Source organism: Camelina sativa, chromosome 9, assembly GCF_030686135.1.
Source record: "Camelina sativa cultivar CO46 ecotype springtype chromosome 9, ASM3068613v1".
Taxonomy (NCBI): Eukaryota; Viridiplantae; Streptophyta; class Magnoliopsida; order Brassicales; family Brassicaceae; genus Camelina; species Camelina sativa.
The window spans coordinates 9,006,047-9,144,472 of NC_141888.1; the positions used below are offsets into that span (position 1 = coordinate 9,006,047).

At 36.3% G+C, this 138,426-nt stretch overlaps 19 protein-coding genes, 3 long non-coding RNA genes, 1 other non-coding gene and 5 pseudogenes across 34 annotated transcripts; 16 read left to right on the forward strand and 12 right to left on the reverse strand.

Annotated features, from left to right (window-relative positions):
• Positions 1–2,016: 2,016 nt before the first annotated feature.
• On the reverse strand, positions 2,017–4,261 carry LOC104710769 (chorismate mutase 1, chloroplastic). Its single transcript, XM_010427420.2, has 6 exons — positions 3,738–4,261; positions 3,279–3,504; positions 3,100–3,186; positions 2,771–2,914; positions 2,595–2,687; positions 2,017–2,495 (listed from the first exon to the last, which is right to left on the reverse strand). Exons 1-6 carry the CDS (start codon positions 3,953–3,955, stop codon positions 2,238–2,240), a joined length of 1,026 nt encoding a protein of 341 aa, XP_010425722.1. The 5' UTR covers positions 3,956–4,261; the 3' UTR covers positions 2,017–2,237.
• Positions 4,262–5,561: 1,300 nt separating this feature from the next.
• LOC147937941 (pentatricopeptide repeat-containing protein At3g29230 pseudogene) lies at positions 5,562–7,932 on the forward strand (annotated as a pseudogene). Its single transcript, XR_015566517.1, has one exon. The product of XR_015566517.1 is annotated as a pentatricopeptide repeat-containing protein At3g29230 pseudogene (transcript).
• A 125-nt stretch (positions 7,933–8,057) lies between these two features.
• LOC104710770 (uncharacterized) lies at positions 8,058–10,152 on the forward strand. Of its 3 annotated transcripts, XM_087466461.1 has the most exons (4): positions 8,058–8,075; positions 8,640–8,705; positions 8,913–9,122; positions 9,245–10,152. In XM_087466461.1, exons 3-4 carry the CDS (start codon positions 8,978–8,980, stop codon positions 10,051–10,053), a joined length of 954 nt encoding a protein of 317 aa, XP_087322587.1. In that variant the 5' UTR covers positions 8,058–8,075; positions 8,640–8,705; positions 8,913–8,977; the 3' UTR covers positions 10,054–10,152. The 3 variants fall into 3 exon arrangements, with proteins under 3 accessions (XP_087322587.1, XP_087322588.1, XP_087322586.1); XM_087466462.1 differs by lacking the exon at positions 8,058–8,075 and having other exon boundaries at positions 8,505–8,705; XM_087466460.1 differs by lacking the exon at positions 8,058–8,075 and having other exon boundaries at positions 8,549–8,792.
• Positions 10,153–10,917: 765 nt separating this feature from the next.
• Positions 10,918–12,028, reverse strand: LOC104710771 (short-chain dehydrogenase reductase 5). Of its 2 annotated transcripts, none has more exons than XM_010427424.3 (2): positions 11,889–12,028; positions 10,918–11,801 (listed from the first exon to the last, which is right to left on the reverse strand). In XM_010427424.3, exons 1-2 carry the CDS (start codon positions 11,900–11,902, stop codon positions 11,036–11,038), a joined length of 780 nt encoding a protein of 259 aa, XP_010425726.1. In that variant the 5' UTR covers positions 11,903–12,028; the 3' UTR covers positions 10,918–11,035. The 2 variants fall into 2 exon arrangements, with proteins under 2 accessions (XP_010425726.1, XP_087322589.1); XM_087466463.1 differs by having other exon boundaries at positions 10,918–11,803; positions 11,894–12,013.
• Positions 12,029–16,500: 4,472 nt separating this feature from the next.
• LOC104710772 (uncharacterized) lies at positions 16,501–18,701 on the forward strand. Its single transcript, XM_010427426.3, has 2 exons — positions 16,501–16,646; positions 17,444–18,701. Exon 2 carries the CDS (start codon positions 17,544–17,546, stop codon positions 18,333–18,335), a length of 792 nt encoding a protein of 263 aa, XP_010425728.1. The 5' UTR covers positions 16,501–16,646; positions 17,444–17,543; the 3' UTR covers positions 18,336–18,701.
• A 3,136-nt stretch (positions 18,702–21,837) lies between these two features.
• On the reverse strand, positions 21,838–23,465 carry LOC104710773 (uncharacterized). Its single transcript, XM_010427427.3, has 6 exons — positions 23,343–23,465; positions 23,109–23,261; positions 22,711–22,784; positions 22,532–22,611; positions 22,243–22,394; positions 21,838–22,148 (listed from the first exon to the last, which is right to left on the reverse strand). The coding sequence occupies exons 1-6, from the start codon at positions 23,344–23,346 to the stop codon at positions 22,081–22,083; spliced, it is 531 nt and encodes a 176-aa protein (XP_010425729.1). The 5' UTR covers positions 23,347–23,465; the 3' UTR covers positions 21,838–22,080.
• LOC104710774 (pentatricopeptide repeat-containing protein At3g29290) lies at positions 23,381–25,844 on the forward strand. The gene is made up of 2 exons (XM_087467450.1): positions 23,381–25,378; positions 25,464–25,844. The coding sequence occupies exons 1-2, from the start codon at positions 23,849–23,851 to the stop codon at positions 25,632–25,634; spliced, it is 1,701 nt and encodes a 566-aa protein (XP_087323576.1). The 5' UTR covers positions 23,381–23,848; the 3' UTR covers positions 25,635–25,844.
• A 9,005-nt stretch (positions 25,845–34,849) lies between these two features.
• On the forward strand, positions 34,850–35,859 carry LOC104715129 (putative cysteine-rich repeat secretory protein 13; annotated as a pseudogene).
• Positions 35,860–37,339: 1,480 nt separating this feature from the next.
• Positions 37,340–38,115, reverse strand: LOC104710775 (uncharacterized). Of its 2 annotated transcripts, none has more exons than XR_015565170.1 (3): positions 37,770–38,115; positions 37,619–37,654; positions 37,340–37,577 (listed from the first exon to the last, which is right to left on the reverse strand). It is a non-coding gene; the product is annotated as an uncharacterized LOC104710775 (long non-coding RNA). The 2 variants fall into 2 exon arrangements; XR_015565171.1 differs by having other exon boundaries at positions 37,340–37,554; positions 37,770–38,078.
• A 4,385-nt stretch (positions 38,116–42,500) lies between these two features.
• On the reverse strand, positions 42,501–43,603 carry LOC104710778 (putative cysteine-rich repeat secretory protein 14). Its single transcript, XM_019230418.2, has 2 exons — positions 43,156–43,603; positions 42,501–43,041 (listed from the first exon to the last, which is right to left on the reverse strand). The coding sequence occupies exons 1-2, from the start codon at positions 43,585–43,587 to the stop codon at positions 42,535–42,537; spliced, it is 939 nt and encodes a 312-aa protein (XP_019085963.2). The 5' UTR covers positions 43,588–43,603; the 3' UTR covers positions 42,501–42,534.
• Positions 43,604–43,732: 129 nt separating this feature from the next.
• On the forward strand, positions 43,733–44,782 carry LOC104710777 (uncharacterized). 2 transcript variants are annotated; one of them, XR_755072.3, is made up of 3 exons: positions 43,738–43,929; positions 44,281–44,352; positions 44,442–44,782. It is a non-coding gene; the product is annotated as an uncharacterized LOC104710777 (long non-coding RNA). The 2 variants fall into 2 exon arrangements; XR_015566518.1 differs by lacking the exon at positions 44,281–44,352 and having other exon boundaries at positions 43,733–43,929.
• Positions 44,783–45,064: 282 nt separating this feature from the next.
• On the reverse strand, positions 45,065–47,034 carry LOC104710776 (eukaryotic translation initiation factor 3 subunit I). The gene is made up of 8 exons (XM_010427430.3): positions 46,718–47,034; positions 46,348–46,563; positions 46,108–46,241; positions 45,900–46,019; positions 45,720–45,809; positions 45,533–45,619; positions 45,355–45,434; positions 45,065–45,253 (listed from the first exon to the last, which is right to left on the reverse strand). The coding sequence occupies exons 1-8, from the start codon at positions 47,016–47,018 to the stop codon at positions 45,178–45,180; spliced, it is 1,104 nt and encodes a 367-aa protein (XP_010425732.2). The 5' UTR covers positions 47,019–47,034; the 3' UTR covers positions 45,065–45,177.
• A 7,481-nt stretch (positions 47,035–54,515) lies between these two features.
• On the forward strand, positions 54,516–55,784 carry LOC104710780 (uncharacterized). The gene has a single exon (XM_010427431.3). The coding sequence runs from the start codon at positions 54,912–54,914 to the stop codon at positions 55,596–55,598; it is 687 nt and encodes a 228-aa protein (XP_010425733.1). The 5' UTR covers positions 54,516–54,911; the 3' UTR covers positions 55,599–55,784.
• A 983-nt stretch (positions 55,785–56,767) lies between these two features.
• Positions 56,768–58,251, forward strand: LOC147937942 (uncharacterized). Its single transcript, XM_087465366.1, has 2 exons — positions 56,768–57,917; positions 58,208–58,251. The coding sequence occupies exons 1-2, from the start codon at positions 56,768–56,770 to the stop codon at positions 58,249–58,251; spliced, it is 1,194 nt and encodes a 397-aa protein (XP_087321492.1).
• Positions 58,252–63,570: 5,319 nt separating this feature from the next.
• LOC104710781 (BAG family molecular chaperone regulator 8, chloroplastic-like) lies at positions 63,571–66,041 on the forward strand. The gene is made up of 2 exons (XM_010427432.3): positions 63,571–64,436; positions 64,525–66,041. The coding sequence occupies exons 1-2, from the start codon at positions 63,846–63,848 to the stop codon at positions 65,698–65,700; spliced, it is 1,767 nt and encodes a 588-aa protein (XP_010425734.1). The 5' UTR covers positions 63,571–63,845; the 3' UTR covers positions 65,701–66,041.
• Positions 66,042–66,275: 234 nt separating this feature from the next.
• LOC104710783 (alpha-glucan phosphorylase 1) lies at positions 66,276–71,581 on the forward strand. 2 transcript variants are annotated; one of them, XM_087466464.1, is made up of 16 exons: positions 66,299–66,741; positions 66,885–67,114; positions 67,210–67,311; positions 67,472–67,648; positions 67,739–67,820; positions 67,932–68,014; positions 68,350–68,621; positions 68,741–68,858; positions 68,934–69,311; positions 69,407–69,559; positions 69,650–69,778; positions 69,962–70,198; positions 70,351–70,427; positions 70,646–70,832; positions 70,922–71,122; positions 71,225–71,581. In XM_087466464.1, exons 1-16 carry the CDS (start codon positions 66,501–66,503, stop codon positions 71,339–71,341), a joined length of 2,784 nt encoding a protein of 927 aa, XP_087322590.1. In that variant the 5' UTR covers positions 66,299–66,500; the 3' UTR covers positions 71,342–71,581. The 2 variants fall into 2 exon arrangements, with proteins under 2 accessions (XP_010425737.2, XP_087322590.1); XM_010427435.3 differs by having other exon boundaries at positions 66,276–66,741; positions 67,739–68,014.
• On the reverse strand, positions 71,424–73,048 carry LOC104710782 (uncharacterized). 2 transcript variants are annotated; one of them, XM_010427433.3, is made up of 2 exons: positions 72,631–73,048; positions 71,424–71,989 (listed from the first exon to the last, which is right to left on the reverse strand). In XM_010427433.3, exons 1-2 carry the CDS (start codon positions 72,949–72,951, stop codon positions 71,468–71,470), a joined length of 843 nt encoding a protein of 280 aa, XP_010425735.1. In that variant the 5' UTR covers positions 72,952–73,048; the 3' UTR covers positions 71,424–71,467. The 2 variants fall into 2 exon arrangements, with proteins under 2 accessions (XP_010425735.1, XP_087322591.1); XM_087466465.1 differs by having other exon boundaries at positions 71,424–71,999; positions 72,631–73,035.
• Positions 73,049–73,500: 452 nt separating this feature from the next.
• LOC104715131 (uncharacterized) lies at positions 73,501–76,877 on the reverse strand (annotated as a pseudogene).
• A 543-nt stretch (positions 76,878–77,420) lies between these two features.
• LOC104710784 (histidine-containing phosphotransfer protein 2) lies at positions 77,421–78,979 on the reverse strand. Of its 3 annotated transcripts, XM_087466467.1 has the most exons (7): positions 78,587–78,719; positions 78,369–78,387; positions 78,163–78,275; positions 77,996–78,070; positions 77,831–77,902; positions 77,669–77,741; positions 77,421–77,570 (listed from the first exon to the last, which is right to left on the reverse strand). In XM_087466467.1, exons 3-7 carry the CDS (start codon positions 78,174–78,176, stop codon positions 77,514–77,516), a joined length of 291 nt encoding a protein of 96 aa, XP_087322593.1. In that variant the 5' UTR covers positions 78,177–78,275; positions 78,369–78,387; positions 78,587–78,719; the 3' UTR covers positions 77,421–77,513. The 3 variants fall into 3 exon arrangements, with proteins under 3 accessions (XP_087322593.1, XP_010425738.1, XP_087322592.1); XM_010427436.3 differs by lacking the exon at positions 78,369–78,387 and having other exon boundaries at positions 78,163–78,293; positions 78,587–78,979; XM_087466466.1 differs by lacking the exon at positions 78,369–78,387 and having other exon boundaries at positions 78,587–78,786.
• Positions 78,980–79,656: 677 nt separating this feature from the next.
• On the reverse strand, positions 79,657–82,128 carry LOC104710785 (UDP-glucose 6-dehydrogenase 2). Of its 2 annotated transcripts, none has more exons than XM_010427437.2 (2): positions 81,909–82,128; positions 79,657–81,378 (listed from the first exon to the last, which is right to left on the reverse strand). In XM_010427437.2, the coding sequence occupies exon 2, from the start codon at positions 81,369–81,371 to the stop codon at positions 79,929–79,931; it is 1,443 nt and encodes a 480-aa protein (XP_010425739.1). In that variant the 5' UTR covers positions 81,372–81,378; positions 81,909–82,128; the 3' UTR covers positions 79,657–79,928. The 2 variants fall into 2 exon arrangements, with proteins under 2 accessions (XP_010425739.1, XP_010425740.1); XM_010427438.3 differs by having other exon boundaries at positions 79,657–81,375; positions 81,909–82,060.
• A 9,479-nt stretch (positions 82,129–91,607) lies between these two features.
• Positions 91,608–91,680, forward strand: TRNAF-GAA (transfer RNA phenylalanine (anticodon GAA)). The gene has a single exon. It is a non-coding gene; the product is annotated as a tRNA-Phe (tRNA).
• Positions 91,681–100,143: 8,463 nt separating this feature from the next.
• On the forward strand, positions 100,144–102,410 carry LOC147937943 (uncharacterized; annotated as a pseudogene).
• A 671-nt stretch (positions 102,411–103,081) lies between these two features.
• Positions 103,082–103,798, forward strand: LOC104710786 (uncharacterized). Its single transcript, XM_010427439.3, has 2 exons — positions 103,082–103,381; positions 103,452–103,798. Exons 1-2 carry the CDS (start codon positions 103,190–103,192, stop codon positions 103,689–103,691), a joined length of 432 nt encoding a protein of 143 aa, XP_010425741.2. The 5' UTR covers positions 103,082–103,189; the 3' UTR covers positions 103,692–103,798.
• A 284-nt stretch (positions 103,799–104,082) lies between these two features.
• Positions 104,083–105,664, reverse strand: LOC104715132 (uncharacterized protein At3g43530-like; annotated as a pseudogene).
• Positions 105,665–108,602: 2,938 nt separating this feature from the next.
• Positions 108,603–109,378, forward strand: LOC104710787 (uncharacterized). Its single transcript, XM_010427440.3, has 2 exons — positions 108,603–108,859; positions 108,953–109,378. The coding sequence occupies exons 1-2, from the start codon at positions 108,719–108,721 to the stop codon at positions 109,241–109,243; spliced, it is 432 nt and encodes a 143-aa protein (XP_010425742.1). The 5' UTR covers positions 108,603–108,718; the 3' UTR covers positions 109,244–109,378.
• Positions 109,379–109,732: 354 nt separating this feature from the next.
• On the reverse strand, positions 109,733–112,338 carry LOC147937944 (uncharacterized). The gene is made up of 3 exons (XM_087465367.1): positions 111,386–112,338; positions 109,990–111,289; positions 109,733–109,948 (listed from the first exon to the last, which is right to left on the reverse strand). Exons 1-3 carry the CDS (start codon positions 112,336–112,338, stop codon positions 109,733–109,735), a joined length of 2,469 nt encoding a protein of 822 aa, XP_087321493.1.
• A 6,760-nt stretch (positions 112,339–119,098) lies between these two features.
• Positions 119,099–120,613, forward strand: LOC147937945 (uncharacterized). Its single transcript, XR_015565025.1, has 2 exons — positions 119,099–120,114; positions 120,408–120,613. It is a non-coding gene; the product is annotated as an uncharacterized LOC147937945 (long non-coding RNA).
• A 15,056-nt stretch (positions 120,614–135,669) lies between these two features.
• Positions 135,670–137,332, forward strand: LOC104715133 (expansin-A23-like). The gene is made up of 2 exons (XM_019230278.2): positions 135,670–136,161; positions 136,588–137,332. The coding sequence occupies exons 1-2, from the start codon at positions 136,008–136,010 to the stop codon at positions 137,205–137,207; spliced, it is 774 nt and encodes a 257-aa protein (XP_019085823.1). The 5' UTR covers positions 135,670–136,007; the 3' UTR covers positions 137,208–137,332.
• The last annotated feature ends 1,094 nt before the right edge of the window (positions 137,333–138,426 follow it).

Genomic DNA, 138,426 nt, shown 5'->3' on the forward strand with positions numbered 1-138,426 from the left:
TTTCATATTCTATCACTTATTTTGTAACTCTCATATTAATAATCATATCCATCTTTAAGACACTAATTTTTATTTTATTGAAATTATTTACTTCTGTTATATGTTGACACTTTTGTAACTTCCATAGTACTATTAGTATTGTAATGAATGACTAATAATATTTAGAAACTTAATAAATATTAAAATATGTTAATATGTACTTATTGCATTTTGTAACTCTCATATAGCTTATATAACTCCTTATAGATATAAATTGATATAAGTATTAGTGCATTAACTTCCCAATTAAATAATAAATTTATAATAGGCTTTTTTAATTACAATTCATCCTATAAAAACAAAGACAAACATTTCAATAACTTTCATATATCAAATCTCACGTAAGTTTGTCAACTAAGTGTATTTCTTTATGTTTATATAATAAATTAATGTTTTTTCAAACTCATATAAAAAGTTAACAAGTGGAACTCATTCCTCTCAAAATTACTTTAATATCCACGAACCAATTTGTGAGATTTTGGGATGTGTATCGATCGCTATAAGAGGTGTGTCGATCGACACCATCAATTTCTGGTGAGATTGGTTTGTTTTAAATCGTCGAATTGGAACGGTTTTGTTTAAGTGAAATTCTAAACCGAGGTATTTAAGTATGGGGGACGACCTAGGTCATGGTTATCAGCCTCATTGTCGTTTTCTAGAGAAAGAGAAGAGAGAAAGTTGTGCTTGTGAGTTTTAGAGACTTCTAGCTGTTTCTTGAGAGATTTGAGGATGGGAACGTGGTAGAAGCTTGTTGGGAGGCTGTTTTCGTGAGTTTAGAATTAGATTCGTCATTTTCAAAAGTGAGTGCATGACCATGGCTGATCTAAGCTTGAGAATTCTTGTCTATCTGTGATTTAAGTGTTGTTGATTGATTTCTTTGCTTGCTTCTGTTCTTTTTGAGTTCCCAATGGTAATGAGTGGCTTCTGGGTGAGCCACAACCACATTGGAGGCGTTAGGAGTCGGAGATCTGCGTTGGAGATCACACGAAAACAATGTTCGTCATATGTGTCAATCGACATAAGGAGTGTGTTGGTCGACACAAATACAAGGACGGCGCGAGAAACCTAACAAGCATCGATCGACGCATGTGGAGGTGTCGGTCGATGCGAATTAGATTTTTCACGAAATGTCGAGTAGGTGTTGGGAGACACAAAGAGTGTGTCGGTCAACACCAGGTGGCCGTGTGATCGTGTCGCAGGCATTCCAAGAGGGGTCTGGTGGTGTCAACCGACACACTTCTTGTGTCGTCCGACACATGCTCAATATTTCCCAAAAACCCTAATTCGAGTCGACCGACACCTCCACATGCGTCGATCGATGCTCGTAGGGTTTCTCGCGCCGTTCTCGTGATTTATGGTTAAAAATGAAAAAAAAAATTCATCATATTAATATACTTTAATCTATTACTACAATTTATGGTTACAAAAAAGAAGAAAAAAGCACAAACAAAATCTTTGACATATATATTCTTTGAAATGTAACCGTAACTTTTATAATGTTTGACCAAAAAAAAACTGAAAACCTCCCATGATACTAATGATATATTGATACCACAAATTTCTCTATAAATAATAAGACAAATTTTTCATCAAAACATCATATTCTACCTCTCACATAATTTTCTAAATTTTGTAATATCAATTTTAATTTAACTAAAATATTTTAATTTGTTCTTCTTTATGTGACTTTTGCAGGTTTTGAAATAAATAAATAGATTCAAAAATTTATAGCATATATGAAAAAGCTAGATTAAGAAGGTCTAAGACACATGATACATTCTCACTTTTAGAATGTCATCTACTAGAAGAAACTTTCTTAACTACGAAGTAACAAAGCTAATCCCTTTTCGTAAGAGGCGTGATGCAGGACGGCACCCAATGTGGGTTTGCTAGCCGTTATAGGATTAAACCAAATACACTTCAACATCCAATTATCATTCCCCACGTAGCCATTAACGCACAAAAATAGTAATCACCTTACACAAGTATGAGCTATTAGCTCAATATATTTGATTCCGTATATACAGAGACGGACATCGTTTTGACGACGTTTAAGTAAACATTTTCAATAGTGTAATAAACTAATAATGTTGAGAGATTTGTGAAAGTTAAAAAAACCAAAAAACATTTCAAAAACCCTTTTCTACATTACTACCAGTGGCCAAAGCCATATTGTGTTTTCCCTTTTTTTTTGGGTCTCAGTCAAGTCTTCTGAGCAAGTACTCAATTTGAACCTCTTTTGTCAAGGGCATGATCCAATCTCCATACAAGTCCCCGACCAAGATCGGACTGATTTTGTAAACGTGAGATTCATTACCCTCTTCTTCTTCTTCTTCTTTCTCCTCCATCCCCACTTTCACTTCTTGCCCGTATGTTCGTGTTTTCATCTCAACTCTCTTCTTTATCGAATCTTCCACAGTCGGGAATGTTAGCATATCCATCAGCGCATTCCTATCCTGCAATGTGTTGTTACTTCAAGTTAAGTAATGTACATAGAGACGACAACAACAAATTCATAAACTTCGGGTATGTCATATAGAGAAGTAGATAAATACTTGTGCTTTGATGGCGGATTCGTATGCCTCGGGTGAGGCTTGGAATTTGGCCTCTGCAACAAATTTACCGTAATGGATCCTCTTTGAGAGACACTGCAATGGACATCAAAAGCCACATAAATACTTTAAGAAGATCAAACCTCATTTCTGGTACCAATCGAAAGAAAAACACGAACCTGAAGGCAGATTGCATCACAGACAGCTGTTGATCCGTAATTACCATCATTGCCTTGCTTCACTAGTCTTGGAACAAGGTCTCTGAAGTACATGTTCCATATCTTCTGGTTTATGTTGATCGAATCAGCAGCAAAATGCAACACCTACTTGACATGGAAGAGAAACAAAGCCTTAGCACTACGTACCAAAGTTGAAAACACAGCTCAAACAAGATTTTATCCAGGTTAGGCATTGCTTTGCTAAACAAACATTAATAAACCCTACTAGTAAGATGCAAAAAAGACACAAAAGATATGTGATCCAAGTGAAACTTGAGAATTGAGAGTACCTTTGGGTACTGCAGAGGAGGCAACATAGGCTCTGGTAGATCATCAGGGAAGAAAGGATGTTCATCAGGACTCTTGAACCTACCAACCTAAATCAAGAATCAAAAACAAAATCAAGTTTCTTCAATATTGAGGGTATGTAAGAATCCATATATGAGGTTCCATAATGTGTTCTTCTTACCTTAGCATGAAGCTTTTCAGTGCCTTTGACCATGTACTCAACCAAAGAACCATCGAAACCATGCATGTCAAAGGCAGTAGGATCATAAGTATCTGCATTATAACAGTACTTGGCTCTTTCCAAAAGCCCAAATATAATGCTGTCCTCTTGACGGATCAAAGAGTTCCTAATACCTTCGAGAGTCAAACTCTCACTTTCATCCACCCGTTTCTTCCCTGTCAACGATCTATACCAACAACAAAAACCAAACTTTGCTTTAATTTCACACAAAAAGAACAAAAAGGTTTCTAATTTAAGCCACAAAAATCACAATGGTAATCTAAAAGTTGAGAATTTGAGAATTGAGAATATAACAAAAGGGTAACTAATTTAAGCGACAAAATCAAAAAAGGTAATCTCAATTTCTCAGTACGAAACTAAAAATTGAAACTTTTTTTGGTTTTGTATACATATACATACCCAGCAAGTGTCATAACGGCGTGAACAGAGCTTGTTCCAGAGCGAGGCTTTGATGGCTGGGGAAGAGAGCAACGAATAGAGAAGGAAGATTTGGATGATGGAAGAGGACGAAGAGTGGAAATGGGTGTTGAGGTTGATAATTCACGTCGATGGCCGAGGAACCCACCAATCGCAGAGGAGCAACAAGACGATCTCATCATCAACAATGACGCCTCCATTGATGTGAATTACAGAGTAGACGGAGAAAACAGAGAATTAGAGGAAGAGAGAGCGAGTCATTTGCAGAGAGAGAGAGAGCGATGGTTTAAGGCAGTGTTTGGGGGTAGGTGCAGTGGGTGAGGAGACAGAGTTGGTGAGAGAGAGATAGAAGAGGTAGGGTTGTGTCTGCGTGCACGTCTTTCGCCCACGAAAGTGTTCTGTTCTGTTTTACCTTTTTTCTTTTATGTGTTTCTCATTAATTTCTATCAATATTTGATGAAAAATACCTTAAAATAGCACAGTTATATTATTGTATAAAAGGTTATAATATTATTTTTTATTACTTGTCAACTCATTCAAAACATTATTCTATTTTAGTTCTTTTACAACATTTCAACTAGGTATTAGACTGTTGATGTGATGTTGTGGAGAAAATTATCATATATAAAATTTGTTATATAAATTTCTATTTGAGTAAATTATATATGATACTATGATCTGTTTTGTGTCAATTGCTTACTAATATATTATACATCAAAATATTTTTTAAAACATATAAACAAAAATTTACAATAAAAGTGACACAATAATGTTTGTTGTGACTTGTGATATAATTTAAAAGTATAGTAATATTATTAACTATGGATGAATGTCAAAAAAAAAACCAAACAAACTACCTAAGGATTGAAAATGGGGAAAATTCCCTAAAAAAATCAACTATTTTTTATTTGGATAAAAACTATGCGAACATTTAACATTTCTAACAAAATATAAGAATTAAATTTTCCATCTTTTATAATACACGAAGTATAAAGTATTCATAAGATCACAAATAAAAAAAATTATTTCTATTTTACACTTTAGAAAAAAATATTGGAGGTTATTGATTTGGGATTTGAATAGAGTTTTAAAGACTTTAAATGTAATGTAGAATCTGTTGTTATTTGATCAAAATTTCGTTGAACTTTGTTAAATTTTATTGTTATTAAATTGTGTCATTTGTAAAAAGTCATTTAAAATCCATTACAAATTTAGGATATTAGATTCGAATTATTATAAAGTTAATAAAAATTTCGTATTATTCAATTAAAATAAAAGAATCTAAGATTGTTAATGAATTCAATTATTATGTTATTTGTTCATGATTTGATGGAAGGGGGAAGATGTAGATGGATCTCATGATTGGATTGAGTAAGGAAAGTTGTTGTACATGATGAAAAATAAGGGATAACCTATGAGAATGCACATACTAATCTCACAAATGGTGAGAGAGAAGAAAGAGGAGAAATAGGCGTGCTCTTGGAATTGTCCGAAGAGGTCCTAAACAAGTTTTTTTTAGTGTAAAAGAAAACACTGATTCACTGTGATTAAATTTTACGGAAAATATAGATTGAACAATAGATTTCTAGTTAAGAGATTAAAATTTTTGATATATTTTACTTAATTTGTAATTAAAAAATATAATAAAAAACAAAAACAAAAAATATGATTAAAAAACAATTTATAAAAAGAGCAAATGAGAATAGAATACAACAATTTGATCTTGAAAATCACTACAAATCAATTTCGAACATGACAATTTGAATGATGTTTTGCTTTGTCCCTAAACGAGTGTTAAGTGTTTAGCCTGATGGAAAGATAAAACATCACATAGATAAGATGCTTTCAAACTATTGTGTAATTTCGAGGATCATCATAATTCATACACCAAACCTAGTGTTATATTATATGCATTGCAGCCCATTCCCATATACCAAAATGTCTCTATTCTTATTATGTGTAATTCGTTAGAACGTATGTATATATGCCGCGGATAATAATATCCAGAAGCTACTTATCAGTTTTATCACACTTTTTTTTTTTTTTAAGTTTCTCAAACTCTCTCTGTTTCTTCTTCTTCATAATGCGAACCCTAATCCCCATCTTCAAAGCTTATTAATCCACACCATCTCCACTGGATCCGACATTAATGATGACGTCATCGCTACCTGTCAGAGCTCCGTCATGGGTTTCATCCCGGAGAATCTTCGAAGAGAGACTCCACGATCTTCCCAAGTGCGCTAACTTAAGCCAAGTGAAGCAGCTTCACGCCCAGATCATTCGACGGAACCTTCACCAAGATCTTCACATAGCACCGAAGCTAATCTCTGCTCTTTCTCTCTGCCGTCAAACCGGTTTAGCTCTTAGAGTTTTCAATCAGGTTTCAGAACCGAACGTTCATCTTTGCAATTCTCTGATTAGAGCTCACGCGTTGAACTCGCAGCCGTATCAAGCTTTCTTCGTTTTCTCTGAGATGCAAAGATTTGGTCTTTTCGCTGATAATTTCACTTACCCGTTTCTTCTCAAAGCTTGTTCGGGTCAATCATGGTTACCTGTGGTGAAGATGATGCATAGTCATATCGAAAAATTGGGGCTTTCGTCTGATATCTATGTTCCCAATGCTCTCATTGATTGTTATTCTAGATGTGGTGGTTTGGGTGTTAGAGAGGCTATGAAGCTGTTTGAGAAGATGGGTGAGAGAGATACTGTGTCTTGGAACTCGATGCTTGGTGGGTTAGTGAAAGCAGGGGAACTGAGAGATGCTCGCCAGTTGTTCGATGAAATGCCTCAAAGGGATTTGATTAGTTGGAATACTATGTTGGATGGGTATGCTAGATGTAGAGAGATGAGTCAAGCCTTTGAATTGTTTGAGAAGATGCCTGAGAGGAATACTGTGTCTTGGTCTACAATGGTTATGGGTTATAGTAAAGCTGGAGATATGGAAATGGCTAAAATTATGTTTGATAAGATGCCATTGCCGGCTAAAAATGTGGTCACTTGGACGATCATTATTGCTGGATATGCGGAGAAGGGGCTTGTGAAGGAGGCTGATAAATTAGTCGACCAAATGGTGGCTTCAGGATTGAGATTTGATGCCGCAGCTGCTATTAGTATCTTAGCTGCTTGTGCTGAGTCTGGTTTGCTCAGTTTAGGAATGAGGGTTCATTCCATAATTAAAAGGTCTAACCTCAATTCAAATGCTTCTGTGTTAAATGCACTACTTGATATGTATGCAAAATGTGGTAGCCTAGAAAAAGCGTTTGATGTGTTTAACAACATGCCCAATAAGGACCTCGTCTCTTGGAACACTATGCTTCATGGTCTTGGTGTTCATGGTCACGGTAAGGAAGCAATTGAGCTTTTTTCGAGAATGAGAAGGGAAGGGATTCGGCCTGATAAAGTCACATTTATTGCTGTTTTGTGTTCCTGCAATCACGCTGGTTTCGTTGATGAAGGCGTAGATTACTTCTACTCGATGGAGAAAGTGTATGATCTTGTTCCACAAGTTGAACACTACGGTTGTCTTGTTGACCTATTAGGTCGAGGGGGACGGTTAAAGGAAGCGGTTAAAGTTGTACAAACAATGCCTATGCAACCCAATGTTGTTATTTGGGGTGCTCTTCTTGGAGCGTGCAGGATGCATAACAATGTGGATCTTGCTAAGGAAATCCTGGATCCGCTGGTTAAGTTAGACTCTTCTGATCCGGGAAACTATACGCTGCTGTCAAATATTTATGCAGCAGCAGAGGATTGGGCAGGGGTTGCTGACATAAGGTCAAAGATGAAGAGTATGGGAGTAGAGAAACCATCTGGAGCTAGTTCGGTTGAATTGGAGGATGGGATACACGAATTTACAGTGTTTGACAAGTCACACCCAAAATCTGATCAAATATATCAGATGCTTGGTAGTCTAAATGAACCTCCAGATACCGCTGAGCTGGTTGCTGTCGGATAAATTGCTTAGTTTATTATGTTCACAATACAAGGATTTCGTCAATGCCACATTGTCAAGATCTTTAGGTAATATATCTATATAGGCTGTGTACACCAGCATTCAACAGTGTGGCCTAGGCCATAAATTTGTAGTTCATTTTCCGTAGGTACACAGACGGTTTTATCCTTGTAATTCACAAAATTGGACGAGTTCGGGTTTTGTATATACAACATAATTTAATCATCTTGTTTGCAATACTAACTTCAGAGATGGAGTTTCTGGATCTTAGTTCCACAGCAGGTTCTTTTATCAACCTTGTAGACGACAAGTAACAAGAGAAGATCATGCAGGAAAAAAAGACATTCAAACTCCAACGTAACCTCACTGTGAGTAATATTATGACTTTGTGGAAAAGATTAAACAAAACATGGTTAGGTGATCCCTAGAAGTTGAATTGTAAAAGACTAAAACAATTTCACTGATGATATATTGTTGGTGATGTATTACCATTGGACGTCAGTATGATGACGTATTGTTTGGTGATGTTACCTTTGTACTAACCAACTAGTTGTTAGAAATGATATTTAAGTCAAATTAGAACACAAAGTCGTGGAGTTTATTTTATTACAAAATCAATGTGTTAATGATTTTGAGTTGATCTTAAATTTCCTTTTTGAAGTGATTTCTATTGAAATGGTAATACAATAATGGGGAAAAGAGGACCACCGATAGTGCCTCCTTTGATTTGTTCCATCCGCAATAGATGACTTTGATCATACCCAAAATAAAAGTCTACGAACTCATTGGATTATTGTAATTCACTTCTATTTAAGACCCTTTGATGAGTGATTCAAATTTTACTGATTCAAAGAGATAGAGGGTGAGAGATTGTGGGGAGGGAGTTTATCTGGTTGGTGGATATAGTAATTGCATGTTTTTTTTTTCCACAGGAGTGGGTAAGTAACTGCAGAGGCAAACCTTGAGTGGCCACTAGGCATACACATCACCAGAAAAAGGTGATAAAAGATTTGTCTCTTATCCAAAATCCAAAGGCATATTGAAATGTCTATCTTTAAATTACATCAACACCTTATAGGGTTAAGGTATATCCATTGCCCATTCCTCTGACTAGGACCCTTAGAACTTTAACACATTCAGTCTGTGGTTCACAATTTTCTACTCTCTTATATTTAGATGTTACTTTTGTGTTCTTCTCTTCACAGGGACTAATGAATTGAATCAGAGAAAAAGAGAAAGATATAGGGGAGAGAGAGAGAGATAGAATAACATGGAGGCTTGTTTTCTTACCTCAAGATCACTCTCTGGTAACAAAGAGCTTATCCCGTTCATCAAATCCAGAATCTTTTCTTGCCCCAAGAAAAATTCCAGCCAGTTTCTCACCAGGAAGGTTGCTTCCCCAATCTCTGTAAATTGTAAGTAAGATCTCTTTCATGATCATTGTGATCTATGAGAATGGCCTGAGTAGCAAAATTACATGTCTTTGTTTGAGAATTTGCCAGTCTGAGCAGCTGATGAGAGCATTTTGGTTGAGTAGGTTCCCTCTCGGATTCATGGAAGCCACTGGACGACGATGCTGATCTTTTCAGGGATTGTGTCAATAACTCTACAGCAGATGCTGATTGGAGAGAATTCAGGGCAAGGCTTGTTGCTGGGGAAGAAGCTGCAACATCCGAGATGGATCCTTCCTCGTGGTCTAACCCGGACATGGTGGTGGACTATCCGTCATCATCGTCTTCACAGATCACAATAGGAACCAAATGGGCACACAAGATCCATGAGCCAGAGACAGGCTGCCTTCTAATCGCCACAGAGAAGCTAGACGGTGTCCACATCTTCGAAAAGACTGTGATCCTCCTCCTCTCTGTTGGACCCTCAGGTCCTATAGGAGTCATCCTCAACCGTCCATCGCTGATGTCGATTAAGGAGACGAAGTCAACGGTTCTAGACATGGCAGGAACGTTTTCAGACAAAAGACTCTTCTTTGGTGGACCTTTGGAAGAAGGGTTGTTCTTGGTGAGTCCGAGGAGTGGTGGAGACAACGAAGTTGGTAAGAGCGGAGTGTTCAGACAAGTGATGAAAGGATTGTACTACGGGACAAGAGAGAGTGTAGGATTGGCTGCAGAAATGGTGAAGAGAAATTTAGTTGGAAGAAGTGAGCTTAGATTCTTTGATGGGTACTGTGGTTGGGAGAAAGAGCAGTTGAAAGCAGAGATCTTGGGAGGGTACTGGACAGTTGCTGCTTGTAGCTCTAGTGTTGTTGAGCTTGGTTCAGCTGTCAAAAGTCATAGTCTTTGGGATGAGGTTCTTGGACTTATTGGGCCTCAAACAGGCTCTGTTATCTAAACATTGTTTTTTTTTGTAATGCTTTTCACTAATGTAATATGGTATGACTTTTGTGTGTTTATCAATGTGTCTATTAAAAAAATCCATCACTAATTTAAATATGTTTGTTTATTTCTTGTTTAATGCTATAGGCCCTATACAACACATACTATTTGGATAAATTTATTTTGTATACTATTATTCATAAACCATAATTTCTAAAAACAAAAGAAAACCTGAAATTATATTATCTTGTTTAAAATGCTTAAATAATAATTATTCTTGCTTATGTCTCATATACAAACACCAAAAAAATATTGAGATACTAACTAGTAAACTTTTCATCATAATAAATGCCAACCCCTATATTCGTTTTAGTAACCATAATGTGAAAAAGAAAGGAACATTGCAGCAATACATAAAACTAATTTACATTGCCATTGATTTGGCAAAAAAGAAACCCAATTTATCATTTTTCAACGAAGTACATGCAACTTCAATATCACTCTCCACTTATCAACTTTGGAAGATGTGAGGTGTTGGTTTTTGAAAAGATCCCAAGAAGTCAAAATTCAACATACATGTTAACGAAGATCGTGTTTTATAATCAGCTGAGCAAGGTTGGACGGTTGTGTATGCAACTTTAGTTGGACTTCTTAATTAACTAAAAGATCGAAGTTAATACAGATTGGTGAAAATTAGTCTTACAAACATCTTTTATTTTTGTCAATTGAAGTTTGAAACACTTTTTTGTTTTGTTTTGTATGTGCTCCAAATACTTTATTCCATGTCGGACTCGGACAAAATCTTAGGTGAACACCTATCCGCTATATCATTAGAGATAAAAAGTGATATTTGCAGAATATATCTAACTCAATGTAAAAAAAGGCACAAGAATGAGACCATACATATATAAATTCAAGAGCGTAACAAGCAACCATACAATGATCGAAATCACTTATTCATAAGTAGATTGTATTCAATAATTAAAATGAAAGAGAGCCTACATGGTGAGCTTAACGACGCTAAAACCGCCATCGACCGCCAAATTCTGACCGCTGATATAAACAGATTCATCAGAAGCCAGAAACAGAGCAGCTTCAGCCACATGACGAGCTTTAAGCGCCACACCTTTGAGATTCCCAGTAGCTTCACAATATCCTTCAACCATCTTCGCTGTTTCCTCATTGATGCTAGTCAAACCCGTCGCAACCGCGTACGGTGCAACCCCGTTGACTCTAATACCATACTGCCCCAACCCACCACACGCTGACCTAATAAGCCCGAGAAGTGCGTGCTTAGACGCCGTGTAACTATGAGGTCCCGGACCACCGATCTCGGCTGCAACACTCGTCGTACACACAATGGAACCACGAATACCACTAGCCACCATGGAACGAGCCGCGTGTTTGATAAAAGCAGCGGCACCGCGAACGTTGACCGCGATCGTCTGATCAAACCGCTCAAGATCCAAATCAAGAAAGCTTCCGGCCTGTTCCAAGATACCGGCGTTGTTATACAGAACGTCAAGCTTTCCGTGTTTTTCAACGGTGAACTTAACGGCGTTCTCGACTTCTGTCTCGTTCGTTACATCGCAACGGTAAAAACTTGCTTTGTCTAGCCCTATGGAAACGGCAACGTTTTGGCCAAGCTCTTCTTGTAAGTCAACGATGACCACTTTAGCTCCATGGTCCGTGAACAACCTAGCCGCCTCAGCTCCAATCCCGCTAGCTCCGCCTGTTATAATTACGATCTTGCCATCCAATCTTCTGTAAACAAAATATAATAGACCAAGTAAATTAATTAATCAACGTATGTATGCATAATGAAGTTTGAGAGATGAAAACACTACTTGCCTTAGTCCCGACATTGTTTTCTTGTATTTTTTCACTTTTAAATATCACCACTAAAAATTCTGAACGTATCTTTGAATTGAGAGATTTCGAAGGATATATAATGTCGATGATAACCAATAATTGCGCATTTATAATTTTAATTTACTTCAAACGTTTCTCACGCTCTTAACAATTAAAAACTACCTTATTACTACTTCCTCCGTTTCAAAATATAAGATGTTTTGAGTAAAATACGCAGATTAAGAAATGACCACTTTAAAAAAATTTAACCAATCACAAACAAGACGGCATAATATAAAGTATTAAACTAATCTAAAAGTTACATAGAAATTTGAAAACATACTATATTATGAACCAAAAAAACTTCTCTATGACCATCTCCAATGTATATCTCTATTTTTTTCTTTAAAATGGAGTAACTCTAAAATAGAGCATTGTTTTCCTCCAATGTATTACTCTATTTTAGAGTTAAAAATAGAGTTAGTGTAAAAAAATAGAGGTGAAAATAGAGTTACTCTATATATAGAGCAATCCTATCATTTTCTCTATTTTAGAAGAAAATATAGAGTAGGGTTGGAGCAAATATTGCTCTATAATAGAGTTTTGACTCTAAAATAGAGTGAGGTTGGAGATGCCCTAAACATCCTATATTATAAAACGGAGGGAGTATTATTTCTCTTTGTTTTATATATTATTTGGTGTTAACAAACTACATTATTGTCGCTTATTTAATTCTCCAGCGTTGTCAGCTTATACAAAAAAATTAATATTGATTGTTCATCACCTTACATAACTCGACACTCGAAGTTTTATAAAGAGCCAAAAAGAAAAGAAAAATAATAATATTATCGACGGTCTTGATAAGATTAAAGTATGTGTTTCAGATGGACTTAACGATGCTATAGAGTCAATAAGCCAGATTCTGTCCACTAATGACGGGATATACGAGTCACGGAGTCAGTGGCCATGTTCTGCTTCTTCCTTGGCGTCTTTTTCTTTCCTATTTGTTCATCGGGAAGATCACATGCCGAAGGTTAAAACTCATTTAAATCGGGTTTTTTTTTTTTTTTTTTTTTTTGTCACTAAAAGACGCTTACGGATTTCCATCAATATTTGGTGGTATTAACGTTTTAGTCCATTTTGTTAAGAGAGTGATATTAACGTTTTCGTCATAAATCTATTTCTGTCTTGCAAAACAGTATTTCTCACCAACTGGTAGTGGTGGTTTTTTAGTGGTTTCTATTTGAATATGAATTGTTCGATTAACGCGAGATTTACTAAATCATCTTATTTAGTCAATCGAAATAATGTCATGCTTTAAATCCACTACAAAATTTGTTATATGATGGCTACACTCACCTCTAAAAATCTATATATATATATTTCTTGATAATATGTGGAGTGTGGACTTCTCCCACCTTTTTATAATTGGTTATAAAAATGTCACACTATTTTTGTTGATCATTTTACTTGCCAATTATAATTGCTATGATTGAGTAGTAGTATGGTTACTCTCTTAAAAGAAGAAATCACAAGATATATACAAGCTTTTAAAATTTGTTAGGACACATCCTCGTGCCGAAATCATATTATGATCTTGCCCATCCAATCAAGTAGCTAAATTAATCTTATGAGATAGAGCACTTGACATTGTTTTGTTTGTCACCGACATATCCTTTTTGTAGTTTGTGTAAAGACGTGAGAGATGGAACCACTTGCCTGAGTCTTGACTCTTCACATTGTTTTGTGTTTTTTTTTTCAAAGATTTTGTTTGATTTGCTTTGTTACATTGTTTTTCTTTTTTTTTTTACTCTTTCAATATATTCGCCAATATACATTTTCTTGTGAGATTTCAAAGTATATAACCAAGAGTTGCGCATTTCACAAATAAAATACGTAACGTTCCTCATGTTCTTTACTATAATCTTTACCAAACAACATTATTGTCATTTGTCAGTAGTAGATCTACAGTATTTGTTGGGCAAGCCTTCCACGGTTCCAAGCTAAGCTTACCTATCTAGTAATGTTAATACAATGTAGTTTTCACAAAAGATTAAATATTAGAATATCTACCTTATTTTGTTATACAAAGATACTGGTGTATAAACTATAAGAATTACGTAATTGTTACGTCTAAGCGATCATATACTGGTTTTCTTTTCTTTTATTTTTGTTCTTTTTATTATTTTAAATATCATATTTTGATAATTTGATCATTGTAATTTACAGTTTTCTTATTATTCACTAATACAATTAAAATTAATGTATGAACAACTACTCTTTATATTGAAATCTTTTTCTAGCTAGCAACCTTTTCAAAAATATCACTCACACAAAAGACATATTATAAGATTTGTTTATAATCTTGTTTCGCTAGAAAAGAGAGAAGATCTATTAGATCTTATAGAGATAGACACTTTTAATAAAACAAAAATCATAAACAAAGCAATTTGCCACACAATTAGCTTACTGAGCAATATTGATTTTATTTCAAATTTTTTTTAATCTCTGCATCAATCTTGCGTGATCTTTTTTTTTTAGAGCCCAACCCTTCCCCTTCATCTCAACATCTCTATATAAGATGAAAAAGTTCAACTTTAGTTAATAATGATTTTTACAATTAAATGTGGACAATGATGAATGAATCATTAACCTTTGGAATGGAAGAAGAAATGAGGCTATATGTTTCAAATTTAACATTAATTTTGGACATATGGCCGATGCTTGAATGATGATGTGGGACTCATAAGGAGAGATTTAGCCAATTTTCATATATATGATCGATCAAAGTGTTTTTGCGGAAAAAAACAAAAAAAAAGGAAAAATGATTTGGTTGTATATGGTAGGGTTTTAATTATTTAACTAGGTTTTGAACTCAAGCTACGCGTGGGTTTATTTGATATATTTTGGTAAAAATTATATATGATTGATGACAATTATGAAATATTAACTTATAAAAAACTTTAAATTAGATACACAATTTTTTTAAAATATAAAATTTAGTTGTGTTAAAATCAAATATGATCAAAAGAATCATGAATTTAACTGAACGTTTAGGTGAAGTGGATCAGACATTCAAACGGGTGATCTTGCATATACTAAACCATTTCTTTAACCACCAGACAAATGAAACATTTTTAGAATAATAAATTAATCTCGTTTTCTCATATTTAATTGACAGCCACCATCTATGCCTTCGTGTTTTTTTTTTCCACTGTTTTCTTACTCTTCATATTCTTACTCTTTATTTTTTACCGTCCGGTTATTCGTTATACTCTTATTCTTCATTTTTTTCGTCAGCTTCCTCACATTCTTCTACTGAATAATCATTTACTTGTTAACCCATCAAACTCCAAGACCAAAATCATTACCTCTATACTCGTAAAATTTCATAGATCAGCATAGTCACCACATGCACTCAATTATTGATACTTTCACCTGTATACTTACCCGGTTTTAGATCCACATGTATTGAAACTTCTCGAACCAAAATCTTTAATACTACAAAATTCCAAATTACTTGCAGAGAAAGTAATATGAACACATGTATAGCTAACAAAAATGTGTTTGTCGTCTATCTTTTTTCTTTAAACCTCAAAAATTAACTCAAACAACATCAAATCAAGGTTTTACGACATTAATCATTTTTTCTTAGACTCAAAAATAAAAAATTTACTGAAACAATATCAAATCACCTATAAAGTCATACACAAAAATATGTTTTACAACAGAAAAGATGTAAAACACAAAGAGAGATAAATAAGATATTTTCAAGATATTAAAAAATCAAATAATACTTAAATTTTAAAATTTCAGTTTTTAATAAAGTTTAAATAGTTATAATATTTTAAAATTTAAATGTAGTTTAAATATTTATATCATTTAAAAAGATTTTTAGAGTTAAATATTAATGATACTTAAACTTTTGATAGAGTTAAATAATTTATAATATTTTAAACTTTCTATGGGGATATTTATAATATTTTAAACATTTTATAAAGTTTAAATATTATAATATTTGAACCTTTTAAAACATTCAATAATTATAACATTTTAAACATTTAATTTTTAAGTTTAGATACATGATAAATCAAGCTTCCTGCTCATTCGTAGTTGGATGCATATTAGTCTTATTTATAATGGTTCTCAGCTATTGTCTAAAATTTTCTAGCCGATGTGGAACATTGTACATAGATTTATTTATATTTAAATGTAGTTTAAATATTTTTTTTGAAGCCATGCCATACAAATTTAAACAGCAAATAATTTTCTCACATTCTTCATTTGATGCTCGAATAATAACTTACATAAATTATGCAATTTGTTTTTACAAAAGATATAATTGCAAAAAACTGACCTTTTTACATATTTCTTTTCCAGAAAATATATATTAAATAATATTTGTGTGTTTGCTGCGGACTGCGGTTGTTTAATGTTTATAATCTTTTTCAATCAAATACTGTATCAAATGAAGTAAAAAAAAAAAAATTAAAAGTTTAAAACAATTTAAGTGGACGAAACAACAACGGCGTCGTTTGGGCAAGCAACCCAAACAAAAATATATGATACAATGCCGCGGAGGACACATGTAAAGTCTCCGGATAATTTAGCCAAAAGACGACACACTGGCGAATCAAGAGCATCTTCTTCTTCTTCTTCTTCTTCTTCTTCTTTCACGTACGAAACAAAAAACGCACCGGCGAATCCTCTTGGCTGGCTCTTGAGAACGATAAAAAAGCTCACCGCGGAATCGAATCGGTACGATCTCTTATCCGAATCATTCTCATTTTGGGTTCGGTTATTTCTAAACCATTGATTGCTATCTCCTTTCAGTTATATATATACATATATCTTAAGCTTTCATTATCTTCTGACCTAGGTCTTAATCTGGGTTCGATTTCTTCATTAAGCTGCTTAATGCTGTGATCGATCATCTCATTTTAGTGATTTTGAATTTTGGTTTTTCTCTTCCCTCGTTTAATCTTATATTGGATAAAGTCATAACCTTTAAGTAGAGATTTTAGCTCAATGATCTAAAGCTTTGAGGTCTAAGACATGTCAAAGTGTTTAAAATCCTTTAATTGATATTGGATTTGGGCATAAAAATCGACACTTTTAGCTCTACAGGGTGTTGCTTAATCATTTGTGTTGCCATGGTTTGCTCAATGTAGCATTAAAATCTGAGTCTTATTAGTTGATAGTACTGAGTTAGAATTGAAATCCGTGTTTTATTGCGGTCTTCATTTGAAGGATTGACGTATGTTTTATGCCCAGAACCTTTGAGTAGATTTAGCTCAAAGATAAAAGAGTCGTCTTTACTGCTGGAATGATCGAGCTTTGAGGTCTAATACTAGTCAAAGCGTTTGAATTCTTCAACTGATAGTGATTCTGAGCATAAAAATTGAAACTTTGCTTTATATGGTGTTGCTTAATCATTTGTGTTGCTCAATGTATCACTTAGTCTTATTAGTTGATTCTGAATTTAGAATCGCATCCTTGTTTCATTGGGATCTTTATTCTAGGATTAATATATGTCTTCTCTTTGCTTGTTCTAGTATGGATTTTGGGATCAAGCGATGACGCATTGAGTTATGTATTCATGAAGGTCAGAGTTAGGTATTAGCAGAATTGGTTTTGGCGTTAAGAAAGGCATCCATGTTATCCATCCCTGATACCAGAATGTGGAATCTAGCATCGAGTTATCTTACCGGAAACGTAGGACCGAAACACGAAATAAGAAGACCAGTCCACCCTCATGCGGAATGTTCAGATGACGATGCATCTTCTGTAGGCAGTAAAAACGAAGGTCTCGAGTGTCCTATCTGCTGGGAATCATTTAACATTGTTGAAAACGTTCCTTACGTGCTATGGTGTGGACACACAATGTGCAAAAACTGCATCTTGGGACTTCAGTGGGCTATTGTGAAATTGCCTACTCACCCGGTTCAGCTTCCTCTATTCATATCATGCCCGTGGTGCAATCTATTGTCCTTCCGTCTTGTCTTTAGAGGAACCCTCAGGTTCCCTCATAAGAACTACTTTGTGCTTTGGATGGTCGAGAGAATGAATGGAGAGAGACGCAACTCACCCGGTAGAGCTCAAACAGATGGAAACAATGACCATACAAGGGAAACTCCATCTCCATGTCTCCACAATCGCCATCATCGCAGTCAACCTGAACCACCAGGCTCTGTTAATGATCATCGCATCCCCAGGGACAACATACAAACTTCATTGAGGAAGTCTCTGGTTTTCTTTGTCCAGTTGACAGCAAAGTTCCCATTGGTTGTTATATTTCTGCTGATAATACTTTATGCAATACCGACCAGTGCAGCCATACTGGCGATGTACATTCTAGTCACTATCTTGCTGGCTCTACCGTCGTTTCTCATCCTCTACTTCGCGTATCCTTGTCTCGACTGGCTTGTCCGAGAGATTGTCACATGAACTTTCTACGAATGCTTTCAGAAGCTTCCCACTCCTAATTTGACGACTTTTCTTCATTAACTGAGACACAAGATCGCTCTGGTCCCTCCTTCATGTAAGTATAACAATTTCGTAATTTCTTATCTATATATATGGATGTAGTTTTGGATGCGTTGTTGCTCTATGGAACCTGAACAATTGACATGTGAATATGTGTTGTAAGGGCACTTGCAAGAAACTTATTAGTATTGTACTACTATTTGAGGATTTGTCTGTGATCGTTTCTGGTCGTCACAATAAGATTTGTGTATAAATTTTATGCAATGTTATCAGGAATTGTGTTTGTGTATATATATGTAACTAAATAAATACATTGTTTCTTTCTTATATATAGAGAGATTGAAATGGTGTGGTTTTAGGTTTTTTTGTTTGTTTTGGTCCCATTCCCATAGAACAAAGCCAGAAGAGTAGCCTTCTCTTTATTTCGATAATGAAGTTGTGATTAACAATAACAATACCACATCATTACCCAACCAAATTTATTCTTGTTCACTCATCTTTCTTCATATCCATATGTGTTCGCTTTTAAAAGATGTGTCTGACATATTTTAACAAAGACAACCTTATTCCCATATGTGTTTGCTTTATGGGCGGGCTCATTACGTGTTCGACCGCCCATAAAGCAAGACCAAACCCATCCCACGAGACAGGCGACAGCTATGAAGATAAGTAAGCTATTGCGATAAGTTGCTTTAGATCCATATTGTTTCTTCGCCACACCAAAACGTGTGACTTCTTAAAATGGTTCTTAGAAATGAAACTACTCTTTTGTAAGTATTGGTCTCACGAGAGGAATACATATACACGTCTTAAGTTGTGAAACTACTCTTTATTTGAATTTATATTTAAATTATTTTGAATTATTCTATAATACATTTAGTTAATAAAAATTGTGATTTTTTCCTGCATACGATGTAATACAAAATTTTTAAAATAGACATATATTACTTAATAGAGAATTAAAAATACGGGTACAATATCTCACATCGTCTAAAAAAATTGGATAATGATTTAGAGTCATACTATAAAAGTGACCAAAATAATTCTGAATAAAAAGGAGTAGAAACCTTGATTTATTAGGCATTCAGACTTTAAAAACTTTTTTTTGGTTTATTCCGGTTCTTTATTTTAAAGATTTTTAAAAGGTTATATATGAAAAATCTGTAAAACTTTTAAAAAGTTAAATATGATAAATATTTTACCATAGATACACAATAAATATTAAAAATTAAGATGATATAGTATGAGTTGAAATATATCGGGACGAAGTTATATAGTGGAACGGGTTTTATCGATATTTATATAAATTAAAAATATCATTAATTCGGTGTTACACGGGTAAAACATTATTTCATTATTTTGTTAACACTATCAGTATCAGAAAATAAATATATATAATTAAATTGATTAAATAAATATTATGTAAAAAATAAATTATATTGCGGTATTATATAGTTTATTTAACACTTATTATATAATTATAACATATTTAACCAACAAATATAACTTATAATTTAAATATTTTAGTTATAAATAATTTTGCCCGCGGTGGACCGCGGCTCCTAATCTAGAAATCTTAATAAATAAATAAATAAAATCACATAAATGCTAATATTTGTGCCATCAATATATATATCTTGAAAACTAAGAATTATATTATTTCTAAAAACATTTGCTGGGCGTCGTGAAGTTTATTGATATGACATTTGGCTTAGCAGATACATTATGGAAATACCAAATTATTCTCACATTATGGCGTAAAACTTAATAATTATACAAAAATTACATATTCAAATGAAAAATAAAATATTACACAAACAAATTTTATATTCTAAATAATATTTTTCTCGATAAATATAATAAATTTTAGAAATATAAATTATAGTAAAATAATTCAATAAATTACAGTAAAATAATTTAATAAATTACAGTACAATAATTTAATACTCTGCACATAGTGCGCCGGTTGTGCGGGTTATTACCTAATTGTATAACATTATATCGGCACTTAAGTATGCACTATTGGATCTTGAGTCAATGGATCATAACATTAGAGCAACCCTTAAGTATGCACTAATGGATCATAACATTAGATGAGGAGTGTGCAATAAACGGCTCATTATTCTGTCAAAGAATCTTCGTAGCTTCATATATGCAAGATCCAATCTTTGGCTCTAGAGTTTACTGTTGTCAATTGTTCAGTTAAGAGTTTCAAAAATTCCGTTAAATGTTGAAAACTATTCGGGGTATTATGTTCGAAATGTATTCACCTTGAGGTATAAAAAGTGGAAGTGCAAAACTTCCGAAGTTTAAAGTGGGAGCTCGTATGTAGAAATGTTGGAGTTATACTTATACCCATGAATCATGATAGCTAATTGAAGTGGTTGAATCAAGAGGCAAACTAATAGAGCTGACCCAAAAGAAGACTGACTCAAAAGGTAGTCCAAAGGGTTGATTCTGCAAATTCTTTATCTGAGTATTAAATGATTTCACTAGCAATCAACACCACCTTCTACATGCATGATAGAACAACTTCTCTTAGTCTTTGATTAAACTGTCATTCCTTATGTTGTAAATGTTTGCTTCATATGGGCTTATTTGGTCTGAACCATGAACTGGACCTATATTGATGTGAAGCCCATACAGGATCCGGATTGTGTGGTCTGCAAGACTAAACTGACATAAGCTCTAAGAGTTTCACTATATAAGAGAAGCTAGGGTTGAAGAGGGATACGCCATGCTGTAAAAAGCCGAAGAGCATGCACTAAAAAAGCTGGTGGCGGCTGTAGGGCACAACGCAGGGCGCTGTGCAAGGCAGACGTAGAGATGCAGGGCGCAGTGCAGAGAGCATGCGCAGGACGTTGTTCATGGAGCTTGAAGTTGTGCGCAGAATCAAGATAAAGGAGCAGAAGCTTGGCTAGGGTCGAAGGGCTGAGAGCCGGATATAATTTTGTCTAGATCTAAGGTGTCTTCAGAACACTCTGATGAGAGACGAAGGTGGAACTGCTTCTTTGGGGTTCTGGAGGTGTTTCAGGGTTATACATGGAGGGGAGAGCTGAATCAGAGACAGAGAGATAGGAGAAGAAGAAAAGTTAGATCTATTATGTGTTTTCTTCTTCAGGTTTCTTTGTAGTTAGTAGTTCTCTAAGCTTGTATATGAAACACTACTGTAAACCTTGAGTGATTGATAGTGGATATTTGTGGGAGAAAGTTCCCACACGAGATGTACCCTCTACATGAGGGGAACTCGTTACATCTCTGTGTTATGGTTATGTTATACAAACTGACTTGTGAAGTAGAAGAGGAATAGGGGTATGTGATCCACCTATATCGGGGTCTACGATTCTCAACACCTTATATCGTCTTTCCTAGAATTAGTTGTGTTAAGCAAGTTCGAATTGACTGAACTGAACAACTCTAATTGAGTTAGTGCAGAGTTTTATTCTTCTCTAATATCTTAATATAGTCTCTAACCTCATCTGTATTCTACTGTCAATCTCTTTCTTTACAAACAAGAGTTCTGTTCTAAAGCAGAAAGGTCGGAGCTGAGTTCTCATAATGTCTACAGTAAGTCCTTAAAACTAGATCCTTGACTGTGCTGTGCTTTAAGATTAAACCGTTAAATATGTTGTACGATATGAAGCAAAGACTCAAAGAGCATTCAAAGGCGATGTATACACAAAGTGCAAGAGGAGTTAAAGCTGTCTTAGTTTGTGTGTTCCTCTTCCACTGCAGCAAAATCAAGCCCAGAAATCTTCATTGGTCCAATGTTAACTGCAAAAACCCCAAATCAGTGTGTTGGTCCAACAAAGCAAGAGAAAATAATGTAATGAGAATGTCACAAGAAGAAATTGTTGGTTGTACGTACTAACGGCGTCAAGTCCAGCTAATTTGGGCATAAACTGTCTGATATGGTCCTCTGCTGCTTTATCTGCCTTCAATGTCTCACACTCGAATGAAACGGATACTTTCTTCTTCCCATGCTTTTGTTCCACTAATCCTATCACATCTTCCTCCCAACTATTCAAAGAAAAGTAGTCATATTCATTAAACATAAGACAGTAAAAGACTCATGCAAAATGTCTGAAAGCCAAAATGTCTGAAAGCTATGAGTTTATGCAAAATGTCTGAAAAATTACAATCTATACAAAACTTACCCGTGAGCATGCTCAACATCATTAATACGAGCAGCATCGTGGCCTTTGCACTCCACTACAACTGTTTGCTCCTTCTTACTCTTTTTTCACCAGAAGAAAACGAGGAACATATTTTAATACCATGGTTTTTGGAAATCAAGCGTTAAGAGTTGCAAAAAAAGGAAGTGAGAAATTCATACATTGTAGTCTATGACAGTGAGTTTGATCAACCTATAATCCTCACCGCGGCTGCACTCAGTCTCACAAGCCAGTTCTTTGGAAAGAGAAACAAAGTATCAATAATACAACAAAAATGCAGTGAAATCAACCAGTGTCAATGGCAAATAAGCCACACTAGTTAAGCTATTGACATACAATGTTCTGTATCATGTTCAACCATTCCTACTCCTAGTAAATAGAATCAATATGTCTGTAACTAGTGCAAGTTTAAGTCTTTAATCTGAATCATCAAACCCAAGCTTAACGAGATATAGACAAAATAGTAACATGAACTTTGCATAGCAAAATCAAACCCAACAAAGAAAAAAGACCCATTTTTTTGGTTTGTTTTACCCTAGTAAGAGAAGATTGAAATTACCAGTGCCATGGAGACCATAACAGATGGAGCTAGGCATTTGAATGAAATGACCAGAGATAGACCCGCATGGCAACAAAGCTATTGATGCTACTCCTTCCTTCACTTCTCTTTCATCATTCTTCTTCTTCTCTATCTCACCTTCTCTTCCTTCATCTGCAATCACACCATTTCCTTTACCACAACATCATTCAAAAACACCCAGAACCAGTTTGCGAATAAAGCTAGAAACTTTACCCATTGTTGCTTGATAGAGAAATCGATTCTTTTTCTCTACCAAAGTGTTCGGCCGGCTTTAGGGTGTTTTCAACCACTATGTGTTTAAAGATCCTTTAAGCGACGTCGTTTCTCTTTTCAAAGCTTGAAACTACGTCGTTTCGCTGTCTCTCTCTCTCTCTCTCTCCCCTGCTGTATCTTCTTCTCCTTCCTTGGCACAATCCTCATCCCCAGAACAAGCTTGATTCATCAATTCTGCTGAATAAAGAACAGGTATTTGGTTTGGTCTGGTTTCCTATCTTGGGCACTGGTTATTACGTAGCTGCTCGTCTTTGTGTTCCTAATCTGTGAATCCTTTCATTAGTACTGAAATTTTCAGTAAAGTTGTCGACTTTTTGCTGAATTAGAAACTGGTTTGCTAGCTTTCGTTCTGAGTTATGCTGAAAGAGTATGTTCTCTCGGCTCTGTGTTGAAATTTGGAGGTGTAGATTACTAGATTGTTGCGTTTTGCTGTTCATTGTATTATCATGGGAGATGTCTGGTTGAGTTCTGTCTCCACCACTGCTACATTGAATCAATTGGATTGTGGATGTTATTCAATTGGGAAGAGGATTTGTGTTTGGAGAACTGGTCATTGGTCTTTGAGTCACTCATTGGACTTTGCATTGACCATGAAGCCGAAACAAAAAAGGCGTCTTGGTGTAAAAATGGAGTCTTTTTCGATGGCGACACCAAGAATGCGTTTCAGGAAGGTGAGTAGTGAATTAGACACATCTTTCAACGGTGAAAGTGTGGTTTTTGGTTCGGAGTTGGAGGCTGAACATGGATTGAGAGAGAGAGGTTGCGATTTATTAGTTGAAAATGGGTTAGAAGAGAAGCCTGTAGTGGCTAGGAATAGGATACATTTTCTGGAGGAAAGGAACGAAGAGATGTTATCCAAGAGACTTCTGAAACTTAGCAGGTTGGATAAAATTAGAAGCGCACTGGAGTTGTTTGATTCTATGAGATTCTTGGGTTTACAACCCACTGCTCATGCGTGTAACTCTTTTCTCTCGTGCCTTTTGAGGAATGGAGATATTCAGAAAGCTTTTACCGTCTTTGAGTTCATGAGGAAAAAGGAGAATGTTACAGGGCACACGTATAGCTTGATGTTGAAAGCTGTTGCAGAGGTTAAGGGTTGTGATTCTGCACTAAGAATGTTTAAAGAACTAGAAAGGGATCCGAAACATAAGAGTTGTTTTGATGTGATTCTATACAACACCGCCATTTCTCTATGTGGACGGATCAATAATGTGTGTGAGACTGAGAGAATATGGAGAGTTATGAAAGGTGATGGTCATATTGGAACAGAGATTACATATTCTCTGCTTGTTAGCATTTTTGTTCGGTGCGGGAGAAGCGAATTGGCCCTTGATGCATATGATGAGATGGTTTACAATAACATATCTGCGAGAGAGGATGCAATGTATGCGATGATAAGCGCGTGTACAAAGGAGGAAAACTGGGACTTGGCCCTAAAGATATTTCAGAGTATGTTAAAGAAACGGATGAAGCCTAATCTCGTAGCGTGCAATAGTTTGATAAATTCGCTGGGAAAGGCGGGCAAAGTCGGATTGGTGTTTAAGGTTTACAGTGTTGCAAAATCTTTGGGGCATAAAGCGGACGAGTACACATGGAATGCACTGCTCACGGCTTTATACAAAGCAAACCGATATGAGGATGTTCTTCAGCTGTTTGATATGGTAAGAAGCGAAAACCTGTGTTGTCTGAATGAATATTTGTACAACACAGCTATGGTTTCATGCCAAAAGCTTGGTTATTGGGAGAAAGCTGTGAAGCTTTTGTATGAAATGGAAGGTTCAGGGTTGACAGTTTCAACTTCATCATATAATCTGGTGATAAGCACTTGCGAGAAATCAAGGAAATCGAAAGTTGCATTGCTAGTATATCAGCACATGGCTCAAAGGGATTGTAAGCCAAACACGTTTACTTATCTGTCGCTTGTAAGGAGTTGTATTTGGGGTTCCCTTTGGAACGAAGTGGAAGATATTCTAGAGGTACGAGTTGTGTCTTTGTCTTTGCTACTCAAATGTATGCTGATTTAGAAGAGGTTTATCTAATGTTGTTTGGTGTATTGAACAGAAAGTGGAACCTGATGTGTCGCTTTACAACGCAGCTATACATGGGATGTGTTTAAGACGCGAGTTCAAGTTTGCAAAAGAGTTATATGTCAAAATGAGAGAGATGGGTTTAGAACCGGATGGCAAAACCCGAGCTATGATGTTACAGAACTTAAAGAAACACCAAAGATAAGGTTATAATGCTTTATGTTCTACTCATACTTTTTAGCATTGCACTACTCATACTCGTTTGGTTTGTTCGGTAAGGTAATTGGGTATAAAATCATGAGAGATGGGTTGAGAGATTCTATCTATTTCAAGAAACAAATAACTTTACTTTAGTCACAAACAGGTAATTGTTGTAAACTAGAGAGTTTAGGGATTAAATCTCTTGTTCTTATTATTGATCAAACTTGAGGTTACACATATATATATAGTAGAGTACAAGGATAAAATATAATCCGACTAAGAATAAGTTATGGCCGAAAGGCCTTGGCCGAATGGGCCTAAAGTCTTGAACACTTGTGGACTGAGTATGGGCTTGGTTATGGAGTCCACAATCCAGTCTTTTACAACACTCCCCCTTGGATGACATAACCATGCAAGTGCGAGGAAGGGATCTATGCAATGTGCTTGGGGATGCTGCCTCATTATAACCTTACCAGGAAAACCCATTGGGACAAAACCTTGGTGAAGGAAAAAGAGTACAGCACACATTGCTCCCCCTGTTCCAAGCATCACTCTAAGTCCTTAAGTCTTCGCATTCCAATCTGGTGCGTGGGCTTCTTGAATGTTGTTGTCGGTAATGCCTTGGTGAAGAGATCGGCTGAGTTGTCGCATGACTGAACTTGCATCACTCTAAGTTCATGTGTGAAGAAGAACTTTGGCAGTATGTGCTTCGTCCGATCTCCCTCGATGTAACCTTCCTTGAGCTGTGCGATGCAGGCTGTATTGTCTTCATAGATGACAGTTGCTTCCTTGTTGTCTTCTAATCCACTATCGGTCCGCATGTGTTGAGTCATTGATCTCAACCAAACACACTCACGGCTGGCTTCATGAATGGCTAGGATCTCCGCGTGATTTGATGATGTGGCCACAAGAGTTTGTTTCATGGAACGCCAAGAGATCGCAGTACCACCGTGTGTAAACACATAACCTGTTTGTGACTTACCATTGTGTGGATCGGATAGATAACCTGCATCAGCAAAACCAACTAAACCTTCTTTGTTATAGTTAGTATAATATAAACCAAAGTCTGTCGTTCCCTGTAGGTAACGCAGAACATGTTTAATACCATTCCAGTGCCTTATAGTCGGACAAGAACTATATCTTGCTAGGAGATTCACGGAAAAACATATGTCTGGTCTAGTGTGGCTAGCCAAGAACATTAATGCTCCTATAGCACTGAGGTAAGGCACTTCTGGACCAAGGATTTCTTCATTGTCCTTCTTAGGAGCAAATGGATCTTTACTTACTTCAATACTTCTCACAACCATTGGGCTAGTCAATGAGTGAGCTTGGTCCATATTAAGCATCTTGAGTACCTTTTCTATATATGCCTTTTGGTGCACAAGGATCCCATTGTTTCTGTACTCAAGCTGCAATCCCAAACAGAATTTTGTCTTGCCTAGGTATTTCATCTCGAATTCTTTCTTGAGATATTCTATAGTTTGGGCGATTTCCCCAAAGATTCCAAGGATGTTTAAATCATCCACATAGACTGCTATTATTACAAATCCTTTGTTTGCAAACTTCTTTATGAATATACATGGACTGATTGGATCATTCTTATAGCCTTTCTTAGCTAAATATTCACTTAGTCGGTTATACCACATTCGACCACTCTGTTTCAGTCCATAAAGCGATTTGTCTAGCCTTATGCAGTACTGTTCTCGAGAACCACTCTTATCTTTGAGTTCAATACCCTCTGGTAATCTCATATAAATCTCATTATCCAGTGGACCATATAAGTATGTAGTTACAACATCCATTAACCGCAAATCCAGTTTTTTTCTTACAGCCAGACTTATTAGATATCTAAAAGTCGTTGCATCCATCACAGGGGAGTATGTCTCCTCATAATCTATTCCTGGTATTTGAGAGAATCCTTGTGCTACAAGCCGTGCTTTATATCTCACAATTTCATTGTTCTCATTTCTCTTCCTTATAAAGACCCACTTATGTCCAACTGGTTTAATTTCAGGTGTTATCCTTAAGATCGGACCAAACACACTTCTCCTCTTCAAAGAGTTTAACTCCACATCAATAGCTTCTTTCCATTTAAGCCAATCTTTGCTTTGAATGCACTCTAATATGGATGTGGGTTCATGATCCTCATTTGTCTCAAGTGCTACCTTTTATGCAAATATATCATCAATGTCGACATCTTTTCGGTTCCATTGTATTCCAGACATTATATAATTGATTGAGATTTCATTATTATCAATTCCTTCAGGCTCTTGAGATTCAGCATCCTGAACCTCACCTGGTACCTTAGGAGTTTCCGCGGTAATGTCTGTGTTTTCTATAATTCCCTTAACCTCGGTCTGTTTTGCACCTTTGGTTTTCCGAGGGTTCTTGTCTTTGGAACCTAATGGTCTACCTCGTTTCAAACGTGGCTTAGACTCTGTAGCAACTTGATTATTGTGTTCCTTCTGAACATCAATACGTACTGGTGCATTGCAAGCTGGTATGTACAATTTTGTTACTCTCTTTGGGTCAGCAAAGGAATCTGGCAATTGATTAGCTAGCTGTTGTAAATGTATAATCTTTTGAACCTCTGCATCACATGCTAGAGTTTGAGGATCTTGCCAATTTAAGGATGTTTGATTCCATGTTAATTCCTTGACCAGCTTGCTAGTCTCTCCTCCTAACATAGAGAATTCGGATTCAACAAAGTTGCAATCCGCGTATCTCGCCTTAAATAAATCTCCTGTAGTTGGCTCAAGATACTTTATAATAGTGGGAGACTCATATCCAACATATATTCCCATCCTCCTTTGAGGTCCCATCTTAGTTCTCTGTGGTGGAGCAATAGGTACATAAACGGCACAATCAAATGTTTTGAGATGGGATAAGTCTGTCTCTTGACCCGATAATAGTTGGGATGGTGAATATTTGTGTTCACTAGATGGCCTGATGCGTATAAGTTCTGCTGCATGTAAGACCACGTGTCCCCAAGCCGACACAGGAAGCTTCGATCGCATTAACAATGGTCGAGCTATCAATTGTATTCGTTTAATGAAGGATTCAGCTAATCCGTTTTGTGTATGGACATGTGCCACATGATGTTCCACACTCACACCCATGGACATACAGTAATCATTAAACGCTTAGGATGTAAATTCACCAGCATTATCTAGATGTATAGTCTTAAGTGGAAAATCTGGAAAATGTGCTCTTAATCTTATGATTTGAGCTAACAGCCTAGCAAATGCTAGGTTCCTTGTGGATAACAAGCAAACGTGTGACCATCTGGTTGATGCATCTATCATCACCATGAAATATCTAAATGTCCCACATGGTGGGTATATTGGTCCACATATATCACCTTGTATCATTTCCAGAAAATTTAAAGTCTCTCTTGTGACTTTTACTGGTGATGGTCTTATGATAAGTTTCCCTTGTGCAAATGCTACACAAGTGAGATTTTTAGGGAAAACTTTTCTCTCTTTAAGATTGTGCCCATTCGAACTCTTAATCAATTTACGCATCATGTTCGAACCCGGATGGCCAAGCCGGTCATGCCATAGAGTGAATTGTTCATTGAACATTTTGTTCTTTGCCAAGTTAGCTTCTATCATGTTAATCTTAGCATGGTATAAACCAATGGCTAGTGCAGGTATAGTCTCTAAGACCTTCTTATGTCCTTTTACAATTTCTGTAATGTATAGGAATTCTTTATTTCCTTCACCCTTGGTTTCAACATGATAACCATTCAATCTTATATCTTTAAAGCTCAATAAGCTTCTCTTAGAGCTGGGTGAGTATAAGGCATCACTTAGTTTAATATGTGTGCCATTAGGCAACAATATGTGAGCCTGGCCGTAGTCTTCTATTAAGCTTGCTATACCCGTAATTGTACTAACATTTGCACTTTTCATTATAAGATTTATGAAATATCTCTTGTCTTTTAATATGGTGTGGCTGGATCCACTGTCCACCACTAGTACACTCATGTTCTCGGCCATTTCTATAAATAGGATAATAACTTTATGTTTTAACAAGACAATCATATCAAATAAAATCCATTGCATTTAAATCAAAATAATTATCCAATACATAGAAGGAAATCAAAGCATAAAAGCATAGAATTAAACCAAAAATCAAAACGAAATTCAATCATCATTCTTAAGGCAATCAGAAGTCTCATAGTCTAGTAAGTCATCCTTCTCATGATCGAAGTCTCCTTCATCATCAATATGCACATAATTTGCTTCTGGATTCTTCTTCAAGACTTCTTGATATGCATCAATGAGATGTTTGAGTGTTCTGCAGTTCTTGGCCTAGTGGTTTGACATACCACATCGATGGCAAACCGATTTGGCCTTGGTGTGTGGTTTAAAGGACCCACGGCCCTTACCACCACGTCCGCGGCCTCCATGGCTAGCTTGGCCTCCTCGACCACCACGTCCTCTGCCACCACGGCCATGGCCGTAGTGTCTTTCTCTGTGGACATAGTTGGTCTCTTTAGGCTCCTTAAGCTCTTTAGGCTCTACTGCATTTTTCTTTCCCAAATCAACCTTGTGCGCTTCTGGTAATGGGGATGTACCAGGAGGTCTCATCGCACTGTTCATCAGCAACAACTCATTGTTCTGCTCAGCTAGCAGTAAACATTCAATGAGTTCCCCATAGTCAGCAAAACCTTGATGCCAATATTGTTGCTGAAGGACCATGTTATTAGGGCTGAAGGTAGACAATGTCTTTTCTACCAGCTCCTTTTCTGTCACTTCAGTACCACACAACCTATGGAGTGAGACAATCCTAAAAAGCTCAGAGTTATACTCATCCACGGATTTGTAATCCTGGATCCTTAGGTTCTTCCAATCGAACTCGGCCTTTGGTAGGAGCACCGTCTTTTGGTGTCCGTATCGGCGTTTAAGCTGTGTCCAAAGGGCGAGAGGATCTTCTATGAAGAGGTACTGATTTTTGAGACTCTCAGCCATATGATGATGCATATGCTGGATGCACTTATTCTTTTTCTTGTCAGTGCACTCAGTTTCATCAGTGCACTCGAACAGCTTCCCGCGAACAGCTCCTTGTACTGCTCGCACTCGAACTCACCCCCGAACCGCGAACCACGAACCTCGATCGGATTTATGGTAGAACTTGATCACGAGCTAAAGGATGCTCGTGAATCACCAAGAGATCTCCGAGACAAAGAAGATGAGTCTCGAAGAAGGAGGAAGAACAAAGGCGGTTTAGGGTTTTGGAAGAGAGGGATGAATCGGCGGCTGCCTTTAGAGTTTTAGGGTTAGAGGCTATCGTACTGATAACGTGTTGTAAACTAGAGAGTTTAGGGATTAAATCTCTTGTTCTTATTATTGATCAAACTTGAGGTTACACATATATATATAGTAGAGTACAAGGATAAAACATAATCCGACTAAGAATAAGTTATGGCCAAAAGGCCTTGGCCGAATGGGCCTAAAGTCTTGAACACTTGTGGACCGAGTATGGGCTTGGTTATGGAGTCCACAATCCAGTGTTTTACAACAATAATAATGGTAGCCACCACATTGAGAATAGTAATAAAGTGTCATGGTTTTAAGCTTAGTCTTAGTCCTCCAAGCCAAACTCTACTCAACTTCCCCATCCCCACTGCCATCTCTGCCACCGTTTCAACTACAACAACCATTAACCAAGTCATTTCCGCCACAACTGACACTCCTTCGCTATAATAGGGACCAGCATGTTTTTGAACTTCTGTGATTGAGTAATATAATAGGGACCAGCAAGTGTTATATGTACCTAATAATGCGGAATCAGAAGTAAAACTCAATCTCGTATTAGTAGTTCTCACCTCTTAGTCCATCATTTAGACAGCTCCCAAGTCCCAAGTCCCACATAGTCGTTCGGGCAGTTTTTAACTTGATCCTATTTGAGCTGTTGTTAGCAATCAGCTTGTCATTTAAGTAGCTCTCAGCTTGTCAGTTGTCACTTAGGCAGATCTCATCTCGTCATAAAGAGGGCTCCCAACTCGCACCTCGAGAGCTCTCAGCTCATGGCCTTGGACATTTTCGAATTATCTTGTTTGAGCAGTTCTTCTCAGCCCTCAGTTCATCACACGTACATGAGGAAGAGTCTGGGAAATGAATGCTGGCTATGGTGATTCAGGATTTTGCCGCGCTGGCTTCGATTAGGGTACAATTGGACATGGTCTTCTTCAAACGAGCATAACTTCTGTTTCGCTTCACATTTTGGTCTGATTCCACTTGAAAATGAAAGATGGTTAACTCCTAAGTCTCCTACAACACCAATAACGTTTTATTTGATGTTTGGGGAGGTCTTCAACTAGTCAAAAACTTATGGTGGTATGACATTGTACTAAAAGCTCACTTTTCTTCATTTGTGCTCATATATCCCAAAACTTTTTTAAATACTAACAAAAACTGATCAGTGGAATTGAGATGTAGAGCAATCTAACTAATTGCATGAAATTGTCATTATTGAGTATCATTGCATGATCACCCAAGTTTATGTTTCTATAGAGTTCAGTTTATGTTATTTTTAGTTTCTATGTGATGGTACACCAATCCACTTTTATCATCCAAGAATATTTCCCCAAGTCCACAATTTGAGATTTTAATCACTTTTAATTTTTCGATGGAATTCTATCTACTATGAAAGAAAAAAAAAGACTCTTGTCATTACATATGTAACTATGTAAGAAACTAATACTACCTTCATTTCAGGTTGACACCGTTCGTGTCATGTGACTCAGAAATTTAAATTATGCACACATTCGAACTTTGACCGTTTCATCGGTCCTCTCATCTCGGTGCAAATACCAAGTCTCATTGTCAAACTCCTCTCTTCTCTCTTACAGCCTAATATAGAACAATGTTGTGTTCTCACTACAAGAAAACATGCTGAAATCCTACTAAATTTCCTACCAAAATTTTGGTAAGACAAATTTCCTACCAAAAACTTACAATTATTTTACGAAAAACAGTTGTCGAAGGAAATTGAGAGGAAAATTCCTACGAAATTTAATCGTAAGAAATTTGTAGGAAATTTTCTACAAAATTCTTTCAAAACATAACATCGTAGAAAATTTTGAAGGAAAATGGAACGAATTAAATAGGAAAAGAGGGGTTAGGAATTTGGTAGGAATATTTCTTTCTAATTTCCTACGAAAAATATACTGAAGATATTTAGTAGGAAACTCGTAGAAACGTTTTCCTTCCAATTTTTTACGAAATATGTTTCCTACCAAATTCCTACTAATTGAAGAAATGTTTTCTAACAACTTACTTCAAAATAGTTAGTCGTAGGAAAATTGTAGGTTTTATTTATTTAATTCATTTACTTATAAATTTAAAATCATTTATATATATATATATTGAGTTTACATTTACAAAATATTTTTTTATCTATTTACTTATAAATTTAAATCTCTACTACCTATAAATTACAAAATAAATCAATAAACTTTTTCAAACTTAACCCTTAAAGTTTTAAATAAAGTCATTTTCTTAATCCTAAAACACTAACCCAAGAATTTATTTATTTTAGTCAGATATTAGAAGATTATTTTCAAAATAAAATTTTAGAACAAATATACTGGTTTCCATTAAAATTCCTATAATTATGGCTTTCTTACACATTAATACAGTAATTAGTGAAAGCTTCTTATTGGCTAATATACTGAAACAAGGATTGCACTGTCCACCATTGATATTTTAAATCCAACGGCCTATATCTTCTTCTTCCTTTTCTCTTCTTCTCCTATGTCTCTTCTACTCCACCGATGAAACACAAGTTCTTTACTTTTTTTTTTGAAATACAGACTCATGTCGTCAATTTCAATCTTGTGACAAACGAGATGATGATAACAAAGAATTCACCAGTATCTTTCTAGCTGTCGTTCACCACCATCATATCTCGAAGCTTCCGCTGCCGTTCACCACCTTATTTCGATCCTCTACAGCTGTGGGTTCGCTCAATGCCACGATTTCAATCTATTACCTTAGTTTTGTTTGGTTTTTTCATTTCTTTGAGTTGATGGAATTGATCGATTTTATATTTGATGTTTCTGTGTTTTTGTTTGTGTTTCAGATTTGGATCTGATAAAAAAATGACTGATTGAGGGTCTATTGAAGTATTGAATATTTGGTGTTTGGTGGAAGACGAGAGCGGTCTATTGCTAGAGACGGTGGCAGATAAGATCGTTTCATACTGTAGCAGGTTTGGTGGGTCGGCGGTGAGATCTCAACGGCGGGAACTGGATTCTCTCGCCGGGTCTTTCCAAGCCGCTGTGTCTGCCGCAAAGCTTTGGTCCTTGAATCCGCTGGAGCTAATGCCCTGAGTCTCTGCTTCCGGTTATACAGCAAGATCCGAGCCTCCGATATGATTCCGGGGAGTATTTCCGATTGCTTCCATTTTATAACTGTGTCCTCATTGTAATCGGTCCAGCCCTAGCCCATTAAGGGGTATTAATTTTAATATATATATATATATATAGTTAAAATTGTATGGATCTTAAAAGATAAAACTGTATTTGGGATTATGTATTCCTTCAATTGTTAATCAATTTTGAATTTATAAAAATGCAAAACTTATTGGAAACGAGGAAAATTAATTGGGGGATTTAATCTAGAAAAATAGAATAAAGTTTTGGTAGGAAAAAAGAATGAAGTTGTGGTAGGAAAATAGAATTAAATTTTTGAAGGAATCTGGAGTGAAATATTTCGAAGGAAAACTGAAGGAAATAATTAGAAGGAAAATCGAAGGAAACAGTTTCTTTTGAATATTTCGAAGGAAAATTGACGAAACTGTCTTTCATTGTTCTTTCTTTTCTCCTACGAGATTTCCTTCGAAAGTAGTTTCGTAGGAATTTTGAAAGATATTTCCTTCCAAATTTTCACTAATTTTGATTTTCTTCGGGCTATTTCCTCTTTCGTTTTTTCGTAGGAAAATGGTAAGAAATCGTTGTTTCTTACTAATTTCCTTCGATTTCTACGGTAGGAAATCAATCATTTTCTTGTAGTGTCTTAACATATTTCAGCTCCACTCAAGATCTAACATAACATGATGTTATTAACATCCTCTCATCGTAAGTATCCTATACTAACATTTTAACTCCTCAACGATTCTTCGTCTTATAATAATAAAAAAAGGACAAAAGAGTATTAGGGATACAAAAAGAAAACACTTGTCCAGGAAAATATCAAGACACCCAAACCAATGTCTTCAAATATTTTTGGGTGGGTGCCTATCTTGGCCGTGGTGGCCATACAACTCCTCCTTATACGCATCGTTTCTTCCCAGAACGTTACCAATGAGTATTTGCATCACCAATGCAACAACACCCAATTGACATACAGGCCAGGAAGTACGTTTGAGAAGAATCTTAACCAAGTCATCCGTAACATCACTCCCCTCCATCTTCGCTACGGTTACACCTACAACTCTAATGTTGAAGCTTACAAAGTTAGTAAGGATTCCAACATTGTCTTCGTTTTGCTCCAGTGCCGCGGTGACTCTTACGGGTCCAAGTGCCACTCCTGCCTCCACACAGCCCTCTCTGGGGTAACTTTCACTTCAATATATTACAAATTTACAAGTCACATATTTCCATGCATTTATGAATGCACGTTCAATCTTGCAGATAAATATATAAAAGATGAACAATTCTTCTAATGTGATTTAATTGATAAACCTGATAACACAATTGAAGGCTATATGTTAAATGGAGATTATTCCATGCAATGTTGTTATTGATCGGTTTCTATATAATTGTATATATATGACAGCTTCGTGAGAGATGTCCGGGAAACAGAGGAGCAATAATATGGTACGACCAGTGTGTTTTGGAGATTTCTACCGTCAATACCGAGGGGAGGATCCGTTACGATAGTTTTTTCAATATGACCAACCAAAAGAATGTGAGCAGCGATCCGGATCGGTTTAAAAATAAAAGGAGGGATCTCTTCCACAAGCTATTGCTGGGAGCCACCAAGGATAGAAGTGAAAGAAACGATTCGTACGCTGTGGGGGAGACGAGAATAGGGAAAAATAAGATGTATGCAATGGTGCAGTGTGCGCTAGACTTAACGCCGAACAGTTGCCATGTGTGTCTAGAATAGATTACCGGAACGTATGTAAGGTTCTACTTCGACCATAGACAAGGAGGGAGAGTTTTGGGTAGGAGTTGTAGCTTAAGGTATGAGCTTTACCCTTTTCTTAGAAGGTAAGACAACTTTTAGATTTCAGCTCCATTTCTCTCTACCTCTCACTGTCTCTCCTAATATATACAGTTCAATTCGAAGTGTGTTTAACTTAGTGCAATGGGCGAATCAAAAATGTTCTCCTTTTACGTTTGCATGTTTTTTTCTTCTCTTTTCTTAAAAGAAATATAAAACACACAGGAGAAACAGTATTTATGGTATGGAGACTTCTTTTAACATTTCTTTACGTCGTATGCGTGTTTTATGTTGTTATTAGCTTCTATGTGATAGTTACACTCCACGGTTATTATAGTTCGCGGACATTGACATTGTCGGATTTTATAAAATGTCTTACGCATGCAAATACGTAATCAGCCCACAACATTGATACACTTAAGGAAAACGAGCAAAATCAACAATAACAGTGTATTCAACTTGACATTTTAAGTGATTTGTGTAAAAGTTACAAATCCTATGTTATTCAATCATGGATTTTAAAAAGTCTCATGAAATCCACTGTTATTGAACTGATGATTTAAAAATCTACTTTAAAATCCACTGTTATTCAAAACAGTTTGTGGATTTGGATTTTAATAAGTTTTAAGGATTCTGGAGGATTTGAGAGGATTTGTTTAGTTAAAAATACAGAAATCCAAATCTCATGGGTTTAGGTGGGATTTGAAAAAAATTTCCTATAAATCATATCAACTTCCCTAAAATCTACAAAAATTCTAAATTTCCTAAATTCCATCAAATCCTCCAAAATCATTGTTTCAATACACCCCCCCCCCCCCTAAATCACACATAGTAAAAAGACGTCATTTTGAATTAGGGGAAAAAAAATGAAAAATAGAAAAGCGGAGTTTCCACTTGTAAATGAAGTCGAAGATTATGATTCTTTTGCTATGTTGTCTAAACAAAATCGAAGATAAGCAAAACGACGTTGTTTGCTCAATGCTCACCCCAATGCCCCGTCATAGCTACTTTGCATCTGATTCATTACCGTTAAATAGTTAATTAACAACGTTTTGTGAGATGCTGAAATCAGCTAATTTCATAAAATTCATGTTTGAAATTGAAATTTTGAGTAGGTTTATATATGTTGGTTGGTCACTAGTAAAAACTTGTCATATAGTTACGAATAATTTCGTAGGTATCTCATGATAATAGTAGCAAAAAAAGATTTGTTACAGATTTGCGACAAAAAAAATTAGTAACTATTTGGTAGTAGCAAACTTCTCCATCGTCACTAAGTGTCGCAAAGTGCTACAAATTTGAGACTACATAATTTGTGGGCAAATGCTACTATTTGCTACGATTTACTGTGTAAGTTTGATACACACAGTGACTGAAAGCTGCGTAATTATTAGCTTCATATAGCCACTAATTTGTCAGGTAAATGTCTGTGGATTAGTAGCCGCGAAGTAATCAATAATTAATATGTGGCCTTCTCATATAGTTTTAATAAAAAAAAAAAAAAAATTGGGGATTATAAATTAAATTAAAATATCAAAACAATTTGTTTATTAAATTGCAAAAATGATTTTAATTATACAAAATAAAATTGAAATAGAAAATAAAAAATGCTTCAACAGAGAAAGGTTTTTTGCTCTCCGCCGCTCTCCTCGGCCACCTCTCCGCCGCTCTCCTCCGCCACCTCTCCGCCGTTCTCTTTTTTTCGCTGGACAGATTCTTCTCTATATGCTTTCCCTTCTTTGGATCCTAAGAAATAAAAGAAAATCCAACTGTTTTTTTGTTGATTTGAGAAGTAAAACGAGAGATTTACCTTTTAAACATTGAAGAGTGTTGACGGCAACAAGATCTGAAAATAAATAGTCAGATATAAAATTCAGACAACAATGGAGGATATGAGATTTGTTGGCTGATAATATGAGATGCGACGGCAGAGATATAAGATGCGACGGTGGTAAACAAACCTTTGAGATGTAGTGGTGGTGAAGGACGGCGAGACTTTCGAGCTATGGTGGTGGAGAACAGCGTAAGCTTCAAGATTTGCTGTGGTGAACAACGGCGGAGCCTTGGAGATGTGGTGGTGTTGAACTGCCGAAGGCTGTAGATGGAACTCAGAGATCTGAGGAAGGAAAAGGGATAGTGGCCAATGGGTTAATTGATTTGGGGTTTTGTGTCCAAGTTAAAGAGATCTGGGGAGGAGATTTCGTTTTTTGAATAAACGAACCAAGGAGGAGGAGAAGAAGAAGAAGAGATAGAGAAGGAGTAGGGTTTACAAAAAAAAAAAAAAAGAAGGAAAAGATTTGGTACGTTGGATCTAAACTTATCAACGGTGGAATATTTATTAAAGTGCAATCCTGGTCTCTGTGGATTAGCCAATGAAAATTTTTCTCTTTTTAAAGTTAATAAAACTCATATAATTATTATTACTTCACTTTATTTTTAAAAAATAAAATAATCCAGTAATTATCATAATTTGTGCTAAAAATTTTAAAATACGTAGACTTGTATATAAAAGAATTTTTAAAAAAAACATTTAACATATTTTGGAAGTTAATATCAAAATTGTATTTTATTGGTTTAAAAAGTTTTGTGAAAGAGTTTGGGGTCAAAATTTTCAAATAAATAACTTTTTTAAAACAAATAACTTTAATTTTTAAAACAAATACATAGACTTGTATTTTATTTTATTTTTGTCAAACAAATAACTTTTAATAAGTTAAACTATACTGAAACAAAATATTTTGGGGTCAAAATTTTCAGCCTCCCTTGTCGCTAAATTGCTACAATTATTTTGTAGATATTTCTGCTACGATTCAAGTTACAATATGTTTATAGATAAACAATTTTTATTACTTAAAAAAATATTAAGCTACAATTTGTTACGATTAGTCAAGTGCTACAAAATGTTTAGTCTCTATGTTTGTAGTAAATTAGCTACAAATCTATGCTGTATCTTTTTGTAATTGTTTTCCTATAGAAACTTACAAATTTGCCACAAAATAACCTATCTAAAAATTTGTGACTATTTTATAACTTCGTGTAGGTAATATTTGTTATAAATAATTTTGTAGCAATTTTTCGTAACTATATAAGCAGTTTTTACTAGTGGGTATACAAATGGTATCATAGGTTGGGTATAAAAAAGCTACAGATTTTGGCCATTTTCACAGTTCACTTTAACTTCTTAACAACTCTCATCCTCAAGCTTCCACAATTAATTAAATAAAAAGGTTATCTTAGCAATCATCACATTCCTTTTATCTGTATAAATATATACATGTTGAGTAGTATCTATCCATTTGGATATCAACTATTATCATCTTCACTTTGCCATCTAATTAACCCAAAAAATTTAGTGTTCCAACCTCCAACGAATATCATTCTCTGTGTTCCAAAGCACCAAATGTTAATGATCCCTCCAGTTTTTCAATTAATTTACGTTGATTCTTTAAAGAAAAAATCGCTCTAGCTAACCCTCAACGTAAAATCCACTAATTGAAAAAAATAGGACCCCAAAACATTTATGCCTTTAGAACGAAAATTTTTAGAAAGAAACTGCAGAAATTCTAACTTGATAATTTGGGAACATGAGAAAAATATCTACATAGAGTCGAACCAGTTATGTTCTCAAACCAACTAAGCTAATCTATATATACATTTTTGGAGACAATTATAAAATAAATCCTAAAGTTCAGTACTATTTACAGGAAATGCCACTGACATTAAATATTTAATTAAATTCATTTTTTTTAATAAAAACTAATTGTTAGAAGAGCATATGCCATAAATTTTGGTTTAATTGTTATAAATAAATTCGAAATGTATTTATAGAAACTAATTAGTTCTACCTAAATTATTAAATAAAATAAATATACCTTTTTATATTTTAACACCATTTAAAAAAATGATTATTTCTATGTTAAATTTAATAAAAATTAAAATATTATGAATCTTTAGATTTATAAATGTTAAAAATCTCATAAACAGGATTTATTTCAAAACGGGTTATAGCAATATTAGCATAAATTTTAAATATTATTAATCAAATGCTAGAACATGGGTTACATTTTAATTAATGTATAAATATAAGCGATAAAGATTTAAAATATGCAAAACATTAGTCATATACTCATATATATTTAATCTACTAATCAAATTATATTTTTCTTTTCTAAAATAAAATATAGCTCCGCGGTGTACTGCTGGGTAAAATCTAGTATAAAACATTGGCCGAAGCTCTTTGAAGTGAGGTTTGAATTATGCATTAATTTGGTTTCCGTTTTTTCTACATAAGAGCTTATTACCAATTTCAAAAACATTTTTGGTTGTTCAATTCAAAAAGCTTATTTGATCATCTAATATTGTCAATTTTATTCTTCAAAAATTCTGGAAAAATCAGTTACTAATTAATAATCTTTACTTTATGAAACTAAAAAAATGTTATTCTGGGTTTTAAGAATAACAACCTTTAGAAAAAAAAATAATATAAGAATCTAAAGATCAAAAAAGGATTGACCAGAAGCTACATCCACATCCATTCAAAACTTTAGGCGTTGCTAGTTAATCATGGATTTATAAGAATATAAATCCAAGCACATTCTACTACTCTCTATGTTCCTTATTAATCCATTTTCTATATATAAAAAATTGTTTCAAAAGGATGTATTTTCAATTTATCTATGCCCTTTTTATTAGTTATTAATTCCCAAAAGCAAATTCAAAGACTAAATACTATCTGGTTTAAAGTTATAGAAAACTTTAAATGGATGATGCATGTACAATCAACTTTTCAGTATTTTCTTAATATGTGTCTAAAAAATATATTAACTAGGAAGAGAGTATTATTAACTATGCATTAACATCTTGTGCTATTCGCCAAATTCATATATATAGACGAAAAGTCTACGTACAAAGAGGAACAAGCATTACTTGCATATTATGGATCCAGCTGCAACTACCCTATAAATGTCTAAAAGATTCTTTAAATATATATATATATATATATATAAAGTTAACTTTACTCAATTTTCCTTCCTCACATCAGCATCCACCTAATCAAATTTCTTTTTTATTTTGCATAAAAAATACTATTTTTAATATTCATTCATTGCATATTTATTAGTTATAATTATTATTTTTGACAACGAAAATTACTTATAATTAATAATAATAAAAACGAATTAACGAAAATTAATTAAATTTTAAAATAGTTTAAACAATAATATAATTTTTAGTAAATAATAAAAATAAGAACTATCTAAAAATGAATTAAGTAAAATAAATGAAAATTTTAAAATAGTAAAAATAATACTATAAATTTGTTTTAGTAATAATGTTATTATTAAAATTATAACCAAAAAATGATTATATTCTATAATTTAGAATGGGTTAATGAGTTTTAGAATGTAAGTAAGATTTTAATGCATGCTGGAGTAAAAAACAAGTTATGTAATTATATTTATAAAATCAAAACATGAAAATAAATTTAAAGTGAAACATTAGTTTTTAAGAAAGATATACCGTAAAGATTTATTATTAAATTTTACTTATAAGAAAGAAAAGATTAATTACTTAACTTAACTTAACTTAAAAGTTTTGATCTAAAACAAAAACAGTGTAAAGGGCACACTTTTTTTGGGAAAACTATGAAAGAATTTTGAAAAATAATCTATATAAAAAAAACAAAATCAATGGTCAGGAAATATAGAAAAAATCATATGTAAGCCGTTACAAAAAAGTGGCATGTGATTTGTGTAGCATATCTCATAAGGTATATTATCAACTAGAGCTACAATATTATAAATCTAACATATATATATATATATATATATATATATATATATATATTATCAAATGCTTTTAACCTAAAACATTGGCAAAAACAACATATTTAAAGTACACTATGTTTTTTTTTAGAAGACGAAGGTGGGGTTGCATCGCAAAATTAACATCTGCAAATAACATATGAGATTTTAGAAAAATATGTAACTTGGATTAGTGATTAGATATTCATTGTGGGGTTTAAACGTTTCATCATTTAAGCATTCTTGACTTAGTCAGAAATTCTATTATTCATTTGGACAACCTCATTGTAGCGACATAGCAGTAAAACTGTTCATGAAACTTTGTATATTCGCATTTAATGTAGGATATCGATATGTTTAAATGGTCTCTATAATTAAGTCAACGATCGATATTGACGTTTAAACTTTTAAAATTATATTTTCATGGGATATGAATATGGAATGAACTCTTTTAAAGATAAAAGGTCAGAAGATTGTCGACAATATTATTACGACACTAGACAATATATGTTATATATAGATTAGTAAAATAAGTACGACATTTATATAGATTTATCTATTAATCTTCAAATTATATTCATATAATTTTTATTGATAAAATTTTAGACTAAAATCCCACGTAAAATCGCAAATAGATATAACAAAGAAATATTATCTTCAAAGATATATATGTTGTATATCACTGAGTAAAGTAAGTATAGTATTTATATAGATTTATACTCAAAAGTTGGAATGATTATATTTGAGCTCAACAATTTCTATTGATAAGAAATATTTTAAATTAAAATCTCGCGCGTGCGCGGGTACAAATTCTAGTTTTAATTAATAAAGCTACATCATTTGAATTTTTTAAAATAATATAATAAATTCAAGTTAAATAAAATTTAGAGATGACACAAAAGAAGTCTATAGCAATCAAATTGCTTTAGAACTTCAAATAAATAGAACTGGTCTTGGGGTTAACAAAAGGGTAACGCTCAAACCGAAAGTTACAGCTCCTACCCAAAACTCTTGCACCGCTTTTCAAACCTACTGGTTTTTTTTCATAGCAATCTTTAAAATGCTTAATATTATATACCACACACTCCTCACAAGCCTTAGCATTTAAATCACGCGTACACTGAACCATTACATACATTTTCTTGTTCCCGAACGTCTTCTCTCCTGCCGCAAATAGTGCCGGCTGGTCCACATTTTTAAAGAATTTACTTCTTTTAGTGACGGCTATACTTGTCAGGTTATCGAGGAGAGTCAAAAACTCCAAAACAGAATCACCGGTATGACTTTTTGCGTTCGGCCTTGCCCTTGCGGTATTATAACATACATTATCATCGTAATTGATCCGCCCTGCGGTACTGATCGAAGAAAACTGGAGAAGACAATGCTCGTACCATATTATTGCCCCCTTATCTCTCGGACATCTCTTGATAAGCTGTTATATTGCATTTTGCATATCAACACCACAATCAGTATCAACATTGCGCAGAATAGTTAGTATATATAAGATAGTTTTTCTTAACGTGCATGTGTGTGCGCGCGTAGTTACCTCAGACCGGGCAGTGGCAAAGCAGGAGCGGCACTGAGGCCCGTAAATGTCTCCACGGCACTGAAAGGTGAAGTAGACCCTTTCAGGTTCAAAACGAATTTCATCAAGATCGGTATAGTCCATATAGACGTAACCGCCACGAGAAGCTTTTGTATTATTGGATAATTCTTGAATGCCTGAATCAAAGATTTTCTCGTAGTTACTTCCTGGCTTGTATTTCCCTTGATTGGCTGAGCATTTGTGGTCCAGGTACGCATTGGTCATTTTCAAGGACGAAACTCTATGGATAAGGAGCAGCTGACTGGCCACCACGACCAAGGTTGGTACTAAAATGAAGAGTACATTGTTTTGGAATGAAGCGTACATTGTTTTGGAATGAAGAGTACATTGTTTTGGAATGAAGCGTACATTGTTTTGGAATGAAGCGTACATTGTTTTGGAATGAAGAGTACATTGTTTTGGAATGAAGCGTACATTGTTTCGGAATTTTCTATTTTTTCTAACTGGTGATGGTTTAGCGTTGAGGTGGTGGCGCTTTTGAATGGATATAAGTTATTTAGTTTACAATTTTACAGATAAATTAAGTTTCTAATAGAAATAAATGTATATATATATATAGAGAGAGAGAGAGTTTGTTGTTAACAGGAAAGAGAAGTTGGTGTTTCTGGGCCACAAGTGGGCGGAAGAAAAAGTAAAAGTTCAAAGGTGTGACTGATGAGCTCAAATCTTTACAATCACACGATTCTAAGGTGACGACGACCTAGAATGCAGGAGGTGTTAAATTCTTTCTTTCTTTTTTATCGGTCAAACATGATCAGATTCAAGTTTCATTTTACAACTAACATATCAAACATGACAAGTACTGGGAGTGGATAGTAGTATATATCGTTAGGAAGAGTAATTATAAAGTACTATATTACGAAAGAACATATGTTATTGCATATATTTGAATATAATTCTTGTTTTTAATAATAAAATATCGATGCATATCTAAAAAATGGACGCATATATTTTTGGATTTCGCAATTTGGATACGTGTATAATTTTACCAAATCTTAAATTTGTGCATTATATATCGTAATGTATAATTTCTGTTTTTTTTTTTTTTTTTTATAAAAACCCTAGCTCATACACCACCTCTTCCAGACGCTGTTCTCAACTCAAAACGGCTTAATCTGTTCAACTTGTAATAGAGAGGTAGTTAAGCAATGATTTTGAATTTGATCAACCCAGGCAGCCAGCATTAATTACATGAGTTGGTGAGCTAAAAATTGGAGTCATTGCAGGTTGTATGTATCACGGGGAATGGGATCAACTGGAAGTCTGGAAGGGACAAGTTTTCTCAAAGATGCGGAACCACACACTAACAAACACAATTGATTGATTAATTTCTAATCCCACAACTTGGTTTATTCTTGAAATTCAGTGCTGTCTGTTTTAAAAACTAACTAACTCTAGGAAGAAGACTCAGAAGACCTCTAATGGGTGGCTTGCTTGTCCAGTTGTCCCCTTAGCTTCACGTTTCTTCTTTTGTTTTTACTTCTGCTTTGAAAACCAAATGATTGATTAATTCCTCCTATGATCTTTCACGAGTTTTTCGCAATGCAAGTTTTTTTCCTTTCCATAATCGTTATGGTTCTAATTGATGGAACTCTAAAAGTTTTAACTTTTAGATTACCCACAAAAGGACTATGAGAAAGAAAAGAAACAATCGTGGACAGAATTCAAAAATTGAAATGAATCTGTGTTCAACTATAAGACTTTAATTTTGCCTAGAACTAAAATTAATTACTTGTTTATATTCTCTGTTTTATTCAGTTTGGTATAATATATAGAGATTCAATTATGAAATGCCATTAATACGATTAAAGTTGAACTAGAAAAAACTCCTAGAAATGAAAACTAAAGATTAGGCCAAAATTCAAAAGCTTTATCATCGAAGTGTTGGTAGCACACAAAAACATTAAAATGCTAAAAAAGCGAGATAAGTAAAACCCGGAATGGAAGACTTTTTCGACGATTCTAAATCTTGATGTTGAAGTAATCGGAGTCAAGATGATGCAGCCTCACGTACCCGTCTTCACCTCCACTAGAGAAACTGCAAAATACATTTCACAAACTCAGTAACAAAGCCATCAAAGATACACAAACTCATCATTTGAAGATTGTATCAATAAAAACCAATCTTGTTAGTTTTACCTCCTCCCATCAGGATTGAATGCCAAAGCATTTATAGGTCCAAAATGACCTTTGACACCACCAATTTCCTCTTGCAGAATCTATAAATATATACACCATGCCAAACACAAAAATGGATACACAGTTACAAATATCGTTTCGAGGTTACAAGTAAAACCCTCTTATTGTAAACACTAACCTTGTCGTAAAACTTAGCTTCAAACTTTCCAGCACGATGATCGGTGGTAGTCACAGCTGATGCATCTTGACCACCTCCAAGCACGACCTAAGAGAGAGCAGAAACGTTCAGAAAGGATAACATCAAGACTTGTTGATATTGAGAAACCGAATTTGAATGAATTTCAAGAAGCATAATTAGTTCATACATGGTTGAGAAGTGGAGACATGGTGACAGCGTTAACAGGCACCACTGTTGAGTAAGTCTTAATAAGAGTCAGTGTTCTCATGTCCCACAGCTGAAAGCATCAAGAAAGAACACTCTGTCAGGAAGATTTCTCTGTATATGTAAAGAGCACAATTTTTGAAAGAGAGAAAGGAACACATGCCTTGGCAGTTTTGTCAAGTGAACCAGTAATGAAGTGAGAATCATCAGCTGCTTTACAGAGTGATGTAATGGGCTTCTTGTGACCCACTTCCCCATCTGATTCCTTGAGCAATTTCCCAGTCTAGCAACAATGACACATAAGGTTCAAAAGCTAATAACAACTTTGAAAAAAGTGAGATTGATACACAAGAAACCACTTATGAATTAACCTCAGAATCCCAGATCCTAATAACGGCATCTTCACCACCACTAACAATAGTTTGGTTGAGAGGACCCCAAACAGCTCTGTTGATCCTCTTCCTTCCCTCAGGACTTTGAAGAACAAGCACAGAGTCAGCAACCTCTACATACACAGAGCATTGCATCATCATCAAACAAATTACTTTTTACTCATACAAAGACATAAGCTTAAAAAAAAAAAAAAAAAAAAGTAGAATTGAGCAACATACGGTCTTGGGGATCTTCAGCAATGCGTTTCACATGAATAGCAGAGGTACGTTCCATGAAGGGGTCAGTGGTAATGACAGCAAGATGATCTCCAACAGCGAAATCCACAGACCTGGTCGGAGAACCAAACTTGAATGTGAACAATTCTTGTCCAGATTGCACATCCCACAGCTTAGCAGTCTGATCAGCACTACCAGTGATCAATCTTGACGAGTCTCCTAAGTAAATCACCAAACCAAATCATCAGTAACCATTCATTCAAACCCTAACCCTAAACTAATAAGGATTGTAACTAAGGGAAACATTGAATCTACTCATCCACCTCGAATACTATATGAATCAATTATCAGGAGAAAGATGAGAGACACTTACTGGAGACATCACAGCACCAAACAGCACCATTGTGGCCACGGTAGGTTCCGAGGCGTTCGCCATTATCGGCATACCAGAGGGTAGGAGTGTGATCCTTGGCGCAGGAGAAAAGAAGATCTCCATCTCTGTTGTACCTGAGGAACGTCAATGGACGTTCATGTCCCTTCATCAAGATCGGCCTCATCTTCGTATCAGAATCAATAGATATTACAGTCGAAGACGGCGAAGACGGACGAGAGAAAGAGAAAGAGCAAACCCTTAAGGGCATCAAACCTTTTTTTTTTCCGACCAATTTCCCCATTAAAATGAAAAGCCAAAACGAGGCCTTACAAGTGATCATGGGCCGAAGCCCAAATCCTCAACATTTCCAACTTTTATTACAAATTCATAATAACATGTTTTTTTGACAAACAATTCTGATGTTGTGTAATTCTGGTTTGTCTTTAGTAACTTTATAGTTATTTTATTATACAAGATCTTCACTAAAATAATAATCGAATACACACTATCATATGTTCGTAGTATTGATTTTATAATTATTTTCGGTCAGATATATTCGTGTATTTAAGAATTTCGATTTTTACAGATTAACTGGCCATTTTAAACTGCTATCAATTGGTCTCTAATTTGGCACTGAATCCACGTTCATTGTGAGGAATGTTTTGGTTGCCAGTGTACGTTCATTCTCCTCTCAGAAGCTATTTGTAGGACAAGGTGGTCATCATGGTGATGACGTAGCTCGTGCCCAATTTCTAACATTGTTTGTGTCTGATTAATGAGGTTATGGACAGAGATCGAAGTTTTGGTGATGGCATGCCATAGCTCTCGTGCCCAGTTTCTAACATTGGAATCTAAAATATAACCGTTTTTGCACCAATAAAGCTAGCTAGGTATCAATCATTCTCAAGCAGTTAAGTTTATCTAATTCTAGCTAGTTTGACAACATGCATACACTCTTTGTGAAGTAACATAGGAATAAACTAGAGATCTGTTGATTTTTAATAATACTAGAAAACGAGAGGCTGAGAGTCTTACTTTCAGGGCTTTTACAAAATCTCTTGGGTTTGTGAATATTCTTCATAGTGATTTATACGAACCTCTTTAAATTTTTTTGATTAATCAATTTATTAATAATTGAATAAAATAGGAGGTGTCTACAAAACTATTAAAACTTAACTTATTAATAATTAAACTATTAAACTATTAAATCAATTTATTAATAATTGATGCAAAAATAGGAGGTCTATAAAGTATAAACTTTAAAACTCATAATATTTAAGAATTGCCTAAACAAGTAGTTATATTAAAAAAAAATTTAACAAAGATAATAATAATTATTTGGATAATTTCAAATATCTTGTTGCATCACTTTGGGATTTAGAATCACTAGGTGCTTCCCCACGCAACGCGTGGGTTGTGGTGTAGTTGGCACTTTCTTATTTTTTTTTATCTTTTTTGTTTTCTCTTTTGTATTATTTTGTTTTAATTAGGCATATACGGGCTTTGCCGTCACTTTTATTAATACACTATATGTTTATATCATTTCGTTCAGATGTGTATAATTGTGGCGTTTACTTTTTATGAATTATGAAGATGTTGTTTCTTGCTTTTGAGGATCCAATCTTATCATTGACTGATATTGTTTCCAATACATTTATTGTATTATAGATTTTCTAATTAACTGCTTATGTACACCCTTCATACGTTGATGTTGCAATAATAAGTTATTTTTTTAAAATATCTTCCGTGTAAGTGATTATGTTTGTATGCCCATGTTTTGGTCTAATATCAATAAGATCGTTTCTGTTTTTCTTTAGTTGGCTTTGAAACCAATATTGAGTTAAGCAAATAATGGGTCGAATTATGGTGTTAATAAGTAATATAAATTCTTATGTATATATATTGTATATATGTGACTATAAATTTAGCTAACTAAAAAATTATGTAATATTTAAATACAATCTTGAACATATATATATATATATATATATATATTTTTATTTGTGGGAGTAATGTATGAAATTATTGGATAGAAGTTATTTTTGAGTTAAATGACCTTTAATGTCTTTAAAGTGAGTTAAATATTAATAAATTTTTATATGTGTCTTGACTTTTTTTAAAAGGAATACCAAGTGTTTCCTTCCAAATTTGAAGTGATATAGTATTTTAGTTTTCTTATATGATTTTATGAACTTCAATGTAAAAGTTTTTCAAAGTAATAAGTATACTCACTGATTGAATTATAAAATTTGGAGAAATGTTTATTTCGTTTAATCATCTGCTCTTTTAAATAAATTAAATAAGTATGTTGTTATTCCTACAAATAGGACAACATATATTATAGTTTAACCATGGAGTTAAGTAATGGAAATGGAACTTGTGATTGCAAGACAAAATGCTTATATGTTACACATTGATCGTTTAAAAATGAATAGTAACATCTAATTCTCAAATAAAGTTGATTGTTTTGTTAAAACCAACATATGTGAATTTAAATTTAACTATGCAAATTTAAAAAATAAATATGAATAGATTAGAAAGGCAAGAAATATAAAAGAAATATTTTTTTATATAAATAAAATAAAAATTGAAAACAATGTTAAATATATATAATACTTTCTACTTTAAAATATAGAATCAAACTCTTACAAGTTACAACACATATGAGATATAAGGGCATCCTTAATGGGAGAACTTTTTTTTGTGTTCTTAGATTAAATATATAGTGAAAATAATGTAAAATCAGTTGTTAAGATCATAGGTATAAAAAATGGGAGAACTAATTTTGGTGTTCTTAGAATAAAAATATACTGTTTAAGAACATGTTTAAGATTTAATACAAAAACAAAAAAGCTTAGTTGATGAACAAACTAATACAACTAATCCTAAAAGAAGAGTCAGGTCTGCTGCGAGTGTGGTGAGGCTCCTTCACCTGCTTGGAAATTGGGTTGTGGGGTTACCTTTGAGGATGATGCAGGGAAAGTGTTTACCTTTGAGGATGATGCAGGGAGAGTGTTTACCTTTGAGGGTTACCTTCCTTGTGAGGCAGCTGACAATCACAGAGCATCTACCTTCGTTGTCTGAGCTAGAAACAGAGTAGCTTCTAAATGAGTGGGATGGGCTCTCTACACTATGGCACACGGGGTTTGAATCACAAGCACACTTGCTCTTTAAAATTCCTGCGTTTAGACATAGTCCAATGGTTTTAGAAACATACGAATGGAACATAAGATAAAGGTCTGCTGCGAGTGATCTCACATTTCTGTGGAACAAGTTACTTGAAAAAGGACCCTTCATTGTGAAATAAATAGAACAAGAACTAAGCTAACCATTCACAAAAAGTCAATTCCTTTACTCACGAAATCTAAACAAAATCAGACACCATTTCAAACAGCAATATTGAACTTCTTCGAATCACCAACTTACTCATGAACACTAGCAAGCAAAAACAAAGACAATGCAAAATTTTACATCATTCGAAAAAAGAGGAACCCAATTTACAGTTCAGAGGCAATCTTCACACCAGCATCAAGACCAATTCACAACACTCCTATCAGTTCTCACATGATATCTCAGTAAGCACAACAAGATGACAATTGTTACCTGTTACCTTTCTTAAGACCAAGACAATGATCCAATCCATTGAAAACAACAGGAACATCAACCTTCAACTTCTCCCCATCATCAGCCCACACGAATACCAAATTAAGTATCTTTCCAGTTTTAAGAATAATTGAAACTGAAATCTTAAGAATAATACCCTGAGGGGAAGTACTCGACCCGATTCAACAAGCGACGAAGAGCCCTGACCAGCTCGGATCTGAAGTGGGAATCCTACTGCGGGAAAACCACGGCGGGAATCCAACCAATCGTCCGGTCTCGAGCCGATACTCCTCGACCCGTGGCTTTGCGTGGAATCGATTTGGGTGTTTTAATCGGAAGATTTTCGTGTTTATACGGCGAGGATGAAGGAAACGAAGTCGCGATATCGAAGAAGAAGGTGAATGCTACTTTTTTCGACCAATCAGAGGAGAGGAAAAATATTAGAACACCCTTTGGATCAGTTCTGAACCAAGATCAAAAATATTGATCTAAGCCCACTGTTACTTATTTTTATTATTTATTGGGCTTAGAACAGGGGGAAAGTTATCCCATTAAGGATGGCCTAACAACATTTGATATTGGTAGGAGAGGAGGAGAGAATGTTTACTATAAGATGGTAATCCAAATTAGATAATGGAGATGAATCTTTAAAAAATAGAACAATGTAATATCTATATATATACAATACTTTCTAAATTAAAATATAGAATCAAACTCTTACAACACATACGAGATATAACAATATTTGATATTGGTGGAGAGGAAGAGAGAATGATTACTTATAAGATAATAATCCAAATTAGATAAAGGAAATAAATCTTTTAAAATAAAAACAATGTAAAATATATATCATGTAGTCTCTAAAATTAAAATTTACCATTAACAATTTACAATGATATTTCATTTTTTTTACAACCCATACAACAAAAATAAGAAATCAAAAATAACAAAAAAAAAAAAACGAAAAATGATTTGAGGTATTATAGAAGAGAATGAGAGAATGTGAAAATGAGATAGTAAAAGAATGTCAATATGAGAGAATGATAGATTGAGAGAATGCTTATTTATATGATAAGAAATGATGGAAGTTACATTTAGAACTATGGAGTTACAATAGTAATTTATTGTGTTTGAATAGAATTGAGTGGTAGAATATGATTAATGCATAATTTATTTTATTTTCAGTTATAATTTTATTTTAATGTGTGAGTTAAATATATTGTGTTTATTGGATCTTAAATATTGTTTAAAGCAATTAGAAAGCAAATAAAATTTTTTTAAAAAATTAGAAAACATTAAATGAAAATCAACCAATAAGGAGAGACCAAAATCTTACTTTTATATATATGATATATTGCTTTAAACTTTGAAATGAGAAATATATTATAAACAATAATTTTACATGAGAAATATATTAATTTAGCCAACCAAAATATGAATATAAGTTTAGCCAACCAAAATAAATAAAAAATATTAAAATTTAACCAAAAATAATTTCTCTTGAAAGATAATAAGTTAGTAGGAGGAATGAATTAATGTACAATTATTGGATAAGAGTTACATTTGAGTTAAATGGAGTTACATGTCTTTAATTATAAATAAATATTTTAATTTTTTATAACCTAAAATAAAAGGAATACCAAGTGGCTGAATCAAAATTCACATAATTTGGTTGTTTGTTGATATAAACTCAACACTTACACATAATATTTCAAGATAAAAAATATTACTTTTTAAGTGACAAATTAGTTTTCTTATAAAATTATATGAATTCTTCAATCTCAATAATTTTTAAAATCCCAAGGATAACTTATATTTTTTTTTGGTTTTCACTCATCAATTTAATTTATAGTGCTAGATTTCATACTAATGGTTTCATCTTTAGAGAATTTAGTGAAATGATATTTTTAAAATTATATTTTATTTTTATATTTAAGTTCCAGTTGAATATGTTTTGTTTTTTGGATAATTTTTTTTTGATTAAAGACACAAAAAACCAATTGTTTAATTATGTTCTTATTGTTTTCAAAAACCTCAAATCATAAAAAAAAAATATATTATATTGATCTCTGCAGATTTAACAATTGAATCACAAAACAAAATAGTCTTTATAAATGGATAAATGGATAATTATATTGATCTTTAAATATTATATTGATCTTTATAAATTATTTAAAATGATAAATGAATATGTGAGATAACCAGAGACATAATAGATAATTACATATGGATCATTTCAACTTTATGATCTTATTGTGTGGTGAATATTGTAAGGAAGTATGAAAATAATGACTTATAAGATGTTAATATAAAATAGAAAATGGAGATAAACATTTTAAAAGATTAAAATAAATATATAAGATATACATATCATACAAACTCTAAAACTAAGCTTTTACAATGATATTTGATTTGATTTTTTATAACCCATACAACAACAATAACAAAAAAAAATACAAAACAAAACAAAAAAAGAGATTTGAGAGTAGTGGAAGAAGATGAAAGAATGAAAGAGTGATAGACTAAGAGAATAAGATAATGAGTATTTATAGGAAGAGAAATGATGAAAAATTACATTTAGAAAAATGAGAGTTATAATTCTAATTTATTGTTTTGTTTTAATACAATTGATTAATACAACTTAGTGGAGAAATAAAGTTAATGCATAATTTATAGGGAGAAGCTATAAAGATTTCAGTTTTATATTATGTGAGTTAAATGTGAAAATTAATTGTTTTAAATTTGTGTTTTAATATAATTTTTTTTTTGTTAAAATTGCATTGCCAAGTGGACCAATAAGGAGAGACTGAAACTCTACTTTTATATTTATGATTGAAAGATAATAAGTTAGTAGGAGGAATGAATTAATGTACAATTATTGGATAGGAGTTACATTTGAGTTAAATGGAGTTACATGTCTTTAATTATAAATAAATATTTTAATTTTTTATAACCTAAAATAAATGGAATACCAAGTGGCTAAATCAAAATTCACATGATTTGGTTGTTTGTTGATATAAACTCAACACTTACACATAATATTTCAAAATAAAAAATATTACTTTTTAAGTGACAAACTAAATTAGTTTTCGTATAAAATTATATGAATTCTTCAATCTCAATAATTTTTAAAATCCCAAGGATAACTTATATTTTTTTTGGTTTTCACTCATCAATTTAATTTATAGTGCTAGATTTCATACTAATGGTTTCATCTTTAGAGAATTTAGTGAAATGATATTTTTAAAATTATATTTTATTTTTATATTTAAGTTCCAGTTGAATATGTTTTGTTTTTTGGATAATTTTTTATTTTGATTAAAGACACAAAAAACCAATTGTTTAATTATGTTCTTTTTGTTTTCAAAAACCTCAAATCATAAAAAATATATATATTATATTGATCTCTGCAGATTTAACAATTGGATCACAAAACAAAATAGTCTTTATAAAATGGATAAATGGATAATTATATTGATCTTTAAATATTATATTGATCTTTATAAATTATTTAAAATGATACATGAATATATGAGATAACCAGAGACATAATAGATAATTACATATGGATCATTTCAACTTTATGATCTTATTGTGTGGTGAATATTGTAAGGAAGTATGAAAATAATGACTTATAAGATGTTAATATAAAATAGAAAATGGAGATAAACATTTTAAAAGATTAAAATAAATATATAAGATATACATATCATACAAACTCTAAAACTAAGCTTTTACAATGATATTTGATTTGATTTTTTATAACCCATACAACAACAATAACAAAAAAAAATACAAAACAACACAAAACAAAATAAAAAAGAGATTTGAGAGTAGTGGAAGAAGATGAGAGAATGAAAGATTGATAAACTAAGAGAATAAGATAATGAGTATTTATAGAAAGAGAAATGATGAAAAATTATATTTAGAAAAATGAGTTATTGTTTTGTTTTAATACAATTGATTAATACAAATTAGTGGAGAAATAAAGTTAATGCATAATTTATAGGGAGAAGCTATAAAGATTTCAGTTTTATATTATGTGAGTTAAATGTGAAAATTAATTGTTTTAAATTTGTGTTTTAATATAATTTTTTTTTTGGTTAAAATTGCATTGCCAAGTGGACCAATAAGGAGAGACTGAAACTCTACTTTTATATATATGATTAGGAAACAGAAAAACAAAAATGTGCCATGTCTTTTTTCTTTGGAAGGATCTTAAATACTTGTCAAGAAAGAGATGATTACTTTCTTCTCAAGCAAATCAAGTAACTTCTTGAGCTTCTTGGTTAATGCAAGTATGCAACATAGTCAGAGAGAATCTTTAACCTTGTCAAGTTACAGTGACCCTCCTCTTCAAATGGGCAAATTTGTTTTCTTTTTTGCTTTTATCACTTTCACAAGCTCGTAAAACAGAGCACCTCGTGTTCCTCGTACCCAATCCTTCTCTCTCTGCAACAGGTCCACTACACACACTGAAAATAGCACCACTTTTTTCCCGCCAAAAAACAAAAGCTGCTTCTTACAACCAAACTACTCTTCTCCTCCTCCTCCTCTATGTTCTTGTTCACACATCACAGAGAGTTAAAAGATGAACAGCTCCTCGAAGGTGATAATGGCAGCTACAATGGTCATGGTAGTAAGCTTAGTCATGGTTTTAAGCTTAGTATTAGTACTTCTAGCTGAACTCTACTGCTCTCTCTTACTCCGCCGCCGTCGCCACAACTCTCTCAGCCTCCCCATCACTACGACGGTCTCCACCGCCGCCGGCGCAACAACCACCACAACTCTCAACCAAGTCATCTCCACCACAAGTAACGAACCTTCACCGTCACCATCATCTAACATCGATTCTTTATCCAATCCTCTCTACACAGGCGTTCTTCAAACTCCAAACAAAACCCATTTTCACCATGAACCATCTTTACAAGCTTCTCTTGATCTGATTCAAGAAACCACGGCTTCTTCTGTTGATAACTTCATCTACATATCAAACCCAATTTACTCAAACGAAGCTACAAGTAAACAAACCACACCGTTTGAAACACCTCAGTCTTCACCGTCACGGCTTGAAGATGATGAAGACGACGACGATATAACCGATGAAGATTCAACACCAACATTGTCTCCAATGAAAGATCTGCCTGAAAAGGCATGCTCTGTTTCACTAAAAGATGTTGAAACTTCTCCTAGTGGTGATGAATCCAACAGTAAGAACAAGAAAAATGGTGAGTCGTCTTCGTCGTCTGGTTCGCCGTATACCTCACCGTCGTGGTAGGGTTTTTATCGTAATTCTTTTTAGGATTTTATTTGATTTTTTGTCTTTTTACATTTTAATTTTGTTTTGTTTTGTTTGGAGTGTTCTTGGAATGTGTATGTTTTGTGGACATATGGCTCGATGACCAAAGCCACGCTTGCTTTCACATAGTTTCCTACATCTGTCGTTTTCTGTGTTCTGATTCTCTAGCTGTCCTTTCTGTTTCTGGTATAAAAAGCTGTTTTACACCAAAAATAAGTTCTATAATAATAATAACTCAAAAGTTAAATTAAAGTTACAAACTTTAGCCAATTGTTTGATTTGCGCAAAAAAAAGAGAGAGCCAATTATTAAATTTTATACACTTCAATTCGTCTTATTGACTACCTCCTTGGTTAATGTTTAACTCTGATGTTATTTATGGGGAAAATGTTTTAAATACTGTAAGAGTTGCAAAATATTGCAAGAGCAACTTACATAACTCTGATCTATAATTTACCAGGGTCATTATATATTTACATTTAGGACTCTTTGTCATGCATAATTCCTAACCATGTAAGCCCTTCACTTCAGCTGCATTAAACTAGAGTTTCGTCGATTTATTATTGTCTGGTCGGGTTTCAAAGATTACTTAAAAACTTTTTCACCTAAAATAATATAAATTTAAACCCAAGATCAAATGTGACACTTTCAAGCTCTGCTAAGATAGCTTCCTTTAACGATGTTAGATGATACTGACCCTTAAAGCGACTTCATCATTCAAAATTTAGATGAAACTTTGAATCAGAGTCACTCTTTATTAAATGTTTAGATTCTGATCTCTTACGTCAGCTTCGCTAAGACACTAACCAGTTTTGTTTCCATTTATTGGGGTATATATCATATGTATCGATGGGCTTAGTAATTATGGGCTTGTTACGTATTTATCACGTCTTAGTCGGTTGTATATGTTCTGTGTAAACCCTAATCGAGTCATGTATATAAGCTGTTTAACAGCAGATTAATAAATTCAAGGCAGTTTGATATCCAATTCTACATGGTATCAGAGCTAAGATCTCATAAACAGACCTAATTTTTTTCTTCCGCTGTCTTCTTCTTTTTCTTTTGTTCGATAGTTTCGAACTCTCTCTTTGTTTCATAGTTGTTTCTCTCGATAGTTTTGGGATTCCTCCTCTCATCGTTTGAGAAGTCATGTCCAATTCTGAAGAATCCTCTGTTACGAAAAGTGCAGCAGCGGCGATGTCTCAGTCCGCGTCTGTGGTGGTCTCACCGTACACTCTTGCTAGCTCCGACAACCCTGGCTCCATGATCTCTGCTGTCGTTTTGACCGGAGACAATTACAACGAATGGGCAACGGAGATGTTGAATGCTCTTCAAGCTAAGCGCAAAACAGGGTTTATTAATGGTACGATTCCAAAGCCGGTGAGTAGTGATCTTGACTTTGAGAATTGGCAAACCGTGAATTCAATGATAGTTGGGTGGATTCGAACCAGTATTGAGCCAAAAGTCAAGTCTACTGTCACCTTCATATCCGATGCTCATCAGTTATGGGTCGATTTGAAGGAACGTTTCTCTGTGGGGAACAAGGTGCGTATTCATCAAATCAAAGCTCAGCTTGCTTCTTGTCGTCAAGATGGGCAGACCGTTCTGGATTATTATGGGCGGTTGTGTACTCTCTGGGAAGAGTATGGTATTTACAAACTGATCAAAGCTTGTACTTGCGGTTTGTGTGTTTGTGGTGCTGCTCTTGAGCATGCTAAAGAACGTGAAGAAGAGAAAGTACATCAGTTTGTGTTGGGACTTGATGAATCTAGGTTTGGAGGCATTTGCACTAATATTATTTCAATGGATCCTTTGCCTTCTCTCGGTGAAGTGTACTCTCGGATCATCAGAGAAGAACGTCGTTTGTCTACTGTTCGGGTTCGTGAGCAGCAAACCGAAGCTGTAGGATTCCTTGTTCGTCGTGATCAAAGTGAGATGTTGTCTAATGGTGCCAATCAAACTGATTCTTCATTGGTGCGGTCTCGGACAACGTGCTCTCATTGTGGTCGTGTTGGTCACGAGAAAAAGGATTGTTGGCAGATCGTTGGTTTTCCGGAGTGGTGGTCTGAACGTAATAGTAACGGTCGTGGTTCTGGAGGACGTGGACGTGGTGGTCGCGGTTCTGGTTTCCAGGGTTCTGGTTCCAATGTCTCGGGTCGTGGACGTGGGCAGGCTGTTGCAGCTCATGCCACCAGTGCCAATCCTTCAGCGCTTTCAAACTTTACTCCGGATCAAATGAAGGTGCTTGCTCGCATGATAGAAGAAAACTCGGGCACTCCATCTTCTGACAAATTGTCTGGTAAGCTAGCACTTGGCGATGTTGTTTTAGACACCGGTGCGTCTCATCACATGACCGGGAATATGTCTCTTTTGCATGATATTGTGCCTATTCCATCGCGTTCTGTGGGGTTTGCTGACGGTAGTAAAACCAATGCCACAAGCATGGGAGTTCTTCCTCTTTCGGACACTGTCAAGTTGACTAATGTTCTTTATGTTCCTGATTTAACTTGTACCTTACTCTCGGTCTCAAAAATTGTGAAACAAACGAAGTGTTTTGCAACATTCACTGATACTATTTGTTTCTTACAGGACCGTTTTTCGAGAACTCGGATTGGGACTGGGGAAGAACGTGATGGGGTGTACTATCTTACGGATGTTGCTACTGCGAAGATACATAAGGTTAAAGTCTCTTCTGATCAAGCCTTGTGGCATAAGCGCTTAGGACATCCAAGTTATTCGGTGTTTTCCTTTTTACCTATGTTTTCTCATTCATCTACGTGTGTTAGTTCTCACTCTTGTGATGTTTGTTTTCGGGCAAAACAAACAAGAGAAACTTTTCCAGAAAGTATTAATAAAACCAGTGATTGTTTTTCCTTGATTCATTGTGATGTTTGGGGGCCATATCGTGTTCCTTCTTCTTGTGGTGCTGTGTATTTTTTGACGATAGTCGATGACTTTTCAAGAGCTGTGTGGACGTATTTGTTACTCGAAAAGTCCGAAGTGCGTGTTGTTTTAAAGAATTTTCTGTCCTATACAGAAAAACAGTTTGGCAAGTCGGTGAAAATGATCCGTAGTGATAATGGTACCGAATTTATGTGTCTTTCTGCCTATTTTCGTGAGCAAGGTATAATTCATCAAACATCGTGTGTCGGGACTTCACAACAGAATGGACGTGTAGAACGCAAACATAGACACATTCTCAATGTTTCTCGTGCGTTGTTGTTCCAAGCACATTTACCTTTCAAATTTTGGGGCGAGGCTGTTCTTACGTCTGCTTATTTGATCAATCGGACTCCTTCCTCTGTTCTTGGTGGTCGCACTCCATACGAGGTTCTTCATGGTTGTAAACCTGTGTATGATCAACTTCGTGTTTTTGGATCGGCGTGTTACACTCATCGTGTGTCTCGTGATAAGGACAAGTTTGGTGAACGTAGTCGACGGTGTATGTTTGTTGGTTATCCATTTGGTAAGAAAGGTTGGAAAGTCTATGATCTTGAACGTAATGAGTTTATCATTTCTCGTGATGTGGTCTTTAATGAAGATGTTTTTCCTTATGACCAAGCATCCTCTTCGTCTCCGGTTGTTGTCTCGCCTGCTACCTCTCATGATGATGATTGGGCATTGTCTTCGTCTCCTATCGTAAGGGGGAGTTCTGATGCAAATAATGTTGATTCGTTCGTTCATGCTGCTCAAGATAGTGTTGATCAAGATGGTGTTGTTGCATCTTTGCCTGCTCTCTCTCCTGTTCCAACACTCGTCCCTACGACTGTTGTTCCTACACTCGCTCCACCTGCTAACCAAGATGGTCTTGTTGATTCGTCCTCTTCGCACACAGAGGGCTTGTCTCCTTCTACTGATTTACTGCCTGTGGTATCCACTGTTGAGCCAGTTGCTCCTAGACAGAGTACAAGACCCAAGAATGCGCCTGTTTGGTTAAAAGATTACGTTACCAACTCCGTGATATGTACACCTGACGCATTGCACGTTCTCTCCGACTCTCCACTCCAGTCCTCGTCATCGGATCCAGGTACTGTGCTCTATCCTCTAACTGAATTTATCTCCGAAAAAAAATTTTCACCACGTCATAAAGCATTTTTGGCGGCCATCACCACCAATGTCGAGCCTAAGCATTTTAAAGAGGCTGTTCAGATCAAAGTGTGGAACAATGCTATGCACAAAGAGGTTGATGCTCTTGAGGTGAAACGTACTTGGGATGTTTGTGATTTGCCTCCGGGAAAAGTTGCTCTCGGTAGTCAGTGGGTTTACAAGACCAAGTATCATTCCGATGGTTCCATCGAACGCTACAAAGCCCGTCTTGTTGCTCTTGGTAATAATCAAGTTGAGGGGGAGGATTACAATGAAACGTTTGCTCCTGTTGTCCGCATGACTACGGTTCGTACTTTGCTTCGTCTTGTTGCGGCTAATCACTGGGAGGTCTATCAAATGGACGTCAACAATGCATTTCTTCATGGTGATTTGGAAGAAGAAGTGTATATGAAACTTCCCCCAGGTTTCCGTCATTTGCATCCTGGCAAAGTTTGTCGTTTACGCAAGTCTATCTATGGCCTTAAACAGGCTCCGCGGTGTTGGTTCAAGAAGTTATCGGATTCTCTTCTTCGGTTTGGTTTTGTGGAATCCTATGATGACTATTCTTTGTTCATTTACTCTCATAAGGACATTGAGTTACGGGTTCTTGTATATGTTGACGATCTTATCATTACTGGTAACAATGGATACATGATTCAAAAATTCAAGGAATATCTCAGCCGTTGTTTCTCTATGAAAGATTTGGGTAAGCTTAAATACTTTCTTGGTATTGAAGTTAGTCATGGTAAGGAGGGGATTTTCTTGTCTCAATGCAAGTACACCTTGGATCTTCTTGCTGATAGTGGTACTACGGCTGTGCGACCTGCCATTACTCCTCTTGAGCAAAACCACAAACTTCCTCTCGATGATGGTCCTCTTCTTACTGATCCTAAACCGTATCGTCGGCTGGTTGGTCGTTTACTCTATCTCCTTCACACTCGTCCGGAGCTTAGTTACTCTGTTCATGTTTTAGCTCAGTTCATGAAAGAACCACGAGAGGCTCATTGGAATGCTGCGTTGCGTGTTGTCTGTTTTCTTAAGGGTGCTCCGGGTCAAGGTATACTTCTTAAAGCTGATCAAGATTTGTCTCTTCACGTGTACTGTGATTCGGATTGGTCGTCTTGTCCTTTAACGCGTCGGTCTCTTAATGCTTATGTTGTTTTACTTGGTGATTCACCTATCGCTTGGAAAACAAAGAAGCAAGATGTTGTTTCCCACTCTTCAGCTGAAGCTGAATATCGGTCAATGGCTTTTGCGTTAAAAGAAATTATGTGGTTGCGCAAGCTATTGACAGGATTGGGTGTCAAACAGTGCTCTCCCGCTCATCTCTATAGTGATAACCAAGCTGCTCTGCATATTGCCTCCAACCCCGTTTTTCATGAACGAACTAAACATATTGAAAATGATTGTCATGCTGTTCGTGATGCGGTTCTCAATGGTACTCTTTCTACTCATCATGTGCGTACAAATGAACAGCTCGCGGACATTTTTACAAAAGCTCTTGGTCATTATCAGTTTGAGTATATAGTATCCAAGTTGGGCATTCAGGATCTTCATGCTCCAACGTGAGGGGGAGTATTGGGGTATATATCATATGTATCGATGGGCTTAGTAATTATGGGCTTGTTACGTATTTATCACGTCTTAGTCGGTTGTATGTGTTCTGTGTAAACCCTAATCGAGTCATGTATAATAGCTGTTTAACAGCAGATTAATAAAGTCAAGGCAGTTTGATATCCAATTCTACACCATTCCTGCATTAACTATATATATATGAAAAAACATTAGAGAAAGAAAAGTAAAATTTCATATAAAAAGGCCTCTACTTCAACAGTTCGAGAAGAAGAGTGTCATCTACTAAAGTATCATCCTTTTACAATTAAGTTATCGAATTTGATGTGCAGGCTTGAGCAAGAACAGCTAAGAAGGCAACACAATTGGGATCCAAGTCAATGGCTTTGGAGTACAGTTCAACAGCAAAATTGATCGAAGTCATCATAAAAAAAAAGCTTCTGTAGCTTTCTCTGCCAATTCTTTCGCCAGTGATTCTTTTCTGAGGATTTGACAGATTACGCTTAAGTGTTACGACAGAGAGACAGATTTATTTGAGAACGAGACCGATGATCATATACTCTTCACTTCCCGTTGCTGGAGCCAATCTCAAAATTCATAATTTTTCTGGAAATTGGAAAAGAGAAAATAAAAAGGCGGTTGTTTTTCTGAATCTTTTTTTTTATTAAAAAAAATAGAAATAGGGCCCGCGTGTTTTGTCTCGGATCGAAATTGTGATCTGATTTCCAAAATCACCCGACTCAAAGACAAAGATCAGCATCTTCCACCGGGTCGGTTCAGCGATCAGCTCGGATCATCGGTCTAAATACAGTTTTTACCCTTTTTTTTTTTTAATTTTAGAAAAATTTAACATTTAGAAATTCATTTTGCCCTTTAGAAATACAACATCCGTATTTTTGCCCTTTTTCCCTTTAGAAAAATACATTTTACAAAAATGTTAATAAATTGTGTAAAATCTACGGCAATTAACAAAATATACATTTAGTATTTTTTTTTTTAATATTTGTTTGTTCTCAACCATACCAAACAAAAACATTCGTTCTGATTCAAATTGTGGAAAATAGGTTGTACATGCTACTAAATTTTATGGAATAGATGTAGATATTAGTTTCAAATGGAAGATGATGATGATTACTTCACAAAGGTAATATTCTTAAAAAAAAAAAATTCTAAATTTAAAAGTTAAAAAAACTAACATTAATTGAAATTTAATTTTTCAGATGAACAATAATAATGAAATAAAAATTTGTATACGAGATTTGATGCTTACTGGAAGTTAAATTCGCCATCGAATAACAACATCACCACTATTACAATAATGATAACAATCTTCATGTATATTTTGTCATTTTTGCTAAATACTCTTTAATTATTTTTTATGTTATCAATTCCAGTATTTGATTTCATGATGTCATATGTTTTTATGTATTTCATAATGCCATATATTATCATGTATTATCATGTATTGTTATTTAACATCCAAAAGTGATATTGGTTTTTGCTATAACTTCTAATCAAACTTCTTAATTCAAATTAATAATCCAAATTAATGTTTTAAAATAAAATAGCATTTGTATTTCCTTTAAAATTGAGATGTAATTTATTATTTATAAATTAAAACAAATTGATCCTTATTACTTGAGTTTAATTTTAAACATATTTTTACATCTATTAAGTATTTATATGTGGATTTACATAAATTTACAAAAGAAAGTTATTTTATATTTTAAAAAGAAAAACACATCTTTAAAAATAATCTAAAATAAGAAAAAAAAATTACTATTCAAATAACTGCTTGAAAAAAACAAACAAAAGATAATCTACACTATAAGGCTTCTTCAACAAGCCTAAAAATATTTTCTCAAAATTAATCCCATTATTTAGTTTTATAAACGACTTAATGAATATTATTTCAATATTAGATAATCTTTTATAGAAAAAACGTTTGATGCTGAAATCTTTGATTTGTTTAAGATTTTGGAAACAATATTAAAAACTTCATAAAGAAAATTTAAATGTTTGCTGGTGTGATAGAGAGGGTTTGAGTTTACATTAATATGATATTTTTTTATACGGGTTGTCTATAAAATATTTTAGTCTGAAATACATTAAATTAAACAAAGATGTTATGCCATCATCATTTCATTATTTTGAATATTAGATAATCTTAAACAGTCAAAATAAAGTTATACAATCTTAAAATTAACAATCAAAATACATTTATACAATCTTAAACATTAAACAAAACAAACAAAATTGATAAATATAACTTAAAATTTTGTCCCGGTCATGTCACTAACAATTCTGTCAAAAAGTGTTTAATACCTTAAAATGCAAGATCTGCAAAACTCAAGTGGAACAAATTAAGAACCTCGTGCAAATCCCATCCGGTTTGGTTCGACCAGTCGTCCATAAGATGAAATGCGTGCGGGATCATAATAACTCAAAGGCACTACGTGACGTTTCTCAGTCTTGATCTTCTAAAAAGGTTTCTCTCATTCACGGGACCGATTTGGTCAAAAGCCATTTAATACACCTTGATCTAGTAGTAGACTCCGCCGCCGATTCTATGGCATCTCACCACCACCACGGATGCGTACGCCACCAAAACCACCACAATAACATCCCTCTATTCGTCACATCATCACACTGCTGCACTCATATCAACCACCCTTCTCCGCCGCCGCCGGAAGATAATCTTATTCATCTCGTAGCTACTTACCTCCGAAATCAGCAGCAACAAGAAACACAATGCTCATGCGAAGCCTCGTGTCAAAACATCAATGTCGTTAGAGGTCAGCACGGTGTTTTGCGCCAGCAGAAGAATGTTCCACGAGAATACGACCAAGTTGTTCTGTCTTGTCTTCTCCGCAAAATCGATGATCTTGAATCGTCGCTCAACAAGTTTTCATCTTGCTATGACCAACGTCGTCGAGATCGACACTCTACGCTTAGAGATTCGGCGGCGCGTGTCATCCAAACCCATTTCCGGTCTTACCTCGTTCACAGATCCATATCCTTTAGGCAACTCAAGGAGCTTGCGACGATCAAATCTAGCTTCTTGTCCCTCAAGTCTTCTGTTTCAGGGAAACCCATTTTTCCTTTTAGAGCAGTTTCTCGGAAAGCTACTGACTTGCTTCTTCAACTTGAGTCGATTCAGGTATTAAACACTTTGTGAATCCTTCTGTTTATTAAGTTTTTTTTTTCTTTTTCAGATCTTTGATTTAGTATCATTGTCTCTCTATTAGGGTAGGATTGATCCAATGATACGAAGTAGTAAGAGATCATTGAGCAGAGATTTGGTGAGGTTTTTGCAGTATGTTGATGATTGTGCTGTTAAAAGGAGTGATTTTGTTGCTAAGTCTTCAATAACTGTGAGTGGCCGCAGTCAACTTAATGGCAAAAAGCCTCAGGGTGTAGCAGTAAACAGAAGGATAGAGAAATCAAGGAACGGAATGGGGAAAGTCTTTGTTACTTCTAGTGAGGATGAAGATAGCAATGCAGACATGACTGATGATAGTGAAGAAGTTCCAGTGAGTTGTATTGATAAGAGGAAGATTGGTAGCTCTAACTCTAGAACCGGGGCTGTGATAAAAGGCAATGTAGTGAAGCCTTCGGGTAGGACATTTGTTGTATTGGACAAGAACAGGAATGTGTATCAGGTATATGGAAATACGCATGATTTAACTTCGAGTGCTGAGGATGATTCAGTTGATGGTGACGGGGAAACCCTCGTGATGTCCAGGGATAATGGAAGGGGTCATAGTTTGAAAACTAGGAATGGGGTTTCAGTGAAAGGAAGTGGAGCGAAAACAGCCCCGGTGGTGAAAGCTGTGAGCGTTGATGGAAATGGGAATGTATGTAAGGTTTATGGAGATACAGATGACCTAACTTCAAGTGCAGAGGATGATGATTCAGTTGATGATGGAGAGGAAACCCTCGTTATGTTCAGGGATGATGGAAAGAGGCATAGTTCGAAAACTGGGAACAGGGTTTTGGTGAAAGGAAGTGGAGGAAAAACAATCCCAGTGGTGAAAACTGTGAGCTTTGATGAGAATGGGAACGTGTATAAGGTTTATGGAGATACGCCAGATTCAAGCGTAAGCGAGGAAGGTGACTCGACAAGCGGATCAAACGATGGAAATGGAAAAGAGAAAGGGAATGTGAATGAGGTTGAGGAAATCAAATATGTTCCCAAAGAAAACGAGAGCTTTGAAGATGATGATGAAGAAGAAGAAGAAGAAGAAGAAGAAGAAGAAGAAGAAGAAACTGATTCTGATAATGAAGTCTCTTCTTCAGAGGGCAGTGACGGAGTTACAAGAAACGTGAACCACCAAGGAAATAACAAACAAGAGAGGGAAATCCAGGTTCAAAAAGGAAGCTTAATGTTCTCTCCACCATTGCCACTAAAAATGGAGCCTTGACCAGTGGGGCATGAAAGAATCAAAGTCCTCCAAAGCGATAACTTCGTTTGTTATGACTAGTTTAGTTCCAAAAACCTGCATTTTGCTATGTTCTAGAAGAAACTCTATGAGATAACCTTTTTTTTTAGTTGTAACATAACTGCATTGTGAGTGTTTGCTCATTCCACTTGCGTCTTTCTGTACTCTCTTTGCCATTTTCGAGTCGACCCTTTTGTCATAGACAAATGTTATTCTTTGAGTGAATGGTCTCCTCAGCTTGATTAGGTAGATCAATTGGAGTGTAATCTTTTTTTCTTTTTTTGTGTTTGTAACTCAATAAGAAGTTTTTGATTGTTGCATTATTACTGCTCGAGTCGAGTGTACTGTATCCAATAAATCCATTCAGTACAAAGTAATATTGTAATTTCTTTCACGTGCACAAAACTATTTGAGTATGTTGTTATTATTAACCCCAAAAGAAAGGAGTCGCACTAAATTGACGATGAAGAAACCTGACACGTGTACGGTGCACATTACTTCTCAGGTCCCTTTCTCCCAGAAATATCTCCTTCCTCCTCTACTACTAAACGAAACCCACTGAGAAAGGAGGTGATTTTTCACGGATAGTACAGTCTCAGCATCCAACAAAACAACGACACGTGGATATCAATGTCACGTGGCGTAGTCAGTCACAGATCACTTGTTTATAGCTTGATCACTCTCACTGATAAGATTTTGCCTCGTGAAGTGAAACTGAAAAAAAAACAAAAGCTCAGAGCTCTCTCAAGTGTTCTCTACTCCACCACTAAGCTCAGAGATCGATGGATACGATGCGAATCTCCGGTGTACCGGCCGGAGCTGAGATTTTGGTACAATGTAATTCCTTATCTAGCCTCGTTGCTCGTCGTTGTGCTGACAACGGAAGATGGAAGACGAGGATGTTTCCGGCGAGAAGCAGAAACTGGCGACCGTCGTTAAAGAGAAGGTTTCCGTTAGTGGTTAAATCTATCTCTAGCGAGCCTAAGGAGAAGGTGGCTGATGCAGTTATCGATTCCGAACAAGGTCGTTTTCTCTCCTCCGAATTACTTGTTTCTAGTTTAAGAATTTAGGGTATGGAATTTGGATTTTGTAGTGAAAATGTTGGGGTTGGTGAAGTTTACTGATTCGTCGTATTCCATGTTCGCGTTTGATTGAATTTTTTTCAGAAGTGATGAATCCGTTTGCTCCAGATGCTGCTTCCGTAGCTTCGAGTATCAAGTACCACGCAGAGTTCACGCCGTTGTTTTCTCCGGAGAGGTTTGAGTTACCTAAGGCGTTCTTTGCGACTGCGCAGAGTGTTAGAGACGCTCTGATCATGAATTGGAATGCTACTTATGAGTATTACAATAGGGTGAATGTGAAACAGGCTTATTATCTATCAATGGAGTTTTTGCAGGTTTCTGCTTTTGACTTATTCTTTCTTGTGTGTTTGAGACTCTTATTAGTGATCTTGTGTTTGGTTATATTACCTGACTATTTCTCACATTGTAGGGTAGAGCCTTGTCGAATGCAGTGGGTAACCTTGGGCTTAATAGCGCTTATGGTGACGCTTTGAAGAGGCTTGGTTTTGATTTGGAAAGTGTAGCTAGTCAGGTGAGTTGTTGATTATTGTAGATTGATCTTCTCAAGGATCGATGATTTACTACAAAAGTCTAAGAGCTTTATGTTTTTGTGGATTTGTTGCTTGGTTTCACATAGCCTTTATCTTCTTTATTTGTGCTGAGATGCTTAATCTTTGACTTCCAAATGGTAGGAGCCAGATCCTGCACTTGGTAATGGTGGACTTGGGAGACTTGCGTCGTGCTTTTTGGATTCCATGGCAACTTTGAATTATCCGGCTTGGGGTTATGGGCTTAGATACAAGTATGGCTTGTTCAAGCAGAGAATCACAAAAGATGGACAGGAGGAAGCTGCAGAAGATTGGCTTGAGGTCTCCTTCTCTAACTCTTTTCCTAATTTGTACTCCCTGGAAACAATGCTGAGAAGTGGAAATATTTATTGACTTACCTGTTTCTTTCAGCTGAGCAATCCTTGGGAAGTAGTCAGAAACGATGTCTCATATCCTATTAAGTTCTATGGAAAGGTGGTTTTTGGATCAGATGGTAAGAAACGGTGGATTGGTGGAGAAGACATAGTTGCTGTTGCTTATGATGTTCCTATACCTGGTTATAAAACTAACACTACTATCAATCTGCGACTTTGGTCAACAAAAGCTCCTTCAGAAGATTTTGATTTATCATCATACAACTCTGGAAAGCATACTGAAGCAGCAGAAGCTCTATTCAATGCTGAAAAGGTCTGTATTTAAGCAGCACCAACATCATTGCGTAGAAGTAATAAAAAAACTGTCGGTAGATGCATTAAGTTTCATTTAAAGTTGCTTTCACATTTGTGTTTTCATACCTAGCACTTTTCACTTCTAATAAATTTGACCATGATCTGTTTACAAAAGCCTTTCTGGTTACTCGGTTAGTGCATATATATTACAAATTGAGGGAGAACTAGCATCAATATGTTATTAGATGGAGATTCAGTCTCGCATCACTTGCACTTGTTTATATAACAACGAGCTTTTTGATGTGTACTTGCTGAAAATAATTGTTTTTTTCCTGTGTTTCCTAATGAAATTAGATTTGTTACGTGCTTTACCCTGGAGATGAGTCACTTGAAGGAAAAACTCTTCGTCTGAAGCAACAATACACGCTGTGCTCAGCCTCGCTCCAAGATATCGTAACACGTTTTGAGACAAGATCTGGAGGAAATGTCAACTGGGAAGAATTCCCAGAGAAGGTTGCAGTGCAGATGAATGACACTCACCCTACCCTATGCATTCCTGAGCTAATGAGGATTCTAATGGATTTGAAAGGACTAAGCTGGGAAGACGCTTGGAAAATCACACAAAGGTACTTCTTAAAAAGTCTTTTAGTCTATTGTGCTTATTTGTTCTTTCTCGTCCCATAATAAAGATAATTACATGTTTAAAAACTGCTACGTGTTTTTGAAAAGTTAATAATGTTTCTAGGACTGTGGCATACACAAACCATACAGTCTTGCCTGAGGCACTGGAGAAGTGGAGCTTAGAACTTATGGAGAAATTGCTTCCTCGTCATGTAGAGATTATAGAAAAGATTGATGAGGAGGTCATCCCTGAACACATCAAATGTCTCTTCTATTTTTTCTCTCATATGTGATCTAATTTGCAGTTTCATGTACAGCTAGTTCGCACAATTGTCTCTGAATATGGCACTGCGGATCCGGACTTACTCGAAGAGAAACTGAAAGCAATGAGGATCTTAGAAAACGTCGAGTTGCCTTCTGCCTTTGCGGATGTGATTGTGAAGCCGGAGATCTTACCAGTTACCGCAAAAGACACCATAGACGAGCTCGAAGATGCTCAAACTAGCGTGGAAAAGGAACAAGAAGAGGATAAAACTGCTGTGGTGGAAGAGGAAGTTATCCCAGAACCGAAAGTAAAACCACCAGGGATGGTCCGTATGGCCAACCTTGCTGTCGTAGGTGGTCATGCTGTAAACGGAGTTGCAGAGATACACAGTGAAATAGTGAAGCAGGATGTTTTTAATGATTTCGTTCAGGTAAAAATTCTAATTAGTGAACCGTTGAAATGCTATAAAATAGTGAACCTGGAAGAACGTAGCTCTCATCTTTGAATATTCTATCATTTTGGCAGTTGTGGCCAGAAAAATTTCAGAATAAAACCAATGGAGTAACACCAAGGAGATGGATTCTTTTTTGCAACCCTTATCTAAGTGATATCATAACTAAATGGATAGGCACAGAAGACTGGGTCTTACATACCGAAAAGCTTGCAGAGCTAAGAAAGGTATGTATGTGCTTTATCAGATTCAATGTTGTTTCACGTGCTGTTATCTCTATAGTAAGACAATACGTATCATTGTTTGGTATTCTCCAGTTTGCAGATAATGAAGATCTCCAATCTGAGTGGAGAGCAGCAAAGAAGAAAAACAAGTTGAAGGTTGTATCACTTATCAAAGAAAGAACCGGATATACTGTCAGCCCGGATGCAATGTTCGACATTCAGGTTAGTTCCGAAGGATCTTTTTTTTACTGATAGATTGATGAGTTGTTTGTTTGGATGCTGCTTTTCGGTGTGAACAGTCTTTTCGACATCCAAATAAATTTGTAAATCGAAAATATGAGAAGCTTTCTTATGATCTCATCATATAGTAAATTCTTTGTTTTTTGCATTATAAACTATTTGCAGATCAAACGTATTCACGAGTACAAGCGACAACTGCTTAATATCTTGGGAATTGTTTATCGCTACAAAAAGATGAAGGAAATGAGTGCTAGTGAGAGGGAGAAGGCATTTGTTCCAAGAGTTTGCATATTTGGGGGAAAAGCATTTGCCACATATGTACAAGCTAAAAGAATTGTGAAATTCATCACAGATGTTGCATCTACAATTAACCATGATCCAGAAATAGGTGACCTGCTTAAGGTACGTGACTTTTCTTACCTACTTGTATTAATCATATTCTCAAGCGTAGAGCAGACAACCAAGATAATCCTCCATGAAGTCTGGTTTAAGCGTCTTGCGGAAGATGGTACCTATATTAGAACCACTAATCAGAAGTGTTAACTACCTTGTAGGTTATCTTTGTTCCTGATTACAATGTCAGTGTTGCTGAATTGCTTATTCCAGCAAGTGAGCTTTCTCAGCACATCAGGTAACAACTGCTTTGGCTTAGTCACCTTTTATAGGATTTGGTCACAACTCCATTAGGCTGAAACACTGAAATTGAGTTAGGTAAACCAGGAGCTTGGGCTAGTATCTCTGTTTTTCATGAGAACTGTAGGAACAAATCCTGGCACAAAGAACAATGTGTTTCAGTGAAATTTAGAAAAAGTTATAATCAATGGTACTGTGCTATTTTTCTCTCTGCAGTACCGCTGGGATGGAAGCTAGTGGGACAAGCAACATGAAATTTTCGATGAACGGTTGCATTTTGATTGGAACTTTAGATGGGGCAAACGTCGAGATTAGAGAAGAAGTTGGAGAAGAAAATTTCTTCCTCTTTGGTGCCAAAGCTGATGAGATTGTGAATCTCAGGAAGGAGAGAGCAGAGGGAAAGGTATACGATTTGAAGTGTTAACCTTGTCACGCTTCTGTTTTAGCATCAAACAGAACTTGATTTTGATCTGCTTTCTCTTCGCATTTCAGTTTGTTCCGGATCCTACTTTTGAAGAAGTCAAGAAGTTCGTTAGAAGCGGTGTGTTTGGCTCAAACACCTACGACGAACTAATTGGCTCTCTGGAAGGAAATGAAGGCTTTGGACGAGCGGATTACTTCCTCGTTGGCAAAGACTTTCCTAGTTACATTGAGTGCCAAGAAAAAGTCGATGAGGCATACCGAGACCAGAAAGTAAGCAGTAATGCATTTTCATTGATCATCAAGCATTATGTTGACTCAGTACAAAACTTCCTCAACGATCTAGACCTTAAAAATTGCTATTTATGATTACAGAGATGGACGAGAATGTCAATCCTGAACACAGCAGGTTCATTCAAGTTTAGCAGTGACCGGACAATCCACGAATACGCGAAAGACATATGGAACATCAAGCAAGTTGAACTTCCATGAGGCTTGAGACCACCACCAGTCTACGTTAATAAACTGTTTTGTACCTTCCCAAGTTTGTAAGTGTATCAAAGTAATAAGGAGATAATCATGTAATGATGCAATACAATTGAATGTAAGAAATAAGATTCAAGAGTCTGTATTTACAGGGGCCTTCGCTGCCTTAGCGGCATGCTTCTGACCGGCTAAATGATTGTTGTAAACCTTCTCGCTATTACAAACCACGTTGCATATTCTACACAATCTAACTGACTCATTTGAAACCCCACATTCAACGACTCTCCGTCTCTTTGTCTCTAGATCTTCTAGTGTTGATTCGGCACCTTTCTTCCTAGCCTTGCTCTTACACGGATTCTCTTGTGGTCCTATCAAAGGGGCTGCAATGGTTGGTCCAGACAAAGAAGAAGCCGTGTTAGATGACGCTAAGCATGTTTTTAACTTCTCCAAGTTCTTAAGGTGTTTCTTCCCCAATATGTGTTGCTCGAACACACTCGGACCGTTACAGTGAACTTTACAAACTTCACAGTAAGCAGATTGAACAACTTTTCCCTTCTTTGACGGTTTCTTCACTCCGGGAAGTTGAGCTTGAACTACGTAGCCGGTCCAAGAGATATCTGGCGGGTATATGCTATGAGGTTGCCCTGTGGGATCCTGATTCATCCTCAAATTCAAAAGTACAAGAAAATATCAAATATCAAATTCAGCACACCAGGAAGGTAGTAAATATAGTGCATAAACAAACAAAATTTATTTCTTCAGATCCTAGAATTTGTTGTTCTGTGACCCTAATTTACACGATTTTTCCCTTTCTAGAACAAGTTTGAAGCATAACCAGATCCTTTGCACATCCCCAAGAGGAGCAAATAGATCAATCTCAAGAGATCAATCACAAAGCAACATTGTCAAACTGAAATTCACTAATGGTACAAGTAATAACACACACACATACATCATCTTAGACTTTATACACAGATCACAATGAATCAGTAAGCCATACATAAAAGACATCATCTTCACATTGAGATTTGCACAAACAACAATCACAAGATAATCAAACCTTTTGATGTCTGAGGAAAACAGAGTAACATGGTTGAAACTGAAATTCACCTAATGCATCAAGAACTTGTTGCAAAGGACCTAACTTTTTTTTTTTTTTTTTTTTTTTTGAATGACAAGGACCTAACTAACTTTATCATCCACAGATCCTAACGAATCACTAAAGACATCATCAGCTTGACCCCAAGTTAAAGGAGAAAAAATGTCATAACTTTGCCCTCATCAAAACAACTTACAGGTCCTGTTATCGCAAGGGGATCGGTGCCATACATATGAACAGCCTCTCGCCAAGTCCAGTTCTGAGTATTCGAATCCAATGTGTAACACGGCGTCGTATCTACAGTCACATCCGACGTGGTAGTGGCAATCGTAGCCGCCGTAGGATCAACAACTCCAGGCGGTGGTGGAATTGCAAAAGCTAAGGATTCACCATGGGTTTGCTGATTAGGGTCTGGATTTGCGTAGTAACCATAATAGGAATCGTAATACGCATCAACCGCCGTCAACTGATTCATTTCCGGTGCCGGCGGTTGTTGCCACTGGCTGTTGTAACCCATAAAAAAATTGAATGAAAATTTTGATTTTTTTTTGCTCCACCAAGATTAAAGTTTTCATCTTTTCTTCCTTTTCTTCCTTCATTTCCAAATTCCAAGTGGTCCAGAAAAGGGATTTTTGTTCTTTCGTACAATTCTACCGAAACCGGACAAAAGACCAGACAGACCGGACCGGTTAGATCGAAAAATCTGTCCTTTTGGTTTAATTGGACCAGTAAAATAATATCAATTTCACTTGGATCAATTAAGTTGGATTGATTCTGTGTGTCAGACATGAAGGTGGAACACACCTCATACAATCTACAAGAAGAAGTAGTTGAATCAAAGAATTGAGACTGAGCTCGAGGATAGTTTCAGACTAACAAAAACCCGGTTTTTACTTCTGTTTCATGTCTTGAACACTATAATAAAGTGGAAAAAATACAGGGAAAAAAAATGTCACAACTATACACATCTACAAATCAAATCAAATCAAATCATTCTAAAGTTTCAATCTTGTATTACTTCTACTAACACATCCCTTATTGCTCAACTAATCTGAAGATTCTGTATAGATGAACACACATCTATCCTTTCTCTGTAGTAATTTGGTATAATGTGAAACCTCAAAAGTTTTGGTAAAAATTGGAAACATCAAAACACTGACATTTATATGCCCTGAGAGTTGAAGTTTGAGGGTTGTGAAGCAAACTTGCTAGCTTCTGAGCTAGTAATACCACAGGTTGAACTATCATCATCTTCAGGGTACTCCTTTTCACTCATTAACAGCCCTTTAATCGATCAGTGGAGTGTTTGGTGACCACCTAGAGCTTGAGAGCATACAAAACTCTTGCCACATATTTTGAATCTATAACTGGAGTGAGGTTTACTTCTCAGAGGAGAATGTAATGCACTGAACCTGGTTTTACTGCAACTAGTAGACTTGTCAAAACCCGAGTGATAGAGCAGTTCACTGAAGTCTTGTTTCGACTCAACACAGTGTAAGATCTTCTCCTGAGAGACTCCAAAGCTGGATGGATGTGAAACAATCTTCCTAGCTTCTGGGGGAGAAGGTAATGCACTAGACCTGGTCATACTGCAAGTACTAGACTTGTCGAAACCCGAGGGAGCAAGCAGTTCGTGGAACTCTAGTTGCGGCTCAACACATTGTAAGTTCTTCTCCTCCTGAAAGACTTCAAAGCTTGATGGTTGTGTAACAATCTTCTTAGCTTCTGATGAGTCAGACAACGAATTATCATCTTCAGTATACTCCCTTTTATGAGCTAATTTCCCTTCAATCGATCTGTGAAGTCTTTGGTGACCACCTAGAGCCTGATAACACCCAAAACTCTTGTCACATGTACCACATTTATAGCCGGAGTGAGTCTTTTTCTGCAATTTACTTCTCAAAGGACAGGGTTTCATCTCCAAATCCATAAAATCATCACCACCACCCAGAGGCAAAATTCTGATAGAAGCAAAGTCATAAACTCGTTGAGACAACATAACCAAGCTCAGTGCAGCTTCTCTTACCTCCTGTTTCTCAATCTCAGTCATAGGAAAAGTAGATCCTATCCCAAATAGATCAAAGGCTTCTGTTTCTTTAGCAGAAAAAGACGAAACAGAGCAAACCCTAGACTTCTTAAAACCCCAAATCTTTCCCAAACCATTATCATCCTCGATTCTATTGATTTTACTAGAATGCATCCTCTGGTGACCATACACACCTTTTAGGGTTTCAAACTTTTTCCCGCAGATTCTGCAAAGATGAAGATTCTGAGACATTTGGGCTTTGAGATTTCGCCGACAAGATGAAAACTTCTCTGCTTGTAAACCTGAAATTGAAAGAAAGGTCTTAGCTTTTCCGTTCAATTTTCCCGGGAAAATAAGGAAGACGATGGGAAAAGAAAACATCATAAAGGAGAAAGACGAAGATCATGAAGACAACACATAAGTTTCTAAAACAGAGGCTTGGTTCTGTTTCGTTATATAATCAGAGAAATTGAAGAACAAAGAGTAAAAAGGCGAAAGCTTTCTCCAGTTTATTTTCTCGGGAAAATGAGGAAAGGAAACAAAAGAAAATTTCAAAGCACGAAAGGCGAGAGAGCTTGATTAGCTTACCGGAACAAAAATCCTCGCTTGATTTTAGAACTCAGGACGAGAAAGAACACATTTTGACGTAATCCGCTGAGCTTAAAACCTCAATGAACACAATTTTGACTTGTCGCAGAGCTTGTAGTATCGCTTTCGATCAGAGCTATACACAGACTCCAGAAAAACAAAATTACTTGTTGTGGAAGCTAATGAGTCTCTCTGTATGCAAAAGGAAAAAAAAGCTAGGGGATAGTTATCTCCTACACTCACGCGTACCATAAACTTAGTGCTCTCTCTCTCTCTAATCGCTATACAAACCAAACCACTGAATTGTAATAACCGGTAAAGTAATCAATTTTGTCTTCGGATCATATCTGAAACATGAATTTACCATAGAAATGGTATTTGAACCAGAGTTGTTTTCTCTTCTATTTTCTATAAAGGTGAAATATTCTAACTATACATTTTGCAACATGTGATTTTTAGGAAGATATGAAACTTTAAATCTCCAAAAATGAATTGTTCAATTACTAAAGTTATCGAAACCCGAGTGATAGAACAGTTCACTGAAGTCTTGTTTCGATTCAACAAAGTGTAAGATCTTCTCCTGAGAGACTTCAAAGCTTAGTGGTTGTGTAAAAATCTTCTTAGCTTCTGAGTCGGAGCCAAACAGTGAATTACCATCTTCTGATTTCTCGTTTTTACACGCTAGTTGCCCTTTAGTTGAAATGCTGGACTGCGATTTACTTCTCAGGGAAGAAGACTTGTCGAAACCCGGATGAGAAAGCAATACACTAAAGTCTTGTTTCGACTCAACACAATGTAAGATCTTCTCCTGAGAGACTTGTAATGAGTCTGACAGTGGATTATGATCTTTATTGTATACTTCCTTTTACGCGATAATTTCTCTCTATCCGGTCTGTGAACTCTTTGGTGGTTACTTAGAGATATAGAACGCACAAAACTCTCCCCACATATGTTGCAATCATAGCTTGATTTGCTCTTAGTATTTTTCTGTAATTCACTTCTCAGCGTACTGAAACTGGTTTGACTGCAACTACTAGAGTAAGAAAGCAGTTCACTAAAGTCTTGTTTCAACTCAACACAATGTAAGACCTTCTCATGAGAGACTTCAAAGCTTGATGGTTTTGAAACAGTCTTTTTAGCTTCTGATGAGTAAGACAGTGACTTATTATCACCTACAGTGTACTTCTTTTTACGCTCTAATAGGCTGTGATGTCCTTTGTGGCCACCTAGAACTTTCAAACACTCAGAACTCTTGTCACATACTTTGCATCTATAGCTGGAGCTACTCTCAGGTCTTTTCTGAAACTTACAATCCAAAGGAAGCAGTTCCCTGAAGTCTTTTCTTGACTCAACACAATCTAAAATCTTCTCCTCCTGAAACACTTCAAACTTTGATGGTATTGAAACAATCTTCTTATCTTCTGATGAGCCAAAAAACAGTGAACTATCAGCTTTAGCGTTCTCCTTTTTACACTCTAGTTTCCCTTTGATCGATCTGTGAAGTCTTTTGTGACCACCAAGAGCTTGATAACACCCAAAACTCTTGCCACATACATTACATTTATGACTTGAGTTACTCTGCAATTCACTTCTCAGAACAACAACAACAACATCATCACTCCAAGTAGTAGACTTTTCGAAACCATTTCCCTGAAGTCTTCTAGTACCGACTCAACACAACCTAAGCTCTTCTCTTGAATAGGTATGAGCTTATCAAAATCCATGGAATCATCATCACCAGGAGGCAAATCAAAGTCAGAAACTCGTTCAGATAACATAACCAAGCTCATTGCAGCTTCTTCCATCTCATGTTCCTTTAGTAGTGACATACTGAAACCAAACAAAGACAACCCAAATCCTTAGCAAATAAAGTTCATCATCGAATACGCTTAGACCCACAAGATCAAAACCCAGAAATCTTCAGTCGAAAGTCTGAAATTGTAAGCTTTTGATCAGCTTACCTGAGAAAAACCCTAACTTGATTTTAGCTATCACGACTTGAATCGCCCGAGCTCTTCTTGCTCAGCTTTTTTACTCCTAAGTCCTAGAGAAAGAGAGAGGCTGATGAAAAAATAACTTGTTGCGGAAGCTAAAGAAGACTAGTACTGTTGTATTTGGGAAGGGAATGTTATCACCTACACTCGCGTCTACAATTAACTTCGTGCTCCCTATTTGCTACTTCTTTTGGTATCCTCTAGACCCATGAACCAAGGAATCGCTATTTTTTCATAAACCGGTTTGTGATTTATAATAATTGGTCCAAATGTGTTAAATATTCTCGGATGAGATCAAAAGAACAATACACACTACTGATTTATCAACAACAGATCACTTTTCTCTTGTTTTTGCACACATGAGAGCAAACACCAAAGTCCAAAATAATTTAAAAGAGAAACTGAAGAATCCAAATTTGAAGTCATCATCTTTTTTTTTTTCTTCTTCTTCTTCTGGACTTGGTAGTCTCTTTAGTTAATATCCACTTGAGGAACAATACCACCAGCTTGAATGATTTGTTTCTCAAGCTGCAACAACAACAACAATGGTTTAAAAGGTCATCATCAAGTTGATTTATAAAAGCAGCCCAAAAAAAAAGAAATGGATTCTCTCTATTCACACTCACATTGAACAAATCTTGAAGCTTTGTCTTTAACGTCTTGTACTCGATATCCACTTGCTGCAAACATCTCACACACCTGTAACAATATATTTATTACTCCACAAAATCTCAACCAATAGGTCCCAAAAAAAGAAAAAACGATAACAATATCTTGAACAAGCTCACCCTTGGAAGTTCTGAGCTTCACAAAAGTCCTTGAAGCTAACACACAACGCTTTGACCCTCTTGGCACCAACACTGCATAGAAACAAGACACAGCTTCTTCAATCTATCAAAGCAAACACAACTTCAGCTACGAAAGATGTCACGAGGACAAAAGCAAGAACATACCTTGAGCTACTACCCTTCAATTGATGCACACTCGCGCCTACCGTATTAAAATCTACAGCTCCCGTGGTCTGGTCCCTGAAAGATATACACAAGCAATAACGAATCTAGCCAAACTTGTAATGGAAGAAGACTGAATTGACATTGAGAGTGAGAAATGAGAGACTTACAAAGCTCTAGCCATGTTACTGATAAGTTTCACACAATCTTCAAAGAAAAGAGAGAGCACCTCAGCCACAAAATCAGGACTTCCATCATCTTGAAGCTTTTTCAACTCAGTAAACTGATCATCCAAAAAATCCTTCACAAAAAAAGAAAAACAAACAAGCAATGATCTAAACCAAAACACATCACCCATGAATCAAAAAGTTCTAACCTTTACACAGCTCAAATCCCTAAAAAAAAAAGATGATAACTTGTAAGAAACACAAAATTTACAGAAACAACCTTAAAGATTCAATCTTTCTTCAGTTTAATCACGAATCTATGCAATATAGGAGTAAATCTAGTGTCTATGATCTATATTAGCGTAGCTATAACCAAAAGACATGCGTTGGAATGATTTAGGTTCGAAGATTTGTAGAAGATTGAAACCTGTTGGTAGAGAGAAATGGTGTAGTCACGGAATTGCCTCTGCAACTGAGAAATGAGAGCGTCCATGAGAGAAGAGTGAAGCGGAGACTAGGAGAGGAGATTTTTGACTTGGATTTCTGGAAATAGCCAAAATCCCAAGAAGAAAGAAACACTCGTGTGACTCGTGTCTTGTCTTTCTCACGAATTATATAACGCTTCTGCCATCAAAGACTTTTTTTTTTTTTTTTTACTTTAAATATAGGAAAATTAATTAAAAGAGAAAACACATTAAAATTTGGACATCTGTATCTATAAGAAAATAAATAAAGGTTTTTGCAAAAATTTCGATTCTTTAAAAAAAATCATACATGAATATTGCAACCTTTTATTTCGGTATTTTAATCACACATGAATGAAAGTAACATTTATACACTAGCAAACAACTTTATATTAAAGAAAAAATATCTCAAAGAAAGAAATAAATCAATTACTAATAACTAGCTTTTGAAGAAAATAATATGCACAAATTGATGACATAGAAAGAAACAAATAGTCTATTTATTCAAACTTCCTAGTACCAAAAAGAAAAAAAAAGTCTATTTATTCAAACTTGGATTTAAACACTTTATGTATCCCATGGTTAATTGATTTGTATAGAAAACTTGTAATTGATAAGAGTCCAAAGTATTTTGGGACTAAAACGTGATATCAAAAAGGTCTCTTACCACTACATTTGTAATTGGAAGCCTTAATTTTGGACCATGACTTGCATTCATTGGTAACAAAAATGGTTGTCAGAAAGACAATGTTGAGGTTGAGGACCATTGTTTGGAGGACGAAAACGAAATCCAAAACATGAAAGCATCCAAATCTTCGAAGCTTTAAACGTAGAATCGTTAGGTGTGACATTGAGAATCTCCAACCTGGAAACTTGTTTTAGATGCGTTTGGTTCCTAAACCGAGAGTAATGACAGATCATGTTGATTCTCATGAACAATTTGTGCAAAGATTCTTCTGAGTCTTAAACTTTTTCCAGACAAAACTCCTCATTCAAGTCTCAACACTTCCAACGGTTAACTACTACAAACACATTTACTCCAATAAGAACAAATATTTATTTTAGTTTTCTAAGTAAACAACAAAATTGAAACGACATTGTCAAATACAAGTCCTCTCCGACCAAAAAATTATACCAAAGGAAAAGAAACACACCAGAAGAATGGTGTTAATAAGAGAGCTTACTTAGGTAAAAAGAAAATGTAACAAGTCTTAAAGACTCAACAATTATCACAAACAAAAAGCACAAATGATGAAATATAATAAGGTAAAAAGAATCAGCAATGGACTTTCCCTTTCCTCTTACTTAGGCAACGGCAGGCATGTCCTTGAGCCATGCGTCTAAGGGCTTACCGATGGAGTAAACAATGAAACCAATCTCCCTTAGCTTTTGTAGATTCATAATGTTCCTTCCATCGAACACGAAAGCCGGTTTCTGCATGTTGTCAAAGATCTTCTGGAAGTCCAAGTTCTTGAACTCATCCCACTCGGTCATGATGCAGATACCGTGAGCGTCTTTGGTTGCCTCGTATGCGTCCCAAGTAACGCTCACTTGTTTCACTGTGGTTGGGCTCATTGGCTGCAAATGAAGAGGATGGTCCCAGTCAAACTTGTTCATGGATAAATCCCTCTGGATCTGCTCCTCAGTCACCTGCGGGTCGTAGATGCTTAACCTTGCTTTGTCTTCTAAAAGACCCTTGCACACATCAATGGCTGGAGTCTCCCTCGTGTCACCAGTATCTTTCTTGAACGCAAAACCAAGAACCGCAATCTTCTTGTTCGATACAGAGTTGAACATGGAGGAAACAACACGGTTCACGAACCGGCTCTTCTGATAGTCATTGATCTTGATGACTTGCTTCCAGTACTCCGCCACTTCAGGGAGTCCATTGCACTCACAGATGTAAACAAGATTCAGAATATCCTTCTGGAAACACGAACCCCCGAATCCAACACTCGAGTTCAAGAACTTGGGACCGATCCTCGAGTCAGTACCAACCGCGTAAGACACTTGCGTGACATCAGCACCAGTGGCTTCACATAGAGCAGACATGGCATTGACAGATGAAATCCGTTGAGCCAAGAAAGCGTTTGCCGCAAGCTTAGAAAGCTCAGCAGACCAAAGATTGGTGGTTATGATCTGGCCTTCAGGAACCCAATGTGCATACACATCCTTGAGCGTCTGAACCGCTTTAAACCCTTCTGGAGTTTCCCGTCCTCCGATGAGAACACGGTCAGGGTTAAAAAGATCCTTAATCGCAGTTCCTTCAGCCAAAAACTCCGGGTTCGACAGAATCTGAAACTTGATCCCTTTGCTGTTATGTGTCAAAATTTTCTCAATAGCCTCAGCTGTTTTGACCGGGACAGTAGACTTCTCAACCACAATCTTATCAGAAACCGAAACATCAGCGATCATACGCGCAGCGCTCTCCCAGTAGGTAAGATCAGCGGCTTTACCAGCGCCAAGACCTCTTGTTTTAGTCGGTGTGTTAACAGAAACAAACACAATATCAGCTTCCCTGACATGTTTCTCAACATCAGTGCTGAAGAAGAGGTTCTTGCCACGGCATTGCTTCACAACATCGTCGAGACCAGGCTCGTAAATCGGAAGCTGGTCACTGTTCCAAGCGTTGATACGCGGCACGGAGATATCCACAACAGCTACTTCAATGTCTGGACATTTCAGTGCAATCACTGCCATTGTCGGTCCACCAACATACCCAGCTCCAATACAACAAATCTTCACCATTTTTCTGCTGCTTATAAATCAAGTTTCACAAAGTCAATAACTTTATAATCAAAACCAAAACAGAGGATCAGCTAAAAAAGGTGGATCCTTTTTCTCAAAATCTTTTTAGGCAAATATTAATTCCCACAAACTTTTGTTCCAATTTCAGAATTGAAAAGGAACGAAAGAGACACCGGACCAACATTTTCAAAAGTTCGATCTTTTACAAACAAAAACAAAAACACAAGAGTCAGATTCTAAAACAGAGTCAGATCTTAAAACAGAGTCAGATCTTAAATGAAAACATAACTAACTTAACAATGAAATCGAATACTTAGTATATGAAAGCAACACATCATTAACGATCTAATCATGACGGATCTATTGGTTTTGAATCAGAATTACGAACTTAGGAAAAAGCCGATCTGAGATTGACGATTCACAAAGCGGGGATCAGGAGATAATATTATATAATGAAACGGAATAAGCGAAAAGAAAAAATATTAAGAGAAACGAAATTTGCATTAGAGTGATGTTATGTTTGATTATTATCATTACCTCTCTGGAGATTTTTTACACAGCTGACGAAATTTTTTTCCCCTTCAGACACAAATTAGCGAGTGGAAATGAGATTTTGTGAGGATGTATATATTGGAAGCAAGACGAAGAAGCAAATGTTACGTTTTATAAGAATTTTTTGGATTTCCGATTTTGCCCCTGACCGACCAGAGAGAGAGACTTAAAGAAAACGAACCTGTAGGTTCGGTGCACAGTGTTGTTGATACTTGATTGCAGTTTACAGTTTTACACCTGGCATTATTATATTCTCTTTTTTTTTTTTTTTCCAAAGAAACGAGTAAATACGGTGTAAATGACGATAATAACCCTTGAGTTTAAGTGCCGTACGCGGTTGTTGTACTGTTCTGTTCATCGTTAGATTTTGTCTGTCATGCACGAGTCTACGAGTGGAAAAATAATTATTTGACCCAAAGTCCTAGTGCTGGCCAGAAAATTAAACCAACTTGAATGTACAAAATCGAAAGCAAGTTAAACTGAAAAAAACCCAAATCGAGTAGAAAACTGATGTAAAAATCGAATGGAGATTAAACTTAAAAACTGAAACGTAATCGTACCAAACCGAATGGATATTTTGAAATAGCCTAATCCTAATACATTTATATTAGTAAAAGTACTAGTTATTAACTTATTTTAGACCGAATGACTAAAAAATACCAAAAAAAAAAATATATATATATATATCTAAATTACCCGAAAAGAAAAACCGAAAATCAAGACTGAACCGAAAATATACAAAAATACATTACACGAGATATCCAAAACAAAATCTGAAACTTTCATGTTAGAATTGAGAGCAAAAATACCATAAAATAGTTTGGTTTGAGATTGGTTTCTCGTTCATGATCCACAAACACGAACATAAACCAAGACAAATCGAACCGAACTTAAAAAAATATTGAATGGATACTATTATACTGAACTTGAGTCAAAAAAATAAATAAAAAAACAGAATCGTATCGAACCAAGACATTTCCGAATATTTGTATGCTCAAGACTACATATTACCTCCAAACAAAATCACGAATTTTGAAACTAAGTGTGGTATAATTATTTGAGTTTTCAATAATAGAATATTTGGAATGTTTTTTTTTTTTTTTAAAAAGGTTTTCACTTATAAACATATAATGCCCAGTGGGCTATTTTCGGAGTAGGCCCATACATATATTCTAAAGGGTCCAACTCATTTACATCAAACTGGACTAAACCGTTAGAAAAACAAAACCGGCCGGGTTACAGCTACCGGATTAAACCGGCTACACACGAAACCCTAATCTACAAAACAAAGAACTCGTTTTGTAGCCGCCGTCCATAATTGCAGATGCTCGACCGGAACAGGACCTCCGGCGAACCTGGACGACGGTAGCCGAACGAAGATGGTGATCCAAGATCCGTTTGCCATCTCGCCACCGTAGAACCGTTTTGAGAAGGAGGAAGAGATCCGATCTGATATTCGTCGTGGAGGATTCCATGCTCAGTCGTGAGAGAGAGAAAGGCAGCGGGGAGTAGATAAGAGGACCGTCGACGGTGGCTTAGCTTCACCAGATCGGAAATTACCCCCCCCCCCGATCATAACCGATCCGGTGAAACCTCCAAGATCTCCGATCTCCAGATCTATCTTCCCTCTTCTCTCGTTCTTCGCCGTGGATCTCCAAACCTTCGCCGTTGATAAGCAATGTCTGAATATTTGGAATGTTCAGACTAATAAAATTACATACTTATGAAAATTCCTGATCAGAATCTAAATAATATGATTATGAAGTTTGGATCCACGACCACTTTATATATGTTATATATTTTTATATATGGTTACAAATATAAACAAACATATATATATTTTATACAATATTATAAACAAATTCTCCTCCGCAAACAGAGTATAAAATGATTTAAGGAGATTTATTGATGTGTTTTTTTCTTATTTATTATAACTTTGTAGGTGATAACAAAAGACTATGATTTTTCCGATACATTAACAAAATAAGTGAGTTATAATAGAAAAAAGGATGACTATCCACACATCTGTTGGGAGGATTGTGTTTATGCATATTTTTGTATCATATTGTAGGAAAAGATATCCTCATCTCATATATTATGAATGAATATCTGCATATAATTCATATAGTATTATTTATTTCTTATAAATAATATGAATTCTTATTTGTATAATTGTATTTGTAACTTAATATAAATATATGTATAAATTTTATTATATTTGTGTCTTATGATTATTTATTATTATTTTTGCACAAAAAAATATCGAAACCAAAATCAAATTAACTATTAGCCTCTGTGATGTGATCGCAGGACGCGACCTCAGCCAAGAAGACCAAGACACGCCGGACGCGACCGAGACGCCTGACCAAGACGCATCGGACACGACCAGGGCAACCTCTTCAGACGTGGCCAAGGCTCCAACGATCCTTCCCGGAGCCACCACACGTTCCAAGAGCTCAGCAAAGGCGGCCAAACAGCGGCTCAACCTATTTGTCCGAACCTACGTCCGACACCAGCCACCCAACGAAGACTCCGAAGGCTCAGTCCGCTTAGTCTTCACTCTTACCCAAGAGTGAAGACGGTCAAGTCGTGAAGCGAGGAAGTGTACTCTTTTTCCTCACTCCGGGTTTGTCCCAATGGGTTTACCGGAGGAGGTTTTAACGAGGCATGGAGCTAAACGCAAAACGCCTAAAGGCTAAGTTGCTTCACGCGCAAGGCCAAGGCGGTTATCTCTCTTTCCCTCTTATTTTTGGTTTAATTTTGAACTTGAGAATATTCTCTTTTGATCCTATGTTTGTGAACGTTGGAGAGTGTTTGTGTCTAAGCGTGTTAGTCAAAAGGTGGCGATGTATTCTCTTTGTAAAGGGGACACGTCAAAAGGACGATGTGCGGATCAAGATGAATCCGCGTGTCCTTAAGCTCCTATCTAGACCTAGCTATTTAAACTCTCCTTAAGCCCTTGTTCCTCCTTAGACTTGTATGAAAATAAAACTTTTCCTCAAGAGAGATTCTTGAAACTTGTCTCACTCTTCTCTTTCTTCAATCCGGGATTGAACCTTGAGAAAACCCTAACAAGTCGCGAACCGGGTTCGCCCTTGTTAGCGACCGTATCAAGAGGAGAGCCAAACCTCTTGTGTCGTCAATCGATCCATCCGTATTTTCCCCTCACCACGTTTCCATCTGTCCTCTTTCATCTTTCTCGAGTCCCCTCGAATCACCTCAAGTCATTCCCGCTATCGTTTCCCTCGAAGACGTCCACCCGCTCGTCCCGCATCCGTACTGTCCGATTGAACCGTTCGTGGCTTCCCGAAGTATCTCCCGAACGGCTCGTTTGAATTCCTTCAAACTCCGTTTCCCTCGTTTAATTCTCTCCTAGATCCGAAGCCCAGAACCTCGGCCGTGAACAGCTTCACTGACTGAAAGTTGGCCGAGAGCTCAAGCCGCGTCCGTATCGTGATCGTACCGTGACCGTGTCCTCGGGTCACATCAGTTTGGTATCAGAGCTTCAAAGCTCCTACGAGGTTGTTTCTTTCCAGAACTCTCTGTTCCTTTAAAGTTTCAATCTTTGAGTTTAAAGCTTGCATCTTTTAGCTCCATAGGACTCGCTTGTTCTTTTGGGTTTAATTTGGTGCATGCTTAGGATTGTCTTTCGTCCGCTTAGGTTATTAGAATTCGCATTTGTTCTTCGTGTTCATATCTCTGTTCCTTTGTGTTCTTGCGAGCTCACTTTTAGATCCATAAAGCTAGTTTCGCGATTAGTTTTTGTGTTTCCAGTCTTAGGCATAAAGCAATTCTTGTCGCGTAGCACTTTTACTTTTGCTTTTGCTTTATTTGTTTTAGTCATAGGATTGCATGTGTCATAGCTGTCCTCAATCATTGTTAGTGAAACGAATCTTTGTGTGGTCCTCTTGAGCGTGTGAGACTCACGTGTGGTATCCTTTTTTTTTTTTTGCGAGGTTTAAATTCAAACTTATACCGTGGAGCCACGCCACGTCACCAACAACCAGTCCGTACGATGGCCGAAGAAATTCCACCAGCGCCACCAGAGATTGGTGTCACCCTCGCCGCATTACGAACCGGCCTAGAGCAACTAGCTGATCGCCTCACGAGGATTGAACTTATGAACCCTCCTCGCGAAGATCCGTTACCCGCGAGGCGACCACGACGCGAGCCGGCGAGTGATCAGTTCGATGAGGACTTTGAACCGAGGCCTAGACGACGACACCGCTATGATGATCAAGACGACGAAGGTCCGAGACGTTATGAGCCGAACCACAAGATGGTCCCACCAACGTTCGCATGCAAGTCAGACCCTGAGGCCTATCTTGAATGGGAAAGTTGCATGGACCACTTATACTCGTGCCATGCCTATCCGGAGCTACGAAAGGTCCAATATGCGGTGGCACAATTCACCGATCACGCCCTTACCTGGTGGGATCGACTGGAAGCTGAACAACGACGCAACCGCGACCGACCTATCACTGTTTGGGAGGTCTTGAAAGCAGAGATGCGAAGGCGCTACGTGCCTCCCTACTACCACCGCGAGCTCCAGAAGAAGTTTCGGCGACTAACGCAAGGCGCACGGAACGTGGAGGAGTATTACGAAGAATTTGAACACTTGCGCAACCGGTTGCAAGTCGATGACTCCGAAGAGTCACTCATGGCTCAGTTCTTGGACGGATTGCAAGAACGCATTGCACGCAAGGTCGAGCGCCAACCCTATCAAACCTTTGAGGAGTTATTGCATCTCTCGGTGCAAATTGAGACTCAAATCAAGAAGAAGAGCGCCTCTGCGCCTCGTGGCCGAACTCAAGGAGCTACCAATTGGACTCCTAACGCGTCGCCATCAAACCGATTGCCGGAAAAACCAAAGGCGACCAGCGCGGACTCAAGGTTCAAACCTAGGGAGCCGGCCACCAATGAGCGCCAAGATCCGCGACGCAACACCACCGACGTCCGGAGCCGCGACATTGTATGTTTCAAGTGTCAAGGGAGAGGCGATTACGCTCGTGATTGTCCGAACGCACGGACGATGATACTGACTGAGGCTGGCAAGATCGAGTCCGACGATGAGGCCACTGAAGAAATGGTGCGAGGAGAAACCGAGCTGGAAGAAGCTGTTGCGGAACCCGAGGTCGGAGAACTGCTCATGATACGCCGCATCCTGAACGCCGGTGTAGCCACGGATGACGTCAACCAACGTGACAACATTTTCCACACGAGATGCACTATAAGTGGTCGCGTTTTTGGCTTGATCATAGATGGAGGTTCTTGCACTAATGTGGCAAGTTCCAGTCTTGTCAAGAAACTTTCTCTTGAAACCACAAACCACCCTCGCCCTTATCGCTTGAGATGGTTAAATGATAAGACCGTGATCCAAGTAAAGGAACAAGTCACGGTCCCATTCAGTATCGGTCCGTATAAGGATCAAGTTCTTTGTGATGTGGTGCCTATGCAAGCTAGCCACCTCTTATTGGGGCGCCCATGGCAGTTTGATAAGCGCACCACACACTGCGGCCATACTAACCAATACTTTTTCGTTCATGACAACAAACGTATTTGCTTGAAACCCTTGAGCCCCACGCAAGTACATGAAATGCAAGACAAGTTGTCTAAAGACTCGAACGATAAAAAGAATTTCCTGATTCAATATGGTGATGTTAGAAAGTCCCTTAAGGACTCAGCCCAAGTGATTTTGATGTTGTTTCAAGATGCATTGCTTTCAGGTCTTGATGGTTCACTAGAAGCCTTACCGGAGGTCATACGCGGCGTCCTCAAGCGATTCACCGATGTGTTCCCCGAAGAACTCCCCGAAGGCCTACCACCGATCAGAGGCATCGAACATCAGATCGATCTAGTCCCAGGAGTGCAGCTTCCCAACCGGCCAGCCTACCGTGTCAACCCCGAAGAGGCGAAGGAGCTTGGGCGACAAGTCAAAGAGCTCATGGCGCAAGGTTACGTCCGAGAGAGTTTGAGTCCGTGTGCTGTACCAGTGCTACTAGTCCCGAAGAAAGACGGATCATGGAGGATGTGCGTTGACTGTCGAGCCGTCAACAACATCACTATCAAATACCGCCACCCCATTCCACGCCTCGATGACATGCTAGACGAGCTTAGCGGCGCCAGTGTCTTCTCAAAGATCGATCTGAAGAGCGGCTACCATCAAGTTCGGATGAAGGAGGGTGACGAATGGAAAACGGCCTTCAAGACAAAACAGGGTTTGTACGAATGGCTGGTAATGCCATTCGGTCTTTCTAACGCCCCCTCTACCTTTATGCGTCTTATGAACCATGTTTTGAGATCGTTTATCAATAAATTCGTAGTGGTTTATTTTGATGATATATTGGTATATAGCTCTAGTTTGACTGATCATGTAAAACACCTAGAGGCTGTCTTGTTTACCCTCCGCGAAGAGCAACTCTATGCAAACTTGAAAAAGTGCGTGTTTGCTGCTGATGAATTGGTCTTTTTAGGCTTTGTTGTGAGTTCGCAGGGCCTCAAGGTCGATGGAGAGAAGATACGCGCAATAGAGGAGTGGCCCACGCCAACGAGCATCACTCAAGTCCGATCGTTCCACGGCCTAGCCAGTTTTTACCGGAGGTTTGTGCGAGATTTCAGTACGATCAGCGCGCCTCTCACCTCCGTGATCAAGAAGAACAGCGAGTTTCGATGGGGAGAGGAACAAGACAAGGCGTTCACCGAGCTCAAGAAACGCCTCAAAGCATCAAAGATGCTTATGCTGGAGATGCTGAGTTTGGAGATTGCTTCCAGAACCATGGGAAAGGAATCTACACCGAGTTCTACATTCACGAGGGTTTCTTGTTCAGAGGTCGAAGGCTGTGTATACCAAATGGTTCTATCCGGGAGTTGCTAGTTCGTGAAGCCCATAGTGGAGGTTTAGCGGGTCATTTTGGCATCACCAAGACCTTGGCCGTGCTCAAGGAGCATTTTTACTGGCCAAAGATGCGAAGTATGGTAGAGAAGCACGTCGGCCGTTGCATAGTTTGTCGCACCTCCAAGTCGACAACTCACCCGCATGGCCTCTACATGCCTTTGCCCGTGTCCACCGCACCATGGATCGATCTCTCCATGGATTTCATCCTCGGCCTACCCTTCTTGGCGCATAAAGATAGTATCATGGTGGTTGTTGATAGGTTCTCGAAGATGGCTCACTTCATTCCATGCAATAAGAACAATGATGCTGTGCAATTGGCGAACTTGTTCTTTAGTCAGGTCGTAAGGCTTCATGGCGTTCCGCGCACCATCATATCCGATCGGGATCCCAAGTTCCTTGGTCACTTCTGGCGAACTATTTGGCGCAAGCTCGGGACGAAGTTACTGTACTCCACCGCGGCTCACCCTCAGACCGACGGCCAAACGGAGGTCGTCAACAGATCAATAGGCGCCTTACTCCGCACAGCTATCGCCAGCAACAAAGGCTCCTGGCTCGAGTGCATTCCGATCATCGAGTTTGCATACAACCAAGCGGTGCATTCAGCTACGAAAAGGTCGCCATTCGAGGTCGCATACGGATTCAAGCCTTTGACGCCCCTGGATCTCCTCCCTATACCACCGAATGAAGCCGAGAATCAAGACGGAGTCGCACGAGCAGAAATGGTCAAGGCTTTGCACGAGGAGGTCCGAGCCAACATAGAGCGAAGGAACGAGCAGTATGCACGCTTCCTCAACCGAGGACGTAAACCGATGCTGTTCAAACCTGGTGATTGGGTCTGGTTACACTTAAGGCCGGAGAGGTTCCAGCAGAAATGCAAGGACAAGCTCAGCCCGCGAGGAGATGGCCCATTCCGAGTCATCGAGAAGATCAACGATAACGCCTACCGACTTGAGCTTCCAGGTGAGTTTGGTACATCCACCTCATTCAATGTCACTGACCTCGTTCCGTTTGATGTAGGTGAAGACGAAGATATTTTGGGGACAAAACCTTTTCAAGGGGGAGGGAATGATGTGATCGCAGGACGCGACCTCAGCCAAGAAGACCAAGACACGCCGGACGCGACCGAGACGCCTGACCAAGACGCATCAGACGCGACCAGGGCAACCTCTTCAGACGTGGCCAAGGCTCCAACGATCCTTCCCGGAGCCACCACACGTTCCAAGAGCTCAGCAAAGGCGGCCAAACAGCGGCTCAACCTATTTGTCCGAACCTACGTCTGACACCAGCCACCCAACGAAGACTCCGAAGGCTCAGTCCGCTTAGTCTTCACTCTTACCCAAGAGTGAAGACGGTCAAGTCGTTAAGCGAGGAAGTGTACTCTTTTTCCTCACTCCGGGTTTGTCCCAATGGGTTTACCGGAGGAGGTTTTAACGAGGCATGGAGCTAAACGCAAAACGCCTAAAGGCTAAGTTGCTTCACGCGCAAGGCCAAGGCGGTTATCTCTCTTTCCCTCTTATTTTTGGTTTAATTTTGAACTTGAGAATATTCTCTTTTGATCCTATGTTTGTGAACGTTGGAGAGTGTTTGTGTCTAAGCGTGTTAGTCAAAAGGTGGCGATGTGTTCTCTTTGTAAAGGGGACACGTCAAAAGGACGATGTGCGGATCAAGATGAATCCGCGTGTCCTTAAGCTCCTATCTAGACCTAGCTATTTAAACTCTCCTTAAGCCCTTGTTCCTCCTTAGACTTGTATGAAAATAAAACTTTTCCTCAAGAGAGATTCTTGAAACTTGTCTCACTCTTCTCTTTCTTCAATCCGGGATTGAACCTTGAGAAAACCCTAACAAGTCGCGAACCGGGTTCGCCCTTGTTAGCGACCGTATCAAGAGGAGAGCCAAACCTCTTGTGTCGTCAATCGATCCATCCGTATTTTCCCCTCACCACGTTTCCATCTGTCCTCTTTCATCTTTCTCGAGTCCCCTCGAATCACCTCAAGTCATTCCCGCTATCGTTTCCCTCGAAGAAGTCCACCCGCTCGTCCCGCATCCGTACTGTCCGATTGAACCGTTCGTGGCTTCCCGAAGTATCTCCCGAACGGCTCGTTTGAATTCCTTCAAACTCCGTTTCCCTCGTTTGATTCTCTCCTAGATCCGAAGCCCAGAACCTCGGCCGTGAACAGCTTCACCGACTGAAAGTTGGCCGAGAGCTCAAGCCGCGTCCGTATCGCGATCGTACCGTGACCGTGTCCTCGGGTCACATCACTCTGTCTCTTTCATATTTTTTCTCCCCGCTTAATATTTCATGGCCTTAAAATCAACACAAAAACATTATTTACCCTATTCTGTTAATATTATGTGTTAATTAAAAATAGTTTGAACATATATGTTTAGATAATTTAGAAAGAAATTCTAAATAATCATTTTAACAAAATATAATCAAGGAGAGAAAATGATATGTCGTTTTATGAATTTTTGAAATATTTAAACGATGTTTTATGTAGTTTTTAAAATGTTTACCAGTCACTTTTTTAGTGTTTTATGAATCTCTATAATATATTTAGTAAGAAAATTCAACTATTAAATAAACGATTTGGAGAATTCAAAAAGTCCTTATATTGAATATTTTTATTTAATAATTTCCAATAAAAAGAAAAATTAGTAGCAATACTGAATATTTTTCAATATTGTATACTTTTATTAAATATCAAAATTAAAAATAAAAATGATGATTATGTGTCATGGATTGAGATATGCCCATCATCTTTTATAAGAAAAACGTGAACAAACATCAAGCGGGGATAGCTCAGTTGGGAGAGCGTCAGACTGAAGATCTGAAGGTCGCGTGTTCGATCCACGCTCACCGCATTTGTTTTATTTTGTACTTTTATTAACATAATTGCTCAATAATTTTAAATAGTTTTCTATCCTTGCTAGTTCCCTCGATCAGAAAATAATCTCTCAATTGTGAACACAAAGGGCAATACCGTAAGTGCTTATCACTCACTAGTAAAAATTTCCCTTATCACATATCTATGGTATATTAAGCACAACTTATGTCATTTAGTTAGTCATAGAGCTTAGGGCAAAGTCGAGAACGTATATTTAATTAAAGATCTTTATTTATTTTTTCATCGAAATAAAATTATACTAATGAATTTGAATTATCTTCATACAGTTGTTTTATGAGCCAACATGGTGGTGTGATACATTCAGAGTAAAAAGGTATTTGTGGGCAACCAAATTTTGGCTAGAAGATGAGCTGCCTTGTTACAATTTCTTTGAGCGTACACAAATAAAACATAAAGAAAAAAACTTGACCAATGAAGTATATCTTGGCAAATAGGATCAATAGAAATATCAAGACAGGATGTAGTGACGATCTTGGTTAAAGTCTCGCAGTCCCCCTCAAAAATGACATCACGTAAACCTTTAATCCAGTATTGTTGAATCGCAACCAGCAGAGCTTTAGCTTCGGCTTCCAATGGTGAAGAAACTAATCCTAACTGCATTGATCCCCAATTAAGTGCTGATCCATCATGTTTTCGAATTATCCAACCACACTTTGCTTCGTTGGTGAAGTGATCAAAAGCTGCATCATAGTTGCATTTAAGATGAGACGACTCTGGTCTTGTCCAATTGTGGATCGTTGTATTCAGTGCACCTGAATTAGTTTGGTCTGATGTCTGACAGCTTCGGATCCAATCTCGAACATCCGCCTTTGCTTTTAAAATTATAGTTGTTGGATTGTCTTGAATGCCGTTGAAAATGAAATTGTTTCGGGATTTACAAGTGTGCCAAAGTAGCCAAAAAGGCAACAAACGTGTTTGATAATTTATATCATCTTCTAGTTGCAGTTCAAAAATTCCTTATAGTAGAGTTTCACAGTTTAGGGATATAGAATAAAGCATGTTTATGGGGATATTGGATAGTTCCCATATAGATTGAGCATAGAGACATGAAAATAGTATATGCTCAATTGTTTCATCATTTTCGAAACATCTAGGACAAACGGGATCAAGGTTTATTCTCCTTGTATTTAAACGGGTAATGGTAGGTAAAGATTTTGATAATAGACGCCAAAGAAAATGTTTCACTTTGGGGAGAATATTTATTTTCCAGATTTTGTTTTTGAGTCTTACCGATCCATGCGGAATGGGAGGTAAGTTGTTCTGATGATTTGGATTGTGCATTGATAAGCAATATCCTGATCTAACTGTATATTTCCTTGTCTTATTATAATTCCAAACTAACCTGTCTGCAGAAGATTTCCTTTGGAAGGTAGATATTGAGAATGTGGTTTTGATCCTCCGGTTTGATAGTGTCAGTAATTAGATCTCTGTTCCATCGCCTATGGTCTCTGATTTCTGTAATATATGCATCAAGAGTTTTGTCAATATTTGGATCAGTAGTGCATACAGGTTTTGGTAGATGTGTTGCAGATATATTATCTTTGTTAACGCGAATAATGTGTCCATCTCCAAGTATATATCTCGATCCAAGCTTGATTAGTTTCATCCCTTCAAGTATTGAAGCCCATCCATAAGATTGATTTTTCCTCTGTTTCGCGTCTAGGAATGATTCATCCTTAAAATAACGACCCTTGTAAAGTCTTGCCAATAATGTATCCGCGTATCGTAAAATTCTCCATGCTTGTTTTGCAAGCAAAGCATCATTAAACTTGGAAAGATCTTTAAAACCTAAGCCTCCTTCTTTCATTAGATGCTTCCAAGCGATCTAGGAGATACCTCTGTCCTGATTACTCTTCTCCCACCAAAATTGTTGCATTAATGTATCAATATCGGAAAGTATGGTGGAGGGGATTTTGAAACATGACATAGAGTATACATGCATGGCCATCGCTACAGATTTGAGTAGAATCTCCTTCCCGACTGGTGACAGGTAACGACCTCTCCAAGCCGCTGTTCTTTGTTTAACCTTATCCACTATGTATTGGAAAATTTCCACTTTTTCTTACCAAATTGTTCTGGCAAGCCAAGGTATTTGCCGCCACCACCATGATTAGGAATATGTAATATCCTTTTCAGTCTGTTTTGTAATTGACCTGGTACTCTTGAACCAAAAGTTATCATTAACTTGCTTGTATTAATTTTCTAGTCGGAGTAGTATTCATAAACGTCGAAAGCCTTTGATCACATTACAATTCCGGGAATTCGCTTGACAGAAGAAAAGTGAGTCATCAGAAAATTGCAGGTGTGTGATGGCTAGTACACCATTACCGATCTTAACTCCATGTATATCACCAGATTGTACCCTTGTTTGAATGAGGTGACTCATTATATCTGCGCATAAAATGAACAAATATGGCGATAAGGGGTCTCCTTGTCGGATACCCCTTTCAGGAATTATGGTGTACCGTTTACCAGAACCGAGTAGCTTACAGAACGAACTGTTGCCATGATCCAGTTGATCCATTTGTCTGAGAAACCAAAAAGCCGCATTGTAACTTCCAGAAAATCCCATTCAACTCTGTCGTAGGCGTTTGTTACATCAGTTTTTATTGCCATATAACTCTGTGATACTCTTTTTCTAGATTTCAAGGAATGCATAACCTCGTGAGCAATCATGATATTATCAGTAACCAGACGTCCAAGAATAAAAGCCGCTTAAGAATAAGAGATTAAAGCATTCAAGTGCTTTTTGAGTCTGTTAACCAAACATTTTGAGATTATCTTATATATCACGCTGCATAATGCAATAGGACAAAAATCTGATAGTATCTCTGGTTTATCAATCTTTGGGAGCATACATATGTTGGTATGATTTAACCCTGTTTTCATATAAGATGTTTCAAAAAAATCTTGAACTTCACGAATGATGTATGTGCTTAATACATCCCAATATTGCTTGTAAAAAAGGACAGTTAGTCCATCAGGACCATGTGCTCTATCATCGCCAATGAAGGATAATACCTCATAAATTTGGAAAAGGACTGAGTGGGGTCATCGTTCATAGATTGAGTCACTTTGGCTGGGAAGTCTCCAAAATCAAACGAGGAAATGGGGATCATGCTTGATGTGTAAGCCTTTGTGAAATAATCTTGAGCTAAAACTCCTATGTCGTTATCTCCCGAGTGGATAACATTCATATCATCCTTTATACTAGTAAGATGGTTTTTTGCATATCTTGTTAAAGAATGTTGTATTCCGATCTCCTAAATGCATCCATTTATTGTGACTTTTATTTTTCCAGTAGTATTCTTCATCACGATAGGCCTTGCTGAGCTGCAGTTGAAGTCGTGGAATGGATTGCCTCTGGATTCTATTAAGACTACTCATTGCTTGATCCAAAGCTTTTGAGAGATAGTCTATTTGTTTTGCAGAGTTCACATTTGCAGAATGTTTTTTCCTTGCCATCGCTCTGCGACATGAATTTATTTGATCACAGATTGTGTAGTAGCCCTTAGTTTTACAAGCATTTCATCCATCTTCAACTACTTTTTCAAACTGATCTATCTCTATCAACCGTTTGTCAAAATGAAAAGGCTTTGTTGTATTTGATTGAACATGACATAAACGAGTGTAAAGAGGTTTGTGATCCGAACCATTAAATTCTAGAAATTCCACTTCTGCATTTGGGAAAAGTCCGCTCCATTCAGAGTTTACTACTACTCTATCTAAGCAAGCTTTGATACTGTGATTCCTTCTTTCTCCCACCCAAGAAAATCTATCCGCCCTCGATTTTAAATCAGCCAAATCGCAACTAAATAACATTTGCCTGAATCTTCTAAAGGTCCATTCCTCTCTAGTTGGTCCTCCAATCTTTTCAGTATTTGAGATGATCTCATTAAAGTCTCCTGCAAGCATCCAAGGACCATTCCTTGTACTTCCTACTGATGTTAAATAATCCTATAAATGATATCTTTGGGTAGGTTTTGGGTGGCCATAAACACCAGAAAAATAGAAAGATTTATTATATATTGTGATATGAACGTCGATGATACGTTCGTCCTAAGAAATCTTGGACAAAGCAACATCGTTCGTCCACATCATTTTGAAATCCTAAAACAGAAGCAAAGTTGCATACAATATAAAAATCGTTCATCATTTCACACAAGAAAAGAAAATGTGTTTTAAATATACGACATAAACGCTTTAAACGAGATTGAGTCAGCGGCGCATAGATGTCCTGACAATTCCAGAAAGGGATATTCTCTCAAAAGGCGATTCTCAAAGCGATGGCCGGAATTATCGGCGACCACCTCCTTCTCCGATTTAGAGTGTTTTTCCGACAAACTGTCCTGATTATTATAGTTGGTTTGGCGGTTTCAATCTGTTACAGTTATATGTTGACAGTTATGTGTCTCCGATTTTACCGAGACATAACCGTCAGAAAAAACCGCCATGGCCGATCCTATATAAATCTTCTTCTTCCTCTGTTCTTACTCACACAATCCTCTCTGTTTCATTGTTACAATCCGTACCACAGTCCATCATGAATGTTAACATTCAAAAAAGTCTCCAAAATTTGGATTTAGGAAGCAACGATGCTCCAATTCCTATACCACCAGAATTATGTTCTCAGGCCGCTTTTTCAAACCGCTTCTCCCTAATTGTCACTGCTGTTAATCCCAAAAAGCAGAATCTCAGAGCCATTGTTAGTCACCTGCCAAAAATTTGGGGTTTCCCTAATGCGTGTCGTGGGCGAGTCTTGGGAAATGGGAAGGTTATGTTCAACTCTGAATCTAGTCCTTCAAAGAGGTTCCTGGTCTTTCAATGATTGGATGCTGACTGTTCACCGCTGGTTCCCAAACATAACCGATGATGAATTAAAGATCTTTATATATTGGTATCTCCTATATAATATTTCGGAAGTACACAACTTCTTTTTGGTAGACTATATAATAATTATAGGTTATAAAATTATAGTTATTATTTAATTTATTAGTTGATTACAACATAGGTTATATGGGTTGTTTCCTTAGTTATACCGAGATACACTTAAAGAGAATATCCTAAAGAATAATACAACTTAAAGATATAAATTTTTAACAATCATATAATGATATACCATATATACTGTTAGACAATTAAAGAAAACAAATATAATAAAATCTCAGAAATTAATCACGCTTAAGCATGATTACCGATTAAGCAAACAAAATAAGATATTACCTAACACCCTTCTAAACTTTTAGTATAAATCATTGGCATCTCCATTCACCGAAATACACCATATTCATACCAAAAAAAAAAGTTGTTTAATGTATAAAATATTCAAGTTTTAGTAATAGTTATTCTTTTAAAAAATAACTATTCAACTAAAATTTTGATTGAGTAACGGGCGAAAATTTGAATATTTAAATTTAATTTCATATAAACTTTTAAAATAATTTAATTTGATATATTTTAAGATAGTTTCATCTGATATTTTTAAGAATATCATAAATATATGATAGATCAAAAATTTAAAAATTATAAACACTCTAATTTGATTTGTTATAGCACGAGTTAATAATATGTCACTATAATATGAAAGATTTCCAAGAAATATGACTTTTTGCTAGAGCACAGGTTGAAATTTCAAGAATTATGTTATCTCGGATTAAATTAAAGTTTGGAATGTTGTTGTTTGGTAGACTTTCTCGGTTAAGATGATTTTGACAAACATACGTTACATATTTAGTTCTAAAATTAATATGTGGTATACTATGGGTTAAGTCATAGAATTAACAAAAGAAAATACAATATATAATTTTAAACACTAGACAAATCAAATAAAATTAACAAATAAAAATTAATTTTTTTATCACACAACTTAACTCGCGGTATGCCGCGGGTAAAAATCTAGATCTACTAGAATAGATCTTACAAAATAGATGTTATTTTCATAAGTCATATTCAGCATATGATTTCATGGCATAGTATTCCATCCAAAAAAAAATAAAACAAATAAAATAATCACATATATGATGTTTTGAATAAAAATTACAAAATAAACAAAATAAAGTTCAACCCGTGCTCATATTCTAGTATGTATTAACCTCGAAGACAATGCATACGCATAATAAGCCATACAACGCCACAATGGATGCACAACCTTGATCTACTCATATATATGAGTTGTTTAAAATGAGTGGATCATTCTCTTCTTAGCTGTGAATACAACTTCAAATCTGAAACAGAAAACCTAAACTTTAATATAAGAACTTGAAATTATAAAGAACTAGATTTTGTACCCGCGTTTTGAGCGGAATTTTAATTTAAAATATTTTCTATCAATATAATTTTTTGAGCAGAAATTTATATAAACACTATTAACTATAATTATTTCGTCATTATCTATGATGTACTCGTTGAATTTTGACATCTACTTTTTCTCAAAACATATATTGGATTGTAAATTGATTTTCAAGACATATTATAACTATTTTTTTTTATTACTATCTTTCAATACACAAATTTGGATAAAAGCATTTGATTCAATTTATGAAATATCAATTTTTTTTCTTTTTGATCATGTTATAAACTAATATTTCACTTTCTATTTTATTTTTTTTGTTTATTTTTTTTGTCAACCATTAGGCCACAACTGGCCGGCCCATTAGCCAAATCCCTACATTCGTAGGAAGCATGATTCAATTCCTGGTGTGATGGTGTCTTATACAATTGGACTTACCACTGGCCACTGCACTAAGGTCCTGTTTAAATTTTATAAATACAATTATATAAATTTTGTTTTATTCTACCATGAATTTTAAATTTACTTTCATTCTAAAACTCATTAACACATTTAAAATTTCAAACTATGATCAGTTAAAATAAAATTTGAATTATATTATTACCACTAATAACAAATTTATAGTATTGTTTTCTTATTTTAACATTTCATTTATTTTAAATAATCAATTTTTTTATTTATTTAAACTTTCTATTAATTATAAATAACATAAATATGCATTACATGAATATTTTAAGTTTATTTTAAAGTAAAAGAATATAATGATGCTTAGGTGGATGGATGCTTAGGTGACAGAATGAGAAGGAAGAAAAACTAACTTTATAGATATAGATTCAAATTTATTTTTAAAAATATTATCCAAATCTGTTTTAAAATAAAATATTGTATTGACGTTCAATTATTTTTCTTTTTTAAAAAGATCAAGATATCCAAATTTTTAGTGTGAGAACTAAAATCTATAAATTCGTAAGTTATTGATCGGTATCCAGATACCGCAAAATTCTAAGATATTTGAGTATGTCCGGATCTCTAGTTGAATATGTCCTGATCCTAAATGTTTTTGTTTTTTTTTTTTTTTTTTTTTTTTTTTGTGTGTGTAAAGGTAGGAAAAGAAAAATGTTTTCAGGATTTCAAGCAGAAAAATGAAGCACACAAAGCATGAGTTCGTCTTTTAGCAAAAACTTGAAAAGCAAGGATATGACATATGAGATTGCTTACGAATTAGGGAATCTTTCTTTAATTATTGTTTTCTGTTGAGTGTTTTTCATGGTAATTGAAAATAGTTGAGTAAGAACCAAAACTAATTGCTATCAGATGTCACAACAAATGATGAGGTATCATTTATTTTAGGATTGAAACAAATGATGAGGTATCATTTATAGAGACGATGACGATGAAAGGTCGTTATCACAAAGACACAAACCCATAAGTTTGTTCAAACAGGAGTAAACGTCTCAGAAGTCCTTAAATTTTTTTGACAAATCTTCTATCTCCCTCTCTATTCTTCATACCCCCACCTTATTCAATAATACTCGATGAGACGATTTTACCCTTTTTGTTTTACTGAATTAGATTAATTTTTTAAATAAAAAAAACAAAAACTCTCAAACCCAGCTTCTTTCGACCCGAGAAACTCACCCGACCTCTCTCAACCCAGCCGCCGGCGATTCTTCCGTCGTCGGAGCTCCTACTGCTGTCGTTCTTCACCAAATCAAGTTGCATCAAGTTGTTCTTCAAAATGCAGGTGCGTTACTTCACTTTAGAGTTGCTTTTGGTTGAATTTGTTTTTGATTTGTAAATATAGAAATTCAATTGGATTTAGATCGAAGAAAGCTTAGCACATTGGGTGTTTTACAAAGGTTTATGGGTCGATTGAGCTATTTATTAGATAAGAAAGGGATTTGGCTTTCGATTTCAGTGAATTAACTCGATTAGAACTCGTGTACCATTCGATTCGATTTTGATAGGAGAGAGAAGGTGGTGAAACTGGTAATACTGATATTTTTAGTAAAACTAGTAAAACTAGTAGTAGTACTAATTATGATTTTTTTATATTGGTTGGTTTGGCAGGATACAATATGCGAGAACGTCAGCCTACATTTTAAATATGAAGGACGCATGTATAGTATAATGTTTAAGAGGAATATAACATTGTTGATGTTAAAAGCAAGGATACAGAGGAAGCTTGGGTTTGTTGAAAGTAACGTTCAGTTGCAGCTGAGCTACAAGCCACTACTGGTAGAAACATTGGAGCATTGTGAGCTTAATGATGATGAGGATGTTAATGTTTATCTAGACTCCGTTAATTATGAGAAGCGAAGATGTATGTTGTTTGTGAATGTCATCCCTTCTAAGCCTCAGCCTGAGCAAGTTCCCATAGTGCCCATAGTGCCCACAGTGCCCACAGTGCCCATAGGGGACCAAAGTTCTGTTGGTATGAACTATGAAAACCAACATGCGAAGGATGGTGAAATCGGACCTAACGCCATTGTTGTCTACGTAGGCAAAGAAAAGGCTGTAGAGGGTGATTCTAATAAAGAGGGTGAAGCTGAATCACGTGATGAAGGTGATGAATATACTGAGCCACGCCCTGTTGTAGAACCGTGTAAGTATATTGAACCATGGGATGACGGTTTGGATCTGACTAAACTTCAAGAATTTCCAAACAAGAAGGCATTGCAAGATGTGGTGGATAGAGCTTCATTCGCTAACTGTTTTAGTTTTGAAATAGTAAAGTCAGACAAGGTGCGTTATGTGGTCAAATGTCCTAAAGAAGGATGTAACTGGGGTTTACGAGGTGGTAGGATTCGAGGTACAGATATTTTCTCGATTAGAAGGCACAACAAGATGCATACATGCTCTCGGGCTAGTCAAAGTTCAAGCAATAGTAAGAGGCAAGGCACTCCACAATTAGTTGCTTCTCTTTTACATGGTGATTATCCAGGGCAAATGGAAACTCCACCTCCGAAAATTATCATGGATCTTGTAAGACAAAATTAGGTGTTGATATATCATATTCCACGGCGTTGAGAGGGAAAAATCAAGCTGTTACTGATTTGAAAGGTAGCCCAGAAGAAAGCTACAAGATGCTGCGATGTTATCTGCACATGTTAGAGAAGGTTAATCATGGTACAAGATCATATGTGCATTGCGATGAGAATAATAAATTCATGTACTTGTTCATAGCTTTGGGAGCTAGCATTGAAGGATTTAAAGTCATGAGGAAAGTTATAACTATGGATGCAACTTTTCTAAAGAACGGATATAAGGGTGTTCTTGTTTTTGCGTCAGCTCAAGATCCTAACCGTCACCATTATCCCTTGGCGTTTGGTGTTCTTGATGGTGAGAATGATGCAAGTTAGAATTGGTTTTTGGAGATGTTGAAAACCGTTGTTGGGGATTCTTCTGAAATAGTATTTATGACTGACAGAAATACAAGTCTCATAAAAGCTATAGCTAATGTGTATCCTCTGGCTCATCATGGTTTTTGTATATGGCATTTATCATAAAATGTGAAAGGTTATGCTCGTAACGTGAACAAAGACGTTGTTGCATGGAGATTCATGGAGTGTAGTAGGTTTTACACAGTGGCTGAGTTCAACATTGCTTACGCATCTTTTACGACAAGATATCCTTCTGCTGCCAAGTATCTTGAAGAATCTACCCAGAAAGAAAGATGGGCACGATGTGTTTTTCCAGGAGATAGATACAACCTAGACACAAGCAACTGTGTTGAATCGTTGAACAGTGTATTCAAAGATGCAAGGAGGTACTCCTTGATACCCATGCTTGATGCAATACTTAAAAAATTCTCTGAATGGTTTAATGAACATCGAAAAGATGCTGTGTCTGGATCAGTCGCAAATAAATTGGTGCCTTTAGTGGAGAACTACTTACATGATTTATGGGCAACTGCTGAGAAACTAAAGGTGATAGAGCTAAATGGTTTCGAGCTTGAATACAATGTCATTGACAGTGACGGAAAGCCTTATTTGGTGAAGTTGCGATTGAGAAGTTGCAGTTGTAGGTTTTTCGATATACAAAAGTATCCTTGTGTGCATGCATTGGCGTCTTTCATTACATACCAAAAATATGGAGGTAAGGATTTCGAGTTACATGAGTTGTGTTCTAAGTATTATTGGACGGAGCTGTGGGCAATTGCATATTGCAGGACAATTTATTTAGTACCTGATAAGTCTCGATGGGATGTCCTAGATGACGTCCAAGATATGGAGATCATACCTCCGAATCGGAAAATAAGAGGGGGAAGAAAGAAAACAAAAAGGTATGCATCTGCTGGGGAAAAACGGCCAAAAACTCGACCTAGGACGCAGAATAAAAGGCGCCGGAGACAAGGACTCCAATGGTTGTTATTTGGAGATAATGTTCATGTTTGATTCACCTCTTCATGTATCAATTGTGTTTGGTTTGATACTTAATGTAAAACTTGGTTTGAAACTTAATTTGAAGTCTATTAATATTTTCTTCTTTCAAAATATGTGTATATGAGAGAGTAGAACTGGCAGAACTGGCAGAACTAAGATAAAACTGGTAAAAATAATAAAATTGGTACTACCTAAAATCAATACATATTGTATAGTATAAATGTTCTACATAGGTTTCTACTATAAATGAATAATTTTCAAAAATATACCAATTTTAATTTATTTATTGAAGAATCTCAACAAGTGTTTCCTTACACTTTTAATGTCACTTTGTAAATAATTACCAAGTAAGCATGAAAAAAGTTATAGAATTATAAGTTTTAACTTATGAAGTTGCAAAAAGCTTGTAATTGTATGTTAGTTAAGTTTAATCAACTGTAAAACTAAAAAAAGTAATGCTAAGGTTTAGTAAAACTAATTAAACTGAGAAACCTCTAAAGTACAACTATTTGCAAGTTTAGTGCAACCGCATTACTCGGTAAAACTGTGTGTGAACACACAGTGTGAACGCACACATCTTTTACACGTGGCCAGAATTGCGTTTTTTCTTTCTTTTTTGACGATAGCATTGCGTTTTTCTTTCTTTCTTTCTTATTTTATCTTCACTCCAGCTCATTCTCCATTCTCAGCCATTCATTCATTTTCTTCTTCGAAACCTAAAGTACACCGAGTCCTCCTTCTCTCATCTTCAAAGTCGAAGATCCTAGATCTATTTCTCTCCTTCTCAAACTATGGAACAATTTGAGGCCGACCCATACTATGCTGATCAGAAGAAGGCGAGGAAGTTACAAGCATGGCGAGAAGCCATAGCCGATGGTGATTTTGGCATGCCTCGAATTTGCCCATATGGCAAACGAATCGTCAATGAGATCTCTCCAACAGAAACAGAGAAAAAGAGATGGTTTACTTGCGTTAAGTATAAGGTAAATTAAATTTAATCAAATACAATTGAGATACCTGATTTTGTTAACTGTTCGTTGATATAATTTGCAGGATGATGGATTGCACAGGCAGAAAAATTGGGCTGATGCAATTGAAGAAGAAACCCAAACCTTAAGGAAAGATGTTGATAACCATTGGGAGAGATTGAAGGAATTTGAACCCCATCATACTAAGATCTATAATTTGCAGATGGAGCTTAAGGAGAAGAGTGACGAGATTGCCAAACTAAAGGAGGAGTTGGCGTTGCTTACCACTCGAGTCGATCTCCTGGATAGGTTGTGTTTCGATTGATATTATCTGAGTCGATCTCATTCTACGTTGGTTTAAAACTTGTTGAATCAGATTCTGTTTCTTATCTTTTCCTTGAATTCTCTTGTTGAATCAGTTTCTTATCTTTCATGTGACTTCTCTTGTTTAATCATGATGTTCTATGTGACTTCTAGGATTATGCCTCCTTCTTGAATTGAATCATGTTCTATATTTTTCTTATATGAATTCTCTAGTTTTTGTTTAGTTTTACGTAGTTTTACCAAAAATACGAATGGAAAATCCAAGAAAATAACGTAGTTTTACATAGTTTAACTAGTTATACCAGTACCAATCGCAAATCCAACAAAATAACGAAGTTTTACATAGTTTACTAGTACTACGATGACAAATCAAAGAAAATAACATAGTTTTACTACTTCTTAGACCTTTTCCTCTTCGTCCCTCTCCCTCCTTCTTGCGAAGTACTCGGTTGCTCATCAGCTACAGGCGCCTGACATGAAACCAAATTTTGTTAACACCTTCTAGTATTATCAAGTATTACTATAGTATTACGAAGTATTACCTTTGGTTTCTCTTGCTCTTTCCCATATACTTCCAACGGTTCGATCCTTTTTTCAAGCCCATCAATCTTCGCCGAAATGTTATCGAACTGGGTTTTCATATCCTGCTTCATGGTCCTTAGAAGATCCACCAACTCAATAGTATCTTCTCTCGGTTGTTCATTGGCGACTATTTCCTCATTCGCATCGTTTTGTCCTGAACGAGTAGCCACATCGGCTGTGTACATCTCCTCCAAAAGTACAGGTAGTCCTCTACGAAGGCGCCACATCCAATTGGCAACAACGACATCATGGGTATCCTCTTCCTCAGCTTCTTCCATGATTAAATCGAGAAGAGGAATTTCTTCATCATTATGAGGGATCACACTAGCAATTGCCTGTGTAAACGACCTACTTTAGATACATTACAAACCAATTTATTCAAATAATTAATAATGGCAATTGCTAGGATAACTAACCGTTGTTGTACCAAGTGTATCACCAATATTCTTTAGAGGAAAACCTTTCTGACCGGTCCTCTTAAATTTCCTCCTGCACATCCTAGGACAACTTGCATCCGCCTCAGGAATTTGGTCAACGTAAGTGTTCGCCAAAATTGGAACTGCCTCAAATAGTAAAAACTACACAACACAAGGAAAAAAACTAAAATCAGCTTCACTTATAAGAAATATCAACAATGAGAAAACTTCAAATTTTAAACTAACTAACCTCCAATGGAATACAGAAACCTGGAACAGGCCATAATGCATTCTCTTTAACCACGACCCCATTAAAATGACTCATTGTATGGGAAATCTCTTCTAGCATGTTCTCGAATGATAATATCCCCCAAGGAAAAGACACACAAAAACCTAGATCATTCACTGCGCTTACAACAAAATCATCGATACCCATTGCATCTCTCCCCGAGTCTTTTGTATAGCCTGCAATGATGCTTCCTAAAAAGTAGAGAACCGCCATCTTCAACCTATCACGAGTACGATCTGGTTGCATTACCAATAGGTGTCTCCTCACATCTTCAAGTGTAATCTTTTTTTTTCGTAAAAAATATTTCCTTCGAAACACGGTACCGCCGGCTTCCTTGTAATCAAGTGGATAGCACCGACAATCTAATCCAGACATCAAAGCATGTTCTCTCAGACCATACCGGATTGGAACACCATTCACAACAAACCATGCTTCCTTCTTTTTTTCGATTTTAGCCGTTCAAAGTAAGAGCATCCACATTCCCATAAGCTTGTGGTTTGGTTCCCTTGGCATGTGAAAAATGTGCTTGAATTGTGGATGATTCTCAAACCAATCCCTCTCAGAACTAGTTAGTGGATGCTCTAATTTATCCAGCGTTTTCAAAGTTTCAAAAATATGACACCTAGTCGATAGCTTGATTTTCTTGTTGTACTGGCTAGGCTCGAAGTGCATTCCTAAAGGTTTCATCGCTTCTGTTTCCTCCGATTCCTGCAACAATATCAGTTTTATATGAGTTATACCAATTATACAACAACTAGTTCTACCAGTTCTACTAGTTCTACACCACCTAGTTGTACCAGTTCTACTAGTTCTACACCCAATAGTTGCACAAGTTCTACACCAATAGTTGCACCAGTTCTACTTGATCAATTTCAAATTCCAATGAGTTTTCAAATTCCGAACGAATGACACAGACTTGTTGTACTTACACTTGCGTCGTTGTCCTCCTCGTGCTCCATCTCACTTTCGCTTGTACTCCTTCTCGAGTTACCTGCCGAGTTAGAACTTCCCTCCTTATCTTCTTCTTCTTCTTCTTCTCCTTCATCGTCTTTTTCTTCCGATTCTTCTCCTTCATCGTTTTCTTCTTCCCCTTCATCGTCTTTTTCTTCCCCTTCTTCACAATCTTCTCCTTCATCGTCTTTTTCTTCCGATTCTTCTCCTTCATCGTTTTCTTCTTCCCCTTCATCGTCTTTTTCTTCCCCTTCTTCACCTTCTTCTCCTTCATCGTTTTCTTCTTCCCCTTCATCGTCTTTTTCTACCCCTTCTTCACATTCTTCTCCTTCATCGTTTTCTTCTTCCACTTCATCTTTTTCTTCTTCCCCTTCATCGTTTCCTTCTTCCCCTTCATCGTTTCCTTCTTCTTCTCCATCGCTTGATTCCACAGAAGTAGATCTCTCGTTATCTCCTCCTTCTTCATCATCTTCTTCTCCATTACTTGATTCCGGAGTAGCGGATTTTGCTTTCTCTACTTCGTTTGCATTTTCTCTTCCGACCACCGGATTGGGTTCCTCCAAAACTCGACTTTCACTTTCTTCCGCCACCGTACTCAAAGCTCTCTCTCCTCCTACTGTCGCCGGACTCAAACCCGACACACCTACTTCCGGCGAATCGGATTTTGCTTTCGAACCACCATCTCCTTCTGAGATCTTCTTCTCTTTCAAACGCTCACTCCTCCTCCTCACAAGACCCCCCCTTGTTTTCACCATCTTCTTACTCTATTTTTGGTTGATTGAATGAAAACGAGAAAACCCTAGTTCTACAGTTTTACCCAAATCGATTCGAATTTCCGGAAGAAAGAGAAGAGTGACGAGAGAGAGAGCAGTTTTGTTTTTTAAAAAAAACTGATTCAGTTTTTTTTGGGTTTTAGATCCGATTCAGTTTTTTGGTGGATACTACTCAGGTATTTTTTGTAAATATCTAATTTTTCAATGGACAAGAGTGTAAAACAACACATTCTCGATTTAAAAAAAAAATCAAAAATAAATGCCAAAAAAGAGAGGGATTTTTGAGATTGTCAGAAATGTTTTAGGGAGTTCTGAGACGAAAACTCGTTCAAATAGCCTCATTTGATTAGTAAACAAAACATAGAAGATGATTGGTAGAGACTTTTAAAAGTTGTTGTAAAGAAAGGGCCTTTTTGCTCAAAAGCCATAGATTTTATTTTTAAACGATTGATTGACTAGTATGACTTTAATTCATTTCATAGCCGTGGCCCGTGGTAAGGCTTTCGCTCAAAGGCCATATAAAATGTGGCCAGTGGAAATCGTAGAGTTTCGTTCCTTCCAAATGTGGTAGGTCGCAGTTTAGAGAGGAGGCTGAGGAGCAATTTAAAAACAACAATGGCTTGACGCTGAGGTGGATTGCGTTGCGAGACAAAGCTCGTCCAAATTGCAGAAGAAAAATGACAGGAGAAGAATAGGTGACCATGAGACTCCACAACGGAGGATTAGAGCACACAAGGATTAGGAACAGTTGGGTAGACAATTTAGCATTACTAACAAAGTGAAGCAGGCACATTTTTTCCTTTAACTAAAGTCACGTATTTGATTTGATGAATGTGTAATGGTAATTTTTTTTTTTTTTGTGCGCTATACTATTAATTGGTATCAAATATCCATGCTAAACAGACCTAATTTCCTACATATTAAAAAAAAATTAATATCAATATTTTAGGAAAGTAAACAATCTGGTATCCCTAAATATCTTAACTACTATAAAATCATAACTAATATATGGAATCATTAAGTTGATAATCTCGTAGCTTGATAATATCAATAATGCAATAAATCCATTTATAGCAAATTCTTATTTTACATTTATTAATTAGAAAAAAATAAAATTAATGTCTCTCTTTTCAATTGGTATTTTCGTTTTAATTAAAAAAAGACTTATACATAGGTTGTTTTAATACTTTTTAATTGATTTCCAGATTCTATGGATGTTTACAGAATTACAGTTAATCAGATTGCTGGTTTATTGGTCCCTCCGAAACCAATTACATAGATATCTTAAACACATTAGACATTAAAATATTAATATATATATATATAGATAAGTAGTTTATCATCGATCTTATTATATAATTAGATATTCACTTGCGGTATACCGCGGGACTATATTTATTAAATTAAAATATTTAAAAATTAAATTCCATTTATAAGTTTTATATATATTCAGTTTTATAATTAGTTATAATCCATAATCACCAATTTTCTTTTATATATGTGGAATGATATAATTTTAAACAAATCATATGCACGTCTATTATTGTTATTAGTTAAAATAAAGGAAAAAAGATTGTGAGCTACCTGAAGTATGGCGGAATGCATGATCACACATGCCAACTATGATAAAGGACACTCAACTACATCACCTATATGTATTGCATGGTCACATGTATGAAGTATATGATGTTATGTGCTCAACATCATACACATAGAATCTCAGTTTACCGGATCATTTACGCCGACGTTGACCTACCATTGACTCGTCGGAACCGAAAAAAGACCCGATCAGATTTATTGACCCGAACCCGAGACCTGACCCGGTTCAGATAATTGTTGGGTTTAGTTTTTGGGCCGAAATTTAATTAAAATTTAGGCCCATTAAAAAACCCTAAAATTGATTCCATCGTTCTCTCTCACAAGTGAAACACGGTTTCTCGAAAACAAAGATATTCGAGTCAGTCGCTGTGAAAGGTCGAGTCGACTATTAGGGTTCTTAGTGTTCATCATTTCAAAGATGGAATTAAGCTCGGGATCCTCCAGTAACAGCAGATTTGGGGGGCGCAAAGTCTGTGATTGTGGATTGCCGGCAAAGATTTTCAAGTCTAAAACGGCAAGAAATCCACATCGAAAGTTTTATGGGTGTGAGTTGTACAAGGTATGTTCTTTAAGTGTTATTAAGAATGTTTAGGTGGTGAGATTTGTTGATTAAGAAGTCTCCAATTGAAGTCTCCAATTGATGTGTCTATAGGAAGGTGGGAACGCTCATTGCAAATACTTTAGGTGGGTTGATGAAGAAGAGGTGAAAGGCTGGCCGAGACAAGCGTTGGTAGAAGCTGAAGCTGAAATTAACGAGAAGATTAAGATGATCAGTCAACTAAAATCGACAATTAAGGAGCTTCGTGGTGATTTGGAGAAGAAACAATTGGAGATATCATCAAAGAATGCTGAGATGGAAAGAATTGTGTATCGTCAACGCATTGTCATCACTGGATTGACAGGATTGCTTGTATGTGCTGTTGGAGCCATTGTTTTTGGCTGAGCATTGTTGTTGTTTGAATGAGCTTTGGTTGTAATGTCTTCGGTTAGTGGCTTTGTAATGCCTTCGGTTAGTGGCCTTGTAATGAATTTGTTGTTGTTTGTATGAATTTGGTTAGTGAATTTGGCTTTTGGTAAAGAATTTGTTTAGAAAAAGAAGTAGAACACTTGAACAATTACCAAATTAAGTGTTTAAAGTAACCAAATACATGCTCAAATTGACCAATAATGTATCCAAAAAACCAATCTGACCAACCTAACATGTCAACAATGTATCCAAAAAACCAACCTTACATGTGCCAATTACCAACCTAACATGTCAATAATGTATCCAAAAAACCAACCTCACATGTGCCAATGACCAACCTAACATGTCAATAATGTATCCAAAAAAGCAACCTGACATGTCAATATGTCATCCGATTAAAGTATCTCACCAAAACAGCCGATTAAAGTATTTAACCATCCAAAAAACCTTCTACAAATCAGTCCCTCATCCAAATAGCATCCTCTCGACCCAGCTTCTCTGTGGTGCGGATGAAGAAACATCTTGCACTTCAGGTTCTTCAGCTCGATGTCCAGCTTCAGGTTCTTCAGGTCCAGGTGCTTCCATTGCGGCAAATGCTGCTTCCATTTCAGATTGATCTTGAGCTTCCAATTGACCCGGTTCTCCATTTAATCTTATTCTCTTTGCCCTGCTCTCAGAAGACTATAGAAAGATATATAAGAAAACTACTATTAAAACATAACCAAAAGGAATAGAAAGATATGGTAGAGACATACTTCATGTGGACACCGTCTTGAATTATGACCCGCTTCACCACAGAGACCACAGTGCATAACTCTTCCTTCCCGACCAACTTTCTTGTCAGATTTCTTTTTGCGTGGTGATTCATTAAGACCTTTGATCCTTGCCTTGCCCTTAGGTCTCCCTGCAGGACGCTTGTAAGGCGGTGCAGCAATCCGTGGTCTTCCAGAGTCCTTCCAGAACTTAGGACCATTGACAGGCCTCAATCCTCTCCTATATGTCCCTTGCCATTTCTCAGTCAAGTAATAGTCTGACATATAGTCTTCTACCTCGTAATTCATCTCTCTGATCGCACATACAGCATGACGACATGGGATACCAGTCAAATCCCACTTCCTGCATGCACAAGTACGCGCACTCAGATTCACAAAGTATCCGGTGCCAAACTCAACAATCTCAAACTCGCCTCCTTTGCTTGTAATCATGGCACAATATTGAGCTTCATCACATGATTTCTCCAGCTCTTTTCTTGCTTTTTTTGTGTACTTTGCAGTTTCTTTTGCAGCAATAGTGGACCTGGTGGCAACCCTTTGCATAGCATCCCTCCTTATCAGCTCTAGCATCTGGACAAATGGCTTCCTCCTTGCAATTTTCAGTGTCCTATTATATGACTCGGTATGATTGTTGTGAGTATCCGCACAACAACAACCAACCCGAAAGAATGCTCTGCACCATGTACTTGGATCCTTCCTAAGTAGAGTTTGGCAAGATTGAGGATCAAACTCTTTGAAAATCGCCAAATTCTCCTTGTAATCAGCTTCATTGAAGCTGCTTGCAACTCTCCAGAACAGTGGCTTCAACATATCTGCCTTGTTTGATTTCTTCAAGGCAGAGTAGATGTGTCTAGCATAAGCTCGATGCTCTGCCATTGGTAATTCAGTAGCAACTCCGTGAATTAACCCTTTGTGCATATCCGATATGAGAGTGATGTTCTCACCCAGCCCCAACTCCAAGTCTGCTTTAATCTTCTTCACAAACCATTCCCAATTGGGATTGTTCTCACAGTCTACCACGGCCCATGCTATTGGAAAAATCTGGTTATTAGGATCCCTTCCAACAGCAGTAAGCATCATCCCATTTGAAGAGTTCTTCAAGAATGTTCCATCCAAACCTATGACTGGTCTGCAATTCTGCTTCCAAGCAGTCCTCAACGGCTCAAAGCAAATGTAAATTTGGTGGAATGCCTCACGACCATCAGCTCTTACTACTGTGTTGATCTCCACTGTAGTTTGAGGATTAGACCTAAAAGAAATAAAAAACTTATTAAGACAACCACGATAATAAACCAAATAAGAAATAAAAAATAATAAGACTAAGGCCAAAATCACATTAACTTACGTTATTAGATGAAGTTCATAGTCTCTTAATCTTGCGAACTGCTCATCACATTCGGCTTGCAGCTTATCAAATACACGTCTTCTTGCAACTTTTGCCTGGTTTGGTGAGATAATGATGTTGTACCTCCTCTTCATCTCATCTTTAATCTCTGGACCACTCATCTCTGGATCCCTCCTAATATCTTCAAGGAATAAATCAGCAATGACAGGAGTCTTTATAATTTCACATCGTCCTGTTGGATGGCATTGATGGTCGTAGTCATAGGTCTTCACCATCCATTTTCCAATAGGGTTCTCCACAGCACAGTAAATTTTCCACCCACAGCCTTTTGCTTTACACTTTGCACCAAGCTTTTCCTTCTCCCACCTATCATACACAACATTCCGCCTAGTCTTCAATACATACTTGATCACATTCTTCTTAAACTCACTCCCACTGTTAAACACTTGCTTCAAACTAAACACACCATCAAGTAAACCACCTCTCTGCATCCTCTCTGTTTGTGCTTCCTCATCCCCAGATTCATCATCAGTTGCTGGATACACATCATCTTCATCCGGTATCTGCTCCTCGTAGTTTTGGTTGTTGAAAGTTTGTATGTCCTCCTCAACAACCTCAGCCTCCTCGTCAACAATGTCAGCCTCAACATCTGACTCTGATGATTCAGATAAACATGCCTCCGAATTCTGACCTTCATCATTATCATCACACGCGACATCCTTGACAAGTAGTTGTGTTTCTTCTGTGATCTTTTCTCCTCCAATAGCCGTGTCTTTATTTCCAACCGCTCTTGTGTCTACACCTTCAACACATTCTCCTACTTCCTTCTCAAAATAGATATCTACTTCTCCCATCCATCGTCCTTTTGCAACCAATTTCTTCTTATTGGCATCCACATTCTCCCACAGAGGCTTCCTATCAGATAAATCCTCAAATGGTAGCTTGTACCACATCTTCCCAATGTGCTTAATTCGCTTCTCAAGCATACTCATCAATACATCTTCAAAGATTGTGACAGAATCCACCTCCAAAGTACAAACAACTCCATCAACGTAGTTTAACACACCATCCACCATCTTGAATTCCCCAGAATGGTGACATTTCACCTTTACAGATATTCTCGCACTACAAAAAAAAAAAAAAAAAAACAGGTCAAAGTCAAAGTTCCCGATGACTATTTACAACTCTATGAGACAATACAAGTCACACAAGACGGCAAAACTGCAAAATCCCGACACAAACACGAGGTGACTAATTTTTAATTGACAATACCACGAGAAAAGGAATCAAACAAAAAGTTTCTTCTTTCGAGTAATAAGAAAACCCGAAACAAACCCCAACAACTACACGACAACATCCCCACATCCCCACTAGTTCAGACCCGTGGCATATGTTACCAAATAAAAAGAAAATTGAGAAAGTTACCTCATCTGAATGAGAATTCAAACCCTCACTCTGACCTTTTCTCGATTTCAACCAATACAACAGATTCTGTTGCAGATTCGATTCTTTTGTCGAGTAAAACCTAGATCAAAAGGAGATCTTGTTCTTCGCCTCAAATGGACAAAAGTGAGAAGTGAGAACGATGGAATCGATGTTGTTTTGATGGAATCAATTTTAGGGTTTTTTAATGGGCCTAAATTTTAATTAAATTTCGGCCCAAAAACTAAACCCAACAATTATCTGAACCGGGTCAGGTCTCGGGTTCGGGTCAATAAATCTGATCGGGTCTTTTTTCGGTTCCGACGAGTCAATGGTAGGTCAACGTCGGCGTAAATGATCCGGTAAACTGAGATTCTATGTGTATGATGTTGAGCACATAACATCATATACTTCATACATGTGACCATGCAATACATATAGGTGATGTAGTTGAGTGTCCTTTATCATAGTTGGCATGTGTGGCCATGCATTCCGCCATACTTCAGGTAGCTCACAATCTTTTTTCCTAAAATAAAATAAGATAATTTTATCAATATTTGCTTGGAAAGATAAATTAAAAGATTTTTTTTTTAATCTACGCTCTTTGAATAAAAATATTATTAAAAGTAGTCATTTTCTAAGTTATCAAATTACAAAAAGTCGAAACTTCATATCTACTAATTATATTAGTTTCATCAAAAATAGTAAATTAAAGATAAAACAGGAAATCAAATAAACTAAACAAAAAATGGCTACAGCAATTAGAGAACTATACACGGAAAAAAAGAAAATTCTTATCCTTAGGCTTCCATGTATTTTATTCAATCTCATAGGAATAACTGAATTAAAACTTGTTTTTGGAATTGATGATTAATTCTCAATTTTTTCAAGTTTAAGAAATGTTATATTTATGTTTTTGGAAAGTTGCGATTATGGAGAAATAATTGTTTTAAAAAATTGGAAACCTTATCATAATTTGATAAATAGTATATTAAAATTAAAAATATTTAATGTCAATGGCGTGATTGTAAATAGGTTTGAACTTCAGGATTTATTTCATAAATATCTCTAAAAATGTATATATAGAAGCTTGATGTCAAAGTTAATCATTAACGAGATCATAAGACATGTCAATTGTATCGATAAGATATCGACACGTGTCCAGATTACTGCTTACCATGTTTGAGACATGTGTCAAGTTAACGATCTTAGATTTTAACACATGTCTAAGTTAATTGCTAAAAAAGTTAAAAAAATATTTACCAAACAAAAAAACTAATCCAAAAAAAAGAAATATTTACCTATCGCCGTCAAGAAATAGAGCATACATGTCAATTGTAACGATAAGATGTCAACACGTGTCCAGATTACTGCTTAACATGATCGAGACATGTGTCAAGTTAACGATCTTAGATTTTGACACATGTCTAAGTTAATTGCTAAAAAAAAAGTTAAAGCTAAAAAAAGTTTAAAAAATATTTACCAAACAAAAAAAACTAATCCAAAAAGAAGTAAATATTTACCTATCACCGTCAGGAAATAGAGCATATGTCTTATTATATAAAGATGTATATTAAGTGGTATTTTATATCAAATCAAAACCTTAAGTACGCTAGAAAATTATGAACAACAAAAAAAGCAAATACAAACTATGCGAGATCAGAAAACCTTGCTAACAAAAGAAAACGGGGTATCATGAGTATGATTGAAAAAACAATTGCAGATGAATCTCATATAAGGCTGGATTTAACTACTCTTCATATATGGGTAGACAAACTAAATCAATGTGTAAGTAAAATATTTATATACTGCTACACATATATCTTCTAATACTTCCACATATCTCACTATTTTCACATCTATGAATAATAGACATCATATTATTTTAAAATTTTCATTGATGTTCATTGTCTAACATAGTTTTCCAAAATACAGGGTTCCCACGTTACAACTTCGCAACTTAGACGATGGTAAAGATTATTCTTTTATTTGTCTTATACAATTTTGGATGACGAATCTACGTACTATCAATATTTTTTATACTTTCTTTTTAATATTTTAATTTAATTATGTTGTAGTATTTTTAGATTTTAGTATATTATTTAGTGAAATTTGATTTTCTTATTAGAAATTCGTGATATTTTAAAATAAAAATGTCTATATTATTTTGAGCATGTTTTTTTTTTCAGTTAAAGATATTTAAGATCTTTATTTATTTATTTATTTTGAAGTATTTTTAGAATTTTTATTTTTGTTTATATTTTATATCTATAAATTATCTAAGACTCCTATATCACCGTGGTTACAATTTTTTATTTTATTAAGTGTCTTTTAATTTCTCAAATTTTATTGGGTTGGTCAGAAACTCATTGCAATCATGTAGATATTTTTTCCTCAGCTTTTCATCCAAAATATAATTGGACTTGAAACACATATTTTAGTTGTGTATATAGATATGATGGATGAGATATGAATGATGATGAATGAATGGAGTGCAGAGTGTTTCAATTCCCCTTATGATGTTGCAGCATAAGAGGTGTCAATCTAATCTGAGTGTTTGCAAGCAACCAGGATGTGCATATATGCCTAAGTTAAGCCAAGTGTGAAGGATATCTATCACTAACAAACTATTGATGAAATGTAAAATGCAGAAAGTAAAAGATACTAAGATAGATGCTAAATGTAAAGAGAACAGACTAATCAAAGCTAAGATGAAACAAGAACAGAAATAGAAACTATAGTAATGCAAGTAATGAACTAATGCAAGACAAGTAATGAACAGAATACTAAGTGAATGCAACAGAAATGCAACTAAAATGAAACAGGAATTGAGACAGGACAAACACAAAGCATAAACAAGAATTCTGGGGATGAGCTCGAGCAAGAACTCAATCGAGTGTAGATCGAGTACAGGGTCGAGCTGGTCAAACGTGAGAAACAGAGCAATGCAAGCAAAACAGAGCAATACAAAAGCGAATCAAACAACAATCAAACAACAGGATTTAAGCTAGGAAATCAATAAACAAGGAAGGTCTTAGGGATGGATTCATGGGCAGGACTTTAGATTGTGGTTATCTAACTTAATCACCAAACCTCAATCAATATGAGCTAATCTCTAGACAATGATCTCCAAGAACATGTAATCCACTCTCATGGCAAAAACAATCAAACTCATATATTTCTAGGCTTGTTCTCACAAAGCAAAGAACTTATACAAGCAAGCATTAAGCAACAGATCATCTATAGTAAATAATCAAACAAGACATCTAATCTCTTAGCATGCCTAATGAAAATTTATAGATCTAGCCTTATCTTTGCACTTTAGACATTGGTGTGATGCTAAGAGGCTTGAGATCAAACCCTACCCTCTCGGTTATAGGATCAGCATTAAGAATATCTAGCCTAGAAGAGATCTAAAACAATCAAGCTTGACCAAATCAAACAACCACAACATCCATCCAGCCTAAACCATCCCTAAGAGCTAAGGAAACTACTCACAATCACACATGATGAACAACAAAGTCATAAACCCAGAAAATAACGAAACTTGCATCATTAGAAAGATAAAGCAAAGATATACAATATTGAAGAAGGAATCAAACTCGAATTCTCAATATTTTGAAAGTTATGAAACCAACAAATATGAAGAATCTCTTGTTTTTCTCCTTCAAGGAGGTACAAGATCTAAGAAAATAAAAGTGCAAAAGCAATAATTCCCAAAAGGGTAAATACTAGGTTTGAGAAATATCTAAATAGCTGGACTCTTTGGTGGCTGCAGGGTACAAGGCCTTATATAGTAAAAAGAGTGGAAGCCATAAAAATGCTAAAAGACAAAATAGCTAGGCGGCTCGGTCAGCTCGACCTGGTGCTCGGTTGAATTCTCTTTTCTTCTGCTCCTTCCACTCGGTCGAGTCCTTCTCCTCACACGGTCGAGTGTCTGGTCAAGTGGGCGGTCGAGTGGAACTCCGGACCTTGGTTCTTCAGCCCTAACTTCCTTGCTTTCTCCTCTTGATAGCTTCACTCCTCTTCAGCATTGCTTCCATGCTCCTTAGGCTCCAAAATCACCTGTTTATGCAAGAAAAGATGCAAATGCAATGCAACTATACTCTAATGCATGAACAGTCCTAAAGCTATGCAATAATGGTCAAAATGGATAGCAAAAGATGCAAAAGATGTGAATATACTAAGGGAAAACAGGGTAAAATATATGAACATCATGACTAAACAGTTTTAGTGGTTAAACAAACTTTCACTACAAATTTTAGTGGTGAAAAGAAACTACGTCAAAGTGAAAGTAATGAGACAAAATTTGTTTAATTTTTTCACAGATACATTTAATAGGTGGTGATAAATAGAGTATTTTAATAATAAAATATTTTAGGGTGTAAGAACACATTATTAGTGATAAAACATAGAGTAAAATTGTATGTGGATGCTAATAAGATGACGTTTTCTGTGACCTCCCCGTTTAAAAGAATTGATTTGGCCACCTATGTCACCAAAGTGCACTTATCTTTTTGGTTAAGGGTCTTGAGAGAACTCCAGAGTTAAGCGTGCTTGAGCTGGAGTAGTCTCAGGATGGGTGACCTACCGAAAAGTGACTGTTGGAACTGTGCAAGTGAGGACAAAACACAGGGAAAGATCATGTGGTGATTTGTAGGGACGGTAACAAGTCTTTAAAGCCTCCCAGACATAGCAAACCGGCCGCTGGATATAGATGGACTCACGGGCCTAATTATAGAGGGCCACAAAGTTTAAAGATGAGGTTTTGTATAAAGATCACTAGTCGAGGTTATTCTAGTGCTGGGAGAGCACAAAAAAGAATTGTAGCAGAAGAAGTAGAAAAGAGCAGTGTGGGACGACACCACACATTAATGTGGATTATGAACTTCTGCATAGTATTGTATATAAGCGTTACAGATGATTTAAAAAAAAAAAAAAAGTTTGTCGTGACAGTGGATGTAGGCTGTTTATAATTTGAAGTTGTCTTAACCCGAATGGGAATGGGATGGTGAAAATGGAGATTGTTGGTGGATTGCTGCAGACGACTAGCAGTAAGGAGGAGTAAGGAGGCAACTTGGATAGTTGTAGAGCAGGATGAGTCAAGACGAAAATGGTTGAAAAAGAAAAAAAGTGGTTGATTCAATATTGGTGTTTTGGGAGAAAGATTTAGAAAATGGTTGTTATTCTAAAGGGGAAAAAATGATTGAAGAAGAGAAAAACGCTAAGCCTACAACGTATGAAGTTTGATAGGTGGTATAGGAATCCACTAAATATAGCGAAATGGAGATCACTAAAAACTATGAGGAGGCAACATTATTTTGATTTGGTGTCTGGGTGATGCAGAATGGTCATTATGTGGTGAATGAGGATTATATGTAAAGTACTACTTTGACAAGGGAAAAAAAAATGCATGGAGGTGTGAAACCCAAAAGGAACCATAACCGTAAGAGAGTGTTAGGAAAACACTATGTTAAATTTAACATTGGGAAACTTTCAAAGGGATGTCAACTTTACAAGGTGAGCGCAGCGGAAGCTTGGTGGATCATTTAGCTCTCTGTTGCACAAAACCGTAATGGTCATGGTGGATGTGTACACTTCAGAACAATGTCAGACTAGGTCGTAGGTCGTATGTTGGTGAACTGGTTATTTTCACAAGTCAAGGTAATGGGAAGACCTTTTGTTGGAAATTGGAGTATTCTATTCAAGTTTTAGACCTTATTTGAAGGATGTGTATTATGTCTAAACGATGGAAAGTTAAAGGAACTGTGACACTTGACGTTCCATGTTGTAAATTGCTAAACGTCAGAACTAATCGTAGTAATGGAAGAATTAGTTTTGTGTTGGTTAAAAAGCTAAAAAAAAAAAATGAGAAGCATGAAGGGATTATTTCTAGTAAATGGAAACTAGAGTGATTATAGTATAACCAAGTGGAAACTTGCGGTTCATTGTTGATCGGAAATGTTTGGAAAGAAAACAAAACAAGCATATAGGAGAAGGACACTCTAAGTTGGATTGCATAATCTAAAACGCTAAAGATCAAAGAGAAAGATACTCCTAAGTTGAGACGAAAACTAAGTGGGGGAGAAACTATTTCGCAAATTCGAGAACGAATTTATTTTAGGTGGGGGAGAATTGTAACACCCCATTCCATTATAGTTTATTGGGTCATCATTTTATATTATTAGCTTCAACCAATTAAAAGCCCAAATGGGGTGAGTAATAAAACGACAAGGTATGTTGTGTTTTGTTGTGGGCATATACATATAAGCATATGTATCTCCTTCTCACGGGGGACGCCGCTAAAGGGATCGAGAGCACACACCAAACCTAGTAGACATTGAAGCTATCAAAGGAAGCAGGACGTTGCCAGATTTCGTTGGTATGAAAACAGAGATGGAGATGTTGTCGTCGTGTTGTGGTTACTTGTAGAGTTGCGGTGTCGTTGTTTGTTGTGTGAGTTGGTGACTTCGGATCTGTGATGAGGAGAGCGAGATGACCGGAGCAGGGGAAACTTCTTGGCTTTTAGCCGATGCATACTCATGAGGGAAGAGACGAGGTTGAGCCTCGGTGGTGGGACTGGTTGCGTGGAAAGAAAAGCGAAGCGGAGCTTCGATGGTGGTGTGAGAGGAAGAGAGAGAACGAGTTGGGCGGAAGGGGTGTATACCATTGGTGGGTCAGGTGATTCATGCAGTGGCTGTGTTCGATCACTGTGGTCGCTGGAGTGACCATGAGTGGAGAAAAGAAGAACAAGAAAGAATGAGGAATACGAACAAGCAAAAGAGGCAGATCCAAGTTCCAGTTTTTCGAGGCTGACTCCTGGCGGACCCGATGTAATTATCTCACAACTAAGATGTCTTTCGAAATGTCTCGCTGTCAAGAATCTATAGCCGCTGAGAGAGCTTGAATCGAGGATATATTCAAGAAGTTATGGAGGTTTCTTTCGGATCAAGTAACTGTTGATCTTGTCATATCTAGAACCCTAGAAACAGTTTCGTGTTGGCTTCTTCGAGGCATCGATTGGGGTTCAGAAACTTGTCGGATCGTCATGCAATTTGGTACAGAGCTGCATGATACTACTAGCTAGTAAATGAGTGGTGGGATTGCGTCTCTAACGGTTAGTTCTTGATTTAATTGCTTGTTTTAGAGACTGATTTGCATAGAGTTAATTGTAACAAGTTGCGTTGTTTGATTTGGAAAACGAGGTTGGATTGAGCTGAAGCTCTACTGGAGTATTCTTGAGGCATGTTTATATATTTTGGTTGATGGAGAACCAAGGTGGAAATCTCCAACGAGTTAAGGATAAGGTGAGGGTGGTATTTGCGGATATGCAGTAATCTCTTTCCTTATATACTCTTCGATAGTTGCTGAGTATAGACTCAAGAATTGTTTGTTAATTGAATGTGTTTGTGTGGATTTGTGTGCATGATAAAGTAGGTTGTTAGTAACATGATATATGTGAAGCTCATTAACTACATGATATGGTGTTATGAATTAACTTATATTATATTATAAATACAATTATGAACATACATGAGAATGAGAAACGAAAAGATACTTGAGGATGTTGGACTGTAATGGACTGACCAGTTTATTGCAGGTCATAAACCGCTGATGAGCAGTATGGGAAGAATCGAGCTATGGGCCGTGGTCTTCCAGGAATGGGGTTTGTGAGCCAGAAAAAGTGATAATGGCCAAACCTATAAGGAAAGTAAAACATATTAAGTAATGTAAAAAAACAGAAATGTTTGAATGTGGTAGTTGCCACAAAAGTGCATAAAATAATATGAAAGTTATTAAGGAGAAATAAGATGTTTGTTTCTTGTTTGTTTGATAAACATTCTGAATCTATACTAAATAATGGTTGATGATTATATTCGGAACGTGTTTATTGTATGTCCAGTGGGCAGAGTTTGATCTCCTCACTGAGTAAACTTGTTTACTCACCCTCTTCTTTCTCTTTTTCCCAGGTTAGTAAGTTCAAGAGTTATAGTTTGAAGTTTCTTTGTTGGTGAATTTTAAAGAAAGAAACGTTTTTGGCCAGACCGGATGGATTACATGTTGTTCCGTCTTTTGCGACGGTACGGGTGTTACATTATATATTTAACATGTTTAACAAAATTCATTATTTAGTATTAGAATTATACATTTAAAGGAGATTAACAATTTCATTTCACTTATCTTACACCGAATGAATATTAATACTAACCCTCTCACTCCGCTAGCTATTATATTTTTTTATTAAGATAGATTATTATGTCATATTTACATATATATATTATACTTTAATAAATTATAAATTTGCTGTCAAAAAAAAATTATAAATTTCTAATTACATCATAATAAAATATATCTTTTTAATCTGTAAACATATAATATTTATGTATTATGTTTATGAAGGTAAAATATAAAATTTAGAAGTTATTATTTTTTCTTAAAATCCAAATCTTATTTGTTAGATGAGAGGTGAAGTAAAATATTTAATTACTAATAAATATACTTTTAAGATATTGGTAATAAATTGTAAGATTTAATACGCTGGAATTCATCCAAAAAAGAGAAACCCGCTAAAATTTGTTTATGTTGTTTTTATATAATAATTAACAGTTTATTAGACCAAAGCCGAAAAACCAAAAACATGTACATACAAATAACATATTAAATTAAAGATTATATAGAAAATAACAAATAAAATAATAAAAATAACTACTACGTCAAAATAATTACAACGAATGAAAAATGTTTTTCATCTTTTAGTTTGCCACCAACTAATTTTAACTTGCTTTTGGAAATGATGATATTGTACATAAAAAAATTAAAAGTATTTTAAGAAGTTATTTGGTTTCCATATAATTAAAATATAAATTTTGAAAACTAAAAAAACAAATGCTAATAAGAGCAGACAGTAGAAAACCCGTTAATGAGCATGTTCATGATAAAATAAACTAAACTAAAACAAAAACTGGATATGGTGTCATAAAAACAAAAAAAAACAAAAAAAAAACAAAAAAAAAACTCGTTGCCAATACCAATTCAAGAGCCTAGATGATTGATTGTGTATTAGTGCCATGAGCGGAGGAGTAAGTCATCACATGCCATGAGTGGTATGTGTTGTTCGCTTTAGGTGTTGATGGTGTTATGAGATGTGGTTTAGGCTGTATTTATAGATGATCAATGCTAATAGATATGCTTGGTGAGCAAGTAGGAGAATTGTCGGATATTTTGATTAGTATTTTTGAGGTTAGGAAAAAATTGATTTATATTAGATATGCATAATTAAATTAGAATCATCGATTTAATGTTTTCCAAGTTTAAAATGAAGTGCAATCTCAACATAATTTTCTATAAAAGATAAATTTGGTTTAGTCAGTTTTGGGTTGTTTGCAGAGTGTAATATTATTTGTTTATCTTTGCTAGAACATTAAAATCGTTTAACAACAGAAGGAACATAGTAATTTTTTCACTAAAACATTTAAAACTTTTATTAAAAATGAAAACATAAATTGATTTTGTTAAGATATTTTAGGAAAACATATATTATTTCTGATTTTGGTATTATTTATTTATAAAACTTACCTCAAACGTTTTCTTATTTATTCAAATTGTCAAAGGATTAATTATGCAATATCTTACAAAACAAAGGGTAGAATACAAAATGTACTTCAAAAATGTATGTATAGATAGATGCTTGTATGTAGTTAATTTTGTTACTATACTAGATTTTAACCTGCGGTACACCGCGGGATACCTTTTTCTAAAACAAGTTTTTTTTAAGTTTTATTTATTTGTTAATTTTATTTGTTTTATTTAGTGTTTGAAATCATATAATTATATCTCATTGTTAATTCCATGATTTAACCCGTGGTACACCACAATTTTTTATATATATGTGTCATTTTCACTGTTCTAATTTTGTATATATATATATATATATATATATGTGAGTAAGATTGAGTTATTATGCTCTATATTATTATTGTAAAAGGTTAATATACACCAATATATATAAAACATAATATTATTATTCATGGAAACAATAAGAATGTTATTTGATGTATGTGTATATATAAATATATATATATATATATAAACTTATATTTGTGGGATTTTTAATTATTTGTTTTTCTAAAAAACCCTATATTAATTTACTGTCCAATACCAATAATTGCATAACTTTAAACTTTCATATAAATAAAATGTTCGCTAATAATAGTTGTATCATTTTGTTGAATTGATTAAATAACAAAAAAAAAAAGAGTTGACCAAAACCAAATCAAACTTGTTAATTACAACTTGAACCAAAAACCATTGAACGAAAATCTAGTAATGTATGAGAAATAAAATAAAACTAGATTTTAACCCGCGGTACACCGCGGAATGATTTCTTTTACTAAAATCATTAAATTTCAAATTGTAATTGTTAATAAATTTTATTTTATTTGATGTTTAAGATTGTATAGCTATAATTTGATAGTTAATTCTACGATTTAATTTCGGTATACAACACAATAATTTATTTTTGTTATAAATTAATTTATAGTATTAATATCCTTTTATATTATTAAGTTGTACTTGTTTGTTTGTTTATAATAATCATGTATATAGAGGTGTCAAACAGGTCGGTTCACATTTCTTTTTTCTTGGAATGCAGCGGGTCAACCCGCTAAGACCGCGGTCGTTAAAGTTATGCCTAAGCATGTCCCCGACCTAAATTTTATATTAATTATTCTTTAAAATTTTAGTGGCAATGAAAAAAACAAATTTTAAAATAACTTATAATATTAATATTTTGTAAATATCTTAATTGGTATACATTAAATTTTCTCACATTATCACATATTTCACATATTATATATACATAACTATGTAAAAATATTATTTATATATAATATATTTATTTTAATCATATATTTGTAGTTTCAGGATGACCCACCAACCGCAGATGTACTTTGCTAAAATCCGTAATTCCGATAGACTTAGGGGGGGTTATTGGATGTATGATTTTGATGGATTTGGAAATCCGAACAAAAATTATGTGTTATTCAATCATTGATTTTAAAATACTTATCAAAATCATGTGTTATTGGTTCCATGATTTACAAATACTTTTTAAAATCCTCTGTTATTCATTTAATGATTTGTTTTTAGATTTCAAAATCCACATTATGTTTTATATGGATTTGAATGGATTTGATAGTGTAAAATAGAATGATTGAAATCCAAGAATAAAACATGTTATTTCAAAATCCATCTGTTTTGATTTCTAAAATTTATAATTCCATATGGATTTAGAAATCATCTCTCCAATAACAGCCCCTAATTGTGAGGACCGTCTTTTAACGGTACACCGCATGCCTATATTTTCTATGTAAATTATATCTATAGAAATTTATTACTTTTTAGTATATAAAACTGATTGTCGTAGCGATAGATTATTGACATTATAAATTTATAAGAATATCGATCATAACCCGTTCTATAATAGTTTTAATTTATTAAAGATTATTAAATAATATATTTTAAACCTTTTTTAATAATTAATTAGCTATATAGATAATAACATTAAAATTTTAGACAAAACTAAAAAAATTAAAGTAATTTAATATGATTGATTAGAGCAAATATAAATTTTCCTATATTGGAATGACAAAAATTTTGTTTAGTTTTGCCAAAAATTAGGGTAGGAGGTAGAGATAATTTAGGAACATTTTACTTGATTGATATGATGATATTTAATTTACATACCTTATTTTTGCATATATCGATTTTATCTTTTAATTTTTTAAAAAATGTTTTAATGATAATGATATTGGTTGTAAATACTTTCAAACTTCAAGACTATTTTGACAAAACTGCTGCAAAAATAATAATATAGATACACATAAATAATTAACCAAACTTCAACTCCAAAACATGTACCGCGGGTTAACACCCTTCAGCTTCTTTTCTGTATTCATCCATTTAGAAAGATTATTATGCTCATCATCTTTGATTTTAAGATTAATAACTTAAAAATCATCCCTCATTTCAAAATTGTGTTTTTAGTCGGCTTTTTCGCGTCAAGCATCTCTTCTCCCCGATGTTTACGACTTGACTAATCAAGTCTAGAAATAAAAAATTATATTATTAGTTGTAAACGATAATTTGGCTAGTAAATAGTAATATAGATCTGCACTGTTACAGTTTTTGATCAAATATACTTATCAGTCAACATGTTTTAGATCATCACTCATAAGTATGGGATCTTCACACCCTAAAGTAAAAAAATTATAAACAAACAACATTAGAGACGACGACAAAATGTAACTATAAAAAGTAATAGTATGACATGGTTACAGGAAATAAGAAGAAGTAGGAAAGAAAAGAAAACCTTTTTGCCGCCAGATTGAACATCATATCTATTAGAAAGGCAAATGTAGTAGCCATTGGAGTAATTTAATTTGTTTGCTTTTGCTACAGAGAAACAGTTTATTGTGTTTGGTGAACATATATGATGTGAGTTAGACTATTTATAGTTATTTCATTATTTGAGAAGATTGTACAGTTAAGAGTTTTCCTTGATCAGTTATCGAAAATCGTGGAGAGCACATAAAAAGTATCTTCGACATATTAAAAATTTTGGAAAAGTTTGAATATAATTTTGAAATTAGTAAATGAAATATGCTAGTAGTTATGAGTGTGAGTGTATATTACCCAATATTACCAATTGTACAATCGAAGAAAATATCCTTGAAGCTGTAACATCCGCAAATCGAAATCCCGGTTTAGGGATTGCATCGGTCGATGCAAAGTTGGTTTTTCTGTGGACGAGTTAAGTTAAACGCTGCGTTTTGGGTTAGGAAAATCCTTAACTCGAGTTTTTTTTATCTCATTAGCCATGTTTTAGCCGCTTTTGAGAGAAAACAAAAGAGAGAAAAGTTCTCTAAGTGTTCTTGAGTGTTCTTGGTGATTTCTGGAGATTTGAGGCTGTTTCTGTAGAGATCTATAGCTGGGATCGTTGTAGGAGCTTCCTAGGAGCGTTGTTTTGCTTGTTTAAGGTTCATAATCTTCTTGGCAAAGGTAAGTGCATGACCATGTCTTATCTAAGCTAGATATCTCTCTGATTTGCTTGTTATGTGTTGTTAGGCTTGTTAGATTGACTAGGATAGTATCCGCGCTACACCGCGGGTTATTTTTTATTTTGTTTTTATTTTAATTATTTTAAAGATAATTTTTATATGTTGTTTGTAATAATAAAAAAAATCAAAGCATATGTTGATTGATTATCATTTTTGATTTTTGATTTACCTTAAAAACATGATTTGTCAACATTAAAAAAAAATATAATATTTAAATAATTAAAAACTCTAGGATCGCAAAAGGCCAAAATCATACCATATAAATCTCATAATAAAATTCTCTGAAACAAAATCCGCCTCAAACCCAAACCAAAAAATATTTCAATATCCACCTCTGTCGCATATTCGAAATCACATCATAGTTATGTTTATGTAGCATTAAATCTACGAGTAAATAATAATGAAGAAAAATGTTTCACCTATTGGTTCCTAGTTTCAATCTCTTTATCAAAGAAACATCTTCATTATTCTTGCTCCATCGTGAAGCATTTCGAACAAAGATATGTATTTTACTCTTGTGGTCTTTTAGTCTGCAGTTTAGTATTTGTAAAACTTTAATATCTCTTCTTCCAAAACAAAGATATGTACTTGACTCTAGTGGTCTTTTAGTCTGCAGTTTAGTATTTGTAAAACTCTAACATCTCTTCTTCCAAGGGATGAGTCTTGCCTACAACCACAAGTTAACCTCTGACTCTTTATCTTCCATCACTGCTTTTTCAGTGTTAGCATTGTCTCCATTTTTCTAAGCCTCTGACTTTTTGTCTTCCGTCACAGCTTTTTCATCATCTTTTTTTTTTTTTATATCTCAACATCTATCTCCATTTTCTTTAGTTCAGACATATCCTCATTTTTCGTAACTTCTTGTGTTTCGTTATCTCGAGAATTCTCCTCCTCCTTTGCCACTTAAATGTTGAAACTCATTTCTCCTTTCCCATGTCAGACCCAATATTCAAGAACACTCAAACAAAGCTTCAGATCCATCCAACCTTGTTTGTCAAACCAAACATTAAAATGTTACTATTTACTCCATACAAATGTCTCAAAACACACCAATGGAAAACCACAACTAACCATTAAAATCACAATCCCACCGTTGAATTTGTAGCCAGTAGTACCGTGAAGCTCCCCACCAAATCTCAGCTCGATCGGGTAAGTTTTGGACTACCAATCACAGTTCCAAGGAGACAACCTCGAATCTGATTTCTAGGATTTCTGATTTGGGCAGTTCCAATAATTTCTTGCCTAGGAAGCAACCCACATAACTTCTTGAATATAACTCCGATCGGACTTCTGTGAGTTGCTACGAGCTCATGGCTTGATGGTGATCACGCAAGTATTTTTTTCTTTCTAAACCGATGTCACATCCGGCACGGAAGAGCCTCCAAAGGCACCTCTCCAAACTGCTTTGTTTTCTTATTCCTCTTTCTCGTTCTTCTTTTCTCCATCTCCGATCTACTCCGAATTTGCTCTTCCACCACCACCGTGGCCTGCCACAGTCACAATAATGACTACCAGATCCACCACCTCCGCAACGTCTCATTTTCCGTTGATTGTTATACGGTTCGCCGCTTCCCATCTCCATCTCTCGGCACCATCTTTTCTTCTTCCTTTTTCTCTATTTTTTTACGATCTCTCTCTTGCTCTCCCATACTCTCTCTCATGGCTACCTCTCTTCTCCTCTCTCCTTCTTGCGACGATGTTAGGGTTCAACACCAACTCTCTCTCTCCCTCCTTGTTGAACAAACCCTTTTTGTTACACCGGCGAAAATAACGTTGAATCCGCAGTGCTGGTGATCCCATGGCTCTCTTTCTACCGATTGGATCAGAACCGACGATGAAAGCTAATTAGAAAGAAGAAGAAATCGAATCATCGAAGAGAACAAATATGTGTCCACCTAGATAAAAAAAAAAGTTGATCTGTATTAATATTTTAATTTGATAGGTTAGTGAATGATTATTAGTGGAATAGAATGATGACCTATATTAATTAAAATGTTTTCATTGGTTACCTGTTTTAATTGATGTGTCATCTCCAGAATGCTTCACAATGCTGATGTGTCATGCTCTGGAGACAAACATTCAAGTTTTATTGTATTGATGTTTGGGAAGTTAGGAAGCTTTCTTGAGGCTGGGGATCGAGTTTTGTGGTTGTAGGAACGAAGATCCGACAAGAAGCTTCGGGGAAAACACGATGCTCGGCATTGCATCAATCGATGCACTTTTTGTGTTGGTTGATGCAAGTGCGAGGACGGCGCGTAAAACCTAGGGTTTTTGTGTGATGTCGAGCATGCGTCGTTCGATGCAGTGCGAGTGTTGATCGATGCAAGTGCATCTAGCATCGGTCGATGCAACCTTGTGTCGGTCGATGCATCCCCATCTGGTGTCGGTTGATGCATGTTGGTGTCGGTCGATGCAGAATCCTGGTTTGTTATTCTTGATTGTTGATTGTTGGTTGATGGTTAGAGATGTCTCTATTGCTTGTGTGTATATCCCAGTAGATGGGAGGATTGCCTTACTGAGTGTTTATAAAATACTCATGCATTGCAATTTGTGTTTGTGGTGCAGGTAAAGGCAAAATGTGATCGTGGAATCAAGGCAATGAAGAGGAGGATGTTCTAGTGGTTCGCTTGGTTGTCTGGCTTCTGTTAGGTTGCTAGAGTTGAGTCCTAGAATGTTGTTAGGATTGCTGGTTCTCTGGTTTATGTTGTCTAGATCATTAGTTTTCGATTTGGCATTAATGTTGGTTATTGGATTATTATTGGTTATTCTATTGGATATTGATATTGGTTATTTCTACTGTTGAATGTGATTGTGGTTAGGTGGCTAGTAGGTATGAGACCACTAGTTGTAGTTTATTTATTGTATTATATTTATATATTTACTATTTATTATTTTTTTCTAAAAAAGGTCGGTCCTTTCAGTTTGGTATCAGAGCCCTTACGGTTCTAGGTTTGGGTTCACTAGGCTTTGTGCTGTAGATGTTTGGGATTTGCATGCTTTGATTGATTATGTGAGTTAGTCAATTGTGTGTGGCATAGAGTCCTAGAATATCCTCTTCGAGCATACTTTGTGATTCCACGGTGAGTTTATGTTTCTGTGTTATAGTAGGAATTGTTTATTTAGACTTCTATTCATGGTAGTGCAGATGGCTAGAGATGGTGCTGTTGCTGGTCGTGGATGTGGATGTGGTCGTGGACGCGGACGTGGTCGTGGTAGGGGCAGAGGCTAAAGAGTGAGTGAAACTGCGGACCAGAGTGTGACAGCTGAGGGTGTTGGCGAGTCGCAGGGTGTCCAGGAGGATTCCATGAGTGTGGCCGGAGGGGGCGCTGTTGATGCTCTAGTGGCCAGTGGTGTTAGGGTTCCGGGTGTAGGAGTCCCAGTGGGTGGAGCCCCTGGTGCTGACTTTACGTCTTTGCTAGCACAGTTAGTTGAGCGGTTGCCAGCAGTGGTACCGGCTCAGGCTCAGGTAGTGCCACCAGTGGTGGCGGAGGAGTGGCAGCCAGTGGCTGCAGATGCAGGAGCACATGGACGTTATTTGTCCATGCTCAAGGAGATGAAGGGCATTGAGACTGCACGGTTTTCGGGTGGTACAGATCCTACTGCTGCAGATGCATGGAGGACGAGTGTGGAACATAACTTCCATACTCTGAGATGTCCTGAGGAGTTTTGGGTGGACATAAGGGTCCATCATCTGGTTGGTGATGCTCAGGTGTGGTGGAGATCAGTGGCTGCTAGGAGAGTGCAGAGGGAGATGACTTGGGCTGACTTCGTCTTGGTGTTCAACCGCAAGTATTTTCCTAGAGAGGCATTGGACTGGTTGGAGGTGCAGTTCCTTTAGTTGTCTCAGGGGACACGGTTAGTGCGGGAGCTGGACTTGGAGTTTAGTCGACTTCTATGTTATGGGGGCCGATCTATGGAGCTTGAGGAGGCCCATATCAGGAGGTTTATGAGGACTCTTCGTGATGACTTGAGGGTCCATTGTAGAGGACATAGTTATGCTACACGTGCAGAGCTGGTTGAGACTGCAGCAGAGATTGAGGAGGATATCCGGGCACAGCCAGTGGCGGTTAGTCCAGCAGTTCAGCCTAGTAAGGCTCAACATGGTTCTAGCAGGGGCGGCAAGCCTATGCAGGGAACCAAGATGAGGTGGGAGACTATGCAGACGTCGAGTGGTGCGAGTTGCTTCAAGTGTGGGAGCAAGGATCACAAGTTTGCTAGCTGTCCCAAGATGAGTGCTCCGATGGCAGGGGTTTGTGTATGCTATCATTGCAGGGAGCCAAGGCACATCAGGCCCTTGTGTCCCAAGTTGCTGCCGGCAGCAGTGGGCGTTGCAGCAGGTGCAGCCTGGAGGTCAGCAGGTGGCACGGATTGAGCAGTGCTGGGACGATCACAGGTATAATTTCTGGTACTTAAACTTTGTGAATTTCAGTAGGTTCAGATTTTCTGTTTTCCTGTGATAAAGTATTAGGTTCTCAACACATGAGGTTTGTGTAGGGACCTTGTTGGTGGGCGGGTTTAAGTCCCACGTTATGTTTGATTCTAGAGCTTCTCATAGCTTCATTACTCCGGAGTGTGCAGAGAGAGTACGAGAATCAGAGGGGATCCCGGGGAGCGTACAGGATTTATCAGAGTTGCGGGATGCAAGTTCCTGAGAGTTGTTGGACGAGTTAGAGGAATTGATATTCAAATTGCATGAGAGTCGTGGCCATCGGATTTGCTTATCAGTCCAGTGGAGTTGTATGATGTTATTCTTGGGATGGATTGGTTGCATCGGCATATGGTACATTTGGATTGCCATCGGGGTAGAGTGGAGTTTAGCGTCCATGAGGGAAGTTGGTTTTTCAGGGTATTAGACCGAGTTCGGAGAGTCTCGTGATCTCGGCCATCCAGGCTGGGAAGATGATCGAGAAGGACCGTGAGGCTTATTTGGTTACTATATCTATGCCAGAGTCAGTGGGGAAGTCTGCGGTTAGTGTTATTTCGGTAGTGGAGGAGTTTGAGGATGTGTTTCAGTTATTGTAGGGATTACCACCATCTCGGTCGGATCCTTTTACTATTGAACTGGAACCAGGGACGACGCCGTTATCCAAGGCTCCTTACAGAATGGCTCCAACAGAGATGGCAGAGCTGAAGAAGCAGCTAGAGGACTTGTTGAGTAAGGGAGTCATCCGTCCTAGTGTATCACCGTGGGGAGCATTGGTGTTGTTTGTAGAAGGATGGGAGTTTTCGGTTATGTATTGATTATCGGGGTTTGAACTGGGTCACTGTGAAGAACAAGTACCCTCTTCCTAGGATCGATGAGTTGTTGGATCAGTTGAGAGGTGCTACTTGGTTCTCCAAGGTAGATCTGGTGTCGGGTTATCATCAGATACCGATAGATGAGGCACATGTGAGGAAGACGGCTTTCAGGAAGAGGTATGGGCATTATGAGTTTGTGGTGATGCTTTTCGGGTTGACTAACGCGCCAACAGCGTTTATGAGATTGATGAACAGCGTGCTTCTGGAGTTTCTAGACGTGTCTGTCATCATTTTCATCGACAATATCATGGTATATTCTAAGAGTCTTGAGGAGCATGCAGTGCATTTGAGGTCAGTTTTGGAGAAGCTGCGGGAGCAGAAGTTGTTTGCCAAGTGAAGCAAGTGCAGTTTTTGGCAGCGCGAGATGGGTTTTCTGGGTCACATTGTTTCTGCAGAGGGGGTTTCTGTAGATCCGGAGAAGATTCAGGCTATCAGGAATTGGCCTACACCGCAGAATGCCACAGAGATCAGGAGTTTCCTTGGATTGGCAGGTTACTACAGGAGGTTCGTACAGGGCTTTGCGAGTAGGGCACGCCCTATGACTAAGTTGACAGGGAAAGATGTTCCTTTTGTGTGGTCACAAGAGTGTGAGGAAGGCTTTGAAAGCCTTAAGGAGATGTTGACTACTACGCCAGTGTTGGCTTTGCCTGAGCAGGGGGAACCCTACGTGGTTTATACAGATGCATCTAGAGTTGGTTTGGGGTGTGTGCTGATGCAGCATGGGAAGGTGATTGCCTACGCTTCGCGGCAGTTGCAGAAGCATGAGGGCAACTATACTACTCATGATTTAGAGATGGCTGCTGTAGTTTTTGCCCTGAAGATTTAGAGATCTTATCTTTATGGTGCAAATGTACAGGTGTTTACAGATCATAAGAGCCTGAAGTATATATTTACTCAGCCTGATCTGAATTTGAGACAAAGGCGGTGGATGGAGCTTGTGGCAGATTATGATTTGGAGATAGCCTATCACCCTGGTAAGGCTAACACGGTTGCGGATGCTCTGAGTCGGAAGATGGTAGATTCGGCTCAGGAGGAGGAGATGGAGTCTCTGGTAGGAGAGATTAGTGCTTTGAGCTTGTATGCGGTAGCACAGGAACCATTGGGTTTGGAAGCAGTTGATAGAGCAGATCTTTTGAGTAGGGTGCGGTTGGCTCAGGAGAAGGATTTGGGGCTGGTGAATGCCTCAAAGGATGTGGAATCAGAGTATCAGGTCTCAAATAATGGTACTATCTTGGTGCACGGTCGGGTTTGTTTGCCCAAGGATGAGGAGTTTAGACAGGAGATCCTGAGAGAGGCTCATGCGAGCAGGTTTTCTATTCATCTAGGAGCGACTAAGATGTACCGTGATCTCAAGAGGTACTATCACTGGGTCGGGATGAAGAAGGATGTAGCTAGTTGGGTCGCCAGGTGCGATGTGTGTCAGCTAGTGAAGGCTGAGCATCAGGTTCTAGGCGGGTTACTGAAGAGTCTACCCATTCCTGAGTGGAAGTGGGATATGATCACTATGGACTTTGTGGTAGGATTGCCAGTGTCTCGGAATTTTGATGCTATTTGGGTCATTGTGGACCAGTTGACTAAGTCAGCACATTTTCTGGCCATTAAGAAGACCGATGAAGCAGCGGTCTTGGCTAAGAAGTATGTCAGAGAGATAGTCAGATTGCATGGGGTGCCAGCGAGTATCGTTTCTGATAGGGATTCTAAGTTCACTTTAGTGTTATGGAAGGCATTTCAGGCAGAGATGGGCACTAAGGTGCATATGAGTACAGCTTATCATCCCCAGACAGATGGACAGTCAGAGAGGACGATTCAGACGCTAGAGGATTTGCTGAAGATGTGTGTTGGATTGGGGTTGCCATTGGGCAGATCACCTGAACATGGTAGAGTTTGCTTACAATAACATCTATCAGGCGAGTATTAAGATGGCTCCTTATGAGGCTTTGTATGGGAGGCCATGCCGTACACCGTTATGCTGGACTCAGGTGGGGGAGAGGAGCATGTTCGGGGCAGATTTTGTCCAGGAGACCTCAGAGAAGATTCGGATTCTCAAGCTGAACATGAAGGAGGCTCAGGATAGGCAGAGGAGTTATGCTGATAGGAGGAGGAGAGATCTTGAGTTTCAGGTAGGAGGCAGAGTGTACCTCAAGATGGCCATGTTGTGGGGTCCGAACAGGTCATTGACAGAGACTAAGTTGAGTCCGAGGTTTATGGGTCCGTTCAGAGTGATTGAGCGGGTGGGACCGGTAGCATATAGGCTGGAGTTGCCTGAGGTTATGCGTGCGTTCCATAAGGTGTTTCATATATCTATGTTGCGGAAGTGTCTCTGTGAGGATGATCAGTTGTTGGCTAAGATTCCTGAAGATCTTCAGCCTAACATGACTTTGGAGGCAAGACCAGTGAGGGTTCTCGGGAGGAGGATCAAGGAACTTCGGAAGAAGAAGGTTCTTTTGGGACTGTGATGGTGTGGAGGAGCAAACTTGGGAGCCTGAGGCGAGGATGAAGGTAAGGTTTAAGAAGTGGTATGAGAAGCAAGCCGCGACATAAACTTGTCTAGCCTGGTCCCATCTGTAATCCGTGGCTGGAGCGGGAATGGTGTATTACAGCCCATCTCTCTTGTTTACTCGGTCACTTGGGGTGGTTGGTTGTGCGACTCAGTAACAAGATGAGGTAGTGCTTTCCGTGAGGCAGGGTTTTGGAGATAGTTTCCTGAAATAGAAGTTTCCAAAAGTGGAAGGTGCTAAATATGGAAAGTTTTATGTGAGTTAGAATTTGTCCATTTTAGTGGTGGAAAGCCTCGGAGGGGCTTGTGTGGCCTTTGTGGCGGGCTTTTGAGTCATTGTGCCCGTGTGTGGCAGTCTTTTGAGACATTGTGTGGCCTTTGTGGCGGGCTGTTTAGCCAGATGTATGGCCTTTGTGGCGGGCTGTTTAGCCAGATGCGTGGCCTTTGTGGCGGGCTGTTTAGCCAGAGTACCTGTTTAGGCGGTCCTTCGGGACAGATGGTCTTTGTGACGGTCCTTCGGGACATATGGTCTTTGTGATGGTCCTTCGGGACATATGGTCTTTGTGATGGTCCTTCGGGACAAATGGTCTTTGTGACGGTCCTATTTAGGACATATTGTTTGGTCTTGGAAAATAAAATAAGAATCAAATTGTTGTTTTATTTGTTTGCGAAGGATTCATATATATAACATCTCAAAACACAACAGAATGTGTAGTTAAGTATATGAGAGTTTTTATTTCCATATTGATTGCTGTTATTTTTTAGTTAGAATGAAATGTAAACTATTTTGGAAACAAAATCTGGAGTAATGTTAGTTTTGGAATTTTTTTAGGGGTTAATGTTGTAAATAACTTTTTAAATAAACAAAACTGAAAGGACATAACACAAAATGTACTTAAAAAATGTTAATATAGATGAGTTTGATTAAAAGTGTTAAAAATAATGGCATTTGTGGATATCAGTTTTGAAAAAGAGATGCACAAAAATATACTTCAACAATGGTAAGATGTATAAACATTTAATAATAAAAGTAAATAAAAAAAAACTAGGTAGTAGCCTGTGCTACAGCACGGGACAAAATATTTTCATAGAAATTTTAAATTCGTAAAATGACTAAGAATTATATTAATTCGGGTACTATAGAACATATGCGTTATTTTCATGTAAATTAAAAAAAAATTAAACCTAGTCGTGTTTACTTTGGATGGAAAACACGTCTTATCTTGTCTCATCCCCTCACATCCTAACCCATCCCCTTCATCGGTTCCAATTTAGGAGTCAATCTATAAACATAACATAGATTTGAGACGATTTTGAGGAGAGAGAGACGGTGACCTGGAAACGAAAGAAAATTATTATTAGACGAAAATGATGAGCTGTATTATTTGTTATAATTTGATTAGTTATCTATTTTTACTGATGCGTCTGCATATGCTTGAATCAAAAATATGAGATGTTATGCCCTGGTGAGAAACATAAAAAATTTAGGGGGTGGTATTGGATTCTTATATATAAAGATTTTTAAAGAGTTCAACAAAATCATTAAAAATGAATAAGTGAAAGATTGTTAAAGATTGCTAGAGAGTTTTGTTGATTAGATTTCTAAAATCTTGTAAACTAATCCAAACAATCTCTGTATTTTTGTAATACTTTCCATGATTTTATTTTGTAAAGAAAGTGTCTACAACCATAAACCAATAACATAATAATTGAATTCATTAACAATTCTAGATTCTTTTATTTTAATTGAATAACACAAAACTTTTAATGATTTTAGAAAAATCTGAATCCAATAACCCAGATTTGTTAAAATTTTAAATGACTTTTTACAAATCACAAACTAATAACAAAACTTAAACATAGTTTAACAAAATCTTGATTTAATAACAACAAAAGGTTATAGTAAATTTTGTAGTATATATCACATCCTAATATTTATATCTCTCCCAAAATATTTCAATGGGAATTCCGATCATATCTATACATTGACAATTTTGAGAAACGTATCTCAATCTCTCGTTCTTACTAAGGGAATAAGATATATACAGATTCAAGTCTTTAATTGATTCTAAATTTATAGTAATGAACTAAAATTCTGCAATCAATTCTCAAGGCTTTAAGACAGAAACATATTTTTCTGCTGATTTTGCATAATCCCATTAATTTTTTCAAAAGGTAAACTACCAAAAAAAGATTCACAGCAGTGTTCCATATTCTTCTATAAATAATCACTCTTCTTTTCAATAAAAATAAGTAATTAACTCGGAGAGAGCAAAAAAAAAAAAACATGAATCTATCAATGAGTTTTGTTGTATTACTGGCAATTCTTGTGTCGGCGGCCAACCTTGTCTTGGCTCATGTCGGTGTTACGAATATCGACTCTTCGTGGTACGACGCACACGCTACGTTTTATGGCGACATGAGCGGCGGGGAAACCATGCGTTAGTATTTTATTATAATGCCTTTTTCTGTTTTTTTTTTTCTTTGTGCTAATGATTTTTGATTAATAGTGTCTTACAAGTAATTTTTTTTTTATACAAAAAAGCTTGTTCAGATTTAGTGTTTCTAGATCTATAAATTAACCATAATTTTTCTGTTCTAAACCATTCTGTTTTTATCGTTTAGTTACAATATTATTCAACAATTGTTTTTTAAAAATCGACTATATGGTTAAGTCTCCGATCGAATATATATATATATATATGCATATTTAAACAATATATATATATATATATATATTATATATGTGCCCTTTCTTTTTGAAACCATAAATTATATACAACCGCAATTATGCCTATTTAAATTTATATGCTCATTTATCTATTTTTTAATAATACATTAATCGTATGTAATTTTGGTGTGACCAGAGGGAGCGTGTGGTTATGGCGATCTATTCAAAGAAGGTTACGGCTTAGAGACCGCGGCGCTAAGCACGGCGTTGTTCAACAACGGACAGACTTGTGGTGCATGTTTTGAGCTCATGTGTGTAAACTCACAGTATTGCAAACCTAACACCGGTACGATCAAGATCACAGCCACAAATTTCTGCCCACCAAATTACGCCGAACCGGTTCAGTACCATTGGTGCAACCCACCTAACAGCCACTTCGACCTATCAATGAAAATGTTCCTTTCGTTCGCTGAGTACAGAGGAGGGATAGTTCCGGTGAAGTTCAGGAGAGTGATGTGTAATAAGAGTGGTGGTGTGAGGTTTGAGATCAAGGGAAATCCTTATTTTATCATGGTTTTGGTGTATAACGTTGGTGGTGCAGGAGATGTCTCTAACGTTGAGATTAGAGGGCATAAGAGTAATTGGATCGCAATGAGTAGGAATTGGGGACAAATTTGGAATACTGGTTCCAACTTGGTTGGACAAAGGCTCTCGTTTGTGGTTCGGACCAGTGATGGTAGGAGCTTGGCGTTCTTTAATGTCGCACCGGAGAATTGGGGGTTCGGTCAAACTTACGAAGGAAAACTCAATTTTTAGATTTTTTTTTTTGTTTTTGTTTTATTTTTGAAAACATTAATTTCTAGAATATATATTTTTTTTTTTTGTAGTTGGAAACTATTGCTTAAAACTTCATAAATCATAATAAATTTTAATCTTATTAATTTTGTTGGAAATAGATAATTTAAACATATATTTGATTTGTGGATAAACACAAAGGCAGCTTCCAAGCACTCTCTTGTGAGGATGATAACTGTATACTTGTAATTGCCCATAAGAGGCCCATAAGCTTTGTTTCTATGAAAGAAAAGAGGAAATTCGAGCCTTAACGCTACGAGTGTGTTAGGCCCAATTCTTAATGATCCAGAAGAATCTAAGCCTAACGATATTGTATATCACTCTAACAATGTTTCTAAAGTGATAGTGGCTAAACTTATACACTAATAATCGGCTTAAACTCTAGGTGAACCATATATATATTTTTTTCATCTACCTAGTTTATTGTTACCTCGTCCTATATACTCTAGAAAGTGGTTCAACTTTCAACCAGCTCAAGTTAGATAACCCTTTGCTTTGTAATATAAATGATGAGGAAAGAACAAAAACACAAAATGAATGAAAAGATGTTTCGTCAACATCTATATATTTCCTTTGTACGAAAAAAAAAGAAAGAAAACATGAGATTTGGACCTTTCCATCATATTGTCTTTCACATGCACACTTAAACAAGCAAAATCAAAGGGAAACCAAAAACTTTTGTTCTCCTTCTCTCATCTTATAAGACACTATGACTTAAAAGAAATAAAATAGGAAAACCAATAGGAAAAAAGTCTATCATGTATACACACCAAGATAGTTTAATAACTTCTGTCTTAGTAAATTGAAGCTATTCGTTAATTAGTCGGTACATATATTTTATTGAGTACGTTGAGGTAGACTAGTAGTGGATCACTAAATCTTCCATATAGGATTACTTAACTTTATAGATGCGAGTGTTACTGTATTATCGAAATTTTAGTCTCTAGGAAATCTTAACAAAAGATAGATAAATTAATCACTAGATCAAATCTAAGCTTAGATAAATGTTTTCGTAGTTATAAATATGCATAAAAACGTTGTGAGCTTATAGCATCATCCAATTATTAGTCTTTCACTCTTTCTTCTCCTTTACTTATAGATATGTACAGATTATTCAAACTAATATTTTAAAATGCTAAGATTTTACTTAGTACATCATCATGATATATCATGATATGTA

Excerpts from the sequence above, each read along its gene's own strand:
- LOC104710785 (XM_010427437.2), bottom strand. The coding sequence starts at position 81,371 with ATGGTGAAGATTTGTTGTATTGGAGCTGGGTATGTTGGTGGACCGACA.
- LOC147937944 (XM_087465367.1), bottom strand. The coding sequence starts at position 112,338 with ATGTGGTACAAGCTACCATTTGAGGATTTATCTGATAGGAAGCCTCTG. Across the intron at positions 111,290-111,385 it reads TATGAACTTCATCTAATAAC|GTCTAATCCTCAAACTACAG; the intron begins GTAAGTTAATGT and ends TATTTCTTTTAG. Across the intron at positions 109,949-109,989 it reads ATATCTTTCTATTCCTTTTG|TCTTCTGAGAGCAGGGCAAA; the intron begins GTTATGTTTTAA and ends ATCTTTCTATAG.
- LOC104710770 (XM_087466461.1), top strand. The coding sequence starts at position 8,978 with ATGGAGGCTTGTTTTCTTACCTCAAGATCACTCTCTGGTAACAAAGAG. Across the intron at positions 9,123-9,244 it reads TTCCCCAATCTCTGTAAATT|GTTCCCTCTCGGATTCATGG; the intron begins GTAAGTAAGATC and ends TTGGTTGAGTAG.
- LOC104715133 (XM_019230278.2), top strand. The coding sequence starts at position 136,008 with ATGAATCTATCAATGAGTTTTGTTGTATTACTGGCAATTCTTGTGTCG. Across the intron at positions 136,162-136,587 it reads GAGCGGCGGGGAAACCATGC|AGGGAGCGTGTGGTTATGGC; the intron begins GTTAGTATTTTA and ends TGGTGTGACCAG.
- LOC104710774 (XM_087467450.1), top strand. The coding sequence starts at position 23,849 with ATGGGAGATGTCTGGTTGAGTTCTGTCTCCACCACTGCTACATTGAAT. Across the intron at positions 25,379-25,463 it reads AAGTGGAAGATATTCTAGAG|AAAGTGGAACCTGATGTGTC; the intron begins GTACGAGTTGTG and ends TGTATTGAACAG.
- LOC147937942 (XM_087465366.1), top strand. The coding sequence starts at position 56,768 with ATGTCCAATTCTGAAGAATCCTCTGTTACGAAAAGTGCAGCAGCGGCG. Across the intron at positions 57,918-58,207 it reads ATCTTCTGACAAATTGTCTG|GACCGTTTTTCGAGAACTCG; the intron begins GTAAGCTAGCAC and ends TGTTTCTTACAG.
- LOC104710786 (XM_010427439.3), top strand. The coding sequence starts at position 103,190 with ATGGAACAATTTGAGGCCGACCCATACTATGCTGATCAGAAGAAGGCG. Across the intron at positions 103,382-103,451 it reads TTACTTGCGTTAAGTATAAG|GATGATGGATTGCACAGGCA; the intron begins GTAAATTAAATT and ends TATAATTTGCAG.
- LOC104710783 (XM_010427435.3), top strand. The coding sequence starts at position 66,501 with ATGGATACGATGCGAATCTCCGGTGTACCGGCCGGAGCTGAGATTTTG. Across the intron at positions 69,312-69,406 it reads TTTTTAATGATTTCGTTCAG|TTGTGGCCAGAAAAATTTCA; the intron begins GTAAAAATTCTA and ends TCATTTTGGCAG. Across the intron at positions 70,428-70,645 it reads GAGCTTTCTCAGCACATCAG|TACCGCTGGGATGGAAGCTA; the intron begins GTAACAACTGCT and ends TTCTCTCTGCAG.
- LOC104710772 (XM_010427426.3), top strand. The coding sequence starts at position 17,544 with ATGTTATCCATCCCTGATACCAGAATGTGGAATCTAGCATCGAGTTAT.
- LOC104710784 (XM_010427436.3), bottom strand. The coding sequence starts at position 78,652 with ATGGACGCTCTCATTTCTCAGTTGCAGAGGCAATTCCGTGACTACACC. Across the intron at positions 77,903-77,995 it reads TTGAAGGGTAGTAGCTCAAG|TGTTGGTGCCAAGAGGGTCA; the intron begins GTATGTTCTTGC and ends GTTTCTATGCAG. Across the intron at positions 77,571-77,668 it reads AGCTTCAAGATTTGTTCAAT|CTTGAGAAACAAATCATTCA; the intron begins GTGAGTGTGAAT and ends TTGTTGTTGCAG.
- LOC104710782 (XM_010427433.3), bottom strand. The coding sequence starts at position 72,951 with ATGGGTTACAACAGCCAGTGGCAACAACCGCCGGCACCGGAAATGAAT. Across the intron at positions 71,990-72,630 it reads CCCTTGCGATAACAGGACCT|GATCCCACAGGGCAACCTCA; the intron begins GTAAGTTGTTTT and ends AGGATGAATCAG.
- LOC104710781 (XM_010427432.3), top strand. The coding sequence starts at position 63,846 with ATGGCATCTCACCACCACCACGGATGCGTACGCCACCAAAACCACCAC. Across the intron at positions 64,437-64,524 it reads TTCAACTTGAGTCGATTCAG|GGTAGGATTGATCCAATGAT; the intron begins GTATTAAACACT and ends TCTCTCTATTAG.
- LOC104710776 (XM_010427430.3), bottom strand. The coding sequence starts at position 47,018 with ATGGGGAAATTGGTCGGAAAAAAAAAAGGTTTGATGCCCTTAAGGGTT. Across the intron at positions 46,242-46,347 it reads TGCTGAAGATCCCCAAGACC|AGGTTGCTGACTCTGTGCTT; the intron begins GTATGTTGCTCA and ends CTGTGTATGTAG. Across the intron at positions 46,020-46,107 it reads TTAGGATCTGGGATTCTGAG|ACTGGGAAATTGCTCAAGGA; the intron begins GTTAATTCATAA and ends CATTGTTGCTAG.
- LOC104710778 (XM_019230418.2), bottom strand. The coding sequence starts at position 43,587 with ATGTACGCTTCATTCCAAAACAATGTACGCTTCATTCCAAAACAATGT. Across the intron at positions 43,042-43,155 it reads TTGCCACTGCCCGGTCTGAG|CTTATCAAGAGATGTCCGAG; the intron begins GTAACTACGCGC and ends GCAATATAACAG.
- LOC104710769 (XM_010427420.2), bottom strand. The coding sequence starts at position 3,955 with ATGGAGGCGTCATTGTTGATGATGAGATCGTCTTGTTGCTCCTCTGCG. Across the intron at positions 3,187-3,278 it reads CTGAAAAGCTTCATGCTAAG|GTTGGTAGGTTCAAGAGTCC; the intron begins GTAAGAAGAACA and ends TTCTTGATTTAG. Across the intron at positions 2,915-3,099 it reads CTCCTCTGCAGTACCCAAAG|GTGTTGCATTTTGCTGCTGA; the intron begins GTACTCTCAATT and ends CATGTCAAGTAG.
- LOC104710773 (XM_010427427.3), bottom strand. Across the intron at positions 22,785-23,108 it reads TTATGGTCTCCATGGCACTG|AACTGGCTTGTGAGACTGAG; the intron begins GTAATTTCAATC and ends CTCTTTCCAAAG. Across the intron at positions 22,395-22,531 it reads GATGTTGAGCATGCTCACGG|TTGGGAGGAAGATGTGATAG; the intron begins GTAAGTTTTGTA and ends TTCTTTGAATAG.
- LOC104710780 (XM_010427431.3), top strand. The coding sequence starts at position 54,912 with ATGAACAGCTCCTCGAAGGTGATAATGGCAGCTACAATGGTCATGGTA.
- LOC104710787 (XM_010427440.3), top strand. The coding sequence starts at position 108,719 with ATGGAATTAAGCTCGGGATCCTCCAGTAACAGCAGATTTGGGGGGCGC. Across the intron at positions 108,860-108,952 it reads ATGGGTGTGAGTTGTACAAG|GAAGGTGGGAACGCTCATTG; the intron begins GTATGTTCTTTA and ends ATGTGTCTATAG.